Source organism: Ambystoma mexicanum, chromosome 6p (genome assembly GCF_040938575.1).
Source record: "Ambystoma mexicanum isolate Mex_15411 chromosome 6p, UKY_AmexF1_1, whole genome shotgun sequence".
NCBI lineage: Eukaryota > Metazoa > Chordata > Amphibia > Caudata > Ambystomatidae > Ambystoma > Ambystoma mexicanum.
The window spans coordinates 919,934,976-920,079,154 of record NC_090935.1 but is presented as its reverse complement, the minus strand read 5'-3'; the positions used below and the strand labels follow the sequence as shown (position 1 = coordinate 920,079,154).

Genomic DNA, 144,179 nt, shown 5'->3' with positions numbered 1-144,179 from the left:
GAGATATAGCATCCATTGATCTTTGGGGGAAAAACTTTGGCCTGATTTAAACTCACATGCAAATCCAACAGACACATATTAAAATATTAAATAGTGCAGATACTAGTGGAAACCCTTGCTTTACTGCTCTTTTGGGTTTAGTAGCTCTTGAGAGGGCTCCCTGATTGTTGAGTCTAATGCGCATTGAAGTGTTTGTTTGGAAAGATTCAATAGCCCGAAGCAGATCTGTTGGGCAATTCAAGTATAAGAGTTTGTCTCACAATTTTGTTCTCTTTACACTGTCGAATGCCTGTTGTAGATCAATGAATGCCAGAAACAAATCAGATTTGGTTTTGATGGCTCAGAGTTTCAAGACATTCAACAAGTAAAGATTAAGTTCAGTACCAACCCCTTTGGTGAACCGCTTCTGTCTCGGGCCAGTGAGATTTTCTTTATTTGCCCAGGATGTAACTAGTTTCAAAAGAATGCATGCAAAACGTTTGCCCAGCATGTCTAAGAGTGCTACAGGTCTGTAGTTCCTGGTATCTGATCTATCTCCCTTCTTAAAAATTGGAACTATGATGGCTCTGGTCCAGGAAGTAGGTAGATTGCCTATACTCATGATCTGTTCGAATAGAGATACAATGAATACAGACCATGCTTCAGGTGCTGCTATCAGCAAGCAGATTATTAGCCTATTGGGTCCTGGAGCATGTGAGGATGTGATTTAAAAATTAAATCTATGATGTCTTCTCTTTCGATGTCAAAAGACCGTGATTCAGCAACCTTTTGGTCGCAGTGTTGAAGTCTCTTGGTCATGGCAAACACTTTGGTGTAATGGTCAACCCAATGATTTCCTGTAATCCCACTGCTTAAAAGAGCTTATTGCTGAGCAGTGGTGTGATTAATGGGTGACCATGTGTCTCTTGAATTTGTTTTACAAATGGCTCTCAACATCATCTCTGCCTCTTCTTGGCATTGAATCATTTTAAATGACACTAGCCAGTTCTTGAACCTTTGTTTGTGCACACCCTGACAGACGTTTAGTTATGTTTAATTGTCCGAGGTCTGATCTGAGAAGTATCCTCTGTTCAACCAAGAGTTTTCTGTATTGGTACTTGGGGTTGAGTTGCAACCATTTAAATCATGTCTTCGGATATTCAAAGGTCGCTAAGAGGGGGGATGAGTAGTTCAGCCCCAGGTTACCCACCTCTAACATTTAGGGGGTAATTCATAGAATTCAGCGCACAAGTGGCGCACGCGGCTGGCACATGTGTGCGCGTGCGAATCACTGCGCCAGCCGCGTGCGCTAAAACCAATTTCCGCGCACAGCGTATTCATGGATTCCAGCCACCAAAACCAGCCGTGGCGCACAGTGGCGCAGCGACCCTGCAGCAGCGCCAGTTACGCCCCCAAGAACGCCTCTCGCGCAGGGAAAAGCCATCAATATACCCAATCCAGCGCAAAGGGCTGCGCTAACCCTGTACCAGCACAGCAAGCGGGCTACGTGTATCACTGGGGTGCGCGGGAAGTACCTCACGCGATTGGCCCCGTGCGAGCAGGGTACGCGTATTTCAGGGGTGCGCAGGAAGTTCCACACGCGATTACATCATGGTACGTGTATTTCAGGGGTGCGCGGGAATTACCACACGCGAATGGGCCTGTGCGAGCAGGGTATGCGTATCTCAGGGGTGCGCGGGAAGTTCCACACGCGATTCCATCAGGGTACGTGTATGTCGGGGTGCGCGTGAAGTTCCACACGCGATATCAGCAGGGTACGTGTATTTCAGGGTGCAGGGGAAGTTACACACGCGATTTCCGCAGGGTACGTGTATATCAGGGGTGCGCGTGAAGTTCCACACGCGATATCAGCAGGGCACGTGTATTTCAGGGTGCAGGGGAAGTCACACACGCGATTTCTGCAGGGTACGTGTATTTCAGGGGTGCGCGGGAAGTTCCACACGCGATTCCATCAGGGTACGTGTATTTCAGGGTGCGGGGGAAGTTCCACACGCGAAATCAGCAGGGTACGTGTATTCCAGGGGTGCGCGGGAAGTCCCACATGCAATTCCATCAGGGTACGTGTATTACAGGGGTGCGCGGGAATTTCCACACGCGACTGGGCCCGTGCGAGCAGGGTACGCGTATCTCAGGGGTGCGCGGGAAGTTCCACACTTGATTCCATCAGGGTACGTGTATTTCGGGGTGCGCGTGAAGTTCCACATTCGATATCAGCAGGGTACGTGTATTTCAGGGTGCAGGGGAAGTTACACACCCGATTACCGCAGGGCACGTGTATTTCAGGGGTGCGCGGGAAGTCCCACATGCGATTCCATCAGGGTACGTGTATTACAGGGGTGCGCGGGAATTTCCACACGCGACTGGGCCCGTGCGAGCAGGGTACGCGTATCTCAGGGGTGCGCGGGAAGTTCCACACTTGATTCCATCAGGGTACGTGTATTTCGGGGTGCGCGTGAAGTTCCACACGCGATATCAGCAGGACACGTGTATTTCAGGGTGCAGGGGAAGTCACACACGCGATTTCTGCAGGGTACGTGTATTTCAGGGGTGCACAGGAATTTCCACACGCGATTGGGCCCGTGCGAGCAGGGTACGTGTATCTCGGGGTTGCGCGGGAAGTTCCACACGCGATTCCATCAGGGTACGTGTATTTCAGGGTGCGGGGGAAGTTCCACACGCGAAATCAGCAGGGTACGTGTATTCCAGGGGTGCGCGGGAAGTCCCACACGCGATTCCATCAGGGTACGTGTATTACAGGGGTGCGCGTGAAGTTCGACACGCGATATCAGCAGGGTACGTGTATTTCAGGGTGCAGGGGAAGTTACACACGCGATTACCGCAGGGTACGTGTATTTCAGGGGTGCGCGTGAAGTTCCACACGCGATATCAGCAAGGCACGTGTATTTCAGGGTGCAGGGGAAGTCACACACGCGATTTCTGCAGGGTACGTGTATTTCAGGGGTGCGCGGGAATTTCCACACGTGACTGGGCCCGTGCGAGCAGGGTACGCGTATCTCAGGGGTGCGCGGGAAGTTCCACACGCGATTCCATCAGGGTTCGTGTATTTCGGGGTGCACGTGAAGTTCCACACGCGATATCAGCAGGGTACGTGTATTTCAGGGTGCAGGGGAAGTTACACACGCGATTACCGCAGGGTACGTGTATTTCAGGGGTGCGCGTGAAGTTCCACACGCGATTGGGCCCGTGCGAGCAGGGTACGCGTATCTCAGGGGTGCGCAGGAATTTCCACACGCGATTGGGCCCGTGCGAGCAGGGTACGCGTATCTCAGGGGTGCGCGGGAAGTTCCACACGCGATTCCATCAGGGTACGTGTATTTCGGGGTGTGGGGGAAGTTCCACACGCGAAATCAGCAGGGTACGTGTATTCCAGGGGTGCGCGGGAAGTCCCACACGTGATTCCTTCAGGGTACGTGTATTACAGGGGTGCGCGGGAATTTCCACACGTGACTGGGCCCGTGCGAGCAGGGTACGCGTATCTCAGGGGTGCGCGGGAAGTTCCACACGCGATTCCATCAGGGTACGTGTATTTCGGGGTGCGCGTGAAGTTCCACACGCGATATCAGCAGGGTACGTGTATTTCAGGGTGCAGGGGAAGTTCCACACGCGATTACAGCCGGGTACGTGTATTTCAGGGGTGCGCGGGAAATTCCACACGCGATATCAGCAGGGTACGTGTATTTCAGGGTGCAGGGGAAGTTACACACGCGATTACAGCAGGGTATGTGTATTTCAGGGGTGCGCGGGAATTTCCACACGCGATTGGGCCCGTGCAAGCAGGGTACACGTATCTCAGGGGTGCGCGGGAAGTACCACACGCGATTCCATCAGGGTACGTGTATTTCGGGGTGCGGGGGAAGTTGCACACGCAAAATCAGCAGGGTACGTGTATTCCAGGGGTGCGCGGGAAGTCCCACACGCGATTCCATCAGGGTACGTGTATTACAGGGGTGCGCGGGAAGTGCCACACGCGATTTCAGCAGGGTACGTGTATTCCAGGGGTGCGCGGGAAGTTCCAAACGCGATTCCATCAGGGTACGTGTATTACAGGGGTGCGCGGGGAGCACCACACGTGAATTGCACGTGTGGGTCCTCCCAGGTGTTCCCTCTACACCCTCCACGGCCCCTGCAGGTGGCTCACACCACAGGGGCCTACCCTGCACATGTCCTGCAGGCACACCATCCACCATGGCCATGACCCCCAGCCAACCCACATGTCAACTTGCACTACTGCCCACCAACGCATGTCCCCCTGCACCCCCAGTCACCAGGGGCACCCTCCACCAGACCCCACCCATGTCTCCCACCACCCCCACCCCCCAGCCACCAGGGGCAGCCTCCACCAGGCCCCCACCCATGTCTCCCACCACCCCCACCCCCCAGCCACCAGGGGCAGCCTCCACCAGGCCCCCACCCATGTCTCCCACCACCCCCACCCCCCAGCAGTGCATGGGCAGCCTCCACCAGGCCCCCACCCATGTCTCCCACCACCCCCACCCCCCAGCACTGTGGGGCACCTGCCAGCAGGCCCCCACCCATGTCCAACCATGTTCCCCACCACCCCCACCCCCCAGCACTGTGGGGCACCTGCCAGCAGGCCCCACCCATGTCTCCCACCACCCCCACCCCCCAGCAGTGCAGGGGCACCCACCACCAGGCCCCCACCCATGTCTCACACCACCCCCACCCCCCAGCAGTGCAGGGGCAGCCTCCACCAGGCCCCCACCCATGTCACCCACCACCCCCACCCCCCAGCACTGTGGGGCACCTGCCAGCAGGCCCCCACCCATGTGCAACTCATGTTCCCCAGACAACATGTCATCACAATCTAGATCCCTGGTCCCTATGGTCAGCCTCCAAATGCAAAACACCCACCAGAGCATTGCATCCACCCACTCATAATTTGCAATTACATCACAGAACACCAATTGCAAGTTCCGAAACAAACACATTTCCCTCACATACACCCAATGGGTGTCAGTGAATCTCAAAACACATATCATGAAATGCATGAAACCAATGAGATACCACACATTGACGTTCACCAAAAATAATATGTATTAAAGGAAACATCAATAGAATAAAAAATGAAGAAACAGAAACGTGAATGTACAAAAATGAAAAGAAGCATGTCTGTCAAAAAAAGCAAAACCAAAAAAAAAATCCAAAGTAACGTCCAAAGTCAATGTCCACAAAACAAAATCCAATGGGAAATAAAAAAGAAAGCCATACAATCCAACTGTCAACTATGTACATGGGAACAATCCAGGGTCCATTATCCCAACAAAATAAAGGAAACCTAACTAACTACACTAACTAATAAAATAAACTATATACAAAAATGTGGCCAATGTCCGAAAGGTCCAAATAAAATAAAAACAAAAATGAAACCTAACACTACCTAGAAACTATGTACAAGGGCAGCGGGCTAGTTTCACGGCTCACTTGTGGATGTTCCGGGCCAGGGCATCATCGAACTCCTCCTCAATGTCCCGGAGGCGGTCCTCCTCCATGGCCCCGAGGGTCCGCAGGGCCGTCGACATCTCCACCTCCAAACCCCTGCGGATTGCCTCGAGGCACTCGGCCCGCCTCAGGGCCCTCCGCATGGAGTTCTCCGCCCTGACCATTGTGAGCCGTGCCTCTTCCGCCAGCTGCCGCTCCGCATCTATGGCGTGGCCCAACCGCTGCCACACGGAAGACACTCTCTGTCCTGGGTCCTCCTGCCCTCCGGCCGATGCTTGCCCCTTCGATGTCGAAGGCCCAGAGCCTTCATGGCTCCCACCACGTTGCTGCTGCTGCTGTGCCTCTGCCCGTGCACTGCCTCCTGCTGCCTACACATCCTCCGCCGGCTGGGGTGCAGTCGTAGATGTGGCCACCCCTGCTGGACGTCCGACTCCCGACTGTGGCAGGGATGCCTCCTCCACCAGCCTGGCCACACCGTCAGAGGCAGCTCCACAGGGCACCCAGGTGACTGATGGGTGGGAAGATGGCACAGAGGACGACTGGCGCGTATGGGGTCCAGTTGAGGAGGGGGTCGGAGCAAGCCCCATCAGACGGAGGAATCCGGCCTGGGTGACCTGTCCCAGCAGGCTGACGTGGTCAACGAGCCATTCGAGATGACGTGCAGTCTCTCCATGAAAAGACTGCAGGTCACCTCGCATGGCCCGTTGACGCAACGCCACACCAGCCAGGACAGGCTCAACCCGGACCTGGATAGCCACGTCCGCAGGCAGAGGAAGGCCAGTTGACATGAGCTCATCCCCTGCCTGAAAACGGGTCTGGACGTAGGCATCCCGCCTGGTGCAAGATGATGCAGGGACAGGATCGGGGACAGGATTGCACACAGGCACCTCCGCGGCGGCCTGTGCTGCCTCCTGTCCCTGGTCCTGCACTGCACCACTAGCACCAGTGGGATCCCCACCTCCAGACCCCGTCTCTGGTGCTTTCACGGCCTCCTCCTCCACCAGACCCCCACCAACCTGGATGACTCCGTGCCATCTTCCCCTGTTGGGCCCTGTGGGGTCCCAGCTGCCCCTTCTGCTGCTGAGGAGTCCAACTCCAACCTCTGCCTCTTGGACCTCCCCCCGGCACCTGCGTCCTGGGACGCGGCACCGGACTCCTCACTCCCCGACGAGATGAAAACCTGGGAGGGGAGCCGGGCCTTGCGTCTCCGGCTGGCGGTCGGATCCCCGCCGCTGTGCTCCACAGCACCTTCTCCGCCCTCTTCATCAGTTGACGCTGCAGACAGGGAGAAACAAAACACAGGCATCAGGGCACTGTACAATGGACACATACACACATGACAGTTGTACATGAGTGGCATTGGCAAACCTCAGACATGTCATCACAATCCCCAACACACATGTCATTACAACTCGCACACATGAGCCATACCACAGCCATATCGCAACTGCCACCACCATCCATACACATACAACAGCATGAGCAGCCAAAGGTGAGCCAGACATCACATGCAACACAGGAAGTGCACCACACATGTACACACACCACCACACTTGCATGCATGTGTACACCTCTGCCAAGTGTCGCACTGTTCAGACGGGCATCCATGTCACATCTGCCAATCAGGCTTCCACATACCGCTGTCACATGCATCCATGTTGCATCACTGTTGCACCCTTGTCAAATACACACACATGCACATGTACACAGTGCTGATACATGCAGCCGAAAACAACATACATGCGTGACATCACGGACATGTCTACTTACATACACATTCATCCAAACATGTGTGCCCACACAACTGCATTTGGCATGCAAGCCTACACACACCAGCACCATCCATGTCTCACACATTACAGCCCTCGCATGTGTCAGCCCCACGGCCCTGTACACCCCCACCCATACTCGACCCCATACAAACAGATGTGCAACCTGCACACTACTGAATAATCACCACACGCACTGCTCACAATCAGGATGCATGTACACTCACCGCTCGACTCCAGACGGGTCTGCTTCTCAAGGACCTGGACGTGGAGCGCTGGGGATATGCATTCCAGGACCCTCATCTGTTCTTCCGACAAGTGGCCCCGGCGCCCCTTGGCATCCGCTGCCTTCAAGAGGCGCCGGGCCTTGTTCAGGGTCCTGGACCTGAAGTCCTCCCAGCGCTTCCTGACATGTTGTAAGTCGCGGACTGCCACCCCCTCCGCGTTGATGGCAGTCACGATGTCAGTCCAGATCCGAGTCCGTCCTTCCTTGTCGGCGCGGGAACTTCCGAAGAGGGCATCATACTGCCCCAGGACTTGCTCCACCAGGACACCAACTTCGGTGGCACTGAAGCTGGTGCCCCTCTGCCTCTCTGGCCGGGGGTTGTCAGTGGTCACAGATGGTGTTTGCCCCGACATGACAACCCCAGAGGCAAGAGTGGGTGGGCAACTGGGTCCTGGGGCTGGGCTGTGGAGCGATGGAATCCCAGTCGGGAGTCTTCGGTTCCAGCAGGGGTGGTCACAGCAACAGCACCCCTGGCTGATGTGCAGGCAGCAAATGGCAGTGCACGTGGGCAGCAGGCAGTCAGGCAGCAGCAGATGGCAGGTGGGAGCGTGCTCGGGGCTCTGGGGGGCAGTAGTTCGGCCTTCTGGGCAGGAGCATGGTCTTCCGTGTGCTTACGCGTGGCCAGCTTGATACGGAGTGATTTGGCACGTGAAAAATCTGCACGTCAGCGTGTAATTCGAGGAAAGGCCCTTAGCGCGTAAGCGCGTCTGCACGCATACGCATTTTCATTGGACAGAAGGCCCCTCAAGCGCAAGCGCCCCTGTGACGTGACGCGTACAGACGTGCATGGGCATTTCAGCACGCGTGAAAAACTGCACGTCCGTGTGTAATACGAGGAAAGGGCCCATGCGCGTAAGCACGCGTGAAAAACTGCACGTCCGCATGTAATACGAGGAAAGGGCCCATGCGCGTAAGTGATGTGACGCGCACATGCGTTTCCCTCAGCACGGGTTAAAGGTGAGCGGGCCCAGCAGTTCGCTGTACGTGCCTTTCGTGGAGACCGACGTGTGTTGCTGCTTCCTGTTGTTTTGCGCGCCATCACAACTTCACAGCTATCAAGGACGTATCTCTTCTTTTGGCGGGGGTATTGGCTACGCGTGTTTTTCTGCATCGCGCTAGTCAGACGGTGAGTCGCACACGCTCTTTTTCCCACTGCGGGTGCCCCTGTGTATCGCACCCATTTTCGATGTCATAGTAGCCTGCGTGTCCCACGCATACGCGTTATTCGTGTTACTGGGTGCCACCGCGTACTGCGGGAGGTTGAATCCACGCACGTAGGCTGCAGGGTTGCGTGCACGGTTTTACTGCAGTTTTCGGGTGCCTGAGCGTTGCGTGACCCGTCACCACATCACCGGGGTCACATACAGCCTTGCAGGTGCAGGGGGGCTGTTAACATCTTGCTTCCCACCCCCTTCACCCCAATTGCCCAGGTCAATTGTGGTGTACACCTCCCATTGGCACCACTCCATCTGTGCCAGCACTACTACATCTGTGCCATGGTTGGGAGGCCACCAAAGGTGAGGGGCGCCTCAGCTGGGCGTACTCCTCGTGGCGGGTGTGGTCGGGGATGTGGCCGTGGTGACCAGGGAGTAGGGGGACTCCAGGGTGTCCAGGGCAGCCACAGAGGGGGAAGAGGCAGGGGTGCGCCACTTGAGCACAATGTTGTGCCATGTGTCGTTGCAGCCATGCCACCACCCCCTGTGGTTCCGGGGGATGCAGCTCCTGCATCTGGCACTGGCACCCATATGACCCAGCAGTCCGTTCCATCGACTGCCACGGGCCCAAGGGTAGTGGTAGCTGCAGGTGCAGCTGTGGACACCGCCACCCAGGCTCAGGGTCTGCCAGCGCAGGCTGCGTTGGCACTTGAAGAGCCCTTGGTAGATCTCCAACAGGCCAGGGGGGAAACCATCGGGGCAGGCCGGGCTGCTCAGACCAAGACACGTGTCCCTGGGGCAGTCATGTCATCTGCTTCCCCGAACAGCCGGGTGTTGGCAAGTGCAGGGGCAGATGCACCCAACAGCACCCCGGTTGTGAGTCTGCCAACCAGGACCGTTGCGGCCAACGACCCTGCCACAGCTGATGTTGCTGCGCAGGGTCCATTAGTGGGCACCCAGCTGCCACTGACACAAGTCAGGCCTTTGGTCATCCCTCCACCTGCCACTCCCTTGGCTCAATCCACCGAACCCACTGGCCATACTGGTCAGGGCGGCATTAGCCAGCCAGGGTCTGCGCCACAGTCCAAGAGGAGGAAGGTTGCACCTGCAGCACAGGTTGGGACCCCACACACAGCCACGACCTCCTGCACGTCGAGGAAGAAGCCTTTCTGTAAGCAGGAACTGGACTTCCTCGTGGACTACGTGCGGGGCCACAGCCGTGACATGCTAGTGGGTGCCAATAGTCAGACCACGGCTGCCCAACGTGACACCCACTGGAAGCATGTTGCGGAACATGTCAGTTCATTCTGCCATGAGGTGCGCACGGCGCAGGAGTGCAAAAAGCGTTGGAATGACATCAAGCGCAGCACTAAGGCCAAGCGTGCCTCAAATTACAACTTGACTCTGGTGACTGGCGGTGGGCCTGCACCAGAGGAGGAAGAACTCCCTCCGCATGAGACTCTCGTTGCGGAGTTCATACCACCTGAATTGGTCGAAGGAGTGGGAGAGAAGCTGGACTTTGATGCCCAGTCCAGTGAGTGTTGATGCGTGTTTGTTGAGGACGTGTGTGTTTCACTTGTGGGATGTGTTGTGCATGATTGCTGCTACATGTGACGTGTACATGGTTCTGATGTGTAAGTAATGCAATGCTACCGTCATGCATGTCTCCTCTGCCTGCATGCGGGACTCCATGTAGGCATGCTCCCTTGCCTCTCCTCCGCCACTCTGCACCCCAGTTCCACCTTTGCACTGGTCTGCTTCAATCTTGCCAATGTGTACTTTCTTGTTCATGTGTCCTGTGTAGATGCAAACTTCCAGCGTAGAATCTGCCAGACATATGCCGTGTGATACAGCCTTAGTACTCGATGCAGGGTATCTCACTTGTACTGTGCATGGGTCAGATGTCCCGCATGCCCCTATGTGTCCTTGACTGGATGATCACTGTAATATAGGTCCTTGGTTACATACATTGCCTGCCATCTCATCAGCCTTCCCATGTCAACTGTGGCTCAGTCCTGCGTTGCACACATGTTTAGGCTCTGACAATCTGTGTGGCTCACAGGCCTCAGCCTGTTCAATGGCCAATGACTCTGTCCAACTCTTGTTGTGTCTTCTTCACACGTGGGCGGCCTCCGGAGTTTCCATCATGTGTCCTGCCCACTGTCCCAGCATCATTTGCAGTGTTGTAATTTAAATCACATCAAGCTGTTGATGCCAGTCAACACTGCCTGTCAATACACAGGTGTATGGTCAGCCTTTTGATTCCAGGATAGGCATCCCTGCTTTGGTACTGGGGTGGAGGGGTGCTTGGCTTCTAGACATGGTACACATTGAATGCACAATGCACGTGATGTCTGAATTTGACATTGCACTGCCTTCACATTTCCTGGAACACACCATGTAGTGCTTGTACATGTAGGTAGTGAGTGGCGTACACATTTTCTTCACTGCATAGACCCACTTCCATGGAAACTGCCACCTTTCAACAGGTCTGATCACAGAAGCTATTCAAAGTAGACCCAGCATGCATGCCAGGTCATATGTTGTGTGTCACATGTCTGCCGGATGCCTTTGCTGTCGGTGTGTGTGTGTGTCGTGTGCTTCTGACATGTGTATTGACCTTTTTCTCTCTATTTTTCAGGTGATGACGCAATGGAGGCAGAGGATGGTGTTGTCATGCTAGACACAGGGTTGGTAACGCCACATCAACCCGGCACTAGTGGGGGTCGTGGGGTGGTAGGCCACGAAAACCCCCAAGTGCTGCAGTCCATCTTGTCTCTGGCTGCCTATGAGTCCAGCCTTGATGACGACTCTGACGTCCATGTTGAGTTGGATGAGCATCAAGTCCATGTGTCAGGGGTGAGTGATTCTGATGTGGACACTCCTCTGTCTGCGACACCTGCACTGAGGGATCAGACAGTCTTGGTTCCTCCGCCCGTGGTGGATCGGGACGCAGGGTCACCCTCCACACCAGTCACTGATGTGCCTGGGACATCATGTCGACGGGGGCATGTAGTCGTGCAGCCGCAGGCGGTGCCAACACAGCGAGGACCCCCGGTCCTTGGGTCCCGCAGGGGTCAAGCCCGGCAACGCGGTCGCCGCGCGCAACCGCTGTATACTGAGTGGGAGCAAGACATGACTGCCAATTCCGAACGGCAGGGGGCAGCAATGGAGAACATCGCTGAGAGCATGGAGCGTGTGGCCCGATCTGTGCTCCCCCCTGCTAGGCAGGTGCTTCTCCAGCAGCAGGCGGCACGGTCCACGGCCCGCTCGCTCAGGCTGGGCATGGGGGCCTCAGACAGGGCACGCCAGGCTGAAATGTTGTCTCTGCGTCAAGCAATTGCTGCTCACGCAGAGGCGCACATGGATGCCCTGAGGGAGGAGTATGCTTCCCTCAGATCCACTCTGGGTGTCCTTATGATGTCCCAGAGGCAGCAGGCAGAGGAGAGGTTTGCACAGCTTGAGCGTACCATCTCGGCTGAGCTACAGGCTTGCCGGGAGGTGCAGCGGTTGTCCAGCCAGGCCTTGCAGGAGGAACTCCGTGTTACACGTGCTACCTTGCAAGAGGAAGCACGTGTATCACGGGAGGTTCTGCATGCAGACCTACGTCACATCGCCACACAGAACCAGGCTCACCCGTCCGGCAGACTTGCTGCCGACGAGGGGCAAGCTGCGGCTAGGCGTGGCCAGGCTACTGTGCCACGTCCTCCTTTCCAGGATGAGCCAGACTCGGACGACCATCTATCTCCCACATAGTTCGTGCTGTGCAGGCGTTGAGCCCATGGAGGATTTTTTTTTGGCTCAGCATCATCGCATGTGGATGTTGAGCAGCACCCTGTACCTCCCGCCTCCTGGGTGCATCCCCTCCCCCCCGGGTCGTATGTGGCCATTTTTGATTTTTCTTTTAGTTTAGTTAGTTAAGTTTCTGTTTGATAGTTAGTTTAAATAGGTAATGTAGGTTTTCCATAGTTGGTGTAATTAGTTAATAGTTGATTTAGTTTAAAATTGCTAGTCTATTGTGCTTTCATGTGACAGTGCGGTGCTTTGTGGCTTTTGAAGGCATCCACTGTCTGTTCCAGCTGGGCCCTTCATGGTTGTCTTGTGTATGTGTTTGCTGCTTGGGTTCCTTGACTCACATATGCCACTCCTGCCTCCCTTATCCATGGGCTCGCAAGGATGGTTCGTGTTACAGCATTTTACACAAGGGCTTTGGACTGTCATATCTGTGGCATGTCTGGTGCTGTGTGACTTGTGTTGACACCCCTAGTGGGGATGATTTAGGTGTCATTGTCCACTGTTCAGCTTTTGCTAGATGGGGTGTGTCATGATTAATGTGGACATTGATTGCTATGCATTGTGTAGTATGTTTCATATCTTTCCTGTACATGTGCCTGTTGCAATTCATGCTGTAGATAGTGTTCCACACTTTCGAGGTGAAAGACGGACTGATGGTATGATTTGTGATGTGACTCTCTGACATGGTCAAGTAATGAGATGCCTGATGAGACACACACAGATGACTTTGAAGCATTAATCATGTGTTTCATGCCCTTTCTGCAGGGGGATGAGCCTCCAGAGCACCTTTGCCAGCAGACATGGCCCATTGGACGACGGAATTCTGGACCCGTTTGTTGGTGCCCACATGCACATGTGTGCAGAAGCAGAGGCACAGTGATTGCAGACCCACATCCTAGAACTGCTGACATGTTCCAAGGAACTCCAGGCAAGGTGAGCATCACAGGGGGGCCACGACACAGCAAAGCTTGCACCAGGCGAGTTGCACATGCAGGCTTAGTCACAGCACTGAGGGTGAGCTTAGACGAATATTGGTGTTGAAGCACACAATGCAGCTCAGATGTGTTTGTGGACTGATGGCTGCTGATAGTAGGGTTGTCTGGGACACATGCAGGGGCAGTGGCACATACCCTCCGGTACACCAAGGTCCATTGAGCCACTTGTATCAACCATGTAGCCTTCCGAGACATGGAAAGGGGCAGCTCATAGGGACATACAGCAAGGGACATACTCGGGTGCAGTGCATGTCTTTTCCACGTACTTCATGATAAATGCACTGCCAACTTTGTTTCGGTCATGGTGGTACGCAACGTGCTCTGTAGTCATGGCTTGCTATATGGGTCTGTCTGCTTACCCAGGGAACATTGCATGTTGTGTGAATTGTGACACATTGGTGTTCCATTTGCCACGCACCCAGCAGCGGCTGCCTTACTGCATTGACTGTGTATGACCCGTCACAGGGGCGATGTTATATATGGGTACGAAGCATCAACCACAGATTGTCTGTTTGTAGAGTAGTCTGTTGCTATGGGGCATGTTTGGTGTTGTGTTTTTGTGCAATTGGCACGTACAGGTTGTTGACTGTGTCTCTCTTTGCAGCATTGCAGTGCTCCTGTAACCGGACCTGAGAGTGCGCAGGCAGGAGGCCAGCACTCAAAACCAGAGCTAAGTGTCTTGTTGTTTTTCTTACGAACTGCTCTGCATAGGCTTGCTGGGGAGTGTACTGATGCATGGATGTATGTGTGGTTCAATTTGGTATGTTTTTTTCTCCCTAATCACCCGTGATCCTATGCAATTTTGAAACCTGTACCCTCTACCCACTGTTCCTGCTTCCCGTACCTATCCAAGCAACGTTCCCTGACCCTCTTTCCCCACTGGGGTTGCGGATGCCTCTGTAAACCCCGAACTTGCAGGCGCCAAAACCCTAGAGGGGGTGGTTGGTTCGTACCACTCCTGAGCCTGGACTACAGAAGGCCATGACAATGATGTCCAAGTCTGTTTGGATTGGGTATGTGTTCATGCAGGTTGTACATTTTCGTGCATTCCCTAGTTTCATGTGTCATTCCTCCTCCCCTCTCCTGCCGCTCATTCCAGTCATCCAGTGTGTCAACACCTGTCCCGACTGTATATCCCTGAACCTCCTTCCCCACCAGGGTCTCAGGGGCCTGTGTGAGTCTGACCTTGCAGGCACCCGGGACATGGTGGGGGTGGTTGTTTCGTGACACTCCCGCGCCTGTACAGGGGACCTGTCACAGTACACATCCATTCATGCTGCATCATCCTATGTCATGTACCACACATGTCTCACATCCTGTCGTGACATTGTTTTGCTGTGCTACCTTGGTTGTTGCATCATTGTGGTAGTACTTGGCCTTTGTGAGGTACTGCTATGTCAAGTCATCTACTGGAGGGTGTTCGGGTTCGTTTTTATGCCTTCGATTTTGTGATTTTGGAAATGAGTGTGGATTCTGATGGTTCAGGCATCTTTTTACACACAAGGTGGGAGATGGTGACGAAGGGTAAAGGTGATCCTGTGGCCAGGTTTAATTGAGGTTTGGAGGCTCCATGACCCAGTTGCAGTTGTTCAGTGGGTCATGGTCATTTGTGAGGGAGGGGGGGGGGTTGTTTTTGATAGTTGCCTTGCCCTGCAGTGTGATGGGAACTCTGACATAGTAATGGTGGTATCCTATGTACATGTTGTGTTCTGCTGATCAATGCCTGTTCATGTGTTGTGTTTTCCTTTCAGGTGCGAGGGGATAGTTGTGGTTTGACATGCTGGGGTGTACACATGGTGGATGTTCACATGTGATGTGTAGGGAACACTGATGGTCACTTGAGTGCACATGCATATGTGGAGTGCATGTCCTTGCAGAACCACACACTTGCACTCTGATGCACTACATGTACTCCCACCCTTGCATATCCACGTGTACACTGTTTGCCTTCTGGTGCCCACTGTGTCCCGGCAGCACATGTTCTGTGACCGATCATGGATCCAGTACATGCCTAATTTGATGCTTGACGTGGTCTGTCACTTAGATGTGATGCTCAGGGTGTGCATCACACACAATGGCTGTTCACTGTGCTGTGCGCTGAGCAGTGTGATGCAGGAGTAGGACACTGCACACATGAGCTGCAGTGTTGATTTTGCAATGCATAATGTGCATGTAGACAGGCATTCATTGTGATGTTACGTCTACGACTGTTGTAATGCATTTGGAAATGACTTATTTTGGGTGGGAGGTTGTTGGTCTGACATTTCATCTGATTCCGGGTCAGGCAGCAGTGTCCGATGCCACTGTGCATTTAGGACATGGCAATGTGTACCTTATCCTTACTGCATTGGTGTATGGGTATTGCGTGCCATGTCATGTTGATGTTTGGGAGGGTTTGAGTGACATGACAGTGATGGCCATGGCCTGTTTTGCAGGTGTGTGTGATGCACACCTTGCATGTCCGTGTCATCCGCTTCTCAGAGCAACTAGCTGGGGGTAGATTTCTCTCCGCAGCAGGGCCCTCCCCCTGGAACAGACTTCCGGCCTGACTTGAACTTGAGGGGAATCATCTCCAGTTCTGGAAGCACCTCAAGACCTTCCTCTTTGCTTCTGCTTACTGTCTGCCTCTCCCTTGCAGAATTCTCCACTGGAACTGCACAGGAGCTGCAACTGGCCCACTCTCACCGACCTCGGTCCCTGGCCCAGCCACTCTCCACTTGCACTGCCTCCCTGGCAACCCCTGCACTGCAGTACTGTCTCTCTATCCCTACAGCCCTCCCTTCCCAGCACTTGTCTGCACTTACCTTTGTAGTTGCCACCAGGCAACCTATGTATTATTTTTTTGGGCTAATTCCCCTGTACTGGACTCCCCCCCCACCCTTCCCCTTGCACTTTTCCCATTCCCCCTACCCCTGCACTTGCACGATCCCAATGACACCTGGCCTAGTAGTACCGTTCCCTGTGTTCCCTTGTTCCCCCCTCCCTGCCTCATTGCGCCTTGGAATACTTGTGTATGGCCCATATCATGTCATATGTCATATGTGTGCCTTTTGGTCACACAGGATAGCTTGTGTTTAAGTAGCTAGGGATGCAGACGATGTGGCACTTCCATGGCAACTTTCTCAGGGTGGTAGGGTTGTGACAGTTAACTGTCTCTTTGTCATCATCGATTGTCACCTGGTATGTGCCAGGCCTGTGTGCACTCCGCAGGGGTGGGAGTTTAGGTGAAAAATGTGGCCACAAGCTGGGTCCGGGCTTCCTCGCCATGTGCCCTGTCCCCTCCCATGGGCAGCGCCTGTGCCTGTGGTTGGGGATGTGGGGGCACCACCATGTCCACCGGGACGCCCTGCCGTGTTGCAACATTGTGCAGGACACATGCTGCCACAATGATCCTGCACACTACTGGTGGTGCATAGAGTAGTTGCCCACCAGAGCGGTCAAGGGAGCGGAAACGTGACTTGAGCACTCCGAATGTGCGCTCCACTATGCCCCTGGTTGCAATATGGGCGGCGTTGTATCTTACCTGGGGTGGTGTGGTAGGGTTCCGGATTGGCGTCATCATGTGGTTGCTCAGAGGGTAGGCACTGTCCCCTGGGGAGGTGATAATAGTTGAGATTATTAGGGTTTGGATATTTGTCTGTGTGTGACTTGCATGCATGTGCAAGGGCATTTGTACTGACCTAGGAGCCATGTGTCGCCATGCTGCCCAGCTTCCAGGGCCCGGCTCAGGGCGGACATTCTGTATATGAAACTGTCATGGGTGGGCCAGGGTAGTTTGCATAGACAGAGGTGATGATTCCCTTTGCATCACATACCACCTGTACATTGATGGAATGCCAGTGCTTGCGGTTTCGGTAGATGTGCTCAATGGCCCTAGGTGGACGTAGGGCCACATGGGTGCAATCTATGGCACCGAGCACTTTGGGGAAGTGTGCCACCCTGAAAAAATCCAGGACAACGGCCTGCCTTTATGCGGGTGTTCTGGGCATGTATATGTGCCTGCGGACTGAGGGGCGCGAGGTCATGATTGCCAGTACCTGGTGTAGGCAGCGTGACTGCGTGGCCTGTGAGACCCCCCCCACTATGGCAGTGGTCCGCTGAAATTACCCAGAGGCCAAAAAATGCAGGACATTGAGCAGCTTCTCCAAGGGGCTCAATGCTTGGGAGGAAAGGGTGGGGGATGTGAGGTCATCTTCCCACTCCCTGACCAGGTCTAGGATGATATGGGGTGGAAACCTATACCTGCCATAGACCTGGTCGTCAGGCATCCCAAAAAGGCTTGTCCGTGGTGCGAAAATGTGTGCCCTGGCTATTCTCCTCCTCCTGCGGTGTCCCACGATCAGTGCAGCGACAAATGGGGCATTCATCGTAGCTGTATATACGCGTTTGTTGTTTGCGCGCACTTTTATGCTGTGCGCGGGGACGCTTCCGCCTGCCTTCGTGTGGCAGACGTGTTGACGCCTGTGCACGTCTTTTGCCGTGCGCGGGTTTCCTGTATTCGGATATGGTCCGAGTGTCATCGCGTGTGATCGGAGGGGAGTGAGCGTACACGCAACTGGCCTGGGTACGTGTGTTTCGGGGTGCGCGGGAAGTTCCACACGCGATTAGCCTGGGTACGTGTGTTCCAGGGTGCCGGGAACTTTCACACGCGATTGGTGGAAATCCACGTGTGTTCTGTCATCACGTGCAATGAGGGAAACACCTGCGCGCGTCACGTCACAGACGCGCTCACACGCTAAGGGCCTTTGGTCCAATGAAATCGCATATGCGTGCTGCCGTGCATACGCGCATGGGCCCTTTCCTCGTATTACACGCGGACGTGCAGTTTCCACGCGCGCTTACGCGCATGGGCCCTTTCCTCGTATTACACGCGGACGTGCAGTTTTTCACGCGCGCTGAAATGCCCATGCACGTCTGTACGCGTCACGTCACAGGGGCGCTTGCGCTTGAGGGGCCTTCTGTCCAATGAAAATGCGTATGCGTGCAGACGCGCTTACGCGCTAAGGGCCTTTCCTCGAATTACACGCTGACCTGCAGATTTTTCACGTGCCAAATCACTCCGTATCAAGCTGGCCACGCGTAAGCACACGGAAGACCACGCTCCTGCCCAGAAGGCCGAACTACTGCCCCCCAGAGCCCCGAGCACGCTCCCACCTGCCATCTGCTGCTGCCTGACTGCCTGCTGCCCACGTGCACTGCCATTTGCTGCCTGCACATCAGCCAGGGGTGCTGTTGCTGTGACCACCCCTGCTGGAACCGAAGGCTCCCGACTGGGATTCCATCGCTCCACAGCCCAGCCCCAGGACCCAGTTGCCCACCCACCCCACTCCTGCCTCTGGGGTTGTCATGTCGGGGCAAACACCATCTGTGACCACTGACAACCCCCGGCCAGAGAGGCAGAGGGGCACCAGCTTCAGTGCCACCGAAGTTGGTGTCCTGGTGGAGCAAGTCCTGGGGCAGTATGATGCCCTCTTTGGAAGTTCCCGCGCCGACAAGGAAGGACGGACTCGGATCTGGACTGACATCGTGACTGCCATCAACGCGGAGGGGGTGGCAGTCCGCGACTTACAACATGTCAGGAAGCGCTGGGAGGACTTCAGGTCCAGGACCCTGAACAAGGCCCGGCGCCTCTTGAAGGCAGCGGATGCCAAGGGGCGCCGGGGCCACTTGTCGGAAGAACAGATGAGGGTCCTGGAACGCATATCCCCAGCGCTCCAAGTCCAGGTCCTTGAGAAGCAGACCCGTCTGGAGTCGAGCGGTGAGTGTACATGCATCCTGATTGTGAGCAGTGCGTGTGGTGATTATTCAGTAGTGTGCAGGTTGCACATCTGTTTGATTGGGGTCGAGTATGGGTGGGGGTGTACAGGGCCGTGGGGCTGACACATGCGAGGGCTGTAATGTGTGAGACATGGATGGTGCTTGTGTGTGTAGGCTTGCATGCCAAATGCAGTTGTGTGGGCACACATGTTTGGATGCATGTGTATGTAAGTAGACATGTCCGTGATGTCACGCATGTATGTTGTTTTCGGCTGCATGTATCAGCACTGTGTACATGTGCATGTGTGTGTATTTGACAAGGGTGCAACAGTGATGCAACATGGATGCATGTGACAGCGGTATGTGGAAGCCTGATTGGCAGATGTGACATGGATGCCCGTCTGAACAGTGCGACACTTGGCAGAGGTGTACACATGCATGCAAGTGTGGTGGTGTGTGTACATGTGTGGTGCACTTCCTGTGTTGCATGTGATGTCTGGCTCACCTTTGGCTGCTCATGCTGTTGTATGTGTATGGATGGTGGTGGCAGTTGCGATATGGCTGTGGTATGGCTCATGTGTGCGAGTTGTAATGACATGTGTGTTGGGGATTGTGATGACATGTCTGAGGTTTGCCAATGCCACTCATGTACAACTGTCATGTGTGTATGTGTCCATTGTACAGTGCCCTGATGCCTGTGTTTTGTTTCTCCCTGTCTGCAGCGTCAACTGATGAAGAGGGCGGAGAAGGTGCTGTGGAGCACAGCGGCGGGGATCCGACCGCCAGCCGGAGACGCAAGGCCCGGCTCCCATCCCAGGTTGTCATCTCGTCGGGGAGTGAGGAGTCCGGTGCCGCGTCCCAGGCCGCAGCTGCCGGGGGGAGGTCCAAGAGGCGGAGGTTGGAGTTGGACACCTCGGCAGCAGAAGGGGCAGCTGGGACCCCACAGGGCCCAACAGGGGAAGATGGCACGGAGTCATCCAGGTTGGTGGGGGTTTTGGTGGAGGAGGAGGCCGTGCAAGCACCAGAGACGGGGTCTGGAGGTGGGGATCCCACTGGTACTAGTGGTGCAGTGCAGGACCAGGGACAGGAGGCAGCACAGGCCGCCGCGGAGGTGCCTGTGTGCAATCCTGTCCCCGATCCTGTCTCTGCATCATCTTGCACCAGCAGGGATGCCTACGTCCAGACCCGTTTTCAGGCAGGGGATGAGCTCACGTCAACTGGCCTTCCTCTGCCTGCGGACGTGGCTATCCAGGTCCGGGTTGAGCCTGTCCTGGCTGGTGTGGCGTTGCGTCAACGGGCCATGCGAGGTGACCTGCAGTCTTTTCATGGAGAGACTGCACGTCATCTCGAATGGCTCGTTGACCACGTCAGCCTGCTGGGACAGGTCACCCAGGCCGGATTCCTCCGTCTGATGGGGCTTGCTCCGACCCCCTCCTCAACTGGACCCCCTACGCGCCAGTCGTCCTCTGTGCCATCTTCCCACCCATCAGTCACCTGGGTGTCCTGTGGAGCTGCCTCTGACGGTGCGGCCAGGCTGGTGGAGGAGGCATCCCTGCCACAGTCGGGAGTCGGACGTCCAGCAGGGGTGGCCACATCTACGACTGCACCCCAGCCGGCGGAGGATGTGCAGGCAGGAGGCAGTGCACGGGCAGAGGCACAGCAGCAGCAGCAACGTGGTGGGAGCCATGAAGGCTCGGGGCCTTCGACATCGGAGGGGCAGGCATCGGCCGGAGGGCAGGAGGACCCAGGACAGAGTGTCTTCCATGTGGCAGCGGTTGGGCCACGCCATAGATGCGGAGCGGCAGCGGGCGGAAGAGGCACGGCTCACAATGGTCAGGGCGGAGAACTCCATGCGGAGGGCCCTGAGGCGGGCCGAGTGCCTCGAGGCAATCCGCAGGGGTTTGGAGGTGGAGAGGTCGACGTCCCTGCGGACCCTCGGGGCCATGGAGGAGGACCACCTCCGGGACATTGAGGAGGAGTTCGATGATGCCCTGGCCCGGAACATCCACAAGTGAGCCGTGAAACTAGCCCGCTGCCCTTGTACATAGTTTCTAGGTAGTGTTAGGTTTCATTTTTGTTTTTATTTTATTTGGACCTTTCGGACATTGGCCACATTTTTGTATATAGTTTATTTTATTAGTTAGTGTAGTTAGATAGGTTTCCTTTATTTTGTTGGGATGATGGACCCTGGATTGTTCCCATGTACATAGTTGACAGTTGGATTGTATTTTTTTTTTCTATTTTTAAACCATGGAGCAATGGCTTTCTTTTTTATTTCCCATTGGATTTTGTTTTGTGGACATTGACTTTGGACATTACTTTGGATTTTTATTTTTGGTTTTGCTTTTTTTGACGGACATGCTTCTTTTCATTTTTGTACATTCACGTTTCTGTTTATTCATTTTTTATTCTATTGATGTTTCCTTTAATACATATTATTTTTGGTGAACTTCAATGTGTGGTATCTCATTGGTTTCATGCATTTCATGATATATGTTTTGAGATTCACTGACACCCATTGGGTGTATGTGAGGGAAATGTGTTTGTTTCGGAACTTGCAATTGGTGTTCTGTGATGTAATTGCAAATTATGAGTGGGTGGATGCAATACTCGGGTGGGTGTTTTGCATTTGGAGGCTGACCATAGGGACCAGGGATCTAGATTGTGATGACATGTTGGCTGGGGAACATGAGTTGCACATGGGTGGGGGCCTGCTGGCAGGTGCCCCACAGTGCTGGGGTGTGGGGGTGGTGGGAGACATGGGTGGGGGCCTGGTGGAGGCTGCCCTTGCACTGCTGGGGGGTGGGGGTGGTGGGAGACATGGGTGGGGGCCTGGTGGAGGCTGCCCCTGGTGACTGGGGGGTGGGGGTGGTGGGAGACATGGGTGGGGGCCTGGTCTAGGCTGCCCTGCACTGCTGGGGGGTGGGGGTGGTGGGAGACATGGGTGGGGGCCTGGTGGAGGCTGCCCCTGGTGACTGGGGGGTGGGGGTGGTGGGAGACATGGGTGGGGGCCTGGTGGAGGCTGCCCTTGCACTGCTGGGGGGTGGGGGTGGTGGGAGACATGGGTGGGGGCCTGGTGGAGGCTGCCCCTGCACTGCTGGGGGTGGGGGTGGTGGGAGACATGGGTGGGGGCCTGGTGGAGGCTGCCCCCTGTGACTGGGGGGTGGGGGTGGTGGGAGACATGGGTGGGGGCCTGGTGGAGGCTGCCCCTGCACTGCTGGGGGGTGGGGGTGGTGGGAGACATGGGTGGGGGCCTGGTAGAGGCTGCTCCTGCACTGCTGGGGGGTGGGGGTGGTGGGGAACATGAGTTGGACATGGGTGGGGGCCTGCTGGCAGGTGCCCCACAGTGCTGGGGGGTGGGGTGGTGTGAGACATGGGTGGGGGCCTGGTGGAGGCTGCCCCTGGTGGCTGGGGGTGCAGGGGGACATGCGTTGGTGGGCAGTAGTGCAAGTTGACATGTGGGTTGGCTGGTGGGCATGGCCATGGTGGATGGGGTGCCTGCATAACATGTGCTGGGTAGGCCCCTGTGGTGTGAGCCACCTGCAGGGGCCGTGGAGGGTGTAGAGGGAACACCTGGGAGGACCCACACGTGCAATTCACGTGTGCTGCTCCCCGCGAACCCCTGAAATAAACATAGCCCGCTCCCCCAGGCCCGATCGCGTGAAAACTTCACGCGAACCCCTGAAATACACGTAGCCCGCTCCCCCAGGCCCGATCGCGTGAGAAACTTCACGCGAACCCCTGATATACACTTAGCCCGCTCCCCCAGGCCCGATCGCGTGAGAAACTTCACGCGCACCCCTGATATACACGTGTCCGCTCCCCCAGGGCCGATCGCGTGAGAAAGTTCACGCGAACCCCTGAAATACACGTAGCCCGCTCCCCCAGGGCCGATCGCGTGTAAAAGTTCACGCGAACCCCTGAAATACACGTAGCCCGCTCCCCCAGGCCCGATCGCGTGAGAAACTTCACGCGCACCCCTGAAATACACGTAGCCCGCTCCCCCAGGGCCGATCGCGTGAAAAAGTTCACGCGCACCCCTGAAATACACGTAGCCCGCTCCCCCAGGGCCGATCGCGTGAATAAGTTCACGCGCACCCCTGAAATACACGTAGCCCACTCGCACAGGCCCAATTGCTGTATGTTGCCACTTTTGTAATGCGCAGGGACGCTACCGCCTGCCTTCGTGTGGCGGACGTGTTTCGGCTTGTGCGTGTCTTTGGCTGTGCGTGGCTTTGCCCTATTCGATTCCATGAATACGTGTGGTTCGAGTGCATGTGGGCGTTCCGTCTGCTTCCCTGCAGTACATCCCCAGTTACGCCCTTATTTTCACGCGTTGTTGCCCATTCCGCGCGTTACGCCCCGTGTCCCGCCCACTTTCTGGTGTATGCGCCGAGGTTGTGCGCTTTCACTGTGCGCGTCGCGCACGCCTTTCGGGATGTTGCAGTGACTTGTGCGCCATGCACGGGTTTGGCGCACATCCCGGGGTGTACACGCGCAGGGACTTCCATGGATTGCACACGTGCGCGTGCGCCTGTTTTTTTCCGCTTGCGCCTGCTTGCGCCTGCTTGCGCGAAGATTTTCAGCGCACGTTTGTTCCATGAATCGGCCCCTTAATGTACATAGATGTGATCAATTCTACCACTTTCTGGGCAAGTTTTAGTCGATTTCTCCCTTGAATTATTGTTATTGTTCCCAATGGAAAATTTGGTGATTTAATAGCCCATGAGTTCCAGGTTAGTGTTAGTAGGGCATGATCATTATTTTTCATGGAGGTGATCACCAGGGTGTCAATATAAAGGAGAACGATTTGGGAGAGAAAGATGTAATCCAAAGTGGAAGAGGTTAATTTACATCCCCAAGTATGTCTTTCCAGAATGTCTCCACTTACCTGCCCATTGAGCATGTAGCAGTTTCTTTGGCTCATTTCTTGTAGCCATAAATGTGCTCTTGTTTCTGCGGAATTGCTCATAATCTTTGATAGATTTAATGGTTTGCCATCTGTCTCCAAGCAATTCATGTTGATATCGCCGCAGATAACAAAACATGGATTAATTAACAGTGTTTAACACTCGTCTAAAATATTATTCACGCTTTCAAGAAAGTGCTGTGTGTCAATCATGGCTGTGTTCCAGTATAGATTTAGCACCACCATGTGTTCTGAGCCACAGGATCAAAAATGATTGCGTCAGAGGAGTATCCACTGGACAACTGGATTTGGATTTTCTGATTTGACATCTACCAGCCCCATGCCATGTTTTACCATGGCTAAGAGCCCTGAATATGGTCTTCCTCGCTTGCCCTTTTGGCTGGCCCTTCCTCGCTGGCCCTAAATCCTTTTGCGCTGGATTTAAGTATGTTAAAGGTGCAGAGTCAGGTCTCTTGTAGGCATATAATGTTGTGGGGCACCAGGTTTGGAACTGAGTTGTTTAACAGATGTTTGAATCCTGTTGTGTTCCAGGATATTGAAGTTCCCCGATCCTTGGTCTTCTTCTCTGTTGCCTAGTGATTTTTTGAGACCACCAGCGCCCTGGTTAGCCATGACCAATCTGTGTTGTCTTTAGTCATTGATGTAGCAGGTTTCTCTTTGAAGACGTGGAAACAGGATAAAACATCATTTGTAAAGGTAACTTTCAAGGGACCTGCACACAAGTCTTGAAATAAAGTTGGACTCCTGTTGGTTCGGTCTTTTTTGGAGGGTGAGGCAGTTGGTCTCATGTCACGTCCATTGGTTAATGACCCTGAGAACATTTGTGTGTATTTATGATTTCTCATTTCCTCCTGTCGCAATGAGTGAGTCAGCACTGGGCAATCTCTAAGATCATAACCAAGTAGTAGTAATGCTGATTTAGCTTCCAGCATGGTAGATTTAGAGCTGACCTCACATGTAGAATTACCCAATCACGTCTGGATTCTTTGACAAACTCTACAATTTGAATGTCATCTGAGTCAATTGATCTGAACATGAATACACAGTGCAGCAACTGCAGAACAGTTCTCTGGTTTAAATTAACCCAATTCCCTACCATTAATATATTTCCTAGCTACACTTTATTCATGTTTGCCAAGGATTGATTTGCCCATGCATCTGAAGATTTGATTGTGGGTCGTTCAGGATTGATGTTCTTTGTTTGTTTCCTGTCTCGTATCACTGTTGAATTGTGTGGGTCCTTGTCTAAGTTGCATCCTGCTGATCGATTTGTCCGATGCATCGGAGTATGGTGTACATGAATCTGACGTCGTTTTTGTGACAAGGTTAAGAATGAAGGCGATATAGCTGCTTCACATTGCCTGTCTAATTGGCCGCTGCACTTGAGTCGCGTCAGCTCTTTTTTGTTAGCAGTGTTTGGTAAATTCGGTGAAAGAAATCTTTACTCTGTGTGTTTGGCAGGGTGTTGGCATCTCTCAGAGATATCGTCGTCCTCATCTAGATAATATAATAGGTTCTCTAAGAGATCCTTTTCGTCTGTAATGTTTACTTCACAAATTTCTTGATCAGTGACATTAGGATCTTTGTCAACATCTATGACTGGCACATAAGAAACTTGACTTGTGTTCTTTCCATTTGTGTTTAATACTTGAGTATTCAGCATCTTGGTTATGTCTTCTCTTCATTGGGGTGGAGTGGAGAGATTATGTAGGAATGCTCCTGAACCATTTGTTTTGGGTGTAGGTCCCCCTCGAGCATTTTTTCGTATTTTGTGATTTACTTTGTTTTGACGATTGTTTTTTACTATTTTGTGCTTTGGTGAAGATTGAGAATACCTCTTCACCTGGTCGCCGAAGGTCAGTCTGACTGCTAGCAGCACAGACCGAGTTGCTGTTTGTGGTACTTTGGTTGGATTCCTCCTCGCATGCGATTTCCTCTGATGGCCTTATGGGCTCACCTTTGTCTGTGGTCTCAACTGTTTATTTTGTGTCACATGCCAATCTATGAGCCTTGATTACTTCAATTGCTGCATCTAATGTCTTGTCTTGAGTAGACCTGGCTTCAGCTCTCCTTTCGTTCAACCTTGGTTGCTTCGTGTAAGTAGTGCTCTTGCCACCCTAGTTTGATGTACCGAGTTGTGCGTAGTTTTCTCACGATTGAAAGCATCAGATTTGCTGTTGAACTCATCTGTCACAAATTGTCCCATTTGTGAATTGTTTGGCATGACTTTAAATTATTTTCTCATCCATTTGGTGGAGTTGAGGAGAGCCTCCATCATAATCGCCTTGTCCGAAAAGATCACCGCTCGCCAAGTCGCAAAGTCTGTATTAACACATAGCCGAGGTTTCTGCTTCGTGGTCGAGTTGCATTTGCACTGTTGAAGTGAAAGACTCCAAAAATATCATTTTGGAGTGAATCATTGTAAGTAGTGTAGCTTGATCCTTGAGATTGTGGTTGAGAGATTCACACATTTTTAGAATCTGAGCCAATGATATGGATAAGGTAGCCATAACATTATTGTGAATTTGAATTCCTACTGCTACTAAAAGTTGGGGTTTGTTTCTATCCATCTCCGGTGGTGATGGCTGACTATTCGAGGTAGATGGACTTGATGGGTTGGAAGAGGAGGTCTGACTTGAGGCTTCATTTACGGGAATAATGTGGCCAGGTGTTGATTGGCCTATGTCTGTGATTTGTGTAGTGAAACCGGGACCATTTAAATCAACCCATGACTTGAGTGGCTGCACCCTATTTGCAAGGCCAGTGTGTATAGCTGGAGTGGGAATATACTGATTTTTGGGATTTCGTTCAGAGGTGGAAGTTCTCAAGGTGCTTTGACCAAGCAGCTGTTTAAGTTCTGCAATTTCTCGGACAAGTCTTGCTGTGAATAAATCAGAATGGTCATTTTTCCTTGTATTCCCACTCCCTTTTCTCTCGTTATTTGTCTAAGTATTGGAGAGGGAACCTGCAGTGAGGGGGTATGTGAAGGCTAGGGCTCAACCTCTGAGGAGATGCCGGCATGGGCACAATGGTGTGCCCTTGACTTCTTCTGCTTTAGAGAAGTGTATTGGGTCACGACTTTCCCCGTTTCCCACATCAGAGTGTGCAGACATTGTTCGTGAAGCCACACTGCTTGGAGGTGATTTCACTTCGTCTCGCTGGTTCAAAGATGCTGGTACTCAATAAACAAGCATTTAAAAGTGCTCCATCTCATGGAGGCAAAGAGTAAAAACAGAAAAAGACATTCTTAATAGGCATTGGAACATTCAGAATGGGCAAGAGTTATGTGTAGGAGGTACAGCATAGAACAAAGGAAAACAAACTGTAAACAACATATACCATAATTATTGTTTGTGCCTGATGGTAGATTCAGTATGCAAGAGCTAAACATAGAGAGAAGAGAGAAGGTCGGGGGTAGTGGGTGAAGGAGAAGGAGAAGACAAACAAAAAATCCTACTAGGCCTTATGACAAGGGAGGGCAGGCAGGAGGAGAGGGAGGGGACAGACAGGATAGCTAGGAGGCAAAGAAAGTTCAGGACAAGCATGCGTGTAGGGTCCACGGTACACAGATGCATGGAGGGGTACAAAGATGTTAAAACAACCACATTTGAAAGTCCAGGGCCCACGTGGGCTTTGCTGTTGGGGGCATGCTATTTGCCTGCCGGTTCCCCATTGGCCCATACGACGTGGAGAGGGATCAATCAGCAGCGATCAGAGGCGGACAGCTGGGCACTGAGTGCACAGGGGAGGTGGGAAGCCATCTTGGAAGGTGCTGCCCAGAAGCAACATGTGAGCAGCAATGCCGACAAATAAGTAAAAAGGGCCTCAAAACCAGTTAGGTGGAAAGGGAGTGCTCCGTCAGTGTAGTGAAGACCATCAGGGCAGGAACAGCATATTTTGCGAGCTTAGTCACGCTTGGTGAAGAAAAGCAAAAGGAATGCCATAAGCCCTGCAGGGCCCACCTCATCAGATGCAGGTGACCAGAAATCCTGCTGCCTCCGAACAGCTGCTGCAAGGTTCCCCTCGCCAGGACAAGAGTAGAGAGAGAGAATGGACCGAATGAGGCACAGCCAGGGACTTTGCCCGTGGGCCTTGGTGTTGGGGGCCGGCTATTCGCCTGCCGGTTCCCCATTGGCCCAAAAGACATGGAGAGGGAGCAATCAGGGGCGATCAGAGGTGGGCAGCAGTGCGCTCAGTGCACAGGAGAGGCAGGCGGCCATCTTGGAAGGTGATGCCCAGAAACACCATGTGGGCAGCAATGCCAACAAATAAGTAAAAAGGGCCTCAAATCCTGAAAGGTAGAAAGGAAGCGCTCCGTCAGTGTAGTGAAGCCCATCAGAGCAGGAACAGCATATTGTTCACGCTTTGTCGCGCTGGGTGAAGAAAAAGCTAAAATAATCCCATAAGCCCTCCAGGGCCTAGCTCATCAGATGTGCAGATGACCAGAAATTCTGCTACCGCAGAACAGCTGCTGTGAAGTTCCTCTCGTCTGGAGAAGAGTAGAGAGAGAGAGAATGGGCCGAATGAGGCAACAACAGGGCCTTTGTCCATGGGCCTTGGTGTCAGGGGCTGGCTATTCACCTGCTGGTTCCCCATTAGCGTATAAAACGTGGAGAGGGACCAATCATGGTTATGAGAGGCGGGCAGCAGGGCACTCAGTGCACAGGGGAGGCGGGTGGCCATTTTGCAAGGTGCTGCCCATAAGCACCATGTGGGCAGCAATGACGTCAAATAAGTAAAAAGGGCCTCAAACCCTGTAATGTGGAAGGGGAGCGCTCTGTCAGTGTAGTGAAGCCCATCGGGGCAGGAACAGCATATTTTGCGTGCTTCGTCACGCAGGCTGTAGAAAAAGAAAAAGTAATGCCATCATTTATTTTATTTATTTGCATGCTTATAGAGCGCCGAAAGCCTGCAGGCATCAGTGCACTTACATAAATCATAAAGTTAACACAACAAACAAAAAACAGAATAACACAACGACTATACACTGGCTAAAATGTCTAATTAACTGACAAACAAGAACATAAGTGAAACGGGCAGATGCTAACCAAGGAACAGAAAATGAACCATAAAACTATGGAAGCACACAAACTGTTTTAAAATCTACAGCATTTGAATGAATAATTCAAACAATTCTAAGAGTGGTGGGGGAGCATATATGCTGTGAGAGTGAAATTCTGTTCACCTGCGGGTCTACCTCATCAGATGTGCAGGTGACCAGAAATCCTGCTGCCTCGGAACAGCTGCTGCGAGGTTCCCCTCTCCGGGAGAAGAGTAGACAGAGAGAGAATGGGCCGAATGAGCCACAGACAGGGCCTTTGTCCGTGGGCTTTGGTGTCGGGGCCGGCTAGTCGGCTTCCGGTTCCCCATTAGCTCATAAGACGTGAAGAGGGACCAATCAGCGGCAATCAGAGGAGGGCAGCAGGGCACTCAGTGCACAGGGGAGGTGGGTGGCAATTTTGAAATGTGCTGCCCAGAAGCACCATGTGGGCAGCAATGCCGACAAATAAGTAAAAAGGGCTTCAAACCCTTTAAGGTGGAAGAGGAGCGCTCTGTCGGTGTAGTGAAGCCCATCAGGGCAGGAACAGCATATTTAGCACGCTTCGTTTCGCTTGGTGAAGAAAAAGCAAAAGTAATGCTATAAGCCCTACGGGTCTACCTCATCAGATGTGCAGGTGACCAGAAATCTTGCTGCCTCGGAACAGCTGCTACGAGGTTCTGCTATCCGGGAGTAGAGTAGAAAGAGAGAGAATGGGCCAAATGAGGCACAGGCAGGGCCTTTGTCCGTGGGCCCTGGTGTCGGGGGCTGGCTATTTGCCTGCTGGTTCCCCATTGGCCCATAAGACATGAAGAGGGACCAATCAGTGGCAATCAGAGGCGGCAGCAGGGCACTCATTGCACAGGGGAGGCGGGCATCCATCTATCTTGGAAGGTGCTGCCCAAAAACACCATGTGGGCAGCAATGCCAACAAATGAGTAAAAAGGGCCTGAAACGCTGTATGGTTGAAGGGGAGCGCTCTGTCAGTGTAGTGAAGCCCATCAGGGCAGGAACAGCATATTTTGCGGGCTTCGTCGTGCTGTGTGACAAAAAAGCAAAAGTAAGGCCATAAGCCCTGCAGGGCCTATATCATCAGATGTGCAGGTAACCAGAAATGTTGCTGCCTTGGAACACCTGCTGCGAGGTTCCCCTCGCCCGGAGTAGAGAGAGAGAGAGAGAGAGAGAGAGAGAATGGGCAAAATATATATGGCCTAAGTTGGGCTAACAGTTTTATGTAGTAGGCCGAGGATGAAACCAGGTTACTTACTTGATCTTGCATGTTCAGATTCTGATATAAAACTATCCCTAATGTTTTTACGGTTTTCTTTGTCGCAATATCACACCCTTCTATTGAAAAGCAGTTGTAATCTGGGCCACATTTTCTTATTTTATTATTAGTTACTATCACCATTAGTTCTGTTTTTTCTTTGTTGAGCCCCAAATCATTACAAATCATCTATGTTTGTATCAGAAGATGTAGAGGGAGGAAGCTTTGGGGAAAGACGGATCCCTGCACTATCTCAGTAGAGGTCTATTATCTCCTGCTGCTATTCCAGAGTTCCTACGGGACAATGCTCCCGAAGTACCGTGGGTTTAGAAGAAGAGGAGGGTGCTGGAGCCCCATATTGTAATGGGCGCTGGGTATAGTGTTTTTCAGTGATTCATGATATTTCCTTCAAGGTAGGTAAAAAGATGAGTCTTGAGCCAGTCGTGTATGCGTGATACAGGTTTTAATTGGCACAAGGCTGCTGTGTAAATGAGCAACGTAATTGCCAGTAACATGAAAAAAGCCAACACGTGTTTCGACCAATCGGTCTTGGTCAAGGCAATGGGGAATCTTGCAAAAGGGTTGGTCCTTGGTTAAGGTGCTGGTTAGCATTGGTAAGACCAGAGGGGCCTCTGCATTCACACTTGGCGGTGACAGGGATCTGTAGAGGGATATGTTTATATCATATTATATAATTTGTGTGTCATCTGCGTAATTTGTGAAGGCAACATTGTTTTTTTACAATAGGTTAAAAAAGGGGACAGTGAACACATTATATAAAGAAGCTGACAGACAGGCTCCCTGTGGGTCTCCATGAGCAAGGAGCAGAGGTTGAGCCTCTGTATCTATGCTGCAATTCTGTTGCTCAAAAATGAAGTGATCCAAAGGGCAGTATTATCAGAAAAATAAGCCACCTCTTTCAACCTAGTAACCACCAGTGTGTGATCAACAAGATCGAAAGCCACAGAAAGGTCCAACAGCATAAGCTTAGCCGCTTGACCATTGTCTATGAAATGTGTCTTGATTTCAAACCGAGCTGCGCTGTTTCGGTTCCGTGCCCCTGCCTAAAACCAGACTGCCACTTATTTAAAATCATATATTCGTTTGAATGTGCTGATATTTGAGTGTATGCCACGCGATCCAACATTTTTAAGAGAAAGGGAGTATTAGTAATAGGCTGGTAGTTAGCTGCCGTATTCGGACAAAGTCCAGGCTTTTTTAGTAACTGAGTAATCCAAGCACTTTTAATCCCAACAGGAATGTGATTTTCTGCAAAGGATGATTCACAAATTTACATAAACTAGTAATCAGCATGGGAGAGCAGGCCTTTATGATCATTGCTGGGCAAGGATCCCCTTTGCAGCTAGTCTTTTCGAGATGGTCCACATTATTCGCCAGTTCGGCTTCAGACATCTCCTTGAACTTTAATAAAATATTCAATGGCTATTTTGTGGTTTTTAGCGTCTTGAAACTTAGTACACCATGCAGAATCTTTTACCAGCATATCTGAATTATTTAGATATGGAGTTTCTAGTTCCCTTGATATTTTAAAAAGTTCTTTGGGCTGCGATTTTGAATTGGCGAGCCTTACATTAAACATGCTCTTTTTGGCTGCTATGACATCCGTTTTAAAATCTTTAGCAGCCATCTTGTAGACTTCCTTGCTAGGGATATCTTGAGGCGATCTCCATGCACATAAGGATTTAGTTTTGATCTTTTTCAAATCAATTAATTCATGGTAAACCAGTCATTCCCCATTTTTCAATGACCAATTTGTTTTTAAAGGTGCAAGAGTATGTGTAGCTTCCTTTATAGATTGCATGTAAATGTTATAACACAGAGGATGGGTAACCCCTTCATCACTGACAGAGGGGAAGCAATAGACAATATTCAAACAGAGATCATGTCAAGCGGAACAATGCTTAATAAACAAGACAAAACCAATCAAAAATGGCAAGAAAGAAACCAGAACATACACTACAGATCAACACAGAAAAGACATAATTTGCTTAAAAAACTGTAATAATTTTATTATCATTTCAACATTAAAGAATACATATTAAATCTACATGATTAAGTATTAACTTATTTTGTTGTATAAAGATAAAGTGCATCACAATAAAGTGATTATCTAAAGGAGGGACGGTCTAACCTGTCCGTACTGCTAGAGCATAACTGAGCTCCCCGAAACCCAGAGAGAGAGAAGGGGATCACTCAATGGGGGGGCCTGGCAGTCTCAGATGCGTCTGCGGATAACTTGACTAGAGAAACAAGGATATGTAATCAGAAAATGGTAATATACACAAGAACTAACAATGGGGTGCCGTATGTCGACTACGAAAGTGTCAAGACAACAAAATTCACAACAGTACATCTGACACAGATTATTAATAGTAGTTTCGATGGTATAGAGCAGAGGTCGCCAAATGGTCGATCGCGGGCGACTAGTAGCTCGCCTGAGCCTCTTCAGTCGCCCGCGTTGAACATACCGAAAAATAAACACTTGCTTAAGATAAATTATTTAATGGTGTGTTTTGCGGATATTTTCCATGTTCAGGATCCAAACTCTGGTCGTCGCAATTGCAGGTGGGGAGCTTGGCTGCTGTGCCACGTGAATCTGCGTGTAAATTAACGGACAAGTGTCAGTATCACAATCTTCTTCTGCAGGCCGCCTGTAGTACCACAGTTGGCCTTGTGTGCCCCCACAACACTGTCTTGCTTAAGCAAGCTGCTCCTGTTTACCAGAGATGTCGGAGGAGCTGGGGAAGGATCAGGATCATTGTGACCATGCAATGAAAATATCACAGTAGCACTGCCGCTCGCCTGGAAGTGTTGAAAATAATATTTAAAAAATGGTGCAATTTCTTTCATGTAGCTTCTTTCCAAACTCCACACTGTACATTTCCACTTCCATGACACAGGTACATCCACTTTTAGTACATTAAGCGATCCATGGACACGCTGTACAGTAGAAGCCTACCAGGGTAGCTCAGCAGGTTGACAGACCGATGCTGAGATGTTATATATTCAAAACTACAGGTTGTTAATCGTATGAGGTTTTGCAATGCCGTATTAAAAAAAAGTGCTATAAAATGTGTTTGGCCAGGGTATGGGTTGTGCTGGTTGCTTGCTTATATTCAGGGTGGGGGTGGCGATTTTTCTGCCCCTGTAGTGAAAATCAAAAGTTGGCACCCATGAACCCAGAGTTTAATTTCCTAAAAACAGCTGTCAGCATAAGAGAAGCATTTCTTTGTGATTAACCAGTTAGACAAACATAACATCTGTATAAATATAACTGGTGCTAAAACACAGAGGGGCACACAAATAACAGAGTATGTGTGGTGTCTGACAAAAAAAATGTCAAAGAAAACTCGTAAACTCAAGCAGCATTTTTCAATTTGGAAATTACTTTTGTTTTTTTATGGAAGTGAGAAATGCACATTTGGAAAACAGTAGTGTGCCTGGCATGTAGAAAGCCTGCACAAAATGCAAAGAAAGGGCACAAAAAGTACAGGATATATGTGTGGTAGTCCAAAAAATATCTGTCTTTTTGAGACAGCTACTAATAAATAATAATGCAACAAAGAGGTTTTTGAAGTTCTTAATATAATCGTGAAGGCATATGTTATTCCATCTGTTTATAGAGGGGAAATAATCGGGCCAAAAAAATATTGGTAAAAATTCAGAGGTTTATAAATATCCCTACCCCGATATCGCCCGCTAGTAGCTCTCCACTGTTGGCCTTCACTACAAGTAGCTCTAGCTAACGTAAAGGTTGGAGACCCCTGGTATAGAGCATCTAGCTGTGCCGCAGTTGATGCCCATCTTCGTCAGGACGGCGCACTCCCTTGGGAATAGTTTCCACTTGGTGTTTGATGTCTGCAGTTTGTGAGGCAATAATAAAACCAACAATAAATACTTAAAGGCCAAAGCCAATCATCACACCCAGAACACATACACAAAACAAAGCAAAACAGACAACAACAAGTTAAAAGGGAGATCTGTAAGTGATTGCACTGGGAACTTCTGTCATTATCCTAATTCGGAAGAACTTTGAAACATACAATGGGAGAAATGATAATTACCATTATCTCAACCAAAACGGCTGATCCCTGTGTCCTGTGGATTAGTCCAGGAATATATCTAGGCCGTGCCGAAAACAGATCACAATAAATGAATCTGTGAAAGCAAGGGCAAGAACATTTAATAGGAAAATGGGGACAACAATATCCCTAATTTTACATTTGTGAAGTGAGAGAAAAGGAGCAGCTGCCAGTCCCCAGATTTTGAAACAGTGTAAAATGATGTCCTGATCCAAAAATAGAAAGAAACAAGCTACTAATACAGACCGACTCACCTGGCCGAAATTACTGGAAGGTCAAGAGTTGCAGCCTCCCATCGGTACAGAAGGACAGTCAAACTCAGTGATAGAATAAGTTTAATTTAAACGATGATCAATGCAGGCCAGGGAAACATCGACCTTGTTTTCATGTAATCCAAGTATGGATGGTTGAATAACTGCATGAAATCAAAAGAACACTCAAACAACAAAAAAAATAAATAAATAAATAAAGGGAGAAAAGGAGAGAAAATGAAAAATTGATGAATGAAGGGCATCAAAACAATTAGCTATAAAGAGGTTAGAACGTGGCAATGAAAGACCTCTGTCACGGAACACTACACTAATTGCCCTGGAAAATGGCATTAAGGGCCTAAGCTCCACGGAAAGAAAAAAAGGTACTTATATTCATCTCCAAAATGCACTGCAAGCACTTTCCCTGCTTTAAATTGAACTGCAAGCACTTTCCCTGCTGTAAAGAACTGGAGCCTGCTAGCGAACTCTGATACAATTTGTAAAAGTGAAATATCTAAGACTCGTGCAAAGGCAACAAACAAAGCCCAATGCCCCGGCTCAACGCCTGTTGTCATGCTGGAATGTTATTGTAAATGTATGGGGATCACTATTCCATGCATCTTGAAGGCGTAAGGTGATCCGCCTCCAAAATAAAAAAGAAGAAACAGAGAAATGCCCAATGTCGCACTTACCTGCTGTTAATGCAGCCTGCCGGCCAGCCAGACTAATTGCGCGAGCCGTCGCGCGCCCGTCCTTAAAGCTAAACTGCTCGCACTGCATGCAAAAGTGTGAACATCTTGGAAGGAGGAAGAACAATTACAAAGAGGTCACATATGAAATACAGGAACGAAAGATTAGGTTTGAGATTTCTGCCAGTCCCATCAGTGCCCAAAACCATCACGTACACCAAATTTCATAATACCAGAATTCAGACCTCCCTAAGTATGTAGCGAACAAGGCCATCTCCCCTAGGAAAAACATAATCTCCGCTAACAACAAATGCAGTCACAATAAGGTCTTCCCACCCATTAAGGGTGTCTTGATCAATGCCAGATCACTTCCAGCACATGCCCTAGGCATCGCTGATTACATAACGACACAAGACCACCACTTCTTAGCCATCACAGAGACCTGGCTCCATGCGGCAGCCGGGCCATCACTCTCTCTCCCTATCCCTAATGATTACTCCATTATCAGATGTGACAGTCTCCAACCTAAATATAGGTGGGGTGTCAACTTTATCTCCAAAACCTCCTTATGCCTCAGACCCATATCCAGCCAACATTTCCCCTCAGCAGAATTATTGTCTGTCAAGCTCCCAGCCTCAGCCACCCAAACTATCACCATGCACCTAATATACACCACCTGGCCCGGTATCTACATTTGAAGAAGATGTTACTTCACTCCTTACCACTAAAACCAAATTAAGATCTCAAATTATTCTATTGGACGACCTCAACCTTGGTTACCAAGTCTCTAAAGACACTAAAACTCTAGACATCGCCAAAATGATAGCTGAATTTGGTTTTATGCATCACATCTCCGAATCTACCCATGTCAAAGAAAGGACTCTAGATTGGGTGGCAGGCCTCAACTGCAGGATTAACAACCTCTCCAACACACCCTGCGCTTGGTCAGACCATCACCTGATTTCATTCACCATCAAGAATGATAACCAGCGCATCAACCAGAACCTCTCCCGGCCGATATGTACCAAGAACAACCGGGCCATAACATTAGGGAAACTGCTCCCGTTGATACTTTCCATCATCAACACCACTACCGAATTACACACAGACACCACAGTGTTAGGGGATCTTTACAATCAAACCCTCCTCAAGGCTATCAATACTAGTGCTCCACTAAAACTACGTAAGCCGAAACCCAGTGCACATCTAAACTCTTGGTGTACACCGTACCTCAGAGCCCTACTTGAGACAAAAAGAAATGGAAGAGCCTCCCTTCAGCATCTAACAAGGACAAATTCTTCATAGCATCCCTCAATTACAAAGAGGCGATACTACAGACAAAAAAAGACATCTACAACAACCGGATCATCCAAGCCAAATCGAGTACTAAAGAACTCTTTAATATACTCAAGAATTGTAATCCCTGTCACCTCCTCCCGACACATGCACCAAAGACATCACTTGGTACTCCAACATTCAAAAAGCACTGCTAGACAAAATATCTATCCTTCAAAATCAAAATAGAATCCAAAAAAACTAGCCTCAGCTTCATCACACCTCATCACACCCCCTTAGCCTCACAACGGAGTACCTGCAAGTTATTTAACTTCTCTCCACACTCTACCAATGATGTAGAAGACATGATCCATAAACTGAAACCATCCAAATGCCAGGGAGAAATCTTCCTAGCCCCCATTATCAAGGAGGCAACTAAGGAATTGGCTCCTTCATCACCTCTATAATCAACGCCTCATTCAATACAAACATAGTCCCCAACAACCTAAAAGACGCCTGGATGCTCCCGTTACTTAAGAAACTGTCACTAGACCCCAATATACACACCAATTACAGACCCATCACCACGGTCCCCTTTCTTTTAAAAATCCTAGATAGAGAAGCCTGCCTGCAGATTCAGGAGCATTTAGAAACAACCAACCTCCTCGGCCTCAGGCAATCAGGCTTTTGACCCAGACATGGTAGGGAGATGGCCTTGATTGACCTCAAAACACAAATAGAAGATTTAGAAGACAGTGGAAAACTCTCCCTCCTTTTGCAGCTAGATCTGTCAGCGACATTTGACTTGGTAAACCATAAACTCTTTTGCATCCATCTCACTGCCACAGCACACTTCTCAGACAAAGCCACTACATGGATCCAGTCTTTCCTAGAGAATAGATCAATGAGAGTTTTCTCCCCGCCAGCCTCTGTTGAGCCCGCACCAGTCATGTGCAGAGTCCCCTAAGGCACGTGCATAATGTGTTTACGAAGCCTTTCTTTGATGACCTTGACCACTTGGGTGTCACCTACACTAATTATGCAGATGAAATCCAAATACTCATCCCCATCACTGGCCACCATAAAGCTGATTCAAAAGCACTCAATGACATCTACCTTGTTACGCAGGCCTGGATGGCAAAACACGGGCTCTGTCTTAACGACGATAAGACAGAGCTTATGTTATTGGGATCGCAATACAAACTCAACAGATTAGATGCCAAGTTTGATTCCTTCACTATAGATGGCAACTGCATCAGGGTCTCTAAGGATGTGAAAACCCTTGGCATCTACATTGACTCCACCCTTACCGTATCAGACAAATCAGTGCAATAACCTCCTCAACGGCCTACACAGGCATACTAATCACTGCATCCAGACCCTCTTTAACCACAAGCAACTGCGCTGCCATAGCCAGAGCCTTAGTACTATCAAAACTAGACTATTGCAATGCGCTTTATTTTGTGACTAGTCAACTGAATACTAAAAAGATGCAAGTCCTTCAAAATAACGCCATTAGAGCAGCATTAAATATCCCCAGAGCCCAACATATTTCGGAATCCAGACAAAGCCTAAATTGGTTATCAATCAACCAAAGGATTGCCTTCAAATCCTTGTCACTCACACATAAGTGCCTCGCGAACCTTGCACCAGGATACCTGTCCAATCTATTTGCAAGCAACACCTCTGACCGCCCTGCTAGAGCTGCCCAAGCACACTGCCTTAAGATCCCAAGGTTCAAGCTCCAGAAGGCAGGAGGTAGCAGCCTCCCTGTGCTTGCCGTGAAACTGTGGAACACATAACACACATCTCTAAGATTTGAACCCTCCTACCACTCATCCAGAAGCAAAGTAAAAAACTGGCTCCTAGTGCAAGAGCAATAGTTTGCCCCCTTCCGGCCAACAAGCACGCTCACCATTAACGCTGTTCTTTGACCCCACCTGATTTTACCCCGTGTAACTATGCATTCATATAACCATGTACTATGTACGAATAAGCTATTTGATCTGTTAGAAATGTATGTATGTAACTTAACTGTGCAACACTAAGAAATGCACCCAGATGCCTCAGGACTTGGTGCGATCTACAAATAAACAAAATACAAAAATAGAAAATGCATGAATCTTTGCATAGGTGTAATAGGCTTTTTGGCCTCCGAATCCAGCAATATGGTGGTATTTTGTTATCTCTGTTATGAAGCTTGCATACTGCGCCAATCACCACTTTAGTGGCCTTCTGACATCATGCCCTGTCTGAGAATATTGTTTATTTTGTCCCTCTCTGGATTACCCAGGCCATATTGTATTTACTTTATTCACATTTTTGTTCAGCTCTGACCCTACCCAGAGGGTCCCATAGCGCCAAAGTCTGAGGAAGGTACGATGGGATTGTGGTAGAGTTGTGTCTTTCCCCTGATCCTCAGACTGATCTGCTCTATTCAAATCTAGGAGGCAGAAAAAAGGGGGATAAAGTCCCCAGTGTACATACTTTGGGGTCAGACACTCGCATCTTGGTTTGAATTGTTGAAATTATGGCTTGCATTAGACAAACTTCTAGAGAGATGATTTAGGCAGAAATAAAAAATGATCTAAAATTTGTCGGTTTGCCTCATTTGTGGGTCAATTCAACTGAGTCCAATGATGCATATCATTGTTAATTGACTCGATTCCAAGAAAAGCCCTCATATCAGAAGAAAATAAATTAAGTGAAAATACTGCCAGCGACCAACCTTGTTAGCCGGATTAATCCAAAAACTGCTGTTATGCCACTAGAATCAGGCATTGAGTCATTTTTTTGTTCCAGTTTTAAAAACGTAAACAATTTTCTCTGACTGAAAACCCTATGCTTTCGATAGGGTCGAGTGAGATTTGAGATGGCTCTCAAAGCTGTCGTTTTCAGGAGCACAGTCAAAGATGACACCAACCCTTACTTCTGACTGGAAAGGCAAAGTGAAAGTGTAATACTGGCAACGGGAGAACAGGGATGTCGTTTAGTATAAGGGAAAGACAGTTCAGGCCTGTCACCCACATGGGGACCTAATTGTTGTGGGGACTGGCGAGGCCACTCGAACCGGCCCCTTTAGTGCTGGGAACAGCAGCATTTATGGTGGTGGAGGCACAGCGTCTCGGTTGGTTGCCGGGGATCACCCGATCTTATATTGGTGCCGGGCTGACACTGGTAGGCCATGCGGATACGGGGCTGGTGGGGTGTCGGTTCACCAATGGATGCCTGGAGCATCCGGTTACAGTATTAACCTGTGCGGACGTGGGCCACCTTGCTGGCATACGGGTCCCACAGCAGCATGACCTGCAGGCCTGTACTCACACGGTGTGGGCCTGCAGGCCTGAAATGAGACACAGACTCAGTCGTTCCATCCCTGGACTCTGCAGCCTTTCTAGCGCATGTGCGTGCAGGGGGCTCCTTTTATTAAGACAGTCGCATGATCACAGACATGTAACATTAGCACGAGCCCTGGGAGGTACTTAAAGGGGGTCACACCACACTAATAAGGGAAGACCACCTTATTGGTGGCCCGAGCACGAGCCGAACGTGGTGACTGCTAGAGCACAGTACCTGTCAGTGCAACTTTGGCGATTAGGAACAGCCCCATAGGTGAAGGACGAAGACAGGGCCAGGTGCGGATAACTACAAATGGACCAGTACTGGTAATTGGACTTTCTAAGGACACAGGCACATCACAAATACCAGGCATTTAAATAAGTACAAACTGTCCAGCAACTGGAGTGTGTTTTCTTTTAGGTGTTAAAGAGCTACAAAGGCATTCAGAGCAAGTACCCCCGAAGTAGAGAAGGAGAAAAGGAGCCGGGGACAGGGTTACAATGTCACAATCATGGTGCTCTAGAGAACCAGCAACAGCACTCCATTCTGGTTAATACAACACGAAGATGTGCAGATGCCCAGCCTGGCGTGGGCACAGCAGTGCACTCTTACCCAATGCAGATGCCAGAACTGAGCACCTAAGCCTCCAATGGGGTTACCCAGGAAGTTAAAGGTGACTGGAATTAAAAACTCCCCCAAAGGCAAAGCCTTCCAGAAGTGCAGAAGTTCACTGGAAATGACTTCCTATGGTATGTCGGAACTTGGATGCCATCATCAGCGCCACGATGCCTCCCGGCTGATGCGCGCTTTATAAATACGAAATAATAAATGAATAAATCTGAAACTACTTGCTTAGAAGTTGTGCATTCACTTTTAAAGTAGGTGTTACTGACATCTACTAATGCAGTGTCTTCCGGAAGCACTTGATTTAGAAATTGCGCAATCCGTTTTGGGTAATAGAATACGAATTGGTATTCTGGAATTGCAAAGTTCACACAGAATGACTTGTTTAAAAGTTGTGCAATCAGCTTAAGTAACGTGAAACTGATGTCTGTCGTAGAAGTGCAGTTCTAACCCGGAATTAATAAATTATGACGACCTGGAAGTCAAATGTTATGCGGAAGTCCTTGCTTAGAAGTTGAGTCAACAGCTTCAAGTAAGGCGGGACTGAGTGACAAAATGATTTGCCTGCAGCTCCATGTCTTCCAAAGAACTTGTAGTCTGAGGTTTTTGCCTGGGTGTTTGGGAACCCAGAGGGCATTCACGATGCTATTGTAATTGTATGCTTATGCTAGGATAGCATTTAAAAATGAAATATAACAGAAAGCAGAAATTATGCCTGCCAGATGAGCGACAGTTCTTGTCAACGAGACAGACTTTACTAAAATACCTTTCATTCCAAAACCTGAAGTGTGGTTAATAACAGTTGAACCACAGCTTAGTGTGACGTGTGGTGGAGCACACTGCAGCCATTCATGCGGGCGTCACCTTGGGGCAGATGAGAGAAGCCAGGGAGAAGAACCTTGAAGCTGCCAACACGAAACCACAGCTTTGCCCACGACTGTGCAGTCATAATACAGCCATGTTTACGCGACAGTCCACTGAGTTTTAGCATATGATGTGTACCCCCAGACAAACATTCTCCCGCTGGATAGCGTCAGCCGCCCGCACTCCAACTCATACCGCTGGCCACTAATTGACATCCAGCAAAGTGATGTGAAGGAGTCACAGGAAGAAGCCGAGCCGCATGAACGAGGGCCCTAAAGGTAAAAACAGCGTGACCAAGAATACGCGCACTTTAATGTAATTTATACCCCTGCTATATTGTGATTCCCCGGGGCCTTCCGACAGCGCGTCCTCGGACGGATCCGCCATGCTAAGCTTTAACTTCAAAGAAAGTCGCCTGTCAGTTCCCAAAGTAAACCGTCCCGAGGAGCCCAGGGGGAGAGGGAAATTGGAGCAAGCAGACACATGAACAGCGGGAGAGCCCATTTACACACTGAAATCTCCATTGCTGTTTACACCCCGGCTTTTTAGCACCATTCGCTCGCATTTCTTTTAGCATCATTTAAGTGCCTCCATTTCCTTTCAGGGGGCTGCTTTCTATTAGCAAAGTGTGTGCCGAGACTTCTACCGCAGCCGATGGGAAACCCAGGGCTCTCTATCAAGAAGAATCGGGGCATTCCACGCCCCTGCAAGACCAGCCGAGGGTGCCCACGACCCTGCATAGTTGTATGTAGTTGACCCCTATCACCTGCCGCTTCCTTCTTCAGTTATGGACGACGCTGGATTTCAAGGTCAGTTTCAGGTAGGTTTAATAATTAAGTAGGTTACACATATTCCATCAGTCCCTTATCATTAGGCACAACACATATGTACACACAATCACTGGCACCCCTTGCCCAGGGATACTGGCACCCACATTCAAATCACCACATCCCATCCACTCATGTCATCACTCAACTAACATTCCATGCACAGACATGTAGGAAAAGGTAAACAGGCAGATTACAACGTAATATTTGGAGCTTTATGTTGTAGTAAACATCAGATGGAATGCACTGTATGTTGGAGTATGGCCATCATTGATTCCACCAAAAACAAAACACCTTTGGAAGGTACTCTTATTTGCGTTTACCTATCCCAACGAGATTCATGTTCTCTACTTTTGTACGTACACATTCAGATTGTCCACTAAGACTTTTTTTGAAGAAAAATATCCCACGTTTATTTTAATGAACATATTTCTCAAATATCAAAACAATATATACACCACAATGGTGTCACACTAAAAGATCACTTGGGCCATGATGTTCTCTTTTAATCGCTTTATAAAGACAAAATTCATTTCATTAAAGTGCTGGGGTTAGTAAGTGACATATTTCAATTCACAATTTAAAACACTGTATATACTATGATATGATATATGATCTGATATGGTAACGTGCCTATACACAAGTGTTTCAAGGCGCAACGAGGCAAGAGAGGGGGAACAGAGGGAAGACAGAGACAACGATCTTACTAGGCAGGTGACATTGAGATGACACAAGTGCAAGGGAAGGGATAGGGGAAAAGTGTGAGGGGGAGGGGGACCGTGCAGTACATGGGATCAACAGTAAAAATAAATAAAATTAAAAGTGTGGCCAGCTGGTGGCAAGTGCACGGGTAAGTGCAGACATCAAATGTCACGTGCTGGTAGGGGCCTGTAGGGACACAGAAACAGTCCCCGAGTGCAAGGGTTGCCAGGGGGGCAGTGCATGTGTGCAACTGGCCGGGAGGGGACCTGTGCCTGAAATCAGAGGGTAGCCAGGTGACCAGTGCAATTTCAGTTTCAGCCAGGATTTCAGCAGAGGAGAGGAAGAGAGAAATCAGAAGCAAAGAGGAAGGTCTTGGGCTGCTTCCAGAACCAGAGATGGTTCTTCTCAAGTTTCGGAGAGGCAGGGAGGCTGTTCCAGAGGGATGCTCCAGCCGAAGAAGGAGATCTACCACCAACTTGTTGCTTGGAGAAGCGACTGACCCTGATGGAGTTGGAGGCGGATGAGTGAGGAGCTCGAGAAGGAAGATATTTACAAAGAGAGAGTTTAAGGTATTGAGGCCCCAGAAGGTCTTGTGGACAATGCAGAGGGTTTTGAACTTAATCCTCGCAGCCACTGGGAGCCAGTGCAGAGGTTTCAATCCTGGAGAGGCATGATGCCTGGGCTTGAGGCCAAGGACAAGTCTCGCAGTCCTGTTTTGGATGAGTTGCAGAGGACGAAGAGTAGAGGCAGGCAGATTTAGAAAGAGGCTGTTGCAGTAGTCCAGCCTAGCGAGAACCAGAGCTCTGGAGACAGTGAGCTTCTGGGGGAAGGAGAGGAAAGGAAGAATACCTCTGAGGAGGTGCAGTTGGTAGTGTCGCTTCTAAGAGACGTCAGAGATGTGAGGAGAGAAGGAGAGTGTGGAGTCAAAGATGACCCCAAGGTTTTTAGCCTTACAGGTGGGAGCAGGAAGACTATTGCAATGGTCTAGATTGGCTCTGATATCGCTCATTCAAAGGACAAAAAAACAGCCACCCTTAGTTCTCATGTAAATTGTTAGGTAGCCTGCAATAACAATCTATAGCACTCTTTCATTGTATGTTAAGGAAATCCTACCTTAGACCATACTTAGTTTAATTTGTGAAATGTGCAATACAAAACGCTCAACAAACTGTGTAAGGTCGGGTTTTAGGTTGGGAGGAGCAGCTAGCTTTTAATATCCAAATTTGCGCTGGTAGGTTGCACATGTTTTGGCAAGGGAAGCCCTTAAGGCAGAATTACAAAAATCGATGGTGCTGAGTGTCATCGTGGCGATAGAGTCCTCTGAGGGATTGTTTCTGGTGGTGCTAGCATACAAACAATATGGTGGCGATGGGTGATGTGTAGATTAGATTTACGAGAACCAAACACGAATATATAGGTAGATGGGAACCCCCTTCTAAATATAAATGAATTGTTAACTACCATTGGTCGTGCATTGTGGTGTCCTCAGCATATCATCAAATAGAACTGCATGAGGAATCTCGGTCTCTTATGTCATTTGCAACTCATATAGGTTTTGTTGCATGTCTTTCAGGCAGATTAGCATCAGCATCTGCGGTTTCACAGCTTTTGATGTAGGTGCTGCTCAGCAATATGCAAGGTGTATGTTGCTTTCAAGATGACATTTTGGTGTGGAGATGCAATTTGCAAGAGTATGACAACAGAGTACATAAGGTGTTAAAAGTATAGCAGGACAAGGGTTTGAAGATAACATTGTCTAAGGGACAAAAAGGAGTACAGAGCATAACGTATTTGGGCATACTTTAGATGTAAATGGTATAAAACCAAAATACCTTTGCCCATAATGAAGGAGCAACTTCGGTCATTTTTAGGAATGACTGATTATTATGTGAACTTTATTCCGGGGTATGCAGAGAAAATGGTGGTTATGACGGGGCCATTCAAGAGCATGCTCCATTTGTGTGGTCGCAGCCGTATCAAGAGGAGTTTGAGAGGCTGAAGGTAGATGTGGATAAAGGACCTTTGTTAGTTTTGTTTGATTACCACTGCCTTACCACCATTTTTGGCAACTCTACTGAACTCAATATTAGTCTCTCAAAATCATTCTGTGGTAAGTGGGTACCCCCAATGCATTGGAAACAGAATAACCATTCCTTTCTTCTTCAATCATGTCTAAGTTCTAAGTCAAGTTTTGCCTGAGGGCCTGCATCATTATCACTCTTTTATGACACATAGGATTAGCAATCAATGTATTTGCTATCAAGGCTACTAGAGCCGAGTTGTGTTGCAATTTCTCTTTAATGTTGTCATCCAACCTTACAAAAGCGTGTAAAACTAAATGCAGTGCTGAAATCGGAGAGGGGCCCAAAGTGTCAAGAGGAAAATTAATAGCCAAACCATTGCTTTGTACTACAGGAAGGGGTGTATGAAATTGTGGTGCCGTCTGAAAGAAAGCAGTCGAGGGGTTAAAAACAGGTTGTGCTCTCGCAGCAAGCATATTAGTGGACAATAAGACCTCTTCTGTCTTTTCCAGAATAGAAACATCATAAAACGCTTGGCACATCCTAAGAAAGCTTTCATCAAGAAGCATGGAGTCAGTGGTTAGAACAGCTGCAGAAGAAGGTTTCACTGACGCTCTCTTGGAAAGATGGGGAGAAATTTTGAAAGCACATCAGAAATTGTAGGCACAACAGGAAGGGATACAGAAATAATGTTAATATAAGATGAGAGGAAATGTGGATAGGCATGAGGGCACTGGAGTGTCTTTCTAGGTTACAGGTAATTTCTGAAGGTGATGGCATGATTAATTCCATCCACCAAGAGTGGGGAATGAATGGGTAGGAGAGCAGAGAGACTTGCCCTTAAGGTGGAACAACTACAGTGAGAACTTCTATGTTAATCGCACAGTTGTCAATGCGGCACACTGTGGACCACCGCAGACCATACTTCACCCAAACTTGAACACCACGCTCTGCGCGATCTGTGAGATTCTGAAGAAAGTCTTTCTGGTGTGTGCTACACCATTATCCGTGCTCCGTGAAACAAAAAGCTTTGCCACAGCCAGCGCAGACACCACTTCACCCACACTTCTGCGCAGTGTATGAGCTTTTGAAGAAAGTCTTTCTGGTGTGTGTTACACCGTTATCCGTCCTCCGTGAAACAAAAAGTTTTGCCACAGCCAACACAGACACCACTTCACCCACACTTCTGGAGCACATTTCCAAGGTAAGAAACACTGGCAGTCCCAGTGTATTCACAGTCTACTCGATTATTCAAAATTGAGAGCAAATAGTCAGTGGACTATTGCAATGTCATTCGCAGAAACAGTTGGAAGTTGTAAAGAACGTTACACTACAAGAAATTGGGGTTGGACCATTTAAAACAGACACTATCACAAGAGTAAGCATCACAAGCAGGGTGAATGAAATGTTACAAAATCCTTTACCTTTTAAAGAAAGGAGACAACCAACTGATAGATATTTTCTTTTACATTTACTGAGTTTAGGGTAAACGATCCTTTTCAGATTGAGAATCCATAAAATAAAAACCTTGAAAAGAAGCAACGATTCAGTTGCATATAGTATTGGAAAAAAAGGTTATTATTATGCTAGTATGGACTGAACATACTTGCATACTAGTCGGCTAGACCCCCCACCCATTTCCTTTGCTCGTACCCTGCCTGACTAGTCCCATGACTGTAAATACACTGTCATTATTTGTAAGAAATCTGATTCTGTATATATGCTATATATATTGCTTATGCTGTCACTGCTCCTCATGTTCACTATTGTAATCTATTTTGTTTTCACCATGCTTACTATGTCATTGTAACCTAAGCCATGCGCCCAGTTGCCTTTGGGCTAGGCACGCTATACAAATAAACAACATACACATACAAATACATGGCTGAATCCAGCTAAAGTTCTTTATTCTTTACTGTCTCTAGCTCAATACAAACACTATCCGATTGTTTGTATTCTATTCTCGAGTTTGCTACCAAAAGGTAAGAGGATGATCCATGGATAACCTGATGAAATAAGCAAGATTTATTCGGCTGGGCATGGTAACCTTTAGATGGCACATAAACTATAAAGAAATACCACAAAAATATACCTCCCATGAAATAATAACATACTATATCACATAGATGAATGGCAACACATAGCCATTACTAACATTTTAAAATAATGTAACGCTGATTAGACCTGGCATAGAAATATATATCACTATTTATTTAATTCGATGTTTCTTTTTTTGTTTTCTTTTCTTATGTTTATGCTTTATATAGTTTTTTGTAATTCTTACAATATTTAAAAGAATAGTTCAAAATGTGATGTGTGTTTCTGTGAAGAAATACCGAATAGTGAAACATGTGCATGTGAAGGCAGTATTGAAGGGTTTAAGTGATAAGGTGATGTACAACATAATTCTTTTTTTATGTATATTGTGATCAAAGCATATCAAGTCCTTGTTTTGTAGATAGCTTACAGATGTGAAGTTTGTGCACTTTTTAAACAAATTGATGGAATGAATTACACTCTGGGTACCAAAAAATGAAAGGTGCACAAAGAAAAATAAACTATCATAAAAATAATGCAAATCAATAACAGATCCAACAACATAAGAATGCATTTGTATTCTATTTTTTGGTCAGTTCTTATCAATAGCAGCAAACATTGTCTTCAGTAAGACATGGATCATACTTGTTTTTGCAAAGCTGTTTCTAATATGATTTCTTATACATTCACAACTTTTTGGGACATCGTCTTGTAAGTTGGGGATTTGCAAGCCAAATGTATTGATTTTAGTACTCCATTACCCCTTACAAGATACCTGCCTATAAAACATAGTGTATAGGTTCTAATACTTTTTAGGTCACAAACAGCATTCTTAAAACCACACCCGTTATGCCATATGCCACACCCCAAATTAAATATATAACTTGAAGCATTGGTTTCACAGCCATCAGTTTTCTTCCTCATCCACCGTTGTCCGCAAACAGGCCCTCCACGTTTCCTGGCTCCACCCATTATGGTTAATTGATACATTACCACTGCATTTGCACCACATTATTGCAGCCCCAAACTTTGGGTTTGGAGATAAGGTGAAGGAAAAACTCTTGCAAAATTCTGGAGGTAATTCCTCTGCCTTACCTCCCAAAAACGGCCAAATCAGCGGAATTCCTCCCAAATCCCCATGGATTACTACGGACTCCAATAAATGGGGATTAAAACCACCTAACACCACTTATAACCTGGCTAAATTACCAAGTGGCTGTAACAGTAAATCCATTTAGTGGTATTTTAGTGGATTTACCGCATAAATATCGCCAAACTAGTAATGAGGCCCTAAGTATGTGTCCAAGTTCTGTTTGGTTCAACTAATCCAGCATATCAAATCCTTAATATAGAAATGGGGGGACATCTCCCTCCTTCCTCTTCTGAACTATGCAATATAATTATCAAAAAGAAGAAAAAGTCCAAACTGGGTGCAAGAAAAAATGTAAAGACCAAGTACCTTAAGTCCATGTCTACTGTGGATGTGATTGTTGATTTAAACTCCCAACCACAAGCTAATGTTTTCTCTTCATCACCAGTCTCCAAACAAACATCTTAAAAAGCTACAAAGAGGGACATGAAAAAGTTAAAAGCTGTATCGGAGGACAAGATCACCAATATTTTCCTTCCCAATAGAGATCAAAGGATAGTCTCTGGTATTCCTCCTCCAGAAATAATGTAAGGATCAGGGACATAAATCAACTTGTGCATTTATAAGAATGTTGGTGTAGATCCACAGGAGATCAGTCATCATATCATGGGTAACAATATATCTATAAGCAAGGGTGTTTTACTTTCATTTGTTTCTAACAGTGCAAGAAACTTGGGAATTTAGCCTACACTGAACTCCTATGATGACCCTGTGGGAAGAGCTGTTGGCTTTCAAAACCTTAGACAATTATGTTACTGTATTCATTTTAATAGGTCAACCATACTCCACATTTTCTCTCTGATTCCAGCCTATACGAATTTTTCACTCTGGGGATATTGGCTGGGTAGATTTACCTGAAAAATTTACCTGGGATGGGGACAAAATTGTGCTACATTTCTTTCCAACTAATTTTGCAAGGCTGGTGTGGGATCAGCGGGACCTTTTCGATTCATATGTTTCGACATACATGTTAGGAAAGATTCCCATTTATGTGAACTTTCCCTTCAGTTGTGTAACCCCCAACTTTTTCTGCTGTTTAAACACCATAGTCTGACTTTGCTAGTGAAGCACAGCCTTCAGCTGCACGCCACTGGGCTTTTGCTCACTTTTGTTATGGGTAAACGGACATGCCCCTAAATACAGTCAGTACTGGGAGACTGTTTCCCTTAGTCCTTTCCAAGGTTGCAACTTTTCTGCAACATGTAGCAAGTGCAATATTTACCTTACAGTACAGGATGGGAAACGTTCTAAAGATAAAGAGGGTGGGGGGTTTGGGGTATGGGTCTGATTAAACTTCCTCCCAAAGGAGCCACAAAAAGAAATGTAAGGGTAAGTCACAGAAAAATGCACAAGATAGTGGAAGTTATCCTTCCAAACAGAACTCTGGTTACAATAAGCCTCCCTATGTCCCAAGACCCAGTGGATCTTGTGTGGCTTGTGGAGCAAGTGACCATGTGAAGGGGGACCCCAGATGTAAGGTCAAAACCTAAAAGGTCGACTCTGCAAATATGGCCTTCTCCTCCAATGAGGAAGAAGAGATCACAGGGGCATCCTTCTCCTCAGACTCCTTCTCCAGTGGGATAGAATCTGCGGTAGTTTTAGTTTCCCTGGGTTCCTGTGGGCCTAATGTCTCAGAGGCCTATGCTAGAATCCCTAATAACACCAAGCACTATTTCAAAGACAGTGTGCTGATCAATAGGGGTGACACTCCTTCCCTTAGCGATAGTTGGGCCAGCAGAAAAGTAGTGGATTGTACCTTGGTAGACCCAGAAGAAGTTGCCAGAGCTCTTTTGTTGCCACTAAGTTAGCTGATGATCCCCCTCTCAAGTACCCAGTTATGCCTGTAAATCTTACTATAAATGGTACAGTAGTCAGGATTCCAGTGAGAATTCAATGGCAAGTCCCAGAAAAGGTCCTGCTGGGGAATGATCTCAGAGCTTTAGGGCTTGTGGGTGACACAGCAGAGAGACCTTGCACAAGGTCACAAACAAGGGCTGCAGTGGCAAAGTCCAATGCCAAGCATAAGCCAAAGGGGAAACCCAAGGCTAAAGGAGTAAAAAAGACTGAAGAGGGAAAAAGAGAATATTCTCCCTAACTCACCTACCACTGAGGTGGAGGTAGTTGGTAAAACACCTGACCCTGATGGGGAAGAGGTGTTGACTGAAATCCTCAATCCCATGACCATCCTGAACTACAAAGTATGCTAGTGGAAGGTGGTCCTGACAGGGTTGAGTTCAGTAAGGGCCAACGTGAGTGCCCATCTTTGGAAGGCTTAAGGAGATAGGCCTGCTCCCAGCTTGAGGGTGCACCTCCTGGGAAGCGCAGGATGTATTGGGAAGGTGGGCTCCTCAACAGTAAGCCTACAGAGTCTACAGAAGGAGACTATAGGAGGTTGGTGGTTCCCCTTGCTGTAAGACCCTTCCTCCTGCAGTTGGCGCATAATGTCCCCTTTGCTGGTCACCTTGGCACCAATAGAACCAAGCAAAGTTTATCCATGTACCTCTACTGGCCCAAGATGGGGGTGCAAGTAGAACGTCACTGCAGGAGTTGTGCCACATGCCAGTTATCTGGGAAAAGTGACACAACAATCCATGTTCCATTGGTACCAATCCTAGTTGTGGGGTTACCATTTGAGAAGGTGGGGAATGACATGGTTGGTCCCCTTGACCCCCAAACATACTCAGGCAACAGGTTTTTCTTGGTGCTGGTCGACCATGCCACCAGGTATCCTCAGGTCATCCCATTGAAGACTGTGACTGCCAAGACAGTTGCAAAAGCTTTACATGGCATATCAACTAGGGTTGGCTTCCCTAAAGAAGTTGTGTCTGATAGGGGCAGCAACTTTATGTCCAGGTACATGCAGGCCATGTGGAAGGAATGTGGTGTTACCTATAGGTTTTCATCCGCATACCACCCACAAACCAATGGTCTAGTTGAGAGGTTTAGCAGTACCCTTAAGAGCATGATTGGGGCTCTGAAAGAGCCCCAAAGAAGAAAATGGGATCTTCTGTTATCATGCTTACTGTTTGCCTACAGAGAGGTACCCCAGGAGGATGCTGGCTTCAGCCCCTTTGAGCTTATTTTTGGTTACCCTGAAAAGGGACCCTTAGCAATAATCAAGGAGGGGTGGAAGACACCCACTCCCTCCGTCACTACCAATGTAGTAGACTATGTGCTAGGAGTCAGAAAAGGAATGGTACTCCTGATGGGTATGGCTAGTGAGACATTGAAGGCTGGGCAAGCCCTAGTGAAACATTGGTATGACCGGAAAGCTGACCTCATCAACTTCACACCAGGTCAGCAAGTCCTGATCATGAACCAGATAAGGCCTAGAGCTTTACAGGACAAATGGTCAGGCCCTTACACAGTGGTGGAGTCACTGGGTGAGGTCAACTCTTTAGTGGACCTTGGAAGGGCTGGACAGGCTCAAAAGTGTTCCATGTAAATAGGCGGAAGGCTTTCATCCCAAGAGTTGAATCGCTGCACTGCTGCTGGCTTCAGATCTTGAGGAGGAGGAATCAGAACCTCTTCCTGACCTGTTCCAGGGCAGTACTTCAGATAGCTCGGTTGAGGGTGTCAAAGTGGCCCCTCACCTGAATTCTGATCAACAAGTGGAGGTGAGAAGTTTGCTGAGGCAGTTCTCCCCCTTGTTTTCACAAGCACCTGGTTTGACACGTTGGTGCAAACATGATATTGACACAGGAGATAGTGTACCTACTAAAAGTAGGGGATACAGAATGTAAGACAAAGTAAGGTTTTACATTAAGACATAGGTCTACAAAATGTTGGAGCTTGGGGTGATTGAACCCTCTAGTGGTCCATGGTCCATCCCTGTGCTTTTGGTTCCAAAGGCAGGTACCTCTGAGCTGAGCTTCTGTGTGGATTATAGGGCTCTGAACACTGTCATCAAGACAGATACACACCTCTTGCTGTTAAATGTTAATGTTAAAGGATATTTGTACAGCACACTATCACCACCAGAGTGGTCCCCTGGCACTCTGGCGGATCTGAAAAGGAAAGGGGGTGGGGGTGAATTAGTGGGAATGAGCGGGATAAGTGTAAGAGAGCAGTGATGTTCTGTTGGCAGCTTCAGTTCGGTTAACACCATTCGCTGAGCTTGGGGGTGCTTTCCGGTTGGTAGCCTTTGTGTGCTGTTGAGAAAAGCTATGTGTGGTTTGTTTTTTTGTTGTGGTGTAGTGAAGTTTGTGCAGTTTATTGTGCTTTAGGGTTGTGGTTGTGGTTGTGTTTGGTTAGAGTTTGATAGGTGAATGCAGAAGGGTGAAATGGTTAGTCAGTTGGTCATTGGCCTTGCTTTCTAGAAGTGATATGTGCTAAATGCCCATGTTCTTTCTAGATGTGGTGCGTGAATTTCTCTGCATTTCTATCTGTATCCAGCACTGGCTAATATTCACAATACTCTCTATATATGATGCACGCCAATATTCACAATTATATCCAAATGTGGCACTGGCCCACCTTCAAATCCTGGATAGATGCAAAGCAAGCTAGCATTTTTTTTAAACAATTTTTATTGGTTTCAACATAAGCACCATACAGTGGAACGCCAGACATGCATTCACATTTTTACTCATAGCCCCATTTAGTTTTTCTCCCCCCCTTGAAGCGCCTACCCCACACTTCTACCTGCCTCAAACTCTTCCATGGGCGTCACCACATTTTCATCACCTGAAGAGGTATCTTCCTCCGAACTTCCCGACAAGACCCAAACAGAGTTGCAACTAAGTTTTTCCAGGCTACCAATGTATCTGCTATCTTCTCGGGGGTCATGTATGCTCTGTGGGTAACAAAACTGAATCTGTTGCAGCCTCACATTTATGGATACTTTTTGTGGTACCTTCGTGCCCTGAGCTACAGCCCATCTCCCATTAATCCACCCCTCCTCCTCCAAACCACATCTCGTCTTGATCGCCTCCTTCACAACCCTAGACATCAACAGCTCGTATCTCCGAGAGACTTCATGGCCCCCTTCTGACACATTACAGAAAGTTTCTATGGCAGTATCGGGTTGTTGAGTCAATACTGCCTCTGGCCACCTACTTTTAATCATGTTTATTAACCTAGCATATGTGATGTATTGTCCTCGGTGCAATCCTGTATCTTCCATCAATGTATCAAATTCTATCACCTTCCCGTCTTGCCACACATCCCCTAAGGTAGCTATGCCTTTTGTTTTCCAATATCTCCTAAGCTTCCCTCTTATTTGGCCATCAATCCCTTCCAGTTCCACTAGTAGCATTTGCGGAGAGCATGGGGTCGGATTCTGCATCACCCGGCAAGCCCTCTGCCATACGTCCCTCCTACGTGCTGCTGTTTCGACAACCACATCCATTCATTCAGAAAGTGAGGGGCGCACTCTGCTCTGAGCAGTCTAGACTCAGGCGTGGGGTCATCCGCCAGCCAGCGCGCCACGTCTTGGAGTTGGCTGGCCAAGTAGTACACTTCAAAGTTGGGTAATCTAATGCCTCCTTGTTCGTACAGGTTTTGCAGTTTCCATAACGCAATTCTGTTCCTGGAATTATGCCATTTGAACCCCCTGTATATACTCTGTATACCATCAAAGAAACGTTTAGGTATCATATGCGGAATGTTGGCAAAATAATGTAATAGCCAGGGCAGTACTACCATCTTCAACAACGCCACTCTCCCCATCATGGTTAAAGGTAGCATGGCCCAGAATTTCATACTGCTCTCAATTTTAGACAATTCTTTCACTGTGTCCTGCTTATACTCAACCTCGACCTTATGGTATATGTCTATTCCCAAGAATCTGAACGTTTCAGTATCCCACCTTATCTGCAGTACTGGCAGTCTATGTTGTGGCACACCTACGTATCTTCCTAGAGCGAATATGCTAGACTTCTTGGGGTTAACTGTTATGCCAAATAACCTTGCATACCGCTCCATAACCTCCAGGTTATGCTGCAGATTCTCCTTGGGGTATTTCAGGTACAATAACATATCATTCGCATACATCAAAATTAAATGTTGCTCTCCCTTAGTGCCAATCCCTACTTCACCATATTGCTGTCTCAAATATGCCACCTAGGGTTCCGATGCTAAAACGAAAAGCATCGGGGACCACGTGCAATCTTGTCAGGTACCTCTACTCAATTGCCATTGTTCAGATATGGTCGCTCCCATTTTAACTTGAGCCTACGGTTTGTTGTATAGCCGCTGGACCCACTTCAGATATCCAGGCCCAACCCCGTATTACCTCAACACAGCTAGTAGCCAGGGCCACTTGACTGAATCAAAGGCTTCCACCACATTTAGTGAAACTATCGCTATCTCCTGGGAGATCTATGACGCAGTGGAGCCTCCTAAGGTTATCCAGTATACACTTGCCTGGGACATACCCTGTTTGATCTAAGTGGATAAGTTCCTTTATAACGGGCCTCAATCTATTTGCCATTACTGCTGTAAGTATTTTACTGTCTTGGATAAGCTTCAAGACCGGTCTATAGGACCTGCAGTCTGTATCCGGTTTATTAGGTTTAAGTAGTGGAATGATTATTGCTTCCCGAAGGGATGCAGGCAATGAATTTACATTAAACGCTTTGTTTAGCATTGCTAACATCGGAGGGAGCAATTCCGTCTTATATGCTTTGTTGAACTCGCTCGGGAGGCCATCAGCACCTGGGGCTTTGTTAGTGGGTAGTGTCTAAATAACATATTCTAGCTCATCTAGCGTCACTGGCGCTTCTAGGCTCTACCTTTCTGTCACATCAAGCTTAGTCAGAGCTATCTCTGTTAATGCCTCCAACATGTATATTGCTTCCCCTTCTGTAATATCTGCATACAGTTCCTTATAGTATTCATGGAAACATTCATTCACCCCTTCCTGAGTATCTCGCACGAAGCAAGCTAGCATTCACAACTCTATATAAATGTGGCATTGGTAATATTCCCAATGCAGTCTATATGTGGCAATGGTTAATATTTGCTATTCTATCTAGATGTGGTGCTGGCCGACATTCACAATCCTGTATAGATGTGATGCAGGCTAATGTTCACAATTCTATCTAAGTGTGGCACTTGCTAACTTTCACAATCTTAACTAGATGCAACGCAGGCAAATGTTCAAAATTCTATCTAAATGTGGTACTTGATATCATTCACAAATCTGTCTGGGTCCGGCACAGGCTAATGTTCACAATTCTATATAAGTGTGGCATCCTATCTCGATGCGACACAGGCTAATGTACACAATTTTATCTAAATGTGGTACTTGCTAACATTCACAATGCTATCTAAGTGTGACACTTGCTTACCTTCACAATTCTATCTAGATGCAACACAGGCTGGTGTTCACAATTTCATCTACTTGTTAAGCAGGTTAGTATTAATATCCTGGTCTCATATGGTCTGAGGGCAGGTAGAGTGGCAGGGCTTCTGGAGTAGAGTGATTGCTCTACTCCCCACCCAGGCCACACCTACCTTGGTGGTTGCTGCTGGTCGACGGTTGACCGCTGGCCTCCCCTGCTGACACCTGCACACACAATCTCTAGCCGCCTCTGTGGGAGCCGCCCTTAGCCGTAGGGGCTGCATGGGCAGAGGACTGCCCTAGGAAGGTCAGTTATGACCAGGTGGACGTACCAATCAGGGGAGGTGGGCAGGCTTGGAGACGGGAGGGCGGGTCTGGGAAAAGGCAAGACACAAAGAAAGTACTACACTCCATGGACTGCACACTCTAGATGCAGGCCAGCACAGAAAAACAGGGTCAGAAGCCACAAAAAACCCAGAGAAACCCACCCCAATAGCACACACTGATCAACAAAAACAATTGAAAAAAAAACACTCAAACCCCTCCACTACAGTGCATGAAAACAGGCCAAAAACAGATTACAATCAATCCACAACTACTCACTGAGCAACAACTAGGCCCTAAAGCTGCTTCCAAAGTGGTTTCCCTACCAGATCCTTCGAGATTGCAGTCCACAAAGCAAGTGGAAAAAAAAGGCTGCAGGATGCTAGCCAGAGACACACCTGACTATTCCAACCAATTTTAAGAATGGGGGCGGGGGCGGACTGGAAAAAGACCAGACACAAACAAAGGACTACACCCGAGGGACTGCAGGCTCTAGATGCGGGCTAGCACAGAAAAGCATGGTCAGAAGCCACAAAAACTCTAGGGAAACCCACCCAATAGCAATCACTGATCAACAAAAATGATTGAAAAAACACTGAAACCCCTTCTCTACAGTACATGAAAACAGGCCAAAAAACAGATTACAATCATTCCACAAATACTCACTGAGCATCAACCAGCCCCTAAAGCTGCTTCGAAAGTGGTATCCCTACCAGATCCTTCGAGATTGCAGTCCACAAAGCAAGTGGAAAATGGCTGCAGGAAGCCAGACAGAGACACACCTGACTATTCCAACCAATTGCAAGAAGGGAGGGCGGGACTGGGAAAAGGCCAGACACAAACAAAGGACTACACCCCAGGGACTGCACACTCTAGATGCAGGCCAGCACAGAAAACCAGGGTCAGAAGCCACAAAAACTCTAGGGAAACCCACCCCAACAGCACACACTGATCAACAAAAACGATTGAAAAAAAACACTCAAACCCCTCCACTACAGCAGTGCATGAAAACCAGGGTCGGACTGGGACAAGAAATAGGCCCGGACACACAAAACAAAGTGGCCCACACCTCGCCTAAAAAAAGTGGCCATCAAACCATGATCTGTGAATCTCATCAGTTCACGACTTTACAGAAAATGCTATCCCAAAAAACTCACACCTGGATAAATTGCCCTTTGCAATAGGGTTGCCAACTTTTCAAAATGGCTTCGCGGGACACTTTACGTGCGGAGGCTCAAAATTGGTGTGTAGCGCGCAAGATTTTATACAGCGCTATTTGTCTGCACCAACAATGGATACTTTTGTTTACATATGAATGATGTTTAAATTTATACATACATACAATCCCTGCATAGACAGAAATATACTTTTTTTGTTGTTAAAGGTTATTATTTAAAGCATGGACCATCATATGGCACAGTATCTCTGCACATAGCATGCTGATTCCCCATACTTCAAAACAGTCTATACTTGGCCTATTGCTCCCCCACTCCACCACCCCAGTGACCCCACTCCGCACACAGCCATCATAATTCCGGGATTCCACGACTGACAAATATGGTGTAGTGAGAAAATAATTGGCCTAGGGTCACACAATCAATTAAGAGGTGAAGCTGGTATGTAAACACAATTTGCAGTCTAGACACTTTTGACCATATATATCATCAGCAATAGATGATTAGCAGCTGACTGAGAAGAGGACAGGAAAGTCACAGAATAATATAATCACAGATAAGTGTGCAGTGTGCATTCCACTGTCCTGCCTCACTCTCGTAGACCTCCATGCATTCCACTGTCCTGCCTCTCTCTTGCAGACATCCATGCATTCCACTGTCCTCCGACCTCCATCACTCTCGCTGACCTACAGCCATTTAAAAATAAAAAACACTGGAAGGATTTACACCACATTTACAAAAGCACGCTTTCGGGACAGATCCGCCACTCCTGGCATAAATTTGGTAGAAATGTGTACAGCGGTTTGGGCTGTAGGCACAAGCAAAATTTATTTTGCATTACCTCTATGAGGATTTCCACAATTTTTGGGACCCCCCCTATAACTTTGCCCTTCCGGACGAAACCACACCAAACTTTGCAAAATCATTCTGAGTGGGTCATATACTTTTTTTGCAACGTTTAGTGAGGATTCATCCATTGGTGCAAAGTTATAAGCCGTCCAAAAAGTGCTCTTGATCAACTTAATCATAACTACTGGGCCGCTACCACAGGCCCTGTAATATGTATGTATATATTATTATTTAATTTCTAATAGAACCATATACAAAATCAATGTCGGGCACATTCATATCGGAAAGATAATAAAAATAAAAGATGTCCATACCCATATGTACCTATACGATTATATAGCAAACTCAAAAATGAATTAAATAATCAGAATAAATACACAACGTGAATGCAAATCATGAGGCCAAATCCTGTTTAAATGATATATCACACGTTCCCAAGGATTTTCTTCTTCTGTTCCTTGAAAATGTATGTATTATTGTCATGGTCATGAAGTCAGGGGCACAGGCATGCAGGGGTTGCATGCACAGGAGTCCTGGGTGGACACTGTCCTGGCGCCTTTGGCGCCAGGCTCATGAAGAAAAGTAAACAAGAACATCCATTTAACACCAAAAAGCTTTTATTATGGACATAGCACTTCAGATGTATTCACCTTGAACATTCCATCCATTAAGCAGCCCCAAGTTTATTCTTGGGTGTGGCTGCTAATGGATTGCCTTTGCATGTGCCCACTCTCTAGGAGTGGCAGGGTGTGGATGGTAAGCGGGCCCTAATGGGTGTGCCCATGATCTCAGCTATATAAGCTGCCCCGATCCTCAAGACAAACGCTTCGCATTATTCTGCACTTGCATGCAGCGTAACGCTCACCATCGCCTGAGGTCAGACTTACCTTTGAATATCCTGCTTTCTGGACATCCTGCTTACTGCCAGCATACTTACCAACTGGGGGAAGCTGTTCTTACCTGTACATCTCTTCGGCAAAACAAGTATTCATCTTTACACTTTTTCCGGAAGGCCGAAATCTTCATCTTGGCACCGCAGCACAACGCGCTCCATCGTCGACAGCCGCGCCTGCAAGGAAAAACAGAAGACAAGGTTAGACATCAGAAAAATAGTCAGTTTAAGGTTGCGCTTCACCATATTTCACGCTTTTCCTTAAACCATCACTCCCTGCTGTTGAACATTGTGGTAGCATCCATCTTCCATCCAGCCGCGTCTCGTGTCTCACAGCTGCATTGAGGCCACATTTCCATCTAAGGGAAGAAAACAGAAGAGAGACATTATTGTGAGCATAAGTAGGAGCAACATATAAGGATATTAAACAGAACAAACAGCATCACAAGCACTCAAGAAAGACTTACCAATCATAAGGAGAAGCATAGTCACAGCTGGATTAGACTAATCCTTATCAGAGATCAGTGAAGGAACTAGATCCCATTCCATGCGCCCCTGCCAGAGGTAGCAGGACGGAGAGCTTATCTTCTATAATTCACAGGTGAGCTTTATGGGCAAGTGTATGGACACAGAAACCGTACCTTGGGGTAAAGGCTTCGAGAGGTACAACAATCACAGTTAGGCGCACTCACACACCCTTATCTCCACGCAGGAGCAATATCGCCACATACCACCTCTCACAGCTTTTCTACTGAGGGAGAGGATTGAATCAAGTTCAGGGAGGGCTGCAACCGTGCCCCAATGCCTGCAAAGAGACCAGGTGAGCGTAACAGAACGCAAAGCCTCTAATACTCTCTGCCTGGGCATTATGGAAAATTCAGAAACAGATCAGTTAGCCCTTTTACTGGGGGAATTACGGGCAGAAGAACATGCTTCTGGACAGGAAACCAAAGCATTACGGAGGGATCTTATTGTAACTCGAGAAAGAACTGACACATTTGCAAGACAAATGCTACAAGCACATGCCAGGAGTGACCCATTCTTCTCATTCTTCCACAACACAACAATCAACACTGGTTCAGGTGGTTCATCCAGGAGCAGTGCCTCTAGCTCCTCCCAAACGCTTCATTGGCAATCCAAACAAGTTTGCTGTATTTATGAACCAATGTCGCCTTCATTTCTTGTGCAGACCAGCAGCCTTTCCTAATGACCAAGCCAAAGTGGCGTTTGTACTCTCGTATTTAGGAGGTAGTACGGCGGACTGGTCTATACCTTTGGTAAATCAAGATGACCCTTTACTCTGGAACTTTGGGAATTTCGAACATGAGATGGAGAAATTGTTTGCCCGTCATACTCAAGGACAAGCTCTGGACAACGAGTTGTTGTCACTCAGACAAGGGAGTCAATATCTATTAATCTATATTGCAACGTTCAATCGTCTCATAGCCCAGAGCCAACTGGCCAGAAGAGAAGAGGACTACACTCTTTTACCGAGGTTTATGTGGAGAACTTAAGGATGTGTTGGCACAAGTGGTGTATCCCCCTGAGAGGTGTGCGGACTACATAGACCTGACTGTGCAACTCGATCATAGGTTGCAGAATCGGAAAATGGATCGAGCTAGATTAGAGGGACGATCAGTTTACATACATCCTTGTGAAAATCAGACTATACCACATGAACAGTCTGAGCCAATGCAAATTGGAGGATTATGAAGTCCCCTTACCAAAGCAGAAAGGGAAAAAAAGAAGACAACAACAGTTTTGCTTATATTGTGGAAAAGCAGGTCACTTCCTCCATGACTGCCCGGTAAAACCACGCAAGAAAATGGTTGGGGCAACAGACACAACTGATGAAGAAAAAGAATAGAACTCGAAAAACGCCAATGCCTGGCAAGTGTAGGGGTCTGCTTGTCGAGCATGAAAAAGGAATCCGTACAGACCTCACATCTAGTCCTTCCAGTGCTTTTGGTGAATCACAAGCAACCATCAAAAATAAATGCCTTGGAGGCATATATTGATTGTGGGGCTGTGGGTAACTACATTGACCAATATTTGGCTCTCCAAATAGGCCTTCCTCTCCGACAGAAGCAGAAATAGGAAAACGTCACTGCTGTGGATGATTCGCAGCTATCATCCGGCCCGGTGACACAATACACAGAGAAAGTCAAGCTTCTTTGTCAGGACGGGCATCAAGAAGACATTACTTTCGATCTCATCGGTGCTCCTCAGTTCCAGATGATATTGGGAATGCCCTGGCTGAAGAACCACAATCCTAGAATTGACTGGCAAAAACGAGTTCTGACATTTCCTCATGATTGTGCTGACACATGTTACAAAAAAAATGACACCAATCTGAAACCGAAGAAAGGAATCGTGTTGGGCCTCATCAGCTCCTTACTGCTTGAATACCAAGATTACCAGGATGCCTTCAAAAAAGAACAAGCCAACGTTCTGCCCCCGCACAGACCCTACATTTGTCAAATAGATCTTGTTACCCGAAGCCAGATCCCTTGCAGCCGTATTTACGCTCTGACAGAACAGGAAAATCAGCATCTTAAAACTTACCTGGATCAGTACCTGGCGAACTGTTTCATTCGACCGTCCAAGTCACCTGCCTCCTCGCCCTTATTCTTCATGCCTAAAAAGGAAGGGGACTTAAGAACTTGCATCGACTATAGAGCCATCAATCAGATCAAAGTAAAAATCGATATCCTTTACCACTTATACCAGAGCTCCTGGACCAAGTGAAACATGCTCAAATCTACACAAAACTGGATTTAAGAGGAGGATACCATCTTGTAAGAGCAAAAGAGGGAGACGAATAGAAAACGGCCTTCCGCACAAAGTACGGCCTCTTTGAATACCAGGTCATGCCCTTCGGGCTATGCAATGCCCCAGGGCATTCCAATTCTTTATGAATGATGTACCCTGTGAACTAATGGATGTTTGCGCTCTTGTTTACATTGACAACATTCTTATCAACTCAAATTCCATGGAGGAACATGTAAGCCATGTCCAGGCAGTCTTAGAGAAGCTTCGACAACACCAATTGTATGCAAAGTTGGAAACATTTTTTTTCCATGTATCCGAGGTCGAGTTTCTAGGTTTCATGCTCACACCACAAGGCGTACATATGGATACATGGAAGGTGGATGCAATCCTCCAATGGCCCTCATCAACATCCACGAAACGAGTGCAACGCGTGCTCGGATTCGCCAACTTTTACCGTTGGTTTATACCTGGGTTTTCACAAATTATACATCCAATTACCTCCTTGTTAAAGAAAAATCAAAAGTTCCATTGGTCGACAGAAGCTGAAGAAGCCTTGCAGAAGTAAAAACTAGCATTCACTACAGCACCACTCCTTTGAAACAGATGCTTCAAAAATAGCCATGGGAGCAGTATTGTCACGAGACCCTGAAACAGGACAACTACACCCCGTCGCAATCTGGTCCCGCAAATGTTCAGCCCCCGAGTTGAACTACACAATCACAGATAAGGAATTACTGGTGATTAAAGCAGCATTCAAGGCCAGGAGACATTACCTTCTTGGGGAGAGATATACGGTCACTGTCATCACGGACCACCGTAACTTGCAATACTTGAAAACTGCCAAAGCACAATCCTCGCGTCAACTTCGTTGGGCTCTCTTTTTCACAGAATATGATTTTATTATCATTTATAGACCTGGAGTACGCAATGGGAAAGCAGACGCTCTATCACGCATTAGTGAAGAAAAAGAGGCTTTTACTGCATCCGACCCCGTGGCCATAATTCCTGAGGAAAGGATTAAAACCAGAATAGCTACCACCACATGTGTGGATGACCAAAGAACCAGTTTGCAATCCCCGATGGATCAATCAACACAACAGGAATGGCTGTTAAAGATGACAATTACACCATCAAAGACAATCTATCATATGTCCAAGACCAAGAACTGCAAAAGCAAAGCATCACAAATTACCATGATTCATTAGTGGAAGGACACCCAGGAATAGCCAAAACTCAGGCTAAGGTAAAACAAAACTATTGTTGGCCAACGTGGCGAAAAGACATTGCCCAATTTATTGAAACCTGCGGTGTCTGTGCTCAACACAAGTCTCAGAAAGAGAACCCTGCTGGCTTACTACATCCCCTAACAGTGCCGCCAGCACCTTGGCATACCCTGTCAATGGACTTCATCACGGATCTTCCACCCTGCAATGGATACAACGCCATATTAGTTGTTGTGGATTTATTCTCCAAAATGGCCCATTTCATCCCTCTGAAGGGACTCCCAACTGCGTCAACTCTCGCTTCTGTGTTCCTAGAACAAATTGTTCGATTGCATGGATTTCCATCAATATTAGCATCTGCTCGCGAAACTCAATTTGTTTCTGCCTTTAGGAGAAATTGTTGTACGATTGCCAACATTGATCTCCGGTTGTCCACAAGCCATCACCCCCAAACTGATGGACAAACTGAACAAACCATACAAACTTTAGAGCAATATCTCAGATGTATGTTGCAAAAGTCTGAGGATTCTTGGAAAAATATACTCTGGGTAGGCGAGTAAGCATACAACAACTCAGTTCTCACAAGCACCTGGCAAACTCCATTCTGCACTGTGCAGGGAAGACATCCTAGGACATCAGTATTTGATCCACCCTATACCCTGGAAATGGCAGCCATAAAACACTTGCATGAAACCATCACTCAGGTTCTTAAGGAGGCGACAGAACATCTGACCAAGGCTAAGGAAAGACAAAAACTGTTTGCTGATCGACATTGGAAGGAAGTTCCCGCCTACCAGATTGGAGAAAAGGTTTGGTTAGCATCCAAATATATTCTCCTGAAGGGGCAAAGAGCTTTCTGCCCAAGATACCTGGGCCCCTATACTATAAAGTCCATAATCAATCCTGTCGCCATCAAATTGGAGTTAGCATCTCACATGAAAATTCACCCCGTATTTCATGCCTCTCTCCTCAAACCAATAAAATCCAATCCATGGCCTAGTTCTCCGCCAGAGCCCGAAGTAATACATGGAGAACCAGAATATGAAGTCAAATCCATCATGGACTGCAAGGTGGTTCGATCAAAATTGTATTACCTAATTGACTGGAAAGGTTACGGACCTCAAGGCCGTACTTGGGAACCCAGTGAACACGTCCATGCTCCGCGTTTAATCAGACAGTTTCATCGCAATACTCCCACCATACCAGGACCGGGAGGAGAACCACCCTTGAGAGTGGCCTTGAGGGGGGAGTGCTGTCATGGTCATGAAGTCAGGGGCACAGGCATGCAGGGGTCGCATGCACAGGAGACCTGGGGGCGCCAGGCTCATGAACAAAAGTAACCAAGAACATCCATTTAACACCAAAAGCTTTTATTGTGACCATAACACTTCAGATGCATTAACCTTGAACATTCCATCCATTAATCAGGATGCATTAACCTTGAACATTTCATCCATTAAGCAGCCCCAAGTGTATTCTTGGGTGTGGCTGCTATTGGATTGCCTTCGCAAGTGCTCACTCTCTAGGAGTGGCAGGGTGTGGCTGGTAAGCCGGCCCTAATGGGCGTGCCCACGATCTCAGTTATATAAGCTGCCCCGATCCTCAAGACAGATGCTTCGCGTTATTCTGCACTTGCAAGCAGCGTAACTCTCACCATCGCCTGAGGTATTACCTTTGAAGATCCTGATTCCTGGTCATCCTGCCTCCTGCCAGCATATTTACCAACTGGGGGAAGCTGTTCTTACCTGTACATCTCTTCGGCGAACCGAAGTATTCATCTTTACACTTTCCAGAACGCCGAAATCTTCATCTTGGCACCGCAGCACAACGCGCTCCATCATCGACAGCAGCGCCGGCAAGGAAAAACAGAAGACAAGGTTAGACATCAAAAAAACAGTCAGTTTAAGGTTGCGCTTCGCCATAATTTGCGCTTTTACTTAAACCATCACTTACCTGCTGTCAAACATTGCGGTAGCATCCATCTTCCATCCGCCGTGTCTCACGTCTCACAGCTGCATTGAGGCTGCATTTCCATCTAAGCGAATAAAACACAAGAGAGACATTATTGCGGGCATATATAGGAGCAACATATAAAGACATTAAACAGAACAAACAGCATCACAAAATCTCAAGAAAGACTTACCAATCACAAGGAGAAGTATCGTCGCAGTTGGACTGGACTAATCCTTATCAGGGATCAGTGAAGGAACTAGATCCCATTCCATGCGCCCCTGACAGAAGTAGCAGGACAGAGAGCTTATCTTCCATAATTCACAGGTGAGCTTTATGGGCCGGCGTATGCTCACAGAAACCGTACTTTGGGTTGAAGGGTTCGAGAGGTACAACAATCATAGATTGGCACACTCACACACTCTTATCTCTACACAGGGGCAGTATCACCACGTACCACTGCTCACAGCTTTTCTACTGAGGGAGAGGCCTGAAGGGGTAATTCGAGTTCAGGGAGAGCTGCAACCGTGCCCCAATGCCTGCACAGAAACCAGGTGAGCGTAACAATTATAGGAATGCTGCAAAATCTTAGTCATAGTCGTGCAAAATGTGCATGGAATTCATAAAGGATATTTCTCTACGTGCTTAGACTGTTGTGGGCAGACAAGTGCCCTTACTCATCTTGAGATATGATGCTCTTATGTATGAGCTATTGATGAAATTCAAATAATTCTCTGTCCCGAATTCATGCTTAATTCTTAGATAAGCTAAGCCTCAGACAATCATTAATCATGTTATCATATTCCCTCTCTTTATATACATCAGTTACATAATGCTTATGTCCAGTGGTTATTGTAGTGGGATTAAACCATATATCAGCAAGATTTAAAAGGCCGAAAGCACTTTTAATGTATTTATGCCACGGTAAGGTGGTGGTCCATCACATCCGAAATTGCCTCTCTATATTTCCCCAAACAGTGGCACGATCATAGTAACCCCAAAAAGAGTAGTGGTTTCAGGGAAATGTTGTCTGCTATTGAGGTAAAGCCAACTTCTAAAGGTCGGGGGTTAGAGGGCATAGTCTGCAGCAAAGAAAGCAGCCTTTTAAGAATAAGATTGTCAGTAATAGCTATGGTAGTAGCTCTGCTATGTCCCTATGTCTCAGCACCATACAGAGCACCCACGATAGCACAAGTTAATCTAATACCCAATTGCTAAAAAAGGGATACCTGGGTTGTCTTATTATCTTCGACATGTAGAGACATTATTGAAAGTGCTTTTATTTTCTTTCCCACATCTCATACATTTTGTTTTGTTGCAGTTTATTTTCAAACCCTTTTGAAAGGCAGAAACCAACAAACTGATAGTTCAGCCTTGATAATCTGCTGGGATCGCACGTGAAAGCAAGATGACACCACCAACTAATGTTAATATTCCTATCTTAAGTTATAAGGTTGGTACATCTGAAGCCAGGAATGGAAGTTCCTCAATTAAACCATCAAAAAACAAATTTGACCGGGTTGGTGCCAAGGGGAATTCTTGCCTCACACCTTTTTGAACTTTAAATGGTTTAGTGCACTCCCCACTAATTCCCCATCTCACAGTAGCAGGCCTACTGTGGTAGAGTTCAATGATGGACTTCAGAAAAAGGCGGAATATATATTTTTTCCCTTAGGGTATTCCATAGTTCTATTCATCGGACACCATCAAAAGCAGCCTTGATGTCAATGCGCATCATGTACAGAATGCAGAGCTTGATTGTGATATGTTTATTAGTTAAAAGAGTATGCTTAAAAACCTGGGTGAGCGTACTAACGCTTTCAGGGAAACCGTCCTGCAAATGATTATTGGAATGTGTATGCTCGATCCACTGCTGCAGCCCAACTAGGAGTATGTTCTCGTAATTCTTCCATTTAGCATCCAACAGGGAGACAGGGTGATCACTTTCAGGATGTTCTCTGCCTCCTCTTTGATAAATTGAATCAATGTCTGATATGTTCCATGATCTTGAGACTTTGCCAAGTTTCACAAATGCATTGAAGAGTAGTAAATATGATGTCAAAACCTGCGTCTCTCTCATTTACAGGTCAGTGGCGATCCTATTAGTCCATGTGACTTTAGAAGTATTGTACCATCCACAAACTCCAAATGTAAACCTTGCAATCCATTGAACATATTAATGCTTGCGTTCAGTCTAGAATGTACCCAGGTGGTTAGTCCCCCACTTGTGCAAACCTTATGGCCCTCCGTATGAGTTGCTGGTTCATCATAATTAATGTATCCCTCTAGGAATATTGCTTCAGGTACCTAGGTTTTTGGGAAAAAGATAATGATCTTATAAAATGAGTCAAGTCTTGGTCTTTAAGATACCAAGGCTATTTCACGAGCGGAACATTTATCAATTGGGAATCACAATCCCTGGAATAGGTGTTGATCAGAAAGGGGGGACATTGCCAGTAAGTGAACTCGCCCAATGTACACACCTTTGACTTGTCCCTACAATTAGCGGTATCCCAACACTCGCTGAGTTTGACATTGGGGGGGCATGTCAGTAATAGGGTAGCTCTCTGTTTAATTTCGAGCCCTATGGGGAAGTGGCTGATTTATAGGCAGTAAACAATTGACTAGATGTTTCTGTGTAAGAGTCAATTTTAATGTAATCTTTGTCTTCTACCCCCTCAGAATGGAATTGTTGGGCCTCAATGATGTTGTCTCTCATTACTGGACAACAATCTTTTTTTTAACATAGCCAAAGGATGCTTTTTTGGTTGATGAATCGTTCCTGTTCTTTCAGGTTCAGGAATGTTAATCACATAGGGCCTCATTACACGGATGGTGGTGAACCATGGCGCTATTAGTGCCATGGTTCATGCCGGTAAAATACCGGCACCGCCTTGGTGGAAAGGGGAATTACCGCCCTATTCCAAGGTTGGCGGGGCGGTAATTCCCCCTTCCACCATTGCCCTTCCCCAATCCCATTTTTGCCCCATAGGGCTCTATGGGAATGGGGAAGGCGCTAATTACGATACCGCAAATTGCGGTACCGTAATTAGCTCCTTGGTCCCTTTGCGGGTTGGTTTTTTAACGCCTGCAAAAAGCAGGCGTCAAATTCCCCAACCCGCAAAGGGACCTCGTAGTAAGGCGGTAAGGATTTACCGGTACCGGTAAAATACCGGTACCGGTAAACCCTTACCGCCATCCGTGTAATGAGGCCCTATATAGACATCACCTTAGTTGAGAATGACCAGGGTTGGTACAGGTATACTTCTGAAATTTGATCTTTGATTGTCAGGATTCCATCATATCCCCTCTATTACGTATGTGGTTGAAATTTCGCCCTCCTTTCAGCACCCCCAATTGGTGGTGGAAGTTGTCCTATGTGCTTGGAAAGTACTTCACTAATTGCTTCGAATTGAAAAACATTGACTTTACAATAGCCCTGTGAATGCTTACATTTCTTATCCTCATCTTCTATAATCCTAACGACTTTAATATCTTCTTTAAAAGCCAAAATGTCATCAAGTTGGCATAGAGAAAGAAGTTCTAGTCTCACCATAACACATTCACTTCAGTTTTTGGCAGACTGTTTTGAATGTTTCTAGTCATTGCCACAGTTTCCCATTACGTCTCCTTGATCTTCGTTTTACAATTTCCATTCCTTGATTCTGATGTGTAGGGTCTCTTGTCTCAATATTTCAAACAAATTAGGTTGCTGAAGGGGCTATTGGTAAAAACCTGCCACATATTTCAAGCCTCTTTGCTTTAACAAAGTGAGTTTGCCTCTTCATTAAGATGAATTGCATTGAATTGCATTTCCTCTGTTCAAGCCAGGTGTGTCTTCAAGCAGATGAGCTGCTTTAGTAATATTGTGAAACTCAGCTGGAACAATGAAACCCCTTTCTTGGTTAACTTCTCTGGGCAGTTCTCCAGGTTCACAGTCAGAGTTTTCCACCAGGTATAGCATTATTAGTTAGTTTAGGAAATGGTAGTCTAGATTGGTGCATCTTGATGTTAGACACACTTGAGATTCAGATGGAAGTTCTACCTTATTAATAGATTTAGAAAATGCATTTGTTTGGGAATCCTTTTTATTACTCATATCATCTGACAGAATCACCACCTCATTAAAAAGGGTGTTAATGTTTGTTATAGGAACAGTAATAAGGGCAAACCTTTTTTATTAGTAGACAGGAGACACCTGGCTTTTGGTTTTGCATTTTGACATAAGAGGAAAAGAAATTAGCCCACTGTGCCAACCAGAGGGAGGAAAACAATCTATCCTCTGGATCATGTGTAACCACAAGACCATAGTCAGAAAATTGATAAAGTGCAGGCATTTGTTTTTCAGTGGGGACAACCGATTGGCTTCTGGGGCTATAATAGTTCGACTCTCACAAACCCCATGAGAAAAACTGTGTTAATGACTTCAAGGAAAACCTCTTCCTGCACTGGTTATGCATTAATTATACCAGAAGAAGAAGATAAATTACCTCAAGTAGCTCAGAAAATTGTTCCGCGGTCAACATCGTTGGCTAAAATCATTCCTGACAAAAACAACATAAACAATATGGCTAGCGCCATTCTAGTCAACACCTCAGAAAACAAAATACGGAGTCCCACAGGGCTTATCTCTGCCACTGTTACTCTTTATCTTCCACATGACTCCCCTAATTAAACCCATCAAAAGACACAGCCTCACCTGCTACAACTACACAGATAACACCAAATTGATCTATAAAATCGATGCCAGTGAAGAGGAGAACCCAACACTAACTGACTGTCACAACGAACTAAACCAATCGATGAACACCATCAGTCTCAAACTAAACCTGGACCAAACGGAAATCATGATAACACCAAAACACCGGGCAAACAACCAGCACATTCCATGCCCCACAGAACTAAGAAACCCACCAGAAGCATCCCAGGTGGTCAGAAATCTTAGAATCCTAAGCCACAACTAGAACCACAAGTGAAAGCAATAGTTAAGAAATGCTTCTTCCACCTGCATCCAGCTACTTCCCTTATTCTCCTTCACACACAGAACTCTCACCATCATATCATGTTAAGTATAGACTACGCCAACAGCACCTATCTCAGGATGCCAGAATACTTGTTGAGGAAGCTACAATAAATACAGAACGCAGTGGCAAGACTTCTCCTTAAACTCACCACAAGAGACCACATCACACAAGCGCTGAGAATGCTACATTAGCTGCCAGTCAAAAAATAAATCTTCTTAAAAACACACTGCATAACACACATAGCGATCCAAGGCCAAGGAGCAGAAAATCAGCATTTACAAATCAGCAGGAACTGTTAGATCCAGCAATGGCATCCACCTCGAACCGAAACAATACTCAAAACAAAAACCTGCAAGATCAGCATTCTCCTGCATAGCGGTAAAACTTTGAAACTCAATCCTGAACGAAATGTGAACAAAATAGGACCACCTCAGTTTCAGGAAACTGTTAAAAGCATGCCTCTTTCACACCCCAAACTGAAGAAAACATGTTAGAACTCTCTCCACGAACCCACTAACAATCCTCAAAAACTCTGCTACTACCCCTAAAACACAGAACTATATACAACATCCCTCAAACGCACCCAACACCAAACAAGAAACAAATCCAACCCATACTACACACAGACACACCCACACCAAGCACAACATAACTACCACCAAATACCGCAAATGAACACACAATGGGTCTCATTACACGGTATGTAGTAAGGGTTTACCGGTACTGGTAAGGGCACCGGTACCGGTAAACCCTTACCGTCTTACTACGAGGTCCCTTTGCCGGACCCGACCTCAACGGATGATTTTACCAGCCATTAAGGAACGAGCCCGCAAAGGGACCTTGGTGCTAATTACGGTACCGCAATTTGCAGTACCGTAATTACCTCCTTCCCCATTTCCATTGAGCCCTATAGGGGCAAAAATGGGAATGGGGAAGTGCCTTGGTGAATGGGGAATTACCGGCCCCGCTCACATTGGAGTAGGCCGGTAATTCCGCCATCCACAAGGCGGACACGGTAAAATACCGGCGGCAACCATGGCGCTAATAGCGCCATGGTTACCGCATACCATGTAATGCGGCACAATAACCGGTTTCTCCAAACTGAAGCAACCAACAGCACATCAAGACTCTTGTGCTTCCCCTCTTTATCCAACTAACAAAGACCACCCTCCATCCTCATTCCTTTTTAGATCTGCCAGAGAGCCAGGAGACCATGTGAGTGGCAGCAGTGTGCGGTACAAAATCAACTAGCATAACATAACGCCTGGATCTGGCCAGCAAGGTAAACTACCAGGCACAATACTCCTCCAATCCAGGCACATCCACCTCAAACCGGAATAATACTCAAAACAAAAACCTGCAAGATCAGCATTCTCCTGCATAGCGGTAAAACTTTGAAACTCAATCCTGAACGAAATGTGAACAAAATAGGACCACCTCAGTTTCAGGAAACTGTTAAAAGCATGCCTCTTTCACACCCCAAACTGAAGAAAACATGTTAGAACTCTCTCCACGAACCCACTAACAATCCTCAAAAACTCTGCTACTACCCCTAAAACACAGAACTATATACAACATCCCTCAAACGCACCCAACACCAAACAAGAAACAAATCCAACCCATACTACACACAGACACACCCACACCAAGCAAAACATAACTACCACCAAATACCGCAAATGAACACACAATGGGCCTCATTACACAGTATGTAGTAAGGGTTTACCGGTACTGGTAAGGGCACCGGTACCGGTAAACCCTTACCGCCTTACTACAAGGTCCTTTTGCCGGACCCGACCTCAACGGCTGGTTTTACCAGCCGTTAAGAAACGGGCCCGCAAAGGGACCTTGGTGCTAATTACGGTACCGCAATTTGCAGTACCATAATTACCTCCTTCCCCATTCCCATTGAGCCCTATAGGGGCAAAAACGGGAATGGGGAAGTTCCTTGGTGAATGGGGAATTACCGGCCCCGCTCACATTGGAGTAGGCCGGTAATTCCGCCATCCACCAAGGCGGACACGGTAAAATACCGGCGGCAACCATGGCGCTAATAGCGCCATGGTTACCGCATACCATGTAATGCGGCCCAATAACCGGTTTCTCCAAACTGAAGCAAGCAACAGCACATCAAGACTCTTGTGCTTCCCCTCTTTATCCCACTAACAAAGCCCCCCCCATCCTCTTTCCTTTTCAGATCTGCCAGAGAACCAGGAGACCATGTGAGTGGCAGCAGTGTGCAGTACAAAATCAAATAGCATAACATAACGTCTGGATCTGGCCAGCAAGGTAAACTACCAGGCACAATACTCCTCCGATCCATTCCACTATCATCCGCTAGGTGTTGTATGGCCTGCTGCAGCCTGCAACAGACTGTCCCTAGTTGTCCTCACCCTTTACGTTGGGACTCGTTTCGGAAGCAGCAGAGCCATCAGTCATAATACAAGGTCTGCCTTTGAAAGGCTACGCCAAGGCTTCATATGTCATCAGTTTTGATCTCAGTTCGGCATTTGACTCTCTCAACAGAAATCTCTTATAGAAGAAGTTGGCAGGTTGGAACATCCCTATGGGACTTCTGAGAATGATTATTGCTCTTCATGAAAAACCCCAAATTAGGGTCATTCTTAATAGAGGGGTGGACATTTCCTCACCGATCAACACCACCTCGGGTGTCACACAAGGGTGCATGTTGACGCCATGTCTATTCAATTTATATGCTTCCGGTTCGGGGGACACTCCTAGTCTGAATAATCAGCGGCTGTCCTCTGGGTGTCTTACGCAGATGATTTTCTTTTGTTCGATCGTGCCCCCTGTGGTCTGCAGAAATTGATTGATGCTTTTGTTAATCATACCAACGCCAATGATGTATCAATCAACTGCACTACGACTAAGGTATTGACATTTTCCAAAAAAAGGAAGCTCTTTGTCCATCAATGGAGGGTGGAGGGCATAAACTGGAAGTGGCCGATTCCTAGATTTATTTGGGATTCCAGTTTGACTAAAAACCCTCACAGCAACTGCTTGTGGAAAATCTTGTAAATAAGACCTTGGCCCTTGGCTCTCAATTGAAAAAAAATCAATGGGATGTACAGAAGGTTTTCTGTGCTCCCATCACTCAAGTTCTATTTTGGAAAAATAGTGCCAAGAATTCTGTACGGAAATGAAATGCAGGACATAGCAATGCTGGACGTTCTTAATAAGCTGGAGGCTTCCCTTTGGAGGAAACTGTTTCATACCTCCAATTCTCTTCCAGGGGTCTCATTAAGATATGATTTAGGATTCTAGTCACTTAGACCGATGGGAATATGGAGTTTCCTCAATCAGAATCAAAATATCTTCACTGCAGATGGTTCCACACTTTATGAAGATGTCAAGATGTCACTGTCTTGTCAATCCATGCTGGGCGCATTTAAGTTCCAGAAAGAATGTGATGATTTTCTTCTGTTGATAGCTTCTTCGCATAAAGAATTAATAAACACACCAAACAAATGGTTGAAACTTTGGGATTGGGCTCAAACGATTGACCTACTACACTCCTTGCCATCCCTTGCCCATTTTAGTACAGATCATAAGAAACCCGGTGCCGTGGCACCATTTCTATTAGTTTATCCAGCAAGGTCTGCAAGAAATGAATTTTGCAGATTGCGGTGGAATCTCAGGGAGAATCTGTTGAGATACAAAATGATTAAAATAGAAGACACCAAATGCAGTATTCGCAAGAGCATTTCAATAGAAACATCAAGACATTTATTAATGGAATGTCCTTCCCTGAATGCAGTCCAATTTAAATTTATTAACAGATTATGTGCTAGTGATGCTATCTCAGATGAAACCATGTTGTGGAACAGATATTTGAGTGGGCATGTAACTGCTATGGGTTTTATTGAGGCTATAAACCCAGGCTAAGTTTGGAATAATAGTTGTTGTAAATCAAATGTTCTTTTTAGGAACACTGTATGCTCTTTTTCAGATTTGAAAATGTTATTAACTGTGTTAAATTGTATTGTATTGTCTTTGTTAAAAGCTGCAATCAGCTAAATAGCAATAAAATAAAACCTATGAAATAATACAATATTGCAATATGCAATTATGCAAGGTGTGACGCAATGATAATAAAAAAAGCATACACAGGCTTGGTTGCTGAGAATAAGAAGATAAACCACCTCAAGCACAATATTGCTGAGGCTATTAGTAGCCAGAACTGAAGCTTGAGCTATAGGTTAATGTCATGCATGATGGACATTATTACCTCTGGACCTGGAACACCGTCTTCACACAGAACGGGTTATGCTCATAGAACTGGTAGACCTTTCTATTCTAAATGGAGGTTGTTTGATGCCCTGCCTGGAAAACGACGTTTGCATTATTCACGTCGTTGAATTCACGTGATTCAGGGTAGTCACGTTTGTTACTGCATTACGTTCATAAGCAGCATGGAGATGTTGCTCACTGCTTCTGGTTGAACCAGCATGGCGTTTGGTAGCTGAATCCTTGATCTGCTTCCTCGCATCCCTTCAGTTACTTCTTTGGCTTTCTTCTGCATGTTTCTTCCACACGCAAACTGCTGGAGCTTCATTCTAGAAGTTACGGCAGTTTTTTCCTGTTCACGTGAAATTTCTACACGCTATCTTCGGCAGTCACTTCAGTCGCGTGTATCAACACACGCAGGTTCCTGATATCTTCCCATGCTGCTTTCCTGACTGCGTGTAAGTTTGTCGTGTGTAAAATCCCATGCGATTTCCTGAACTCTTAAAGTGCGACTGTCCTGGCTGCGTGTAGTTCTGTTGCATGTAAAATCACACGCGGTCTACTGTACTCTTCAAGCTGAGCTGTCCTGGCTGCATGTACTTTGTTTGCGTGTAAAATCCCACGCGGATTCTGGAACTCTTCAAGTGCGGCTGTCCTGGCTGCGTGTACTTCTGTCACGTGTAAAACCACACGCGGTCTACTAGACGCTTTACGCGCTGCGGTCCTGGGTGTGTGTACTTTTGTTGCGTGTAAAAATGTATGACAGTTTAGCAAAGTTAAATTAAGCATCCAAGCATTGGAAGCGGGGGATGGGTGCAAACAATTAGGTGGCATGCTCATTCTCACAAACCCTTGCCCCCTCCTTGCTCACATCTTGTGACTCCTCCCCCTCGCTATCTATTCTGCCTATCGCCTCCACCTATAGAATCTCATCAAACAGAGCCCCAGTCCTCCGCCCCACCTGCTGCGAAATCAACTTCAAGTTACAACTGCAGTTACAATCCCAGTGGTCCGCGCTGGCTGTGAGGCTTGATGCAGCCAGCGGTATGTAAAGTGTACTGGTGCAGGCACAGACACAGAGATTGGGAGACTCCTAATTGGAAAAATCAAGTCATCAATGTGAGGGCCGTTTCCGCTGCAGCCCACAAATGCACACTGCGTCCATCACTGCTCTTCTGACTCAATAGAGCAATAATCCCTCAGATGTCAAGCTACAACAACAAGCAACCACTTCTAAAGCTTCTATGTTATTCCAATGATTGCTGAGGGATCAGCCTGTAGTTTCTCATAGTATCCTGGAGTGTTGGGATGTTCTTCTCTACTTTTTCATACCCAGTCTTATTAAGAACCATTATTTTCTCGCATTTATGGGACTGTTCAATCAATAAGGTGCTATGCTGGAGATCATTTTATTAATGCTTGTTCATCTTTCCTGTTCAGGTTGCATTTGTACCTATTTTGCTTCCGATTCTCTTTGCTCTTGTGTAAACCACAAGTAACTACATCAAAAGTATAACAATGCAATTGTCTGCCACAAATGTGCCACATATTGTGATTTGTGATTTGATCTAAGAACCGGAATTCTGTGATGTCCCGGCCTTCATCTAGTGGGAGTAGCAGTAAGGTTTACTTAAGATCTCCTATTTTAAGGTCTGAAGGAAGGTGCCCTGTATTTATTATTTGCTGTATTTCAGATGAAAATATTTTTTACGTTTTCATATTTACAAACATTAACAGATTGATGCATGTGTTAGTGATACTATATGGTCTTGCTGTGACAAACGATAGCCCCTTCTGTAACACTAAGATCACTGTTTATTCTGCTATTCTTTCTTTCCCCATCTGTTGGATCTTGTGATGATGCTGTTCCTCGTTCAATGTTGTTATTCTTCTTCATCTCTTTCCTCTAGGTCTGTAACTGGCACCCTTGTCCCGTGGCTATTGGATTTTCAAATGTGCACTCTTTTGTGTGTGGATCAACTAAAAAGCTTTAGAGTCGGAACTAGCTTCCTCATCACTATTAAGAACTGATGGGTACAATGGGGGTGACACATGGTTAACCAGATGAAATAAAGAAGACTGATTCTAGTGAGCATGGTAACCTTTCGCTGGCACTTTTTGAAACAAATATTATACTATTAATGCAATTATGCTAAATGCCTGTGAAAGTTTATGAATATCTATTATGGGAGACTGAAATGCTGCATACAGTTTTTGAATCCCCCAAGATTATTTAATAGAAATTCAACTGAAAGGGAACTAAATATGTTCTCCATAACAAGTTAGAAAATCTGCATGAATAAATAATACATAATAAATCATAACGTAAGACATAGATGAATGATAACACATTCCCCACACTACAGTATGAAGATAATTTAAAGTCAATTAGATAAAGAATAGAAAAATTAAACAGTATTAAATCATATTTTATTTTCCTTTTTATTTTCATATATCTGTCCTTTATAATATTTTATATATATTATTAATATGGATTTAGCCATACAACTATCAGAATAGTAAAAAATGTGTAATCTTGCAATCTCGAAGAAGCGTGCCAATACAGAATATGTGCACTTGTATGCATTAATGAAGGGTTTCAATTATAATGTGATGCTCAACGTATACATGCATTTTGAGTAATAGTGTGATCTACTAATATCAAGTAATTGTTTCGTAGATAACTACATTTTTGTTGAGTTTTATTTTACATTTTATGACCTCATTGATTAAATGAATCACATTGTCTGGAGTATTATGGGATTACAAAAGCTGAATATTGTACAGGGAAAACTGAAATGTCATACAAAAGAATTGCAGATATATTTCGAGCTCACCAATTACTCTAACCAACAACCACAAACATTGTCTTTCATAAGTTGATATATATTGTAGCGCAGGGAGTGTTGCCAGTTTCAGGTGCAGGTATAGTGACATTGTCATTTGAACATCAGTGACTGCTCACACCTGAAGCAGACCCTCGGCTATCTGATATACCTAGGAGCTAATAGCCGGCAAGCGTAACAGTGCGAGACAAGAGAAACGCTGACTTATTTCACACTGTCTGGTCATTGAAAGCCCTCCATTTCGCTTGCCAGGTACTTAAACAGAGCCTGGATACACTCACTACTCTGTAATTACAGTAGAAGTAGATACCGCAGCAAAGCCATTTTTCAAAGCAGTTATAACACTGCAGCAGCAGCCCACTACCAAAGCGAGTAAATCCCAGAATCAGTATACAAATGAATTGCTCTTAATAATATTCTTAATTGACAAGATCAATAATATATAGGCACATATCAATACTGCATAAACTCTAGCCACAGCACCCTTAATTGCCCCTGTAGAAGAACTGACTGGCTAGCTGTGAGACCCTTCACACCTGATGAGCTTAACAAAATTCTCACAACGATTAAATCTTCCTAATTGGACAACATTACACCCACCGGCATTGTAAAATCTATGATAGCCACAACGTTCACCCCTTTACAATGTAAATGCCTACCTCCAACAAAACCTCCTTCCTGGCACCCTCAAAACAGGATTAATCCGAGCACTGATCAAAACACTCTCAATGGATTATCTCTCAAACTACTGGCCAATCACCAGCTTACCATTCATAGGCACAATGAGCCCTTGGAATGATCTTGTGCTGTACTACATATGGCTATATTTGCCTGTTTACTTCACTTTCTGAAATTCTGCTGGTGTATAGGCGATCTTAAGTAGGTCGTTAGAAGCAGGTACTTTGGGGCTGAGAGCAGAGTTCTATTTGTGGGGTAATAAAAGTATATTGTGATTTCAGGAGAAAGAGTTATAGGAAATTCTTGACATGTGATGCTGGGTGTGGCTTTACAAGCGTGTTAGATGCTCTGATCTTGTTTGCTGGCTTCGATGATTATAGAGTTCTTAGACAAATGGGTGGTGATATGTGTATGGTTCAGGATCATTTCATGTGGGCTACTGGGTTTTGTCTGATTCAGTAGAAAAAGATGACAGAGTCTTTTCTGGGTTGTTAAGAAAATCAACAGGACTTGCCCAGAGTTTGTAAGTTTACTATTTCTCAGAGAATGTTAAATATTTGTGGCAACCAATTGGCTGCTTCGTTGAAATTATCATAATAATGCATAATGGTTCTTATTTTACCTGATCTGTGATATTCCTTCTATTTATTCTGTGCCAGTTCTTGCTTTGATTATTGTTGGAGTGATGCAATTGGCATTCCATATTGTGATTATCCATTTCAGGTTTTCAAGCTCTCAGGTTTACTATGTGTTGGTGGCTTTTCGGCCTGAAATTGTTATTTTTCATTATTGTGTGAGTGATACACTGTTCATGGTGTGGGATATGATGAGTTGGGTGGCTTATAGTAGTCACTGTAGATTTGACAAACCTGGTGGTTTTAATCCTATGTTGTGACTGACGTTCAGCAACTTAGTCTCCATACTGTGTTGATCAGTTTGGGCAACAGGACTTCAGGCTGGGGCTTCTTGTGGGGTCTTGCCAGCCTATTGAATTGGAGAATTGGTAGATGAACTTCAGAGCTGTTTGTGAATTGGAGATCCAGAATCTTGCTAACTGTATACATGGGGCCACACAAGCTTAGGTAAATGAGATAGCTCAGTGTGTTAAGTGCTTGGTTCACATAGCCATTTCGACTTGCCACCACATGTTTGAACCCTGGAAGGTCTGTTTTAGCCATTTTTGGGGTCAACAAACAGACCCATTAATTTGTGTAATATTGAAAACGTGCATTACACTGCTTGAAAGCTAAAGGGATCAAACAAAAATGTCTAAATTAAATATTATATTATTGACTGACACGCAGACCCACAAATGTTTCTGTTAGTTTGAACGCAAATTTGTGCTCGGCTTTATTCATATGTAAACTGAAGTCTCGTACTAATAGAAATGTCCAGGCCACTATTTGCAGTTGCTGTGAAAGTTGGGGGATATCCTCCATCAATAAGCCAAACGGAAAGAGGTGTAGATCACTAGTCTATGATGGGAAGAGGTTCATTTGAGCATACACCAATTGACAACATGTGCATCCCTACTTCTGCACTGTTTAGTCACTTATTTTGTACTTTTGCCCTCCATTTCTTGCTCCTTTCTCAATCCATATTGAGATTTCACCCTACTCTCTCTTCTCCCCTGTTCTATGTAGAGTTCTCTTTCCTTTGCCGTTCCCTTTTCCTCTCATGATTCCCATTCTGAGAATTTTCTCTTTCATAACCTTTTCATCTCACCCTTTCTTGTTTCTCTTTTCTCCCCTTCATGTTGTGCTTACTTTATTCATTTGCATTATAACAATTTTTATTGTTTTTGGGCATTTGTCACCTTTATTAAGTGACATTCTAGTTGCTTTGTTTTTTTTTATTTACTTTGACTTGCTTCCGATGTGTTTATTGAAGGCTCGTGTTCTTCTTACTTCTGATGCAGCGTTGCTTGACTTTGAATTGGTTTGTTATTCATTGCTATCAGTATTTTGCATGCCATTTTTCCGATCCAAGATGGCCACTAGGTGTACATTTGCTTGGTAGAATTCTTTTTCCTGGGTCCACTGACCTTAAAAGAACTCCTTAGAGGTTATCATGCTTCTTTTACGTTAACAACAAAAGCCCGGGTATGAAACCAGTCACTCATCAATGACATACTTTAGTCTTAAGACTCTCCAGACTCTCTCATGAATACATTGGTGCCTCTGGCAGAGAATCTTCTCCGAAGATGCCCCACCCAACAGTTTGGGTGAAATGGCACCTCTAAATAGCCAATATAAAATCTTTCTACACCTAACAAACACTTACTTTTACCAGATAGCTAGCATCTGCCAACTCTCCTGAGTGTTGGCTCCCGGCCACTTTCACGAGTATCTACAGAAAACACAAGAACCACATGTTTAACATAGTTTATTTTGCTCCTCAGGTTGATTAGGTAGTTTAAGAAAACTGTACACACAGCTCTGTAGAGTTTCTCATACAGGAAACACTTCTTTTTATTGTGTCTTGTATTAGTCCTCATGTGAAGTTTCTGGATTGTTTGTGTCCTGCACTAGACATTAGGTGACTCTCTGAGGTTGCTTTCTCTTTGGTCAGGGCCTCTTCTGTGTTTCCTTCTGCCATTTCCCTTGTTTTGTTCTGAGCATCAATCTTCACCTTCTCTGCCTTTTCCTGAAGCAGGGCCTCTGTCCTTGCTTTCTGTGTTCTTTCCTTGATCAAAGTCTCTTCCTCCTGTGTGTAGCCCTGGGTCACAGTTTGAGTCTTTTTGCTCGGTGGGGCTGGGGCTTATACCTCTATTCCCTCTGACATTCCCTTGGCTAGAGGTTCAACCTTGCCTTTCCTTACCAGCTCTTTGTCTAGGCCTGCTGCCTTTCCTCTCTTTTCGTGCCCCTTGGCACGAGCTGGAGCTTCCATCATCTCTCTCTCAATCCCCTCCTTGGCCATGACCTTCACTTTCACATCTTGGCCACTCACCAGACTCTCACCTCACCCTTTTCATAGACCATGGCATCAGGCTCTTCTCTCTGAGAATAAGGTGTTGCACACACCTTCTCTTTTGGGGAGAAGCCTAAATGTTTTCCCTCCCCCTTTTCCTGTATCTCCTCTCTGGTGATAAGATGCCCTGCTCACCTTCTTTTCTTCTTGGGGAGAACACCTTGACCTCAAAAGAGATCTCCTACTCTCCACCACTTTCCTTTCACAGCTTCATCGCCCCTACACTATTCTGTTATTATCTCCTCTTTGCCTCACCTTTCTGGCTCATTTCTCCTTCTATCATCCCCTCCTGCAAAAGCAAGGTGCTGATTCAAACCTACCATGCAACTTAGACCCGTGTCACATCTTCCTCACTACTCTAAAGTTTTGGAAAGAGTTGTATTGAACCAGTTTACAAACTTTCTTGACACACACAACCTTTGTGACCCCCTCCAAGCTGGATTCCGATCCTGCCACTCCAATAAAATTTCCCTTTTGAATGTCTCCAACTTTATTCCCTCCGTTAAACATTACAACCTATCCTCTATCCTAATCGCCCTCGACTTATCTGCTACCTTTGATAATGTTGTTCACTCTGATCTCCTCAATACTCTCTCTGCTTGGGATTTGTGATCAAGCACTGGCCTGGAAAGAGTCCTAGCTGGCACCTTGTCAATTCTCTGTTTCCTAGAACAACAACACCTCCCAACTCACTCTTCTTTCTGTTGGTGTTCCACAAGGCTCTGTCTTGTGTCCCCTCCAGTTCACACTGTGCACTTACTGCTCGTGAGGCACTTATCTCCTCCTTTGGGTTGATGTACCAACTCTTTGCAGATGACACCCAAATCTTGTTCTCCTTTCCCGAACTCTCCACTGAACTATCTACCAAACCCTCTGACTGTCTCTCTGCTATTAAATAGTGGATAGACTCACACCCTCTTATGTTGAATTCCTTCACAACAGAGGAGCTTTTCTTAACTACCAACTCCTCTTTCCTCCTCCCTGGCCTTTCAAATTCCCGCCTGACACTCTTCTCTACTCCCCTTCAGCTAGAAACCTTGGTGTCACCTAGGACCCTTCACACACACTCTCTACCTTCATCTTTAAAACTGCAATGGTGGCTCCCCTCAACCTCTTAAATATCAGGAAAATCAGGCACCTACTTCCCTTCAAAACCACCAAACATCTCCTAACCACTCTTGCCTTCTCTCAGCTGAACTACTGTGCCAGTATCCTCTTTGGACTAACAATCTATGCATTCTGTCCCCTTGACAAAATTGCTTTGTTTGCTACTAGAAATCACTTTGGACAACCTCAATTCAACCCTACTTCCTTCAATCGGCTGCAGGCTGGCTGGCTAACTTTGCAAACCACAGGCAAATTCAAATATCTCCTGCTAGTGCATGCATCCATCCATGGTAAGACACTGCTGTATCTATCCTCTTCTATCAACCAGTACAAATCCTCACACAGCCTTCCCTCTGCCACCTGCACCACACTGTGCTTCCTCTCACTTCTGCTGTCACTGTTCTTGCTCCACTTACTTGGAGCTTCCTCCCCTCTGCAATTTGAAACACGGTCCACATTGATTAATTCAAAAGCAATTTGAAAGCCCACCTCCTTGCTTCTGAGCTATCATTTTGACTCACCTCTCCAGCCTTACTACTACACATTCCCTCACTGAGAATCAGACTCTTCCCTATCCTGTTACCACCACACTGGCACTTAATAGTTAGAGGTCACAGCTCATGGGTAGCTGGCTATACTGCCTACCTGCTGATGCTTACCCTACGTTTGTCCACTGTATTGTTTCTGGTATTCGTGTAATATACACCTGCTCAAACCTTGTCATTATGTCACTCATACTCTCCCCAATATTAGAGGCTCACTGTCTCCCATTAATCCTCTACATTACCTTTTGTACTCTCCTATGTGACCAAAAGAGCTTGTTTCCCTGTATTCATGTATATATGTATGTAAAATGATAATTAAAATGAATCTTTTATAACAAGCTTAATGGCAGAGATTGGTTTCTACGCGTGAGATCGGGATTTGAACCTGCGTTGTCTTGCTTCCAAGGCAGACACTTTGCCCCTGAGCTATCCCCCCTCACTTGTGTGTATGTATATATGCATGTTTGCAAATAAATATTATCTCCTACCCTTTCCTGTGGAGTGCTTCCCTTACTGAATGACTGCCCCTCACTGCACAGTCCTGACATCCTTCTCCAACAGTTTTTCAGTTCTCCATCACTGCAGCTTGATTCTCCTGAGCTCCCTGTCACTGTGCTTGCGGAAACTGGTCCTCATATAGAGCTGATTCTGACTAGCTCTTCTCTGAGTGGCTAGAGAGGGATGCTTTATAGTTCTAAGCCCAAGATGGAAGTCGTTAAATAGTCCAGATGCTATTTTTATCTCTTTGTTGCTGTTAAGGATAAACATGCTGCTCTCTGTCTCTGCCTCTCCTGGAGGACTCCCCGCTCTGGGGATCAATTATTCAGGTCTCTGTAGCCAGCAGGTCAGTGTGTACGCTATGCTGTTATTTTTAGGGGTTGGGAGTTTGACAAACTCTTTCTCCGACAGTCTTCCTTAAGTGGGTGCTTCTCAAAATGATTTTTATAGGAGGGTATGTTCCAGAGACTCTCTCCCCCTTGTGGTTTCAGCTATGAGGAAAACCTTAGCCGTTGACTTGTCAGGTCTCCCTTTTGCGTAGGTAAGAGGTGGAGTCCTATCTGTGCATTTGATTGCTGGACTACAAAGCACAGCATGTATCCCATCTTTCTATGTGTTAAATCGGCCAGGGGTGTAGGCTCTATGTTGGATCTCCTCTTTCCGGTCCGAATAGCACTTATGCAGGGTGCTCTGGACCTCTCTGTACTCTTCCTGTCCCCTTTTGTAGCTGCATTTCTTGAATCAATTCCAGGTTTTCCATCTGGAGTAGAGAGGGATTTTGAGACATTTAGTTCTTCCCAGATGTGTTTGTTAATAGGGTCTGGGTGACTTGAAGTTTGGCTATGTTCTGAAGAATCTTTCCTGGCTTCAGAGAATGACCCTGGTTTCCCTATAATCTTCTTTTCTCCAAATCTGGGGTTCACTCTTCTGGATCCATTCCAGGTTTTCCCTCTTATCAAAAGAAACAAACTGGGGGACACCTATGTCTGGGAGACATGTTTCCTGAATTTTGGGTTTTCTGAAGAGGGTTAGGTGACTTCACATGGGGATATAACTTTAAATAACACCTGGGAAGTGAGGTAATGGGGCCTCCCATGCAATCAGGAAGCTCGGAATGCGGTCTTGGCCTCATGGTATTACCCACGTTCTAAGCATCTTGAGAAGTGAGAGGTTGCCTTGTTCGCTTCATGGTGACACACCCCACAGCACCTTCTCCAACCCCTCACCAACTCCACCCCTCACCACTTCAAATTCCCCACCCAGTCCCTCTCCCACTGCATCCCATCCCAGGTGCCACTTAGATAAGGCTTCCTGCAGCTCACAACTAGAGCTGTACCACCCTTTTTCCTCCCAGCAATGGCAGCCATGAAATTGGAGAAGGGACTATGTGTAGTTCCCTTCTACCTATGTGCATGGTGTAATTTTTGTGTTGTAGGCTTTTTTAAATTTAAAAAATGGCAACCACACCATACCCCAACTTAAAAATAAAGATATTAGCTCCCTGGAAAGCATGTTGGGTGTTAATAGCTATAACCCCTTCGATGGGTGGGCATTACCAGTCAACTGGCAATGTTGCCAATGCCCATGTTACCCGGACTCCGGCCATTATCTGATTGGTAATGCCTGCCCACCTCAGGCTGTATTACTTAAGTATCATAGCTGTCATCAGGGACCTGAGGATGCCATCAAGTTGAAAGAAGGGTATGGACAGTTAGTAAGTGATTGGGGTCTCAGTCAGGCAGTGCTATTTGCAACATTAAGTGATTTGAAGTGGGTGAATAACACAAGTGCCAGCTGGTGAGTTCAGTGATAGTTTAAGTAGTGGAAATCCTTGAAAGTGAGAGCATCCCAAAAGACCCATGCACATGACTTTTGATTTTGTGTTCTCCTATTGAACTCTGGAGAAAATACTAGTGATTGTTGGAGGCAGGAGAAAAAATAAGGCATTCAGATTCAAAGTGACTATAAGTGATACATGTGCCTTGACAAAAGGAACTGTGCCCAGCTTGTGCTTCACATTTAGGAGGAGCAAGGGCAGGGAATCCCAGAGGGAAGCTTGTACGAGACTCACGCCAACTTGATTTATGTGCGAGGGAGTAACAGAGATCCAGGCAATAAGAAGGAGATACCAGCAGTGAGAGAATGACACATTGCAAAAACATGTCAATACCCAAACAAGCCAGAGGCAGGAGGAAACATGCAAATTATTTGCTTTTCATGTATGCAGATGTACTTGTCTGTAGTGGAGATGCCAGAAAAGCATGTGGTCTATTGACAGTGTCAACAAACTCATGATCCACTCACTCTATGTGGGATGTTTTAACCCACTTCTGCTCTGCTATGCTGCAGCACTGTGTTATGAGGGTGCCAGAAATAGCAAAATGGCCACGGAACCCTTGTGCGCGCCAAAACCCCTGAAAATCGCGCTTTGCGACGCACAAAAAGATGGCTGCCCAATCTGCCACGCATGTTGTCAGTGGTGGAACAGAGATCCCACTCCTGAAATGTGTCACTGGGCTCCACAACAAGTGAAAATGGAGTCAGGAGGAAAAAGCTGTGTTTTGCTAAATGAAACCCCAAAATCCTGCTTTTAGTCATTTTTCCTTTGTTGCTGAAACTGCAGAATGCTGGTACAAAACACCCTCAAAACATCCGAAATTCTTGCTGGGTGCTACAATTCACTTAGTTTAACAAATCATTGTGAACTTGCAATGTCCTGAAAAGCTGAAAGCATAAAGGGATTTCCACAGCAAAAGTGGCCTGTCTGTGGATGTCAGCTGTCAGGAGCCTGCCTGATTAAACTTTAAACATGGATACACTGAAGTCAAATGTTTGCAACCTAAGAGGCTTGTTACTGAGAGTAACCTATGTTGTAATTGTTTTGATCCCATGGTTTAAAATCTTGAATCAGAATTCTAGCTGCTATTTTGAAATCACAAGTTTGTTTTAAGCTAAGGGAACATGCGACAGAATTAACCATTAAATCAAGCCTGGCTAAAAGCTACCAAACTGGAATATCAGGTTTCTCCACAGAAGGATGGGCTTTCCCCCCACCAGGAAATCACAACCAAGAGGTAATTATAGGGTTTGGAAAGAACTTGGTCTACAGAGGCAAAAGGGAACAATGAACAGTTGCTGCTAAGAAAATGCGGGGTGTGAGGACCGTAGTAAATGGCCTCTACCAACAGCAAACAGGGAAGAGACTGCTTCTGGATTCCAGGGAGAGACCAAGGGGTGGAGCTAAAAAAAACATCTGTTGCTGAACATTCACAAAGAACATTTTCTTAAAAGACTTATAATTTGCCAGTGAAAATTGTACAAAATATAAAAATAACAGATTTGTGAATCAAAATGTTGGCTGCATGTTTCAAGAGGCGGCAAAATCATGTGACATGTTCTCGAAAGAAATGGCAGAAAATGTGATTTTACACAAAATGTATTTTTGCTAGAAGTCTGGAACTTTATACACTTATGCCCATGTTAAACGCGCACACTTGCGGACATTTGCTTATAAATTGGACATTGTGTTCCTGATTAAAAGGGCAGAATTCTGAAATTCTGTGAAAAGCCGAGACAAGATCCCACAGCTACAGGGTTTTGAGGGATAGCTGCTATATAAAATAGGTAGTCTGTATATGTGATTGTTATAGAGGTTGCACATGTGTAAATATGTATGGTGCCAAAAGTAGATTTTGTGTTTAAGGGGGCTATGGGTGGGTTCTCTGCCTCATAAAATCACACCATAATGGTAACACACTGTTTCTCTCCTCCTATCAAGGCAGAGAGGAGACTCTGATCCAATCATCTGTCAAAGGGGCGAGCTTAGGATAAACCAGCCCACACACCCCTTTATCATAGCATAAATAGAGACAGCTCACCACTCAAAAGGACAGACAGATTCACTCACCATCCCGATACTGGCGGAGCACCATGCTGCTGAACTCTACATCTTTCTTGCTCCAACTTCTGCTTGTAGCTAACATCCACAGCTTTAAATCACATACAAAACCGCATTCCAAATCAATTAGGTTCTCCTGTCATCGCAATTATCGTGCAGTGAAAAGTTTGCCGCAAATTTCGTTTTTGGGAAATTCTGACATGTGTAAAACAGCTTTTGATTGCTTCCGACTTGAATTTTAAGATTTCAAATTGTTTCTTGGTATTAAATCATTGCTTGTGTTTGTGTGTGTGCAACTATCCAAAGCAGGTCACATAAGAATTTATAGTAATTTCAGCAATTTTGACCATATTTAGTGTTTTGCCCAGTCCATTTTAACGATAACTTCAAAAGCCATTCTGACAGTTGACAGTCAATTCTGTTTTTCTCTTGTGCTTGCTGGGGGAAAGTGGGATTGATATTCTGTGTGAATTCTGCCATTCCTGAATACCTGCTCTCTCCTCCTATCACTTTACATTGCCTATTGGGGGTGGAGGGGTGTGCAGGGGTAACCTTTAACCACAGTGCTATCTGATCTGAACACACACACAAAAGTATTATTTCTGTGCTGAATTGTTTTGCTCACTACTACTCCTTGTGTATTAAAGAGACTATTCTGTGTTATATCACCCCATTGGTGATTATTGTATACCCATTAAAGTATAGTGTGATTAAATTGTAAATACATAAATACATATTTTAACTTTGCAAACCAGCCTGATTCCTGGTTCAGTGTGACCGGGGGTGTTCCAGGAGAGGGGCGTGATATGAGTGGTATATCGTTCAGAATAAAGAACTTTTAGACAAGAATAAATAAGGATTTCATTTGTGCATTACATGCTAGGCGTTGACTTGGATGTGTGCCGGATTGAAATCACTTACATCTCATCACAAGTTGCTCTGGAGTACCCACACCAGTATAATACTTGTAAGGAATTGGCACCACAATGATAAACATCATCCAGGACAAATGGAGTAGGTTTCACTGTAATTTCCATTCACTATCTACAAGAAGAATGGGGAGCAGTGCATATCTTATCTTATCCACTGAAGGTCAGGAAATAATTGCACATACTATAGTTGAGCACTAGGAGGAGATCAAGAAATCCAGGTCACTATCTCCCCCAGCTCCGCCACTGATGAACCAGACAATAATAATCATGACATTGATGATGATCAAGACAAACATTATGATCTATCAGAGTCCAGGCAGAAATGCTGGAAAGCAGTAAAATTGAGGAGGAAGAGAATGTCACCACATATACAGAGGCTTAAGTAGTGATAGAAATGTGCCGCCCGCCACATTTGTTGAACCTCTTCATGGAACAGATTTCCAGTCACAGATTAGAAAGTACATCAGATTATTATGTGGCATCTAAAATGCCATCACCACCACTGCCAGCACCAGTGTGCCCAGTATATACCAGTTTAAGTAGTCTTATCCCCGCAGGGAAGTCAGTAGTGTGGTGCAGAATAGACAGCAGACACATCTGTCAACTCAAATATCTACCGTAAAATAGTCTTATAACCTGCTACACCATACACAGATATATACAGAAGTCAGAAGGCCTAAATTGAATACTTGTCCATACCATCAGATGAGCAGCATACCACCACCAGTCTGCACAAATGCCCTGAAAATGCTACCGCGGTGTCACCAAATTCTACTATCCATACCCTAACGAATCATAGCAGTGATCCCCAATTGCATCAGGCCAGTGTCCTAAAAGCATTTGAGCATGGATGAAAATACCACAAGTCACATGGCAGGCAAAGACTGATCAAAGCTAACCCAGATTTAATGATGACAAATGACATCTTGCCTCTTAGAAATCCAAGTGGGCAGCAGGTGAATATAGTTCCACATAAGGCATCACTGTGCATTCAAGGGTTTCAGGGCATAAGGCAGAGGCAAGCGGACATTTGGGAGAAGGTGGGGGCACAGTGGCTGATGCCTCAATTTGCATTTCAGATTTGCTGTAGCAGACACTGCATTGAATGCTCTAGATGATTAATGAATTGGAAAGGTAACGCATGTCCCTTGTTTCACAACTGGCCTTCACCTTGTTGTCACATGCTTTACCAGCAATTGTTAACCTTTGAAAAGAAATGCTTACTGAAGATCTGCTTACATTTCAGCCAGCATGGCATGCTAAAAACTCACTATTCAACTACAGTTGTGTCAAACTGTGACTGCCCAACCTGAAACGCTTAGTGGCCAACTATTGGAACTCTACTTTGCACATGTTGGACAGGTTACATGAGCAGTTCAATTCCTTCACAGATTACTGCATCATTCACAGCAGAGATCATGGGGGCACGGGGCAGTTGGATTGTCATCTAGCAAGGGTGTAGAAGCTCTGGCTTTTAAACAAATATGTATTAATAATAAAATATAGCAGATGATCTTATCTCAGGAAGAGTGGCCTGCTAACCAGCCCCCCCTTTCAGCAAATACCATTCCAAAAGCATAGTGTCCACCTGTGTCCTGCTGTCTCAGTACCCTGATCTCCACTGCCTTCTCTCAGGGGCATAGAGCATATTCAAGGATAACAGCCAAGTCATTTCAGCACATGGGCTGCATTTAGGATATGCCCATCTGTCCCCAAACTACTGAGAGTTAGTATCCTGATAGCAGTTGTAAACTTTAAATATAAACCATACCTGAGTTTAAGCTATGGTGGCTAGTATCTATCATAATAATTAAAGTCACATCAAATTGGTATCATACTGTCAGCCCTGTGAGCCTGGACATGAACAGACTATGTGTATTCTCCCTAAATTAACTGTCTTCCTGCACCCATCAATACAAGTGCCCATGGGAACTGCCTCTCACTTGATCCTTTGTGAGGTCTTGTAATGCCTCTCCTCAGAAAGACATCCCCTCAGCAGGAGCTGTCCTGGGAAACAAAAATCAACGGGCATGCCCTACACAAAAGGACAAGCCACTTACCAGGGTGATGCATACTATAGGGGCTTTTGATGCCGTGTACAAGTGAAGGGGTGAGGTTGGTGTAGCAGGGTGAGTTCAACATAGTTAGAGGAAGATCCACCTTCTTGTTTCTTTCTATACCTCTCTTTCCTTCCTGCCTCCTCCACTCCATTTTGCACAATGCATTGTGTGTATGATACAAGCAGGCAATGCCTGTGTGTCACAAGAGCTGCTTTTATCAAATCAGCTGTGGACATTTGCCTATAATAATAGGGTCCCCTTCTCCTTCTTAAATTCACTTTTAGACTTCAAGACTAAAAAGTCTCAGGTCCTCTTTTGGGAGAGTTGACCTTTACAAAACACTGAGCCATTGCGGCGAAGAAGGAAGATTCCAAGGCAAAGGCAAGCTCTGCTCCCTACCCACTCACAGGGCACATTGGGGATGACCCTTGCTGAGGGCCGGACCCTGCCACTCTTCAACAAACCTCCCTAGGCTGGGGGAGCAGAACCTGAAAGGACTTCCCCTGTCCTAGAACCCTGCAGTGGGTTTCACAGCATCCTGAGAGCCACAACAGCCAGGATCATTGTTTATGCCATCAAACCACCCTGAGCAACCTCTGAGCTCCCTTCAATGACGACATGCCAATGGGAACCACTAATGCTGCCTTTGGCTCTCGCTCCACTTGGAACAACCATGTACGCAACATTGAAACACCTCACTGCAATGCGATCCAGCAGAGTTAAGTCACCTGCCAGGCTTGAGCACCAGTTCACTGCACACTCATCTCTGAATCACTGCATCGGACGCAGCATCGAACCACTGAGACTTCACATTGCAGCTCAACTTGAAATACTGCATCATCATGTGACACATCGAAAGGGACCAGCAGCACTCATTGACTCAAAACACGCTTGCTTGTCAAGACGCTTTTGGTGATCACTTCAACTTACCTTGCCCAGCACAGCTTTGCAACCACATGAAACACACCCTCAACCCAACTTGTTGCCAATTTGACACTTGGACCAACAGCTTGATGCTTTGGACCCCAATATGACCCACAGACACAACCACTCACAGTCCAACTTGATGCGGTTGACTGCTGAACATTGGATTAGTGTGCTCTGAACGTCCTTCTCCCACATTTAGGGGCCCTAGAGAATGTCAAAGTCCCATTTGCAGCTTTATGCACAGAAAGACATATCCTTTTTAATTGTTGTTGCTGATTTGTTTTTCACTCCGGTTTCATTGCTGCAACTTTCTATATTTTGCATATTCTATGTTCTCTCTTACAGGGGTGGGTTTTTATAGTGTTTTATATTTATTTGTACATTGCTGTGATTAATTGATTGGACATTCCTTTTTATTTTGGACTGTTTTTCTTTGCTGTTTAGATTGCTATTGGATCATGTTCACATCCCTTCTGAGAGTGTAATCTTCCCTCGGCCCATGGTACCACAAACGGTGGGGGCTAAGAATGCGGTTTAGAAACTACTCATCCTTATAATCCTGCAGAACAGAAGTCTTTTTGTCACAGTCATTGGCAGCTGCTTTCTAATGTCTGATCTGTGCTGCAAACTTTCAAGAAGGCCACCAAGCAGGTCAGCCATCGCAATGCGTCTCAGTGAATTTTTCACTATGGTGTACCGGATTGAGCTGAAATTGTCCAATATGGCGACGGACTGTGCATGCCTCTGCAGGTGATGTGAATGTGGCACAGCTGGGAAGGGACCTGCTTTCAAACTTGATTTTAAACCATGGGTGGTTGGACTGGATGGTAATATAGAATACCGGCTGGATTCTTTTGTGGACCCAAACATCAAGGTAAAAGTGGTTGATTTTCATCCACAGGTCTCTTGATGGGGAGAACAACTTACATCAAAGAGGAGACACTATGCAAATGTGCAAGAAATCTTTGCTGTAGTTCTTACAAAATCAGTTGGATAAATAAGTTAGCAGCAAGGTCATCAACCAGCCCACATTTTGCAAAATACACTGGGAATGTCAAGCTCAAGGTTGATGTCATCAATGATCACTTTATCAATAAGACTTGCTAAACGATTTATGAGCAGTACATGTGAGGGCTATGCATGGGAGATGTTGTGGGCCATTCTCCTAAATGACCCAGGCCTTCTAAATCCTGACGGGCCATCAACACGAAAAGACAGTGCACAGTTGCCTATATACGGGACACCACCTGTGGGAAGTGATTAAGACCCAGTGCAGCATTGGTACATAAAATATCCAGTCTGACCAGCAGCGCTTGTGCCACTTGCTATTGGATCACTATTGGATATCTCCACAAGTGTGTAGTCTGAGCGAGTATGTAGTACAATGGGGGTTATTGTCTCTCACTGAGAAATTAACTGGAGAAGTCTATGGAACAACATCTACTCCTATCCAGCACCCCTGCATGGATGATGGTGGTGATGATGATTTGTTACCAAGTACATGTTCGACACTGAAATTGGAGTTTGTGGTGCCTATAGTTTGGAAACGGATACCTGTAGTGAAAGAGAGGCTCTGACCATTTGTTGACTTGCACATACCATTACCTTTTGAGCCGCCATTGCTCTTTTTGAGCTTTTCGATTCTCATGAATAGATTACAAGCACTACTTGTCAAAGGTTTCTGTGCTCTCCTACAGAGTGACCCACCCCTAAACATTCTGGGGCTCCCCTACAGAGTGCAGCTAACAAAGATCACAAAGTTCACAGACTATCTCACAGAGAGTAGGCACCTGATAAAGGTCTTTGAGCCAACCCACAAATGTCATGATCACTCTCTCAGAGGGAGAATACACCCCTTAAAGTTCACACGATCTCCCAAAGAGTGTTGTCACTCTCACATGCAGATAGCTTTCCTGAGAGCAGAGGTTGAAGTGAGCGGGAGGGCTCGGGAGAGGTGCTCCTCTACTTTTATAAATTAAGTTACACTGCTCCTATACTTTTATTATAAAAAAGAAACTGTTCCGGAATGGTTTCATTTTAAAATAAAAGAGTAGTAAGAAATTGAAACTTGCACTTTCAGTGTACAACACTGCCCTTAATATGCAGTTTCAAGTGTTTGGGGGTTTGTATTGTGTGTGGTTGTGTGGGAGGTGGCATGGTGATGCGGTTTTTGGGGAGTGGGTGCAGGCCAGCAGGGAACATAGTTCCACCTCTTCTTTTTGTACACCTCGACCACTGCCTGAGAGGACAGATCAACCATCATACCACCATTTCTGGATCAACCCCCGCCCCCCACATGTACAGTGAGTAACAGTAGGCAATGATTGTTTCACCAAGGAAGCCACAACTACTGTGAATTCCAGCTGCACCTGGAAGAGAAGTAGTAGGCAATACAGGCAATAGATGTCTGCATACGTCATTACCGAGTCCCAGAGGTTCTGCACAAATGCAGTTACGGTCAGTGGTGTGCTGCCCACAAACACCACTTATTGATTGCAGTCTCTGGGCCACTGGCCCCAATTTGTTTATGAGCCATGTATGTCTACTCGAATAAGGAAAGCAGCCCCAATGGTCCACCGGTTTATAATTCAAACGGGGATTCAACCCTGGAAGGAGCCACAAAACTTAATTCACAGTGCTTTGTTCCAGCCATTTTATATGGTCTGGAAAGTTTGACATTTATAGAATTTGACTGGCTTCAGAGTATCAAGGGAAAGTTCTGGAGAAAGTTATTGGGTTTACCATCTTTTGTACCAATGGCCATTATTAGGTTGGAGCTTGGGCTGCTTTCTTTACAAGCTATGGTTCTGAAAAAATGAGCATTAATATACATACAGACAAAAACCTGCTCGGAAACACGTTTCTTCTATAACGTGGGTCTTGACTCACGTGGAAATGAAGGAAATGTAAAGTATGAATCCAGTATTGTAAAATGTTTTGAACTAATGGGCTGGTCTCCAAATTGGGAAGAGAGGCTTTATGATCGGAAAAAAGAACGGAGACTTGTGGGATTGGGGAGAACATTTACTCACCTGTCCACACTAAGCAGCTATGGTTTTGTGCCTGAGATACTATATTCCTAAAAGAAACCGCAGACATATCTGACCATCCGTCCGTCTAAGAACCTTTGAGGTTTTATGCTTTTGCTTTAACTCAATCGGCTCCCTGTGCTCTCTGTGATAGGCAGTTCAATTAAGATACAGGAGGCAGAGAGATATTGCTGAATCTGCCAAAATCATACGGTAATGGAGATCCCCTAAAGACGTCGTAACCGAGTGCCCTACATTGGGTCCCATTTACATGCGGCATCTGGGAGAATATGTAGACCATCTGATTACAGTTAAGTCTAATTCATTCTGGTTACTTTTTAGCAATTCTCAAAGTACAGCTCTGCAATTGGACCTATACAGAGTTTGGCTAATAGTTCCAAAGAAATTGCAATAACAGATGGTTCAGTCGGACTGAATTGCATCAGGCGAGGGGTTGAACATTAATGAAATTAAATGAATTCATAAGATGAATTCTAATTTTAATGAATAATATTCTACATTTGATTTTATGTATGTTTTATGTATGTTTTTTATGTATGAAATTATGAAAGAAAGTAGATAAATTGTTACTGATTTTAGTATGTACATGTGTCAAGTTTTGTATACTAAAACACATTAATAAATTATAATAATAATAATAATAATAATAATAATAATAATAATAATAATAATATTGTTGTTCATGGCTGTCACACTCTGTCTTGACTAACTTTTTTACCCTTCAGAGTCTTGCCCGGTGGCAGGTCAAAATACTGCCACACCAAAGACCATGTGGGCTGAGTGTGGCTGAGGTCTTTGCACTTTGAGGGTGTGATTTCTGTGCCTGCCTTGCTCCGTTTGCAATGGCATCCTCAGGGCGAGACTCTTTATCCTCTGACTCCTCACCCCCCTCCTCTGCATTCACCCCCTGAGAAAGGCCCACCTCCTGATGCAGCAGCAGAACAGGCTGGTCCTCCCGCTTAGGCTCCTCCCCAACATAAGGCTCCTCCTGAAGGACCTCCCCTTCCTCATCAGCCTCACCCCAGTGGATGTAGACGACCTCCTCCTTGACAATGGACCCCATCTAGACAGGAACTGTCTGATTGTAGTCCTCCTCTAAGGTGCTTGCGGCAAAAAACCCTACATCCCACAAGAAGAAGATGCTAGTTTCGCCCTACACCACCTGCATGCCTGTCTGCTTAATGACATTCCCTGCTTCAGTGGGCAGTGGGGGCCTTCACCATATGCCCTGACAACTTGTCCTACATGGTCACCTCCACGGGGGTCCCTGCATCCATAGTTTTTGTGCTAGGAGCATTCTCTGATTTCTCTGTCGCTTCCGACTTCAGTGCCATCTGAAAAGACTGTCAATGCTGCATGGCCTGCGCCTGTGGAAAGGTGCCAATAAACAGCACAAGGTTCCATCTTCCTCATTAGTCATGGGGGAATCCTCCTCCTCATGAAAGGAGAAAACAGCTATTCCTCCTCAGCTCCACCTTCTACCCTTCACAGTGTCAAAAACATGCCTTTCCTCTCCCCAAGAAAGAGAAGCGGGAGAACCAAATCACCCTGAGAAACAAGAACCACACTCAAGGAAAAAGTAAGGAACCCAACAAACACGTCAAGCCACAAGACACAACACTACATGGACAAGAATGACAAATAACGGGTAGGTAAGACAAAAACAACAAACCTGCAGGAGGAAACAGGAAAAATAGCATACAACTTATTTCTTTTCTTAAATGTGGTTTTAGGGGGATGTGAGCAGAAAAAGCTATTATTTTGGGATTTGTATATTTTATCAAAGGAGACAAAATGGAAATGGCACATGAAGGAAGGGCAAAGATGTATTTTTTTATATATGGGAAAGCTAACAAAACACATAAAAAGCACTAAAGCAGGCAAAAGGATACACAATTGGACACCAAAAATGCTCCTCAGACTACCAAGTTAAACAAAACAAATGCCTAATTCCTAAAACTGCTCAAAACGCTGCACACAACCCTCCAAATGCACAACACATCCTCCACGTGTGAGCCTAAACTCTGTAACACCTCTCGCAATCCAGCAAAACCCTCGAAGGATCATGAAGCGAGCAGGGAGTTTCACAGAGCCTTGAACCTCCCATCTGGTTCTCTAAGTGGGCTCATTAATTTTCTGTATAATGTCACAACGCAAGACTGACGTGTTCCAACACCAGCAACAGCAGCTTTCTTAGGGGCACTGCAAGTCTTACACCCTGCCCTCACCACATGCCCACCCTGGTCTACTGCCACCTAACACAGCCACATACAGCCCCATCAGGTGTGAGTTTCCTAAACAAGTATATCCCATGCCTTCAACTTCCATATACATTACACACGCACCTGGTGAATCTACCTCATCCTACCCCGTTTCTGCTCCCGGATCTCCCCATGCCTACCCTTGCCATTGCATCATGGCGCTATTCCTTCCCTCACACCTCTAGATTGTGCTTCTCTGCACCTTGGCAGAGCGCTTTTCATCCGTTCCCATCTGCACATACCGCCCCCATACTCACTGCACTCCTCGTTGACACAACACCTATTCTCTCATCAAACACACCAAATAACAGCCACTGTCCTAAATCACCACTGTTAAACCTATTATGGCCTACCCAGGCAGACTGCCCTATGGCTACAACCACTTTCAGCCAAACGTCCAGTGGCCCACACCCATCCCTCCATATTCTTACAACCAAGGTGGATGGACCGGCCTTAGTCCCCTGCTTAACAGACTCCTTAGCCATCAAAATAGCTCCAAGCATCTCAAAACATGCAACACTGGCTATCCAGTCATAAACTCTTCGTCCTCTCCCACCCCACCATCTACTTGACTGCCTATCCTCGGCACATCCTGCACTAGTGCACACAGTATACTATTCGCAGACAGAAGTTGAACCAAACATCCCTTTCCTACCCATGCTCGGGAATCCTCTGCTTACAAAAGGTATGCACTAGAACGCAACTCCCACACAGTACACTACATAATCTCTCTGTTCCTGCAATAGATGAGACCAGATGTGCCAGACTTAGCTCTCTCACTACTGCACCCCCCATTCCAGCAACCAATGACTCACACCACCCTCCTGCCTTCAATCCCCCCTGGCGCAACCAAAGGAGATAGCTGCACTCAACTGTGCTACTCTAAATGTCCAATCACTGGGAGCTTACGCAATAGAAATCCATGACACCATTATTGACAATAACCTTGACTTACTGGCCACCACTGAATAATGGCTCCATAGTGCCTCAGGCCCTCAGCTCTCCATAGCCATCCCTTCCAACTACGATATCTTTAAAGCGGACTGAGTAAACGCCCACAGGAGGGGGTATAGCGCTCTTTGCCAAACGCCTTTACAAATCGGATCCACCCCCATCCCCAGTATCCCCAGTTACGAGATAATGCTTCTTAAACTCACCACTAACCCTCAGACCACTGATAACTTGCTTCTCTTGTACCAGGAACCTAACTCCATGAGTCACCCCTACATTGATATCCCTTTCCTGATCACCACATTCATTAAAGCAATGAACAAATGTATTATTTAGGGCAATCTCAATCTTGGCTTCAAGGACCCAGCAAATCACAAAGCAAACCACAAAGCTACTACTCTCATGCAAGCACCAGGAGATATTAACTTCTCTGAGTTAATCGCCTCCCCGACTCAAGCCAAGGGTTGTACCTTGGATTGAATCCTCACTATCAACGCCCCATCAACATCTCATCCATAAGTGCTGTTCGAGGGTCAGATCACCCACTCATAGAGTTCGAACTCCCCCTAGCTAAACTGCCTTCCACTCCAGCACCCACAATGAGCACAGTGTTAATCTGCAACACCCATAATCTCACTAATGAGATCCTCAAGCCCACCCTCCTGTGCATGTTCTCGCCACTCACAGAACCGTGCAACAAGAATTCCCAAGATCTAGCCGATTTCTACCACTTGAGCCTTCTAAACACTATGGATCAGCATGCCCCGATTAAAACCAAAACACATACATTTCACAAACCCACCAACATCTGGTTTTCTGAGGAATTTATCACCCTCGAACACCTCTACAAGTAGCACCCCAGTCCACACAACCACAAAACTCTTGCCACAGCTACAAAGTCTTACAAGAAAACAATTGTCACCCACAAAGCTAAGTCTGATGATACCAGAATTACCAAAGCTGGCTCCAGTTCCAAAGAACTCTTTTCCATACTAAGAGAGTTAGAGAACCCCACCCTCGCTCACACCCTAACCCAGGCCAAAAAAACATGGTGCTCCACAATACAAGTTGCGATCTTCCATAAAATTGACTCACTACGTTCTAAAATTTTGGCTAAAAAAGTATTACTCACTGCCAAACCCTCTTAACTTGTTACACCAATGCTCCCAACACCGGGTGTACACACCTCTCTCCCGCTCTTCCACTTCAGAGTTACTCAAGAGAAGGTATTGAAAATGATCCTCTCCCGGAAACCCTCTAACTGTAAAGGTAATGATTGCCTTGCACATTTAGTCAAACTGAGTGCACCCACCCTGACGCCCATTATCACTGACTTAGTAAATGCCTATTTTTCTAACAATGCAATCCCCACTAGCATACAATCAGCTTGGGTCGCTCTTCGCCTCAAGAAACCATCACTCGATCCAACCCTTCCCACAAACTATCTCTCTATTAGCATGGTTCTGGTCTTTACTCAAAATTCTAGACTGACTGGCCAACTCCCAAATACAACCATTCTGAGAACAACACCTTCCGTTAGGACCTGGATCATTTGGCTTCTGCCCCAAACACAGCACTGAAACAGCATTACTCGACTTACAAATCCAAACGGACCTCATCCAAGAATCTGGCAACCTTGCTATACTTCTCGTACTAGATCTCTCTGCTGCGTTTGACATTGTAGACTATGATACACTCTGCCAACACCTCCGTTTGCACTTCAACTTCTCGCCAGAAGCCACACTCGGATGAAATACTTTCTTATTGAACGTACCTCAAGAGTGTTCACCGGTGACGCAGCTGCTGAACACAATATGGTGCCCCTTGATGTCCCTCAAGGCTCTTGCCTCTCACCTACCCACTATAACACCTACTCTATAACACATAGACAAAGCCCATATTTGACCCCTTGGATTCCTTTGGAATTATCTAGACCAATTTTGCAGATGACACTCAAATCCTTAGCGACCATGGGTACTTGTCACGTTGTTTTATCCTTTCCATTGCAGCTACACCCTGCATTTTTCCTGTCAGTTTCTGTGTGAAATATCTGCTTTTTTAAAGATGTAATAGCTTGCGATCACGCTCTCAAGTCCCATAAAGTAACGCCCTATCCGAAAATATTCACGCTTGTTTGCCTGACTTGTCTGTGTCCGACCCCACGCAAGAATTGTGTGTTTCTTCTATTATCCCTGGCTATCCAAAATAGACATTCTGCATCAGGTATGATAATATTGGCTAACCAGCCAAAACTGCACCCTATCTGCCTAGGGCCATTTATCCTGATTCTGCTTACCTACCCAGTCAGCTTATACTATCACCACCCTAACTCTCATATGTGCACTAGCCCACTTGGCCCGATGTGCCCCCTGTGCACTATATATATATTTGTACTGCCATTTGATAGTTGTATTTAGTCGATGTGTACCCTGCCATTTGATAGTTGCATTCAGCCTATGTGTACCCTACCATTTGATAGTTGCATTCAGCCTATGTGTACCCTGCCATTTGATAGTTACATTCAGCCTATGTGTACCCTGCCACTTGATAGTTGAATTCAGCCTATGAGTACCCTGCCATTTGATAGTTGCATTCAGCCTATGTGTACCCTGCCATTTGATAGTTGCATCTAGCCTATGTGTACCCTGCCACTTGATAGCTGTATTTAGCCTTTGTGCACCCTGCCGATTCCTTGCAGGCCCACCCTGAACCTGCCTATCCATCCACTAGACATAACACAACCATCCTGCTCGGCCTATTTACCTGTGTTTGTACTAGCCCTATGCCGATTTCTATACCCTTGCATGTACTAGCCTAGACCAGATCCATGGCCATTTTGTACCTCACTAGCTCTATGCCTAACTGGGCCTGCGCCTGTTCTATCCTGTACTAGCTCTATGCCCACACTGTGCCCGTACTTGCCCTCCGCCCATCTTATGCCTGATCTAGCCCACGGCCTAATTGTGGTTGAATAAGCTAACTTAGTCCCTTAGTCCCTTAGCCCCTTAGTCTCTTTACCATACTATACCGGATACAGCTATGATCGGATGATTATTGCTAGTCATGTTCCCATTCTGCCTTGTCCAAGTCGACACACCTTGCACAGGCAATCACTTCCTCACTCTTAGAAACAGTCTCGCAAGATTGGCATGCCCGAGACACTACCCAATCCCTTGACCAACTCCATTCCTCCCACTCACTCCTCCATTCCCTCCCACTTCTAGCCATACTCTCAGCTTCAATGACCATAACTTAAAAGGCGAGGAAGAGCCTTCTCCATCAATTCACTCAGATGACCTGTTATCACTCCCCAAACTCACAGCTAACGCCAAAACACATCCCATTTTAGGCAATGATAGGATGACCCGCCTAAGAGAATGTACTAAAGTACTCTGCCACAGCACTACCCCTACTACCCTGCCTTCCAGACCACCCAAACCCATGGACTATGGGATGAATAAAAATAAAAAGTTAGCGCCATCTATAGCAATAAACACCAAACAGAAATCCTACTACTCCCACCACTCAAACACCCAATCATGCTCCCATAAAGGACCCCAAACCTCCCATCAGCCTTAAAAATGCCCTCATTAATGCCCGATCCCTAGGAGCCCACGCTATTGAAATGCACAATCATCGAACAAAATTTGGACCTACTTGTAATCACAGAAACCTGGTTACACCAAGCTTCTGGACCCAATGCTAGCACTGGCTATCCCACCAGACTATACCATTCAAACTGACCGAACCATCTATACAGGAGGAGGTGTTGCCACCATAGCGAAAAATACCATCCAAATCAGATCAAGTTCCATTGAAACTATCGCAGGATATGAATTACTACTCGCCAAACTCGCCATGAATGCAAATACTACAATCAATATTGTGGTAATCTACAGAACCCCAAGCACTAATAGCCACCCAGAAACAGACATCCAATTACTACTTGCGCCCATCTTAAAACCCAACACTAAATGCCATAATCATTGGGGATTTGAATCTTGGATTCAATGATGACCAAGACCTTAAAGCAGCCGCTCTTCACCTTGCACTCAAAGACATGAACTTTAGCCAACTGGTTAATGCTCCCACTCACATTAAGGGTAGAACCCTTGATTGGATCCTCACCCTCAACACCAAAATTACCTTAGGCCCTATTACTCCACTTAGCTGGACAGATAATTTCTGCCTAGAATTCGCTCTCATGAGTGATGATCCCTGCCTTCCTAAGGCCAAAATAATGGACACCTTCGAAAGCAGAATCCCAGGAAGCTCACTGTAGAGAACTTTGACCCCATCCTGAACAACACACTAGAAACCTACCCTATCTTCAGTAATGATCCCACTGCCATTGCCGAGTATTACCACAAATGCCTCTCCATTGCTATTGGCGTAGTAGCCCCTATCACAGCTAAAATGCGATGTGTCAATAGTAAAACCAACTTCTGGTTAAACGAAGAACTAGTCGCCCTAAGAAGGAACAAACATTCTCTTGAACACGCCCACAGGAAACGCCTCACCCCTGACTCGGCCAAAGCTTTCAAGGAGGCCAACAATACCTACAAAACAGCCATCATCTTCCACAAAGCCAACCCCTACAACGCCTGCATCAGCAATGCAGCATCCAACTCTAAAGAACTCTTCTCTTGCCTTAGGGAACTAGACAGCCCCCTACCAGTCGGAACGCTCACCAACACCAGCAAAGAATGGTGTACCACCATACAAGATACACTTGCCCTCAAAATTGCTGTGCTCCAGAACAAAATAATTACCAAAAAACTACTACTAGCAGATACAAACACCACCACCCCCACCCCCCACCCCCAGCGATAACCCTAATCCCTTATTCCATTTCACACCTGTCACCCAAGAAATTGTATTTGACACCATCTCCAAACTAAAAGCCTCTAATTGCAAAGGAGACGCCGTCCCTGCCAAACTAATCAAAGCATGTGCCTCCACCTTGTCCCCACCATTACCAAATTTGTCAACTCCTCCTTCAAGTCCAATACAGTTCCAGCCTGCATCAAAGAAGCCTGGGTTACCCCACTTCTAAAAAAAAACAAATCTAGACCCCACCATTCCGACTAATTATCACCCCTTAACCACGGTCTCTTTCCTACCAAAATCATTGACAAACTAGCTTGTAATCAAATTCAAAGTCACCTAGAATCACATCAGCTCCTCGGCACCAGACAACCAAACCATAGTAGAGAAACAGCAATTTTGGACCTCACAATCCAGATGGATGCCATTAGAGATTCAGGGAAACTCTGCATACTCCTGCTGTTGGACCTCTCTGCAGCATTTGATCTGGTGGACCATGATAAACTATGCACCGCACTCGCTCTGGACTTCAATTTTTCCAGCGAAGCCACTGCATGGGTGAAATCCTTCTTAACCGATCGCACCTCCAGAGTGTCCATAGGCAAAGAAGCGGCCAACCCCATCCCAGTCCACATAGGAGTGCCCCAAGGATCATGTCTCTCCACAACTCTGTACAACGCTTACACCAAACTCCTTTCCTCAGCATTAGACGACATGGGTGTCATCTACACCAATTTTGCGGATGACACCCAGATCCTCATTCCACTCACAGGTAACTATGACCAGGACACCGCAACCATCAACAAAATTTACGTCATCATCGAAACTGGATGGCACTTAATAGTCTCTGTCTCAATGATGAGAAGACAGAAGTCCTCATTGTAGGAACCCCAGCTAAAATAGTGGCTCTCCACCCAGACTACTCAGCTATTAATATTGATGGCACCTTTATTCCAGTACTGAAGCAAGTGAAAACATTAGGAGTCTACCTTGACGCCAGCCTTACTATGACTAACATATCAATGCGCTACCCTCCTCCACAGCCTACACCTTCAAACCTATTGCTCTCTGCCGACAATTTCTGACACCAGCAAACTGCCTTACCTTGGCCAGGGCCTTAGTACTATCAAAATTGGATTGCTGCAATGTATTACTACTAGGCACATCCAATACCAACCTCTCCAAAATGCAACAACTTCAAAATAGAGTCCTAAGAGCAGCCTTAGGAATAAAAATAAATCGGACCACATTTCCAAGACAAGGAAGGACCTTCACTGGCTTCCCATCAAAGCAAGAATGATCTTTAAAGCACTTTGCATTGCTCATAAATGTCTGACCAAAAGACAAGGAAGGACCTTCACTGGCTTCCCATCAAAGCAAGAATGATCTTTAAAGCACTTTGCATTGCTCATAAATGTCTGACCAAAAAAGGCCCAACTTACCTTAACAATACTCTACACCCAAAAGAATACACTAGATCACTAAGATCCAATGAGAACCTCCTATTGGCACCCCCTCGCTACAAAACTACTAGAGCGGGGGGAAGCAGCTTCCCTGTTCTAGCCCCTAAACACTGGAACACTCTCCCCATTAACATCAAAAAAGAATCTTCCTTCCTTGGCTACAAGAAGTTGCTAAAAACCTGGTTATTTAACCAATATAAGCATTAAGGGACATGCCGCTGTGAAAGTGTACCATGCCAGTGAAATCTGTAAATTGTAAATATTGTCTATCTTGTTTGTACTAGCTCGCCACCTGTGTTTTAATTTGTACTCTGTAACAATGTATGACCAATCTCTAAGCTGTCTTGTAACCACACCGTGATACCTCAGGGTCTCGGGCGTGTAACAAATAAAATAAATAAATAAATTCTAATGTATTTAAAGTCCCACACGATCGTGCAGAGATGGACCCCTCTCTGCCGCGCCTTTTCTTTAGGTTGGCAATATTATTAAGCACTTGATGCAACTCAATAGGCACTTTGGTCTGTGGACACGTTTGTTCCTGGCAAATGCTAGACCAATTTTGAGCATGACGGCAGAGGGTGGAAGTAGGGTGATGTGTTGCAGATTGTAAGTGTACCTGCAGACAGATAAAAGGACCATTGTCCGCATCCAACAAGTTTGTATTTCATCGTAAAAATGATATAATGCTCAAATGATATAATGCTCTCTAATGCATTGCCTTTGGTAGTGCAGTGCACGGCACCCTTTCCTGACACACTGCAGCTGTGGGTGCATTCTGAAGGTCGGAGGTCGTGAAACAGGCATCTGCGCTCCCGATCTAGCATTAGGCCTTGGATTTCCACGTAGCCTGTGAGCCAGAATGCCCTGGGGTGAAATCGTATGACCTTCGGCAGAGCATGTGGGTTCCTTGTCCAGCAGCACAGGTAGCTGTAGAGGAATCGGTGGCACTAAATGCAACAGCTTGTTTACCTGGAGATAAAACCTTTGCTATTGATGTTCTTCAGACTTTATCTGAGATATCGACATAAGCATGTAAATGGAGTTGTTCCCATAATCTCACTAGGTTTCACTTATAAACTACTGGCTGGAGCTGATGCTGATCTTTCCAGAGCATGGTCTGCATAGAATTCACATGTGCACCTGAGTCAATGGAGTGGAGGTACTTGCCCAAAGATTCTCTATACCAAGAAAGGTGAAAGAGCATTTCGAGCGAGAGATGGTGTGGTTGTTGGCAGTGGTGTCTAGATGGAGTTTATGCCTCAAAGACCTGCCTGGGGTTCTTTGGCGTGGTGTGGGGAGGGGGGGGGGCAGAGAGGGACGTGTGCGACCGACCAACCTACATGCCGTCCACAGGTTTGAAGCACGACTGTGAAGACAGGTTTTCACTCTCCTGAGGTGCATGACATTCTTACTATTGTACAGCCTAATAACAGCCCAACTCATCATGTAAGTTCCAACAGAACATACACCGGGATGTGCATTACATAAAAGGTGCATGTTACGAGCGAGCTTTATTGATATTGCACATTGTATATGTTCAGCAGTGCTTTGCAGGTAGGGTATTATCAGGTGTATTATGGAGCTTTTGATTATCATCAGGGCTGACTCTTCCTTTAAACGTTCAGATGTTTGACATGATTGCTATCGAAGAGGGGCAGCACTAGCTGGTATGTACATGACTAAGAAGTCATTACAAGGTGACAGCAAGCTCTGTATAAATGGAAATTCTATGTGTATGTGTGTGAGGCCTCGGGGTGACTTACATGGCACTGAATGGGCCTTAATAGGTAGTTGGTTTTCTTTATATTTGGCTTGCTAATTGTGTTGTCTCCATACCGTGGTAGTGCAATCAGGAGGCTTTTTAAAAATGAACTGTGTGAGAATCAGATCAGAGATCCATTCAGGGTCACCTAGGTTTAGATGTGAGTGAGATGATAATGTGAGCCGAAGGAGTGGGTAATCTAGATGCTGAGGTGTTTATTGAGGGCCGAGCACATCGTATAATGGTGAATCCATCTCATTGAGATTTTGAGGGTGACTGGTGTCTTATTAGGTGCATGCAACCCGACCTGAAAAATAAAGTGAATGCGTCAGTCTGATTTACTGACTCTTACTTCATTACTGAGCTGCTTTTGTGAGAAGACTGATGCAGCTCACGGGTTTCATTAGAATAAGCTCTGCTGTAGCACTGCATTACTTAACCCCCAGTCTTCTCTAACCTATTTTCCTCCTGGTGGCAACATTACGCAGACAGAGTGAAGGTGATATGAGATCCTGGAGTTGGTTGAAAGGAAATTGAAAAAAGACTGATAGACACAAGCTTTACATTTTCTTTTCTGGTACTGGGACTAGTAATGACGCCTAAGAGTGTTGGTACATTTGTTAGTGAATAGTTGTTAACATAGCCCTTTCGCTAAATCATTTTGCATAAAATATTTCCATGACCAATTATTATTACCCAGCCCAGGGCCGGCCCTAGGATTTGCTGGGCCCTGGACGCCATAAGATGTGCGTGGCCCCTTATTTGCATGAATGGTGACCAGTGACATTACAGAAACTTAAACTTATATCACAGAACAAGTCTTTAATACAAAAAGGTATCATAGGAAGTTACATTAAAAACACATTCCCATGATTAAGGCAGGATATAAATACACATAGACGTCCAGTATTTCATTTGTCACACTGTTAACATTTACATATGTGGCAATATCAGGAGTGAGGCTTTATTTTGAGGTAGCAGACAAAATGAGAAGGGAGCCTTATCAATGTACCCCCTGAGCCTTCATTGAGGGGGTCAGCAGGCCAAAACTGTTTGGCAGGGTACAGGAATTGAAAGGAAGCAGGGGATCCCATAACAGAAAGTTGCAACTGCAGCTGAGAAGGTTAGGTGACTGCTGCTGAGATGTTATCTTTATATCTTCCTGTAAATCATATGACTTTTTTCCCCATTACTGCTGCAAAATGTGCTGTAAAATGAGGTGTTTCAACTAGGAAATGGGTACGGCTCCCTCACACCACTAGGTGTGGGGACTTCTGGCACGATAGCAAAAATCAAAAGCTGGCACCTATCAATATAAGCACAGTAAGTGTACACATCTTAAAGTGAAATATACATGTTTGAATCACTTCACCTTACCCCTTAGAAGAAAATGCACCAGACAAAAGAGCAATGGCATTAAAAAAGCATTAATCAACACCAGAAAAATGACATGAGAGGGTAGATTTTCCCATAAGTACGCTGGCAAAGTGTAAAAGGTGCCCACCTTTTAATCCCAACAATCTATAGTGAAATATTCCCAGTAAAACAAAATCCCAGTTATATGGTCTTGTGGGTAAGCGTCTGTACTTTGTACATGATAACCCAGGTGAAATCCTTGTAGCCAAACACTTGAGCAAGTTTTCCGGACTCAAAAACACCCAAGCAGGGTAGTGGCCACCCTCTGAAAAAAGTGTGCCCACCCACGTGTATCCTCTACTTGTGCCCTGAAAAGCAACACATGGCTACAATGAGAGAAGATACCCTCTCCAGGTTTACTTTTATTCAGACCGATATTGCACTCATGGTTTGTCCCTCTATCATTGAAGATGTACTTTTTGGTAACTTATTTAAAATATGACTATTTAATCCATATATGTTTAAAAGCTGCTTTAAATGCACTCATTTTGACTACTTTTCATTTTCTTGGGTAATACGCTCATAGAAGAGTTGGGCTCACGCGCTGTGCTCACTCGCTCAGCAAAATATGGGGTCACTTTTGGGTGCCAGTCCAGCCCTGACTCCCACATTATAAACAATGTCTACAGTACCATCCAAAACTGGATGTCCACTCACAAACATTGTCTTAATGATGAGAAAACTGAGCTACTCATTGTAGGCTCACCTTACCATCTGAATAACCTTGACGAGGCCTTGTCCACTTTCTGCATCAATGGTTATGTAATATTAGTACTGAAACAGGTTAAAACTATGGGTGTACATTTCGAAGCAGAACTGTCAATGATCAAATACAACAATGCACTTGCCTCAGCCACCGCCCACACCACAAGACTCATCTCTGTGAGTAGACAATTCCTTTCCCCGTGCAAGTGCATTACTCTCGCTAAAACTCTCATCAACAGCAAACTGGTCTATTGTAATGTACTCCTCATGAGCACCTCAACTACCAACCCAGCGAAACTCCAACTATTGCAAAATAAAGCCATGTGTGCTTCCATAGGCTTCTACAGATCGGACCACATCTCAGCAATCAGATGAGAGGTGCACTGGCTACCCATCAAAGCACACATTGACTTCAAAACACTAACTACTGCACAGCACTGCAACTTCAAGGAGGTCCCCTTCTATTTCAATAACAGCATCGCTTTGAAACATCATGTACGCTCATTAGGATCCTCCACCAGCATCACACTACTTGCTCTGAATACAAGAATAAGAGAGCAGAGGGCGTCAGTTTGGGTGTCACAGCACCCACCCTCAGGAATTCTCTGTCGATGCACATCAGTAACAAACAATCCTAACCGACTTACAAAAAGCTTGTAAAAGTCTGGCATTTTGACAAATATGACTAAGTTCACTGTGACCCGTTCTTTCTTCATACAATTTCTCTGTACTGAACGCTGTGATACAGACGGGTCTCAGTGCTATAGAAATGTAATAAATAAATATAAATTAGAATATCTTTGTTCACCTCTTTTGATACATATTCTACTTCTAAACACTTAACAATAATAGCAACTTGACTTGGAACAATACACCGATACAGAAGAATCTATGATTTCGTGCAGAGCATTCATTTGTAGTACTTAACTCATGACATTTAAAATAGAAATATGTAATATTATACAAATGGTTTGAATTTAATGTATTAGAAAGCAATTATTCAATGAAAAATCTTTAGTGGACGTGACATTACGGTGCTGCTTTAATGCCACAAACCCCTTAATAAATATGACATCTAAATAACTTGACCAAACATGCCACTATTAAAATTAGCTCGGTGGAACATCTGGATACCATACTTAAAACTGTTTAGTACCACGCATGTTTAATAGGTGGCATTGCGGCATCCCGCACAAGCGCACAGGTAATGTATCTGCAGTCACATTACCCTTGTGACACGTTTATGCAGGTGAAATCCACTACTAAACCGCCGTATAACTGAACACGTTAAGGAGACCTATAAAGCACTAAAGACAAAACCAGGTATTTAAATGCTAGACCCGGGCCGTCACGAGGGGGGGACAGGAAGGGCAAACTGCCCCGAGCCTCACACTTGCGGGGGGCCTTGCGGCACCCCTCTCCTCAGTAGAAGGCAGCACAGTCCAAGCATGTCCTTTATTCGCACGGGGGACTGTGCTGTCTGGTCTCTGCCCCTGAAATGATTTTGCTGTTTGTTGCAAAGCCGTCTGGCTCGCAACAAACAGCAAAATAATGGGAGAGCAGGACTCAGAAATGAGCGCTGCTGACTCCCGTTATTCAGCTGACAATGTAGACATGCTGAATGACAAGAGAGGACTCCTCTGCTGTCAGTCAGTGTGTTCACGTTGCTCAGCATGACCACGCTGACTGATGGGAGAGGAGTTCTCTCCTGTCAGGCAGCATGTCTAAGTGTCGGCTGCGTGGATGCTTTGGAAGGGTGCATGGAGGTAAGGTAAGTGTTTATTTAAAATTAAATGTATATATATATTTGTATTTAAATTAATTTGTATATATGTATGAATGCATGTGTGCATGTTGGTGTTTATGTTTGTGTCAATGCTGTGTTTAGTTTTATGTGTGCATTCATGTAAGGGGTTGTGTAACTGGTGGATGAATGCATGGGTGAAAGTGTTGTATCTGAGTGTGTTTTCAGCCCCACGCCTAAATTTAGTTGCCCTGGGGCCACTTCATTAAGGGGTGGGCTCATGACATCAGAGGTGCACCTAGGCTAAAATGCTAGGCGTGGGAGGGGACTAACACTTCAAATGTTGGGAGAGGCGCCAACTTCAGAGGCCGTGAGGGAGGGGAAAACTTACTTGTTTGGGGGTATCTGCTATCTTGCCACATTCATATGAGACTATTCTGGTGAAGGTTCAATGTTACAAGCAGCTAACTCTCGCCTTCATTTCTGAAACGTCACACTTAAGGACCGCTGTAAGAACGAGATGTCTCATGTCACCACTTCCCTTCTAATCACTCCCCTGGCATGCAAGTGCTAACCCCACATAATGTTTTCAATTACCTAAAAATGTATCCGTATGAATGCAGGTGCTAACAGTGAAATGTTTTATGTTAGTAATTGCAGTGCCTTTGTTAACAGCTAAGCCCAGGCGCCATTTCACATTGCTGTCCTGTTCGGTCTGGCCACGACTCTGTTGGTCAGCCCGGCAGGCGCTGGATGACAGTTTTGAAAGCGGATAGTGAGTGGAGCCAATAAACCCATTGCACTGTCAGTCTCCCCACTTAGGGATGGCATCTGGGCCTTTCAGCTTTTACAGTTGAAATGGGCCCTCAAGGAGCTGCCCCAATGTTGGCAGCCTTATGGCACAGAAAACTACTGATAATCTGCAGCTTTTAACCACCTTGCTGCATTATTTTGACTTCATTATTTATTTAAGCACTACCCAGGTGCCTTGGCCTATTTTCACAATCAGTAAGGCAAGGGGTGCCCCAAATATCAAAATGAAATGGGCCCCCACTACCCTGACAAATCCTCTGCCAGCCCTTTCCCATTTCCCTCTCAATTCCCCGAGCCCAGCTAGAAAGCCGACTATTGCACCTTTCCTTTGGCCAATAGTCGTACCTTTCACCCCAATTCAGAGGCTGATTACTTTCATAATGCTATGCTAATCTCTGGAGAGGTGGGCTATCTAAAAGCTGATGCCAGAAGTTAAGACTTTGGTTTTATCAAAGTGAGTCTGTTGATATCGCATGGATAGGTTTTTGTACTCTGCATGTTTGATGTTTTTTTTTTTTTTTTAATAACGCATTTTATTGGGTTTTTGAAAACATAAAACGTAGAACCCCATACATTGGGGTAAACAAAACTTCCCATACCCACCCACCAGTAACTCCCCTCTCTGGTCCTTTTAGCAATGAGTTACTAATTTATCGCATCATTCTAACTCTTACACCTTACGCTTACCAATACATTTGCAAATCTCTGCGTAGCATAACGGTACAATGTTGAAAGTCACCTTTTAATGTGCGTCTTCCCACCTTTGCCATATTTTCTGCGCTTTCACTGGGCACCCCCTGGCAGTATAGACTCTCTTTTCCATGGCTATATAGATATCCACATCCGTGATCCATTGTTCAAAGCTCGGTGTTCTTTCGGAGCCCCAGAGTTGCGCTATATTTCTTTTAAGAATCGCTGTGGTGGTAGATAAAAGCGCTTTTTCGTACCTCGTGAGGTCAATATCCCCCTCCATCCCCAGCAGTAATCGTTTTGGAGTTGCGAGTATCCTCTTCCCCATTACCCTTGACAACTCGTCACAACACCATTGCCAGTATTGTTGAATAGTGGCACATTCCCACAGAATATGATAATAGGAGCCTTCCTCTCTTTTACATCTCAAACAGTATGGGTTTGTAGCCTTTCCCCACTTAAATAGTGCCACCCTTGGGTAGTAAACCCTATGTAATATCTTCAATTGAATTAGTCTGAGCCTGGAAGAGATGGCCGTTTCTCTAGGGTACATCAATGCAGTCACCCATTCCTCTGGGAGTATGTCTCCTACCTTCCTCTCTCACTTGGCTTGTAGGCTCGACATCTCTTTCGTAGCGAAGGAGTTGATAGCACTATGCATAGTCAATGTGACTTTCTGCGTTAGCAGTTCTGGAAACACATTACGCTCTAGCGGGGAGTACTCAGGTACATCGCTTAATTCAGGGAGGTGCGTCTACAACGCGTGTTTCAGTTGGATATAATGATAGTATTCGGTAGATGGAAGTTCAAAGGTGGCAGCTAGTTCCCCAAATGCTACTATCTCATTCTCATTTACCACATCACCAATTTTCGCAATACCCAGTTGGGCCCATAAGTGCCATTTGGGGAGTTTGTTCACCTCTGGAAGGTCTTTATTATTCCAGAGTGGTTGTGCTAAGGTTAATTTTTTATCCCAGCCTAGGTACTTATGTGTATCTGTCGAGACCAGGGTTATATGCGATGACATGGACGGGACAATGTGTCGGTCTTTTTTCCGGTAGAGAAGGTTCATGATGGGTCTTTCCTGCACAGCAGTGTCTTCTAACCTGTTATGCGGTAGAGTGGTGTCCCCGTGTAGTTTATCATTCACCACTGCCATTTGACTGGCCCAATAATAGGTCTGTAATCGAGGGAGCTCTATCACTCCCTCCCATATGGATCTCTGTAATGTGGTAAGTGCCATCTTCGGGTGCCCCCCTTTCCATAGCAGCTTCCTGAGAGTTTGATCTATCTTGTGGAACTCGATGGGTGTTATCGGCAGTGGTGCATTCTGTAGCACATAGAGAAAGCCGGGAAGAGCCATCATTTTAAGGAGCGCTGCGCGTCCCAGCAATGTGAGTGGCAGGGACATCCAGTGGCGGACATCCTCCTTGAACCTTGTCATCACTGGGTGTATGTTTTTTTCCACCTATTCCGTCAGTTTGTGTGTAACTTGTATGCCGAGATATCTAAATTGTTCCCTTTCAATTCGATAGGGGCACACCTCTGGTATTGCCATATCTATGTGTTTGACCGGGAATAGTATGGATTTTGCCCAGTTGACGCAAAGTCCACTGAACACACCATATCTCTCTAATAGGCGCAACACAATGGGACAGGAGACTCGCGGGTTTGCTAGATAAATTAACAGGTCATCCGCGTATAAGGACACCCTTTCTTCCCACCCTTCCGCCAACTTGAAGCCATTCCATGTTTGCGTAGATCTTAATAAAATTGCTAACGGTTCAATTGCTATTGCAAAAATCAAGGCTGATAGGGGGCAGCGCTGCCTCGTGCCCCTACCTAGCTGAAAGGGTTCAGAGGTGTACCCGTTCACTCTCGTCACCGCCACTGGGAGATGGTATAGTAGTTTTACTCAGCTCATGAAGGAAGGGCCTATGCCCATACATCGCAGAATTTCCCAAACCACCTCCCAATGCACAGAGTCGAATGCCTTTTCAAAATTTATAGACAGTAGGGCCAGGGGGTTTTGTAATGTAGGGGTTTTCTCTAGTGCTGTGTGTAGTCTGTATATGTTCTGCCTGGTGGACCTTTGTGGCATAAACCCACACTGATCTGGGTGTACAAGCGTGTGTATGACTCATTGTAGCCGGTTAGCTTACACTTTTGCGAGTATTTTAGATTCACAGTTTATAAGGGAGATGGGTCTGTAGGAGCTACACTTGTCAGGGGGCTTGCCTGCTTTTGGTAAAACTATTATTGTAGCTTTCCTGAGGTCTCGGGGGAGGTGGCCCTGCGAGTGCAAGTGTTGAAATAAGCGCAATAATTGTGGGGAGATGATGTTTGCTCCTATTTTTTTCCATATTTCGACAGGAAAACCATTTGGACCTGGGGTTTTACCTGGCTGGAGTTCTGACATCGCCCAGGTTATTTCCTCCTCTGTGATCTCTTGTTCTAATAGGGCTGTTTGTTGCTCATCCAAGGTAGGAAGAGTCATTTCCTCTAATATATCTGTCAGTGGCGGTGCGGGTGGTGCACTGTACAACTCGGCGTAATAGATGGCAAATTCCTCCGCTATGTCCTTGTCGGTAACTATGGGGTTTGTATTTCCCGTCGTTAATTTCCTAACTTGAGTAAGACCTATGTCTCTACGTTCTAACCATGCTAGTATTTTCCCCGCCTTATCCCCAGTTTCGTATATTTTGGCTCGCATAGTAGCATGCGCTTGTTTCGTGTTATCTAGGGCTACGTGCTGCAATTGACTCTGTGCCAACTGTAGTGCTCGGTGTGTTTCGGGTAGGTCTCGAGACAGATGGGCGGATTCTGCGTTCTGTACATTAGTCTCGGCCTCGCGTATCGCTACAAGGCATTCTTTTCTATGGGCTGCGGTCCATGCTATGATTTCACCCCTTAATACTGCTTTTAGTGCCTCCCACAACGTTGTCGGGTTATCTACAGAGTCCGTGTTTATTTCAAAGTATGTTTCAGTAACCTTTTGTATATGTTCCAACATTTCGGGGAACCCCAGGTAGTAGCTATTCAATCTCCAACTGGGTGGAGGGAGTGGCCTGTTGGTATTAATCATTAGCATAAGTGGGGAGTGATCCGAGATACCCCTGGGAAGCAGGTGCGCTTCACACGCCTCATTTATGTTACATGCTGGTAAAAAGAAATAATCCAGCCTGGATAGGGACGCGTGTGTGCCGGAGTGGTACGAGTATTCTCTCGAGTCTGGATGAAGGGACCTCCATGCATCGTGTAGTCCCAGTGCATTGGTAAATGTGGCGAGTTTAGTGCGTGTATCTGGGTTCCTGGATCTTATGTGTGTCCTGTCTAGTTCTGTGTCCATAACTTCGTTAAAATCTCCCCCAATCAACGTAAGGCCTTCAGTATTGTCAACAATCAGAGGCGTGATGTCGGTAGTCAGAGGTGTTAGTAGCTTGGGCGGCGCATATACTGCGATCATAGAGATAGTGCGTTCCCACAGGGTTCCCACAGTATGTACATATCTGCCTCCCTGGTCCTGGGTAACCACGGTAGGTCTGTAGGGGAGTCTTTTGTGTACCAGGATCATCACCCCACGTGATCATCATGGTGAACCCGGCATGGAAGGCTTGTCGGTAGTTTGAACGTTTGAATAGTGTGCATTTTGTGCCGGCCAGATGCGTCTCTGTTAAGAAGGCCACATCTGGTGAGTGGCGGTTCAGTGCCTGTAGGACTAGACGCCTTTTAATACTATTTCCGAGCCCGTTAACGTTCCATGTCATCACTCGGATGGTTCTGTTTCTATCTACGCTGTTGCTTTGTGCCATGATACTCGTGCGTGTGTGGTGTCAGCATGTTGTGTATCTAAGAGTGTGTCGTGATTCATCAATCCGGGAAGGGATTGAACCAGATCTTGTGAATGGTGGTTCAATGTGAAGACTCGCTTGCCCTTTCTTTCCATTCTGGACATATGAGAGGGAGTTTTTGTTATGGGTCTTTTGAACTTCGTGCGATTTTTAACATAACAACTTTGAATACCCCAGCCCCACCCTATACTCCACCCAACTTGAAGCATCTGTCGCCCAGTCAAACAACCAAACACCTTGTCAACTGGACAGGTAACACCTAAACAATAACCATTACCCCAATCTCTTTTACTACTGCTATACTTAGTCTTAGTTGTCTTGTTTAGTTGTTTCGTTTCCAAACTGCCTGTGCGCAATTACAGTCTCAGTCTCAGTTCTTGGGAGGTGGCCTTGGGCGGCCGCTAATGTTATGTTGTTTTCTTGACGTTAGTAAATATGTGTTTCCGGATGCGAGTGCCTCTCGGGTGTTGGCACAGGCGCCCACACGGCGTGTTGGGCCCTTCGATGCTCGGGAAGAAGAACGAAAGGTGTGGGGCCGCAGAGGTCCCGGTTGTCTTTCTGCCACGCAGCACCTAGAAAGCACACTGGAGCTTTTTGAGTTCTTCAAACACTGCATATGAGATGCAAGATGTGTTTATTTCATTTCCAATGTTCTGGTATTATTTATATCCTAGAAGATAGTGGCCTCAGTCCTTTTAATAATGATTGTTCGCATCATCCCGGTTGTTGCTCAACGGGCACATCTACTTGTTCCGGAGCTGCTGGTTGTATGCCTGCCGGAGGCCTTTCACGGGGGACACGGTCCGGGTGGGGTCGGGGTCTGCCCTCCTGTCTTCTTGGCCGCATTGACCAGTCACCCTCGATATGGGATTCTGCCCATTGCCAGGCCTCCTGAGGGTCGGTGAAATGTGTGGTCGTCCCATTATGATAAATCTTGAGTTGAGCCGGAAATAGCAGACCGAATTTTACTTTCATGAGGGAGAGCTGTCGCTTCAGTGGTTCAAATGATTGTCTCGCATGTTGCACCTCCTTCGTGTAATCAGGAAAGAAGGCTATTCGGGAGCCATTATAAGTCACTGTTCCTTTCGCACGAGCCATCTGTAGCAGCGCGTCTCTGTCGCGGTAATTAAGTAGTTTAGCGATTACAGTTCTGGGTGGTCTTCCGGGAATAGGCCTACCCAAGGGTATCCTGTGGGCACGTTCCACAGAAAAGAATTTCGAGAAAGAGTGTGGATCGTAGATGTCCGCTAGCCACTGTTCCAGGAACAGTTCCATGCTTGGGCCTTCTGTCCCCTCCGGGATTCCAAGAATACGTACGTTATTGCGGCGAGACCTACCCTCACCCTCATCCACTCTAGTTTCCAGTGTCTTCAACCGGCATAGTGCTTGTGACAGTTGTTGGTTGATATTACTAATGGTGTCCTCCGTACCTGAGATGCGTTGCTCTGCTTCCCCCATTCGAGACGTGAGTTTTTGCAGGTCATGGCGGAGGAAGGACACGTCCGCCGCCACGCTGTCCATCTTTGTTTCCATGGAGGTGCAGGAGTTTGCTGTAGCTGCCATTACATCCTTCAGTGAGAGGACATCTCCCTCTTCCGGTGGGTCTAGCTGCGGTGTTTGATCCGTTGGTTGGGACGTGGCAGCGAAAGCATATTGGTCCATTCTGCTTTGTACACTTGATTTCTGTGGTTATTCTTTCCCCATTCTGTAATGTGGGGGGTGGCGGAGTAGTATATGGGATCCCACCTTTGTAGATACTTTGATTGGCTGCACGAGCCGAATTTACCTTATGGCTGTTACCCTGTTTTCCCTTGTCTCTGCACCCTCACAGGGGTCCCCTCATGCGCCTGCTCTGGGTTGTATTCATCAAGGTATTCTTCGGCCCACAATGCTCCAGATGTCACTTAGTTACCTCTCCCCACGGTCAAGCGGGGTGAGTATGGATCCTCGCGTACCCCAGCGCGCCTCCGCGTCCGTCCCTGTTCCTGCTGTTTACTGAAGGAGTGTTGTTTTTTGGGGGGGGGGGCGCTCACAGAAGTGCCCCCGTGAGAGATGTGGCTGCACGTATTGTTAGTGGGTTTGCCTGGTGGCTGGGTGGCGCCGTGGGGGCGCACAGGATAGGGTCAGGAGAGCAGGCAGGGGACTACAATTGTCTGATGCCTCTCTCGTCTCCCCACCTCCCCTCTCCCTACCGGTGTGCCGTTGTCTGGGACTGCCCCGCCGTTGTCACCGCTATGGAGAAGGACCAGCCGGAGTTCCACGCAAGGCCTGGGTCCTAGCTGCTATGTGCGTCAATATAGTGGTCTCCTTACTTGTGGATCTGCCACTGGATATTGTTCACTTCGCTCCGTTGTGAGCTACGGTTGGTGTAAACTAGCAGGTTGATGCAGCGTGGTGGATAGGTTTGGCTCCTCTGAATGCGGCAGTTGATTAACCTGAGAGTGCAGCCTGCGGGTCCCCTCGGCACCCCGCGAACCTTCCAGCTCTGCCTCGCGCGCCCGCTATCTCGACGCCTGTCTCGAGTGCAGGGAGGGGCGAGCCGTTAGTTCTCCACTCTGCGGAGAAGGGCTTCAGCCCAGGGAAAGCACCAAGGCGATGCCCTCCGGTTCATGCGCGGAGGAGCGGATACCCAGAGGTCCGGGTGTTGGCTAGACAATCCGCCCCTCTCGCTGGTGTCAGCGGGTGTAGAGCTCTCCCTCTGCTCCAGGTCGCTTCCGCCCGTGCCTGCGACCGCTGCACCGTCCCCCGCTGCGCCCGCGGGTCCTCTCCTTTCACGCCTGGCGGGATGGTCCGGGCAGCAGTCCTTGCCCAATTCCAGGAGATCCGCTATCGTGGTTCCGGTCGAGACCGCCGGGTTGCCGCACCGCCTGCTTGTGTGGCGGTTATTCGAGGTTGGGCAATACTCCAACACGCACCAGTGCTCCGGCGCCGGCAGTCCCTCCGCTCAGTTGGAGCGAGCGGAGGCAGCTATCTTGATGAAGATTTTCACGCCAGGCGGTCGCGGAGGTCGACACGGAACAGCTCCGGCAGGGGTTTGTTTCATGAACCGTAACTTTCCACAATTGTTCCTCAGCTGATCACCCCCCTGTGGGTGTATTTTTCATAGGTTTCGTTCCGTCAAGCAGGATATTTTCTAAGGATAGTGTCGGCGGCCGCTGGAGCTCTCCGGGACTCACGTCTTTACGGCTCGCATGCTGGCCACGCCCCCCTGCATGTTTGATGTTGATGCCGCTCCTTAATGAGTGCTATGGGCTGGCGACGGATCGAAAGAGGCCTTCTGTCTCAAAGTGGCCAGGTGCTGGTGCCACCCATGCAGACAGGAAGAGTCAACAAAGCCCAACATTTCAGGAGGGAGCTAGAGCCCAATATGCTCGATGGTGTTGCGCCACTGCATGGCATTCTTTTTGTTTGGGTTATTAGGTGTGCCACCAATAAGCCAAAACTATTGCTTTAGTGAACAAACAGTGGTGGAAATAGACTTGGGGCATCCCTCCTAATGCAGTAAAAGAGGGTCCAGTGATGGGAGGATTAAGCGGGTCTAGGGCAGGTATTTTAGTCATCCCATGAATATTTGCCTCTTCCCCTCAGAAGATTTATCGTCAGCAAAGTTCAAAATCTGCACCCCTTTTAAACATAAAAAATGTACATCAATATTTCCAGTACAGTGCAACATTGACAAGGGATTTCACAGGGCTCCCGCTCAGACCCTCAACTGTTCTTGTGGGGAAGTGTCTCACTTTGGAACCTAGTGACCATGGTTCAAATCCCTTTCCAACATAGTTTAAAGCACGAACACACCACAACATTCTAAAATAAACATATAATGCACATAGATTTCCCAGATTGTGGAGCTGTATCTGAGATCTGGTGAGTAATTATTTGCCAGATCCTAGATCTGAGAAGATCCATCCCAATGACAGCATTGAGTACACATAGGAAGAAATGGCGTATAAGGATGGACAAAAAGCTTGTAGATTATGTTTAGTTATTTACCCACCCATTGACTTCTCATGGCCATGCTTATCCCTATGGCAATTCTCACCCAGTTCCTGCCCTCTCCACCCAAAACACCTCCTCATTGGAACTCTTTGAGCTAGCTTTAAACAAGCATTAAAATCAAACTTTGCCCTCAATGTGCCTTCAAGTGTTTTCTAAAAGGAGTCTTCTGAGAGTTAAAGGAATGGTTTGCCCAAAAACTTTTATTGCAAAAAAGATGGGCAATAATAAAAAATTATATTGGCACTTTTTTTTAAGTCCCTATGTAAAATTTTGAGCAACTGAAGCTCAAAATGTACAAAAGAAAGGACATGGGGGCATCCATTTTGTGAAATGGATGCCCGCCTGTGCTCGCTTTTGCGGCACTAACGAAGGAAAAGCCAGCCAGCTGTAGTAAACAAAAGCTACCCCTGGGTGGGTTTTCCTTCATTGGTGCCGGGACTCGGAGGGCGCAGACCGGAGACTACAGGCAGAAAAGCTGCAGCTGCATCTCGGTAAGTGCTATTTATTTTAAAAAAAATAAGCACTAGCTGCGTTTTTTTTTTCTAAGTTTTTCGGGCTGGAGGAGCCCGGAAAACTTAGAAATAAAACCACAGCTTTATAAACGTTGCATTTATGTTTGCGGTAGCTTTTGAAGCTACCGCAAACACATAAATACAACGTTATTGTGTTTGAAAATGCTGCGGTTTTTCTTCCTTAGTTTCTCAGGCTCCTCCGGCTCGGAGGAGCCGGAGAAACTTAGAAAGAAAAACTGCAGCGTTTTTTAACACACAACCGCGTTGTGTTTCTTCCTGCCAGAAACACTGCAGCATTTAGCATTTCAGAAAACAACCGCGTTGTGTTTCTGCCTAAAGCTGCTTTCTCATTTGGGGCTCTCGGGCTCCCCATGGGGAGCCCGAGAGCCCCAAATGGGAAAACAGCTTTAGGCATGAAACACCGCGAGACCCAAAGTGAAAGCCAAGGCAGGTAGAAACACAACGCGGTTGTGTGTCAAAAACGCTGCGGTTTTTCTTTCTAAGTTTCTCATTCTCCTCCGAGTAGGAGAAGCCTGAGAAACTTAGAAAGAAAAACCACAGTGTTTTCAAACACAATAACGTTGTATTTATGTTTGCGGTAGCTTCAAAAGCTACCGCAAACATAAATACAACATTTTTAAAGCTGCGGTTTTATTTCTAAGTTTTCCGGGCTCCTCCAGGGACTTAAAAAAAAAAAGTGCCAATCTATTTTTTTTATTATTGGGCATCTTTTTTTGCAATAACATTTTTTCGGCGAACCATTCCTTTAATGACTTAATTGGAGTTGTAAAAACGGAACTGGTGTAATAATGTCTTGATTCGGTCTGCCTTCAGCCGCTTGCTCATTTTAAAAGCACCCTGTGTGTCTTTCGCTGAAGTCCTGTTAACAACGAGCATTGGCAAAGCTGACAGTTTTGGGTTGTGCATAAGTATTAGGCATTTGACAGGCACTGCTATTAGCTGCTCAGGTACTCAAATCATTTTGCACCCAACACCATAAACAGCCAACTAATACCAATACAAAAGTACCTTTCTCATGCCTGCACGAAACCCAAACTGTTAGCATGCCAATGCTCTTTTTGCTTTACCCTTGATGCACAGGACTATGCATCAAGGTTAAAGCAAACATACTACTTGGCAAATTGGCACACATTAAATTAAGGCCAATCTAGCCAGTAATAACACTTATGGTACACAGTCAGCCTAGACATACTTTCTGTGGCATGGCATTTTTACTGTCTGGGAGTCCGTATGTTGTGCAGAATTTTAAAACCAAGCATTGGCAAGTCCTATAGCTCTGAGTTTGTAAATGTAGAGGGTATGATTTTTGTAAAGCTGCTACAGGTCAAACGTGCATTGGTTTTCCAGGCACTCCCATAATGGTACTCCCTGGCCATTAGATGATAATGAGTAGCAAATAGTGCTGGTACCTGGGCATAGTATGGCAGTGCCTAGCAAATGCTGGTCTAGTGCATCTACAAGAACAAAATTGGCTTTGCCAATGCTTGTTTTAAACAGGAATTCAGTGGCAGGAACAGATGCAAGGGAACATTCTGCCCTTAAATTAAGTGTCTGAAGGCACACTTGGTTACGGCCGTTTAATTATATCAGGAGCAGATTTAGAGCTGCAATGAAGTCATTACCTTTCATAAGGCTGCTCAAAAAGCACAGAGCTTGACTCAAACATATCCTGGGGAGGAGGTGTTTTTGGGAGGGGCAGCTAGTCAGTGGAAGTGGCCATAGGAACTATCACGGCCATGGACGGTCAATGGGTGGGTAAATAACCAAAACAACATCCACAGGCTGTTTGGCCTTTCTTACATGTCATCTCTCTTCAAGCGCAGAGCCACCTAACAGTCAAAAGTGAAAAGCTGTAACCTCTACGTGTAAAACTCCAGACGCATTGGTTTGACAATGCTTCTTGATACAGCCCACCACTTCTTGATAGCTAGGTTTCTGCTATATAACTTGCATGCATAGAACAATGCAGATAGTGCACGCCATCAGAGTGTAAGGAAACAAGGTCTGTGACACGCTTCAGCTCTGCAGGCCTGTACATGGCTGGGAATTAATGTTTCGCCAGTATGTGTGTGCAGAGTCATTGAACTAGCCGTGACCATGGGCGAGCAAGGCATGGCAGACTGTTCCATACCCTTAGCTACTGAAGAAAGAACAGAAGCTGTATGGCAACCGGGGCCGCATGGATTGCCCACACTGATGACTACATTCATGTCAGCTCCATGAATGAAAGGGCATTCTCCGTTCTCGGATCCATCGTTTTGAACTCCATGACACCAGCATTGAAAAGCATTCCTCAATGTCAGAGAGTTAGGAAAAGCCATTGAATCTCCAGTCATATAATTATTTGCCTATGCGCCTGTATTTGCTTCTTGATTCCAGCCACCTGAGCTATATTGAAGGGAGTTTTAAGGTCTCGACATGTGGGGCTATTGCTATCAGTCGGGACATTGAAGCATGCAGCCACCGTATGTCCAGACAATAAGAAGAGAAATCAGAGATGCACACGTTCTGCGAGGTTTCTAATGTTAAGGGTTGAAAACCATATATACACAGGCTTTCCTGTTGGGAAGCAGAGGGGAAAGTGCCCCATGTCAGCAGATTAAATTAGCTCTCGATGCCACAGTGTGCCTCCAAAATCGTGGTGCCTGCTATTGAGCAAGGGTAAACATTGAAACTCTTTCAAATGCTAACGAGGTGGTAGTGGGTGGGCGAGCGTCCAATCAATCATAAGCTGTACGTTATAGAGGTGTATTTTTCCATGGGGAGTCCCACTGCCGATTTCCACCGCAGGCGTAGTTTGACTGCAGGCGTGAGCGGGTGCCTCGAGTTGAAAAGCTCCTGGGGCTGCAAGGAACTAAGTTGCAAATGATTAGCCATGAACACAATGCCTACGCTTCCTTCCAGATGCTTCTGTATGTGCCCGGTTAACTCTCACAGGAACCTTCCTAACGAGAGGTAAGGGCTTGTGGACACTACCCAGAACCCCACATGGCAGTGATCTGGTAACTGTCATCTTGTCCTGCTGGTCATACAGGCATGCTAGTGGAATGTTGATGCAGCAGAATGACTGACAGCGCAGGAGAACGTGTGTTGTGCGTGAGTGTTCTGAATGTGTCAGTTGGGGGCTTGAGATGGAGGGAATGAAGATGGCGGTGGGGGGTTTCTGTACATATACTTAAGAGTAATTGGAACCCTGGTGAACTGTACATCTGTGTAATAAAGCTACCTGGATTTGTATATAGAGGAGCGCATGGCTGGTCTGAATGCGGGCCCGCCCCTACTTCTTTATTACACAGTGCTTGCCCAGACAAGCAAAACATGCATATTGGTCACAATTTAACCCCTTATGGGTATTTCTCACCAGTGCCAGGGCCTTTTTTGGTGATTTCGGTATGTGGCCATTCAATGGCTTGTAACTTTTTTGTTACATGAGGTATCTCAACCAAATTTGGCTCCTTTTTTTCCCACATGTAGGCGGTTGTAACGCCACCCAGAAATCCTAGGTTGCTGTAGGGGGTGAGAGAAAATAAGCAAAAAGGGCGAAAAGTGTGGGTTTTTTCAAAAAATGCCAATAAAATGATGTACAAAGAAGCCTGTGTTTTTTTCCTTGTAAGAGCTAGGAACAAATGGTTTGCTGTGCTGAATTCCCCAATTTCCTGGCTTTCAAGAACAGGTTGAGTGGAAACGAAAAAAAAATATTTTAATGTGGTTATCAACTGTTTTGTGAGAGGTAGGCGATTTTGGCCATTTTTGCCAATTGGACATGCATGGACGGAATGGAAGAAAAGGGTAGGAAAGCCGAATTGGAGGACAGAAAGGCAAGTATTTCTGAAAAGTAGACAAAATTCCAAGTTTCGGAAGGGGTGATTTGCGTAGGTCAGGCAACAACTAGGTGGGGGAAACTGCCATGGATTGGGGGAAATGCGGGAAAATGACCGAAAAAAAGGCATGTGGTGGACATTGGTGGCTTGGTACGGCAATGGCTTCTATGAATTTTGAGAAAAGCAATGCTCCGCTACATTCCCCCGACTCTTGCAGTTAGGAGAGCACACATTTTTTGTAGTGTTTTACAAAACAAGCAATACCACAAGCCAAATACTGAGCCATGGTACACAGGAGTTTTACGCTCACAGCCTGAACAGACGCACTTAGCATGTGTAAATCGGGAAAACCAATGTGGTGAGGAACGGCAAGCATACATTTTTTGAAAGAGCACAGGCAGACCTTTTCAAGGGTAGGTGACGTGTGCAGGTTACAAAAGTGTATGGTGCCTAAAGCAGCGACTAAATGTAGGTCACATTTGGGAAATGAAAGGGTTGTGTGACAAAGGCCACCAGCAAATGGGTCAAAACGTTATGAAAACCACACAAACACAACACATGGCCTACTGTTCCGCGTTCTCACAGGTGTCCCGATGAAAACGGTACCTCACATGTGTGGGTGCACCTACCTGGCCGCCAAGGGGAAAGCCTAAAACACAAGTAAACCCAAGTCTTTTTTCAGACCGGAATTTGAGACGCTCTGCTGACCGGCACAACTTACAGATATGGGCCTCAGGTGTCCAAGCCACCAGGGAAAACAGGGAACCCCATGCATTTCCAAAAAGAGGACACCGGTGGAAATCCGCCGAGGTATGATATGCCCAAATCGCCCCAGAATATATTACCCAGACACCCCTGCAAAGTCCGAAATGTGCAAAGAAAAATGCATTTTCCGCACATTTCGCTTGGCTCACAAATCGAAACACGCCCCCAACAACACATGGTCTACCGTCCCGCGTTCCCACAGGTGTCCCAATGAAAACGGTACCTCACATGTGTGCGTGCACCTTTCTGGCCGTCAAAGGGAAAGCCTAAAACACAAGTAACCCCAAGTCTGTTTTCAGACCGGAATTTGTGATGCTCTGCCGACCGGCACAACATACAGATATGGGCCTCGGGTGTCCAAGCCACCGGGGAAAACAGGGAACCCCATCCATTTCTGAAAAGAGGACACCCGTGGGAATCCGCAGAGGTATGATATGCCCAAATCGCCCCAGAATTTATTACCCAGACACCCCCGCAAAGTCCAAAATGAGGGGAAAAAAATGCATTTTCCGCACATTTCGCTCGGCTCACCCATCTAAACACGCCCCTAACAACACATGGCCTACTGTCCCGAATTCCCACAGGTGTCCCGATGAAAACGGTACCTCACATGTGTGGGTGCACCTACCTGGCCGTCAAGGGGAAAGCCTAAAACACAAGTAACCCCAAGTCTGTTTTCAGAACGGAATTTGAGACGCTCTGCCGACCGGCACAACATACAGATATGGGCCTCGGGTGTCCAAGCCACCGGGGAAAACAGGGAACCCCATGCATTTCATAAAAGAGGACACTGGTGGGAATCCGCAGAGGTATGATATGCCCAAAACGCCCCAGAATTTATTACCCAGACACAACCGCAAAGTCCGAAATGTGGGGAAAAAAACACATTTTCCGCACATTTCGCTCGGCTCACCCATCGAAACACGCCCCCAACATCACATGGCCTACTGTCCCGCGTTCCCACAGGTGTCCCGATGAAAACGGTACCTCACATGTGTGGGTGCACCTAGCTGGCCGCCAAGGGGAAACCCTAAAACACAAGTAACCCCAAGTCTGTTTTCAGACCGGAATTTGAGACGCTCTGCCGGCCGGCACAACATACAGATATGGGCCTCGGGTGTCCAAGCCACCGGGGAAAACAGGGAACCCCATGCATTTCCGAAACGAGGACACCCGTGGGAATCCGCAGAGGTATGATATGCCCAAATCGCCCCAGAATGTATTACCCAGACACCCCCGCAAAGTCCGAAATGTGGGGGAAAAACATTTCCGGCATTTTCCGCACATTATGCACGGCTCACCCATCGAAACACCTCCCCAACAACACGTGGCCTACCTTCCCGCGTCCCTACACGTGTCCCGATGAAAACGGTACCTCACATGTGTGGGTGCACCTACCGGGGGCGCAAAAGGAAAAGGATAACCCACTGGTAACCCCAAGCCTTTCGCCACTGCCCATTTTGTTCATTTGGGCAACCTACAGATTTGGGCCTAGGGTGTCGAAGCCAGCAAGGAAAACAAGGGAACCCCATGCATTTTCCAAAAGAGGACACTTGTGGGAACCCACACATGGCCAAATTGGAGGGGCAGCCCATCTCATGTAGCCCTACCCAGGGGCAGATAATGGGGGGGCTGTCCTGCACTCCTCTCTGGGCTCAGGCGTCCATTCCTAGGAGCAGATATCTGGTCCCAGGTAGGGTTGCATGACATGGCACCCACTCCATTGCGGCTGGGGGGAAGGGGGTCAATGCCCCATCCCATTAGAAACTTCCCAGACCCTTTGGCCTCCCTGGGCCTCCTACAAACGGCTGCGTGAGGTACACCCCCCTCCAATTGGGGTGGGGGGAGAAGGCCCCCAAAAATGGTGGGACAGGCCCCCCCAATGCATGGGGCAGTAGGGTTTGGGCCACCAGGGATATGACAAAAAGTGGTGTCCCTGAAAGGACTGCATGATGTGCCCCCCCTCCGTTCGGTGTGGGTGAGGAGAGGGCCACCACAAAAGGTGGGGCAGGACCCCCAATAGATGGTGCAGTAGGGTTTGGGCACCCTGGGGGCAGATTGGCACACTAATGTGGCCATCTGCGCCAAGCGAAGTTGGGTAAGCAAAAAAAAAATACAAAATTGTAGGCTGCTTTTTAGGGGTGGCTGAGGGGTACCCTACATTGCCGGCAAATGTTCTACTGGAACGGGGTGTGGCCCTCTCACCCCCCCAGGGAGGGTTGCATAAGGTGGGGCCCTCCATTTGGGCTGGGGGGGGGGGGGTGAGGGCCACCCCCTGTTGCAGTACATCATTCGCTGCCAATTTAGGGTGCCCCTCAGCCCCCCTAAAATGCAGCCTATGATTTTGGATTTTCTTTTTTGTTTACCCAAGTTCGCTTGGCGCAGATGGCCACATTAGTGTGCCATTCTGCCCCCAGGGTGCCCAAACCCTACTGCACCATCTATTGGGGGTCCTGCCCCACCTTTTGTGGTGGCCCTCTCCTCACCCACACCGAACGGAGGGGGGGCACATCAAGCAGTCCTTTCAGGGACACCACTTTTTGTCATATCCCTGGTGGTCTAGTGGGCCCCAGGGCCCCAAACCCCCTCCCACCTCCCCCCATTCCTCGATTTTTATTTTTTTTCACCCCTGGGGGCAGTGATCATCTGCCCCCAGAGTCTCTGGCGCTGTGGCCCATGCTTTGAGGCCACGGGAGGAAGGGGGCCGCTTACCTAGTAAGCAGCTCCCCCTCCCCCGCGTCACAAACGGATCTGTATTGATCCGGTGGCCTTGCTGGCCACGGATTGCGTGCCCTGCGCCCGATCCGCGGGCAGCAATGTCACACAATGGGTATCGTTGGAAAGGGGACGATCTCCCCTTTCCAACGATACCTGCCTCGATCTCCAGCTTGAAATACAGCCGGAGTTCGAGGCGGAACAAGAAGGTCTCTTACCTTCTCTCTTCCCCGCAGCAGCCGAAAATGGCTGCTGGGGCGAATTTACTTTCAGTTTCATGCTGACGTGCGTTACGCACGCTGACGTGAAACTGAAGGTAATCCAGCCCCATGGCAGTGAGGGGGGACCTCCCCCTCAGATAACCCTAAACCGACGATCCGGCTCGTCTGTGGCAACGTGGATCGCCTGCCACCGACGAGCCGGCTCGTCGGTGGCACTTAAGGGGTTAAAGCATTTCATGAAATGTACATACTCTCTAGCCATGTGATGTTATGCAATGTATATAGCGTGACTGCGACCAAAAGGCATCCTGATGCTATGGGTTTTCAGAACGAGAGATCGACAACCGGTAACAAATAAACAAGGACCCAGATCAGAGGTTAAACCAAAAAGTTTTCGGGCTCGCCGGAAACAAAGGTGATCTGCAATGTTCCGAATAAACAAGGAGAGAGAGTTCCACAAGGTAGGAGCAGTGGTAGAAAATGCTCTGCCACCGACAGTAGATTTGCGGAACCAAGTGGCCTGAAGCAAATAAAGATTAGCCGATCTAATATTACTTGAGGGCAAGAGCATCTATTCGTTTTCTGGCAGAGATAAGAGGCTCCAGAGCCCTGGAAGGCCTGATGGACCAAGCAAAGATCTTTTAATGTGACTGTGGGTGGGAGCCAGTAAGTCTTCCGAAGGACACCCGGGGTTCAAGCAAACTTGGGGAGCCCCAGTACTATGTGGGCAGCAGAATTCTGGACAGCTTGCAAACGCTGAAGAATAGTTTTTGGCTTTGCGAATAAAGTAGCGTTGCAGTAGCCCAGAGTGCCCATCATTGCAGTAGAATCCTCCAGCCACCGCAATTTGTCTGGTAAAAGAGGGATGATCTTTCTCCAGGCGTTGAGCTTAAGATGGGCTGCACTACATCTAAAAAACAAAATGGAGAGGAGGGGGAGCTTTACGGCAATGGAATTAATCCGCAAAACAGGCTAGTGTACATGCTTACCAACTAAAGAACCCCACTGCCTTTGTGTTGTCTCGTCTTGTAGTGGTAACAACCCCTACTTAACAAAGTCATGAAACAAATAAAAGACTGTGTAGTTAAAACCTTCAAATTTCAAAATATAATCAATTTTATTAATAAACATCCATCAATTGCATAAAACCACATCAAATCTAGCGAACATTACACATGATTTGAACAAAGTGACAAGTGGTAGTACAAATCCCAACGTGCAAAGCTACATAGAGCTTAAAACATTTTTACTTTAGAATCTCAGACTGAAATTAGTCAATTAAAGTGCATAATCTCAAACAGCGTTGGATAATTCTAGAGAACTCCTAATGTTGGTGGTTGTTCTCGTTGCTCTTGCTTAGCAACAAATGGGCAAATCCTTCTTACATTAAGGATAAAGGATCTAACAAATTAATATCTTATTTGAAAGTGCTGATCATCAGTCCAGCATCATATAACCCAACATGTTTTGTTCTTTTTTATCGTTAACACAAACTCTGCAAGAACTTCTTCAGGGGAACCGAACGTATAAGTACAATTGTGTGCACTTGTTTCTTCATCAATACTTTAAAATTTATATGCAGGCGTTCTTCCCAGAAACTAAAAGAGACAACACAGTTAAACAGCTATCATTAATGCTGTTAATTATTGCAAATGCCATATCACCTAGGAGCACTTATCCCCTAATGTAGGCTCACCGTGAAAGGGTTTCTTTTTTAACGATCAACGGCTTGTTGGGAACATCTTTCTAGTACACTCCAATCTGCTGGAACAACACACGTCATGAGAAAGCCAGTCACACCAGGCCCATCCAGTATTTAAAATTAAATAAAACTGTAGGTTTGTGATCTATTAGCCAATTGGATACTAGTCCCTACTAACCCACTGTTTAGCTAGGGTCATCCTCCATGTTCATACTTCTTGACCACTCTGCTTTAATGTATCACACATATTAAGGCTTGCTTGGGCCATTTTAAACAGCCCACTTCTTAGGAGCATATAATAATATTGAAGCGGCCATACCACTTTAACTTGCTTCTCGCGTACTAGGCAGCAGCACTATCCGTTTTGGACCTTGCTGGTCAAAGCTGCTGGATAAAGGGCTATTTTGTTTAATTCCCCACTTTGTATAACACATAGTCGGTACACTGCTCATAACCTGACGTACATCAATTGATTACATGTAGCATTCTGACTAGTAGTCTCACTCATGTACGCATGTTATACAGTCAAGCAAAACACCTTTATATTTTTGTCTCGTCAAAAGTGAACTTCTCATATTAAAGAGCCCAATACTATCAGTTGATTATATGCAAGCAGACTTTGTCTTATAAGAATAAAATGAATATAAAACTCATCGTACAATTTTGCGTGTCAATCAAGACTCCCGATCGCTTATTACCAAATCTTCGTTTGTAACGCGTGAATTCAACGAACGGCCTTCCACTATCACATCTTTCAGAAATTGCCACTGATGGAGGCGCTACCCGTGTCCATCTCGCACCCACTGCAGTGGCTGCTGGAGAGAATGGAGGTACAAAGTAAGGGTTGGTGTATCCTTCTGCGGGTGATAAAGGATGGCACCCATATGGGGTGGAAGGAATTCCTGCACCCTTCTTTTTCACCCCTTCCTCTGCAACTTTAACACTATAGGCCTTCCCATCTTTCTTATACATCCTCCATATCTCTAAGATATTTAGACAATTCTATAGCTTTGATCCCTTGTGCCTAATGACTAAGCACATATATAAGCTTTCCAATATTCCCTTATCATAGGTACCCTCATTAGGCCAAGAATTGAGCATTTTACCCTAAGTTTCCCGCATCCATTCTCAATGGTACTTCAAAATCTTTACCTTATAGCCCAGAAGTACCTGATAAAGGTGATTCAGTGGAGTCTCCATACTCCAAACCCAGTCTAACTGTAACAATTTTACTTAAAAAAATAAAATAACTTAAAACACGGAAGCCAAACGTGTGTCACAAAACTTCAACCCAAGGAACCCTGTTTTTCCCCTTCCCAGTTTCTTAATCTCACCCGTAATCACTCACCTCATTTGCTTTCACAAGGATCACCTAACTTGGTTATTCACTTTAATCATACTTCCCACTCTTACACAAAAAAGAGCATAATATCAAAAACACAATGCCGGCCAAATTCCTCTTTTCCTCATCAATATATCTCCTTCACTCGATTACAAAGGAGGAGACTTCCGTCCCAGACACAGCCATAATTGATTTGAAAACCCAAATCGAGGAGCTGAAAGACAAGGGTAAACTGGTGCTCCTGCTCCTCCTTGTTCTCTCAGCAGCCTTCGATTTGGTCGATCATCAAATCCTCTGCCATCACCTCAATATTGCAGCCCACTTTTCTGGCACAGCCACATCTTGGATCAGCTCTTTCTTGGCTAACAGAACCATGAGGGTCTTCTCGCCCCTCGCCGCAGCTGATCCAGCCCACGTCCTGTGCGGAGTTCCACAAGGATCTTGTGTATCTCCCACACTTTACAACGTCTTTACTAAATCGCTCTTTGATATGCTTGACTATCTGGGTGTCTCATACACGAATAATGCGGATGATACCCAGCTACTTATCCCTATCACTAATGATTATGTAACAGATGCTAAAGCACTCAATGAAGTCTACACTGTCATCCAGGCCTGGATGGCTCATCATGGGCTTTACCTCAATTATGAAAAGACTGAGTTAATCATTCATGGCTCTCAATACAAACTCACCAAGCTCGACCCCAAATTCAATTCCTTCATTATTGATGGGAATGTTATCAAAGTCTCTCACGTCATAAAAACCCTAGGAATATACCTAGACTCTACTCTGTCCCTGAATCGAAAAACTAACTCAGTTGTCTCAGCGTCATCCTATACGTGCAAATTAATCACAGCATGTCGCCCCTTTCTGACTATGGAGAACTGTTTGATTCTCGCCAGAACCCTAATAATGTCCAAAATCGATTATTGCAACGCCCTCTACCTAGGGACTAGTCAAAGAAACATTGATAAACTCCAGGTCATGCAGAACAACGCCATAAGGGCAGCTCTCAACATCCCCAGACGTTTCCACATATCCACCACAAGACGCAATTGCACTGGCTACCCATCACCCACCGCATTTCCCTCAAAGCACTCGCTCTAGCACACAAGGCCCAGAACAACGCAGCCCCGGCTTACCTCGCTACGCGATTCACACAACATACAGCTTCCAGACCACTAAGATCCTCACAGGCTCACACCTTGACTGTTCCCCGCTTCAAGCTACAGACAGCCGGAGGCTCGAGCTTCCCAGTCCTCGCGGCTAAGCTTTGGAACACCCTCCCTAATGCTCTCAGAAACATTCCTGACTTCCTTTCCTTCAAAACTAAAGTTAAACTGTGGTTACATGAACAAGATGCCCTTGCTCTCTACAATTGATACTTCTGTTTACCCCACACCATTTGCTCTCTGTACATAGACCGCTTTCTACTGTATCTTCAGATTTGCTTCTCCCTCCCCTCTCAATGTTCTAACTTTATGTATTTTTTGTGTAAATTGTAACTTGAATATTTCATCCTGCGTGTTATAACTCGTAACTGCCTAAACTTGTAAATGCCTTAAACATGCGCCCAGTTGCCCTCGGGCAAAGTGCGCACTACAAATAACTAAATTACAAATACAAAATGCTATGTTTTTTCACTACAACACTGCTTTCTCTCTCTTTTCATCACTATTACAGCATTTTCGGCTGCAATGCTGTCTTTCCCTGACTACAGGAAGATACCTTGCACTACTTCGAATAACCAACAAAAGCAAGGTGAAGGCTCCATCTGCACAGTCAATACAGAATGAAGGGTGTCAAGGGTATACTCCAGAAAGGTATCTATGGGTAGGCTTACTATAAAGATGCCACCTCATCATTAGGTGAGGGCTCCAGCCAACCAGACAAGCAAACTGAATGGTATCAGGGTAAACCCCACAATGGACGTGCTCTTTGTAATCCAACCTCACACCTCTAAAATAACAAATTAGGTAAAAAAACAGAGGATAAAGACGTGACATGAAACAGTTCATTCACTCCTCCATAACACTCACCCATTCAACCCACCTAACCTTGTCTAACTTGACACTTATGCCTACTTTACCCTTACTAAAACCCTTAAATCAAAGAAAAAACATATTTTCCCCTTTATAACTCTCTTGCTTTACCCACCAAACTGCACTCATGTGAAAATGGTCCCTGAGGTGCTCTGAAGTTGTGCTCCTTCAATTCGACCTGCACAACTGCACCACGGCACCACACCGACGGGGCACAGACAGGCCTTTAACCAATATGGCACCTGTGGCTGTCTCATTTTATTGCGCACAGAAGACTGGTGCCCTGAGAGAAGTGCTGCAGATGAGTTGCGCAGACAGGAAAGCCCCAACATTTCAGAAAGCCTGGTGCCCACCCAGGGATGCCAAATGTGTGGATGGACCTCCAATCACCTTAACACAAAGTAGCCCCTCCTCTTAAGAAGCGAGTGCACGCTTGTCCGTAAAGCAAGTTTATTGTACAAAGTGCTGGGAGGAACTGGATGCCGTGGAGTCAAGCTAACCCGAGTCTCCTCAAAGCACACACGTTTACACATTGTATACATTTTACAACAGTTAAAACACTCCCACTTATTTTATTACAAATCATCCCCCTACACATGATTGGCAAACCTATACAATGAAATGTAGTTTCATTTAATTCCCATGCTTTCATTGGACACATATATTTAACTACCATTCCCTTTCAATGTATCTCTGCATCCGCTCATATTTACAGAACACACCTCTTTTTGAGATCTTACTTTAGTTGGCCATGACATTATTACATAGCTACACATTCACAAAACAAACATAATTCAAGTTCCGACTGGCCGGGTACCTCTAAACCCGAACGTGATGCATAGGATCTTTGCAAGGACACTTCAACAATACGAGGAGGGGGAGGAACAGACAAGTTCCTTTTGAACTGGCGGTAAATATCTTTTCCACCCAGACTTGCTGGCATCCTTAATTCACACTAATCTATATGACTATGAATTCAGCATACATGGCCTCTGGGCACATCCTGAGAACCAGATTGAAACCCATAAACCATATGTGGACTGTGCCCTTAAGCATACGTTGCACCGGGTTATTAATCGGTCCCAAACTGATTATCCAGATAGACGGACTTCCCTGGACAATGAATAACAGGTTCCCATGCACTTAAACATATTGCATCTCCTCTATTATCACCAGGTTCCTGCTGCCTTTCCTCAACCTTCAGCCTAGCTCAACAAGTATTCCCAGTCACACTGAGTTCATCTCGCCACCCCTGGTTTCTGAGCTTGCACAATCCCTAGCTGTGAGGGGACTTGCGGCATACAGATTTGTATATTTACCATGTACCCCAAACACATGTCCCTTAATACTCAGAGGTTTCTAAGTGCGGATGCGGGGATCAAACCTGTGTTACTCCGCGTCGTCTTGCTTCCAAGGCGAGCATGCTGCCCCTGTGCAATCCTCCAGAGACTCACCCTATTTCCTGTGCACATATGAAGCTCCTTGCTGTCCAACTTTAGGTGTTACGCGGCACTCCCCACACCTTCATTGTGTTCATATTGCATCAGCAGATTTGACATTATCTTGCTGCATGCATGCAAATCTAAAATGTATCAACTGAAACACAAAGTAACAGTAAATGTAACACATCCCTTCCTTATTAACTACACTAGATACATGTAAAATAACTACATCGCTGTCTCCTGAGTCACCAATATGGCGTGCGCAACGCGCACCCCACTTTCTCTTTGGGACCTTTATCGACCACCCCATCATAAGCATATGGTTAAAAAACAAGACAAAGTGGTGCGCATGAGATGGATGAAAAGTGTGGTGTCTGCTTTTGGGTCACACAGCATCGGACGTAGAGGAAGGATCACAGCCAAACCATTTAAGAAGGTAAGTATTTGGCTAGGCTTTCTCCCCCAATGCACAGTTCCTCAGTACTGACCAGCAATGGTAACCATAGCTCACCTATACACATTTGTCCTGGTGAGCTGGCCATATTTACCTCCATCTCCCTCACACAAAGGACACAATACCTCCCAGATGGTCACACACTGCCTGTCTTAAATTACCCCAAGACTGTCTGACTAAGTTGCAACTATGGATGTGTCCATCTATTGCCATGCATCCCTGCCTTTCTCTACTCTGCCGTGGCACCATGAGCACTGTATTTGCATCTCATGAGCCCACTTTTGCCCTCATATCCAGGGGCCTATTTACATCAATTACCCAGCTTGACTCAAGGCAGGGAAAAAAACAAATGTCCTATTGCTGTGTCTGAAGAGTCATGATATATTGTCCAACGGGTGCACTGGCCGGCTAGTTTTCTGGACAACACTGATCAAACTCTTATTCATGTGACTTTTTTCATGGTGCTTTTCTCTTCCTCCTTTCACATCCCCTACTAAGCCACCCTTTTCCCTATAGTAGAACCATGCATATCAGTCACAGATATGCTTCTCTTTTCTGTTGGGAACTTAACCAAAATATATAGAATTGTACATGAGTGACCATCTGTGAAGAAATGACTTTGGCTCTGCAGGAGTACATGGATGAGTAGTAAATAAAGCACTTACTCAGACACACACTACTACTAAACCAGCAGTGACCCCAGTCATAAACGTGAAATGGCCACAGCCTGACAGGTATACCTCCTTCATCTATTTTGGTACATGGGTAGATGGCAGACAATATCTTGAGGAGGAGTGTGAGATGGTTCAGTAGCAATCCAAACAACAATCGTACTGTGATATCCAAAAAAAGAATGTCCAACCAAGGTTCTATAAAAATAGGGTATTTAGTTAAACTAACAAAAATGCACACAACTAATACAAACCCTTCTAGCTCACCCCTGAAAGGAAAAACAAAGAGAAAGTGGACATTAAAAGAAAGAAGGACTCTGGATTGGAAGACAGAGGTGCTCATGCAAAAATATCAGCAGCAAAATGTCAAAATGATTTGACATGTCTATTAAAAGGTAGAGAGGTGGGACTTACAAGTCACTTGGGTCCCTTGAAGACCAGGGTCAGATCACCTCTTAAAATAACTTCCTTTATTTGCTTTCACGGCTCAACAGTGTTAAGCCAGGCTTCTATGTGCTTTTATGCAGTTGAAAAGGTGCCGAGACAATCGAGTCATGCTGTCCCAATTACATCAAGATGATTTTGAGACACATCTTTCAGTGGGTCAGAGTCAGCATTTGAGATGGGTCAAGGCAATGGCTTCCAAAAGGACAAGTCAGCAGTTAAGTTCGTTCAAGACAATGCTTCTGCTGTGTCAATGCGTCTTTCAAGACAGGGGAATAGATGGGTTCAAGGGAGTAAAGTCTGTAAGGTTAAGATTATGCTTCTGTTGGATCGAGTCAGAGGTCCAGATGCAGCAGTCACAGAGTTGCTTCCACAGAGTCAAGCTGGTGGTCGAGTCGACATGAGAAAATGCACTTCAAAGGGTCCTGTCAGCTTTGAAATGGCTCACAGAGCAGATTGTGGCAGCACGAAAAGTCCATTAGCGGCTCAAAGAGAGCCAAACACAGTTCAGCCAGCTCGAAAGGTGTCTGAGGGTGATAAACAGGCGTTGGGCTGCTTTCTGGGATTTGCAGTTAATGGGAGACCCAGTCCAAGGTATCTGGGGCAAGGTATGTCGTTTTGCCTGCCATTCCCAAACAGGAAATCTTCTAGAAATGACTTGCAAGGTTCTGTCACTGCCAGTGATCAGGTCCTGGCTGCAAGAGTTTCCATTTCAATAGGCCTTGTCCAGGCAGCCAATCATCCCAAAAAGCCCACCGGGAGTTTTTGGGAAAATAGCTTTCTAGTTCCTTGAAGGCCCCAGTCATCATCTCTCTGGTAGAGTACATTCGAATAGACTGTACTTCCAATCAGGTTCCAATTAATCCTCGGTCAAAGGTTCCAAAGATGAATCAACTAAAGGGAAGGTTCCCCCTTTATATAGTCAAGATCCCATGGTAGTTTTGTCAATAGCATTCCTGTTGTTAAGAGTCTAATCCTGACTACTGTAAAACTTATCCTTTGCCTTGTGATGTCATACCCAAGAAGTGGGAAGAGGGACAGGAATATTGGGCGCTCTAGCAAAATCCAAGATGGTGAAACCACTCTGTGGGCTGAAGCTCTCTCCTGGGCTGCTCTAACTCTACCCTCCTCTTCTGTGTGCCTAAACCAAAAGGGACCCTGGTGAGAGGTGGTCATTTAAATGACAGGACTGTTTAGGGAATGTTCCTATTCACTGTTGATGTGACAACCCTTCTCAGGGAGACCAACAGGAAAGCTTCCGGGTGGAATCCACATAATTGTTGTGGGCATGGCAAAACCAGCCGTACCCTGCCATGAGTGAGTCACTATTCACCAGGGTGACAATAACATGACATAAAATGTGTGTGGCTGTATAATTGTGTAATCACAGCAACCATCGTGCCATAATCAGACCTGGCTTATATTTAGTTATAGTTTTCAGTTGCCACAGTCTTGTTTGGGAAAACAATTATTATTTTTTGAACCAGAGGTACATGCAATTAAACACCTTCTTTCTCTGCTGGAACATTGGGTCCCAGTATCTGTATTTAGGAATGCACATATGACCTTTGAACCTGCCCTGTTTTGCCACTGCAGAGCAGCTACTGGCAGTGTCAGCAGACAGCCACAGCCAAGGTACACGGATGCACTATGCTCGTTGACATGGAGCATTATGAAAGTGGGGTCTGATTGACAGAACCTATTTTCAGAAACTGAATTACCTGCCCCATTTTAATATTAAAAATCAAAAACCCCAGTCTAACCCACCCTCACAAAATGGAATCCTGAAACACTATCAACTTCAATGTTGAGGCAATTCTCTACTAAGGGGTTCTGAGTGATATCTGACAGACAATAAAAGCAAACTGTGGAGTCCTGCAAGGATCCATCATATCCCCCCTGATCTTCAACCTTACATGGAACAATCAGAACACAATTGGCCACAGACAAAATGCACACTGACCAATACACAGATAATACACAATTCTACCTCAAGATATCCTCCATAGAAGACATCTAGAGGCTCAAGGCCTGCAGCACCATGATCCAGTCATGGATTCATTTTATTTATTTTATTGGTTATTTGTTAGGCACATATACAATTAGCAAATACTGTTTCAAAGTACCCACAGGGCAACAGGGTGGGGACAGGGGAAGATAGACAATGAATTACAAAAAGATAAATAAATAATGAGAATAACAGGGAAGGGAGACAGACCTACTATGCCTTGTGAGTGTTCAGAACATGCAAGTGCAGAGGGGATGTTCAGTGCTTACCTGAGGGTCAACATCTCCAAGACCGAATTTATACTGCTGGTGGCAGTGTTAAACCAAAAACATGACAAAGTCAACAAGGTAATATCCTACACAAGCAACACCTTATCTTCTATAAAATACAAATGCAATGATTGTGAAAAAGCATTAATGGCAATGGTGTGGACATTGAAATACGACTGCCCGTTTATCCATGGGGAACACATTATAGTAGAGACCTACCACAACTTTAACAATATCTAGTGATAGCATAGTGATATTGATAGCATACGGGCTAGGAATGTCTCTAATTGAAGAATTACTTTTTAGATTCAGTCAATGCAGGACTTTCCTGTGGAAGTCAAGTATGCTCAAAATAGGAAGAACCCTATAGCTCAATGATTGGTAAACTCACATTATTGTGCCAAAGAACACAGCATTGAAGATGAAAGTCGTATAACTACTGACAATATGTAGGCATACAAGGTGGCCCTGCACAAGATATGTGAAGAAAACACTTGTCAGGGGATACCCACAGTTTATGTGGGTAAGAACGGGGAGAAAGAATTGGTTGCTGGTAACTGCGAATGTGTGGGTGAATGATCATCCTGAACCCTCTGCTGGTTACACAATAGGTCAAGGGGCTGATTTGATGACAATCTACCAAGTTGTCCTCACTGCTTTGAACCATCAACTCACCAAACTGAGGATCATCACTGAATCTGATTATGCATGAAATGGGTTTGTGGAACACATGATTAATTGGAAAAAGAGAGGCCTGCTTTGTGTGAATAATAAACTGTTGGAACATGGTAGATTGTTCCATACTATTGATGATCTGATGAAGTCTAATCAAATGACCATCTATTGGAAAAAAATCAAAGGTCATTCCAAGATAGAGGCTCCTGGTTAAACTGGAAATGATGTGACTGATCAATTGGCCAAAAAAGGAGCTCTACACAAGGACATCATAGCTATCGAACATCTCCTGTGAGAAATCTAGGTTTGGCACAAACTCAAACTGACAGTGAGATTTCAGCTGCTCAACGGAGGAGAGATGTCCTGATGCAGATGTTATCACTGCTCAACAAGAGAATTCCATCCCTGGGAAATAGTATTATGTAGAAGATTCACTCAGTTTCCTTCTGACTGAATCAGATCATGAGTTTTGATGAAACTTCAGAAAATGATCACGATTCAACAGGGACTGTTGGAGAGGAACTCCCAATCTGAGCAGCACCAGTGTGTGGCACAGACATCATTTTACAGCCCTATGTTAAACCATGCACATGATGTGGCTACCTCCAGTAATAGGGGATTCCAAAAGACTCTGTTGATACTTTGAGAAGCTGCTTACTGGTGAAATATGGAAACAAATACATGTTGATGGTGACATGCCTCTTCACAAAGTGGGTTCAGTGCCTTCCTGCCCCAAATTGTAAGGCAGAGACAGCCAGTAATTTGATAATCAACCACATATTTTCTTGTTTCTGTCTTCCTCCAAGGATTGAGTCTAACAGAGGTAATCATTTTACCAGTCTAAACTAAAATGATTTGACCTCTACCGGAGTTTTGTCAATGCTTGTTAGTACAGCACACCACTCATTGATATCTAGGTTTCTGCTATATAACGTACACACATAGAAGATTTAATGAAAACGGGGATGCATCGATATCAACTTCTGAGGCCCTGCAACCACTAAACTCATAGCTTCGGGTATACCTTGTGTCGCATTTGTGAGAAAGAAACCGAGGGCCAATTCCCCACCTCTTATATAAGAAGTGAACCAGGTTACTCACAAAAGACTGTGCCACAGACTTGATTTAGTATTGAACTGATTGTTTTAATCAAAAATGTTCTCCCGTAGGAGAGCTCATGTGATGACACGTGTTTCGGCACACCTTGTGCCTTTTTCAAATCTGGGCAATTTGTTTAATCTCAAACATACATTGCTTCATTTCACAAAAGAAAAACCATAAATATACAGTGTACATTTAGCATGACAGAGATGAGGGGTTGGTAGAGGGCAGGATTCATGAGGGTAGATATTTGTAGAGATGACGAACAACAAAACTAAAGGAAAAAAACAAAAGAAAAAGAATAAATTAGCATATATATGTGCCATTGACAGGTGCAAGTAAAATACCTATTATTGATTGTAATGGTATTCATAATTGGTTAATTTCCTAAATTCTGGTTTCCAATATAATCTTTCTTCCTATGTCATCCATTCTTACAATCCCATCACCATTTGTGTAAACTGTCTCTAAAAAATGTTCTCCCACAGATTTGGTAAAAAGCATCATGACCTATAAATAGGCTTTTCATACCAAACACTCCTTTGTATGCTTATCTTTTTAATTAAAAAGAATATCAGGTAAATATATATGGGCTTCTTACAATAAACGTGTATTCGTATTTCTTGAATCTCTCTCTGCGTAGATGCATGGGTTAAATCCCACCTATAAAACATTATTGGGGGTAATTCTTAGAATTAAGCGCAGAAGTGGCGCAGGCGGCTGGTGCACAGAGGGAGCGTGCGCCAGTCTGCGCCAGCCGCGTGCGCCAAAAACCCATTTTGACGCACAGCGTATTCATGGATACTAACATCCATAATCAGCCGTGGCACAGAGTGGCACAGCGACCCTGCAGCAGTGCCAGTTACGCCCCTAACCCCGCCCCGTGCACCAAAAACATTGCACAAATCCAGTACATGGCGCAAAGGCCAGTGGACCAGCATACAGCCCCCCAACCATGAAAATGCATGGAAAACTCCTCCCGCACCCCTCGGAATACACGTACCCCGCTTGCACCAGCAAAAACGTGTGGAAAACTCCCTGCACACCCCTCTGAATAAGAGTACCCTGCTCGTGCCAGCGAGATCATGTGGAAAACTCACTGCACACCCCTCGGAATATGCGTACCCCGCTCGCGCCAGCAAAAATGCGTGGAAAACTCCCTGAGCACCCCTCGGAATACGGATACCCCGCCCGTGCCAGCGAAATCATGTGGAAAACTCCCTGCGCACCCCTCCGAATATGCTTCTCCCGCTCCCTCCAGCGAAAATGCGTGGAAAACTCCCAGCGCACCCCTCGAAATATGTGTACCCCACTCGCGCCAGCAGGCTAGACTCTTGTCCCCCCACCATGACACCCACCCCCCATTGACGGCTACCTGACAGCAGGCCCCGACTCATGTCCCCCACCCCACCCACCCACCCCCCATTGACGGCCACCTGCCAGCAGGCCCCGACTCATGTCCCCCCACCCATTGACCCACCCCGCATTGACGGATACCTGCCAGCAGGCCCGACTCATGTCCCCCGCTCCATTGAAGGGCACCTGCCAGCAGGCCCCGACTCATGTCCGCCACCCGACCCACCTCCCATTGACGGGCACCTGCCAGCAGGCCCCGACACATGGCCCACCAAACACCATGTCATAACAAAACAGACCCATGGCCCTAATGCCAACCCAAATCCCCTCTGGCCCCCAGTACAAGCACGCAACCATCCACTGCACCCACTCCCAAATTACCCATGCCATGAGAGTCTTAAAAGAACCAGCATGGACATGCATAAATATACAACAGAGCCACACAGTGGCAACACATGAGAGTCAATGCTCATAGAGACATGCACAAAACCAATGAGAGTACACAACACCAATAATGAAGATATATGAAATGTATTAAGAAACATAATGAAATAACATAATGAAAATCAAACTTGTAAAAATTAAGAAATAATGAAAGCAATACCAAAAAAAGGAAAATCTAATGAAAAACAAAAATCCACGACATGAAAACTGAAAAGTGGTCCATCGCCAATGTCCATATAAAGTAAATAAAAAACAAAAAACAAAACCATTGATCCATGGGAAGTTGAAATAACGAAAGTATGTACAAGTCTTGAACTATTTACAATGCAAGTCCAAAGGGTCCATGATCCCCAAACAAAAGGAAACCTACCAAAAATCCTATAAATAAAAAACTACATACATAAAGTGGAGCAATGTCCATGAACTCCAAAAATAAATATAAAACAAAGGAAACTTAAGCCTAAAGAACTATTTATAAAGGCAGCGGGCAAGTCCAACGGCTCACTCTTTGATGTTCCGGGTCAGGGCATCATCGAATTCCACGTCGATGTTCCGGAGACGAGCCTCTTCCCTGGCCTCGAGGTCTCGCAGGGATGCAGCCATGGCCTCCTCCAACTCCCTGCGAGTTGCCTCGAGGCACTCAGCCCGCCTCAATGCCCTGTGCATGGAGTTCTCCGTCCTGACCATTGTGAGCCATGCCTCCTCCGCCTGCCGCCGCTCTGCATCTATCTGCTGGCCCAACCGCTGCCACACAGAAGACATTCCTAATCCTGGGTCCTCCTGCCCTCCGGCCGATGCCTGCCCCTGTGATGTTGATGGCCCCAAGCCATGCTCGCTCCAACACCCTGACCCTGCAGCTGCCGTGCACGTGCCCGTACTATTGATGCCTGCACGTCTGTTAGGAAAGATTTCGTAATTGTAGGTAATTTTCCTTCCATGTGGCAACCCCTAAACTTTTTGCTGTTGTTTTTCACCTTGTTCTTGACTTTGCCAGAGAAGTGCAGCCTTCTGCCGCACTCCTCTGGGCTTTCGCTCCTTTCTTACGGGGAAACTGACATGCCCTTAAGACAGTCAGTACCGGGGAACGCTGTTTCCCGTAGTTTCTTTTATCATGTTCCGGCTTTCGTGCAACATGACACAAGAGGGCACTGTAAGCTAAGTTACAGCTCTCTTGGGTCTCTAGCCTTCTACAGGCCCTAGATACTCGTTTAGGATTGTATCTGATCGGTGCAAGTGATTCAGGGACGGGAATGGTGGCAGCGATCGTTTCTTGTGTTTTGAGCTCCTTTTGGCGTTCTAAGCACGTTTCTCGCGCTTAACCCAAAATGGTGGCCTGCCTCCCAAAATGGCCAGACCACGAGGCTCCTTTGTCCTGTCCGCTGACCGTCTTGCTCCCTTCACCTTCCCCAGGTCGAGCCGACCCGGGGCCTTCCTTATTTGGGCATGTACTTTCCCGCGAAACACGGATGCTTTCGCGGGCTTCTACATGTCTTTTGTGTGCCTCCAGGATGTGGGCTGGGATGTCTGGTCCCAATACACATCCTGGGTGCCAGAGAGTCTAGGGTGGTGTGAATGCCTGGGACCACCGTGGTCCGTGATTGGTCCACGAATGGTGTGAGTGTTGATGAGCGGATCTCCCATTGGGACCCCTCCGTTTTGGCGCGAAGGGAACCGTGGATAAGAGGGGGCTGGAAACACCACTACCATGTCGATCTCCTGAGTTCTCACGAACGAAGGAATACAGGAGCCAAGTATCCTGCAACCAAGAGGCTGGACCGAGGAATCGCTGGTGACCCGCTGAAGGACTTCTCCTCTGCACTGCTGTCGCCTTGTGAAACCCTTTTCACCTTTGATCGAACCAGAAGGCCTGTACTGGTACTTCGACCCTTTGGAATAGCGGGAACAGCTATTCTCGGCATCTTCACCATCTCCTGCCAGTAAGCCTTCGGAAGCGTCTCTGGGCCATCCAGTTGACTGACCAGCTTACACGGGAGCCTTGCTCTGTAACCGCCGCCAGGTTGTGTAGTATTTCGAGTCCTTGTCACTCTCACACGCTTCGTACACTTGGCGTTCCCAAGTCTGAAGTGAGTAGTGTACATTTGGCTCAGATACACACGGCCGCTCCGTTGCCCTGCTGTGGTAACAAACTGCAGGTTTCTTCGATTGGGACGTCTTTTTACTCAACACGACGACGAGGCGTTCCCTGCTCTTCTGAACCTGCCAGCTGCTGAAACTGACGCAGAGAAGCCTGGGTCTGCTTGCATCGGGGACCGGTGAGTAGCATAGCTAGGATCTGGTCACCCTCCTGCAGGAGCCCATTGCTTTTCCCCGCTGTGTAAAACAGCACTCTTTTCCGTACTCGCGCTCTGCTTCTGCCCACTGTGGAGGCTGCGCTTGAGTCGCGGAACTTGTTCTTCTTCTTTTGTGCACTAAACTGAACTGCCTGATTTCCCTCGAAGAGCTTCTCCTTTTGCCCGTTGGCACCAGCGCGTGCAGGTACTTTTGAGCACAAGGCTCCACTCTTCGCAGGGCTCGGACTTCCATCTAGTTAGGTGCCTCTGAAGGCGAACTGGGTCTAAGCGTTATTTCGCACCGCCTGTCTTCCTTCCCTTTTAGGTGGACTACCCATTTCGTGCATCTAACGCTTGAGACTGTCGTATTTGTATATATATTGTGTTGATATGGTATGTGTTGGTTTACTATCGTTATATTGTGATTTTCTAGCTATGGTCATTGTTTTAAAGGCCTTGAAATAAATGTGTATATATTTTTAATATAACAACTGTTTGGAGTAGTTTGTAAATGATCTTGCTTTGTGTGCTCATTGCGGGCTTTCAGTCACCCTCACCCCTCTTGAGACCTAGTCTTGACCGCCGCGATCGCTACCTTGATTGGTCTGGCTCGTCCAGAGGTTACCCTGTTCCAAGTAATTAGGTTGGCCTTCTGAACGTCTGCGCCACTAGGACAGAGTTCGGAAATCCGTCTTAAAAACGTCCTCCTCTTGGTGGGGTGGCCACCCCCGCTGGACCTCCGACTTCCGACTGTGGCAGGGATGTGTCGTCTACCAGCCTGGCCACTGGCTCAGGGGCAGTTCAAAGGGGGCCCAGGTGATACTTGGGCCGGAAGATGGCACGGAGAACGACTGGCGCATAGGGTGTTCAGTTGAGGAGGGGGTCGCAAGGAGTTCCAACACATGGATAAACCCAGTGCTGACGACCTCTCCTAGTAGGTTGACGCGGCCAAAGAGGGATCCGAAATTACGTGCATTGTCCAGACGAGAAACCTGCACGTCATCCCGAATCTCACGTTGGCGCAACGCCACCCCAGCTAGGAAAGGCTCAATGCGGTCACGGATTGCAACGTCCACAGGGAGTGGAAGGCCAGTTGTTGTATGCGCATCCCCTCCCTGAAAACAGGTCTGGACGGAGGCATCCCTGCTGGTGCCGGATGATGCAGTCACAGGATCGGGGACAGGATTACGCACAGACACCTCCGCGGCAGCCTGTGCTGCCTCCTGTCCCTGCCACGGACTGCACCACTAGCAGCAGTGGAATCCCTCCCTCCAGGCCCCGTGCATGGGCCTTCCATGGCCTCCTCCTCAACCGAACCCCCCACCAACCTGGTGACTCTGTGCCATCTTCCTCCATAGGCCCCTGTGGGGGCTCAGCTGCCCCTACTGCTGCCTAGGAGTCCAAATCCAAACGCTGCCTCTTGGACGTACCCTCTGCAGCTGCGGCCATGTACGCGGCACCAGACTCCTCACTCCCCGAAGAGATGACTACCCGGGAGGAGAGCTGGGCCCTGTGTCTCCGGCTGGTGGTGGGATCCCTGCTGCTGTGCCTCACAGCACCGTCTCCGCCCTCTTCATCAGTTGACGATGCAAACAGGGAGAGACAGAACACAGGCATCAGGACACTGTACAATGGTCGTATACACACATGACAGTTGCACATGAGTGGCAGCGTCAAACTTCACAGATGGCATCACACTCCACAACACACATATCACTTGAACCCACACACATGCACAAATTAACAGGAATGGTGCATCAGGGAGCAGCATCCATAGACACACAACAGCA

The 144,179-nt window shown here is 46.5% G+C and overlaps 1 long non-coding RNA gene across 1 annotated transcript; it reads left to right on the top strand.

Annotated features, from left to right (window-relative positions):
* Positions 1 to 41,317: 41,317 nt before the first annotated feature.
* On the top strand, positions 41,318 to 94,179 carry LOC138510102 (uncharacterized). Its single transcript, XR_011280320.1, has 3 exons — positions 41,318 to 41,895; positions 42,222 to 42,437; positions 91,002 to 94,179. It is a non-coding gene; the product is annotated as an uncharacterized lncRNA (long non-coding RNA).
* Positions 94,180 to 144,179: the final 50,000 nt, after the last annotated feature.